This window comes from Chlamydotis macqueenii, chromosome 3, assembly GCF_036417535.1.
Source record: "Chlamydotis macqueenii isolate bChlMac1 chromosome 3, bChlMac1.mat, whole genome shotgun sequence".
NCBI classification, from domain to species: domain Eukaryota; kingdom Metazoa; phylum Chordata; class Aves; order Otidiformes; family Otididae; genus Chlamydotis; species Chlamydotis macqueenii.
Window position 1 is genome coordinate 127,158,113 of NC_141558.1, and position 121,614 is coordinate 127,279,726.

At 45.8% G+C, this 121,614-nt stretch overlaps 3 protein-coding genes and 1 pseudogene across 9 annotated transcripts; 3 read left to right on the forward strand and 1 right to left on the reverse strand.

Moving 5' to 3' along the window:
- The first annotated feature begins 18,625 nt into the window (after nucleotides 1-18,625).
- RIN2 (Ras and Rab interactor 2) lies at nucleotides 18,626-93,441 on the forward strand. 7 transcript variants are annotated; one of them, XM_086744422.1, is made up of 12 exons: nucleotides 18,626-18,644; nucleotides 43,922-44,014; nucleotides 57,300-57,394; nucleotides 64,965-65,157; nucleotides 65,973-66,084; nucleotides 68,533-68,605; nucleotides 71,511-71,602; nucleotides 74,634-75,764; nucleotides 84,139-84,444; nucleotides 86,526-86,657; nucleotides 88,721-88,884; nucleotides 91,588-93,441. In XM_086744422.1, exons 2-12 carry the CDS (start codon nucleotides 43,958-43,960, stop codon nucleotides 91,903-91,905), a joined length of 2,673 nt encoding a protein of 890 aa, XP_086600548.1. In that variant the 5' UTR covers nucleotides 18,626-18,644; nucleotides 43,922-43,957; the 3' UTR covers nucleotides 91,906-93,441. The 7 variants fall into 7 exon arrangements, with proteins under 7 accessions (XP_086600548.1, XP_086600546.1, XP_086600545.1 ...); XM_086744420.1 differs by lacking the exon at nucleotides 18,626-18,644 and adding an exon at nucleotides 19,044-19,155; XM_086744419.1 differs by lacking the exon at nucleotides 18,626-18,644 and adding an exon at nucleotides 19,268-19,395.
- Nucleotides 93,442-94,853: 1,412 nt separating this feature from the next.
- NAA20 (N-alpha-acetyltransferase 20, NatB catalytic subunit) lies at nucleotides 94,854-102,865 on the forward strand. The gene is made up of 7 exons (XM_086744684.1): nucleotides 94,854-94,903; nucleotides 95,096-95,120; nucleotides 95,195-95,285; nucleotides 96,469-96,604; nucleotides 100,742-101,149; nucleotides 102,278-102,365; nucleotides 102,813-102,865. Exons 1-5 carry the CDS (start codon nucleotides 94,854-94,856, stop codon nucleotides 101,046-101,048), a joined length of 609 nt encoding a protein of 202 aa, XP_086600810.1. The 3' UTR covers nucleotides 101,049-101,149; nucleotides 102,278-102,365; nucleotides 102,813-102,865.
- A 3,602-nt stretch (nucleotides 102,866-106,467) lies between these two features.
- LOC147601506 (fibrinogen-like protein 1-like protein pseudogene) lies at nucleotides 106,468-107,134 on the forward strand (annotated as a pseudogene).
- A 3,360-nt stretch (nucleotides 107,135-110,494) lies between these two features.
- Nucleotides 110,495-113,061, reverse strand: LOC104482341 (fibrinogen-like protein 1-like protein). Its single transcript, XM_086745000.1, has 2 exons — nucleotides 112,863-113,061; nucleotides 110,495-111,911 (listed from the first exon to the last, which is right to left on the reverse strand). Exons 1-2 carry the CDS (start codon nucleotides 113,059-113,061, stop codon nucleotides 111,283-111,285), a joined length of 828 nt encoding a protein of 275 aa, XP_086601126.1. The 3' UTR covers nucleotides 110,495-111,282.
- Nucleotides 113,062-121,614: the final 8,553 nt, after the last annotated feature.

Genomic DNA, 121,614 nt, shown 5'->3' on the forward strand with positions numbered 1-121,614 from the left:
GTCCTCTTGCGTTGGGAAGCCCGCTGTACCCTCCTGTTGTTGTCTTTTTGTTGGTATTGTTTCCTTTTTGTTGTTGTTGTTAATGAGATTAATAATAATAACAACCACTAAAATGCCTAGAATACTTCCTTAAATCAAACGACGTTAGCAACGATGTGGCGCGTTTCACTAAAATCCACCCCACAAACACACAGCTGTAGTGGTGTAGCAAGATGCAGTTGCTCCTGAGCAGAGTGTTTCCTTGCTGACAGAAGGGACAGATTTGGGGAAGAGGAAAAAAAAAAAAAGTTTCACATCAGGGCCTATTATTACTTCTATTTTGAATATTTATACTGCTGCTCCAATGGAGCCAGTTGGATCTATTTCTACGAAATAGCCGTTACCTATCCCATGGCACAAAAACTGCATGAGTGTTTTTTAGGAACTTTTCGTATTGGTGTGCATTAAATACTGTAGTATATCGTAGCTTTGCTTTGTGAGTAAAACCCAAAATACCTTGTTTTGACACTTGTGTGTTGTGCAAGAATGTTCTGCAAGTTGTTTGTTCTACGCAGAAGCGAAAGGTACATGGAACTGCCGTTACCTGTGCCATATATGAATTGAGCAGCACTTCCTACGTCGATAGCTTCAGTCGGATGTGCTTGTGATTTGCAAGCCATCACCCAGTGCGGACCTGGTTTGGATCAGGGTAGACCAATTGAATGTGTGCATTCTTGGTTTTGTCTACAAAAGAGAGAGCATCTCAAGTTTGTTAGCATAATCAAAGCCTGTGGAAAAGTCCCCAAAGCAAAAAACCTTGAGCATGTATGACGTGCTCAAACTTCCTGTATGACATCCCCAAAACTCACACAGTTACGTTCAAATGCAGTGCATATGAATAGCTTTATTTTATCGAGCCAGGCAGAGGGCTGGGTGTGAGGGGCGCTCTCCTGCCGGTGTTAGGTTGTAGAAGGCGCTGGCTGTGCATGGGGGACAGGCAGTGCCCGGCTTTGGTTTCCCGGTGAGAAGCTGTGCAGTGCCCGTTGCTGTCCGAGCCGTGGATCGTCACTGGGGTGCAGGGCCACGGGAGCTCTTTGAGGGTGACCGCCCTGCCTGGGCAGCTGGGCTGGCGTGGGGCGAGACAGGGCCAGGCTGTGGCTGGGGATCGGAGCGATGGGGTGGCTGCGGGGTGGCTGGCTGGGGGGAAGGAGGGAGCTGAGGGCAAAGTGGCTATGGAGGGGCCCAGGGTTTTGTGGGGCTGGGGGAAACCAGGGGTGAAGCCAGGCTGGGTTTGGTTTTTTAGCCAGGCTGGGTTTGGTTTTTTGAATATGACTGTGATTTGTTTGCGTTTTTATTATTCTGAAAGCAAGACCACCTTCATGTCGGAGGCTGCTCTGGTCTTTGGACCAGTCGACTGTTCTTGTTTCCATTCCTAGTGGTTTGAGATGATTCTTAATGAGTGTTTCAAAGGGAGGTCAAAGAGCCTTTTCCTCAGTGGAGAGCGCTGCACTGCAGCTCTGAGTCTGACCTGGTTTGAATACGTGATCCCGTGCTGGCTTCAGCTGTGCTCGACATCTGGATAGCCTTCCCTTGACAGCGGTGTAAAGGCAGAGCGATAGCATGTGATGTGATGTGATATGAGGAGGTCTTGAGACATGCTGCAAGAACTGCTTTTGTCCCTGCCAAAGGTGAATTTTATACTTGCCTCTTTTTTTTTTTTTTCTTTTTCCCCCTTTTTTTTTTTTTTTTTTTGGTACTGCAATTTTTGGTAGATTGTTTGTGCGATAGAAACACCAACCTGAAATGTGTGCATGGGAGGAGATGGATGTTCACTGGTATAATTTGGGTTTTTTTCTGTGATGCTACCTGCCTGCTTTGTTGTCAGCTTTCTATCCTCAGCTGTGTCACTGCAATCAATTGACTAGCATGCTTTTGATTTGTGGTATTAGTGCTTGTGAAAACAAATGCTCCTTCTTAACATTCAAGTGGATGCGTGACTGGCTTTTTTCTTGACAAAACAAGTCAAGTAGAGCAACAATCTACTTTTAGAAAAACAACATTCACTGTAGGTAGAGCAACCTGAGGGTAACATTTCATATCCTGCTGTCGGAATAGGAATTTTTATATGCCTTTTCCAAATAACCATATTAATACTTGTGAGATAAAATACAGATTGAATATTGTTGGATAACTCTTTAGAAAACCACAACTTTCTACTGATTTACAAATGTTTCTTATATCAGGTTTTTTTTGGAAGCCCTCATCCTTGAAAATAAAGCTCACAGAGATGCAGCAGTGTAAGGTTTATCTGTTTCCAAGTTACACCACTGGACCTTTAGACTTGTTTAAATACATACTTTAAAAATCAATCTGAGTGGACTGTGCTCAGCTGGATTTAAATCTGTCTTGTATTCCTGAAGTTTCCCTTGATCAGTCGCCGCTGTACGTCAGTCTAAAATAGACTTAAAGCCAGGTGGGAATGTTCATATTAGGTTTGTACAACTTTAACTGAATCAGTTTAAAGCCATGCTTTTAAGGAAAGCAGTGGGAGTTTGAATATTTGGAAGACCTCAGCCCCTTCACTTCAAATTCAAGGAACCGTGGAGTGTCAGTACGCGGAATGGATGTACGGAGTGTAGTGCAAGGGTTGAAGTTAAAGTCAGTTAAAGCTTTCACTGACTTGAGTGAGAGCTGACCTGTGAAATCAATGGCAGAACCCCAGTGACTGTGTTGTAGGCTCGGCGTACGTGTTTGCAGCAGTAAGTCCTGAAAAGGGCAGTTGCACTTTGTTTTTTAAAGATGCATGAACTTCTTATTCTCTTATCTGACTAGATAAATGAATAGCTATTGATAAAACGAGGCACCTTTAAGGGAGCGTAGTGGATGTTTTGTTAGCCCTTAGGGGGCTTGAACCTGAAGCATGTTTCGTAAGCGCACCTGCTTCCACCCAGACTCCTCTGACTGGTTCGGCTGAGTCTCCAGAATCAACCTCAGGTGTGGACAAATCTCTGCCTTTTGGAAAAGTTTTCTTTATTCACAGGAAAGCAATGAGGGAAGAAGTGGCAGATTGCTTCATGGCACGCCAGGGGATGTGATTTGGCTGTCAAATGTGCTGTTCACTGCCCTGCAACAGCCAGAGATCTAGGCCAAGTTATACAAGTTTGGATAAATTAATTTCAGGAAAGCTTCTAAAAAAGCACAATTTGTTTAAAGCAACAGTTTTTATAATGTATTTGTATAGTTAAAATGCCTTTATTGTGGTACATTTTAAGTAGTTTTTTATTTTACTTTTTCTAATAGCCTTGCGGAACAAGTTTTAAACCTTCCATACCAAAATGACCTGACAGAAATCTTGTCAACATAATCTTTGTCTGCCGGGTGGGATTTGAATGGTGCTAGAAGTTAACGTGGCAATTTTACAGCAGCAATTTAACATAACCTTTTTATTGCCAGGTGAGGGAAAACGTAACACTGCGTGCCTGAACCTATGAGGATGGGTGTAGTTGGTACAGATCTGAGCGTTTGCTTCCGAGGTTTTCCATTGGCACGCCTGGCAAGCAAGGCACGGAGCTTGGAATCCCAGAGGAGAGATCCCTGTCGCTGGACATTTTGTCTGTCGCGTGCTGTAACAAAAGGAGGGGGCTGCTGGTGCGCACCACCCCTTGGTTATGGGTTGCTGCCTGCTGCCTTGGGACGGTACTTGCTCCTTCCCCGTAGCAGAAACACAGATTTCCCTTCTCACCAGGTTTTACCTTGGCTCTGGTCGGTATGGTCTCCTGGCCTGGGGGTGCCGGAGCCATGAGGAAACAAGCGCTCAGTCCACTTCGTGCTTGTAGAGACAGATGTTTGCTTGCGGAAGCAGTTAACTGCAGAGATGTTTTCTGGGGAGAGGGGCCTGTAATGTAGGCAAGTTTTAGTAACCACAGGGATAGGTAGCTATGCCATTAGGAATAAAAAATAAAGACCTCTGCACTCGTGCGGTGAGATCTACGTACAGACGGCAGGGTCATTTCGGTAAAGCTGTGCCCAAGCCCAGGGCAGCGTGCCAACGGGATTGTGCGGCGTGCTTTCCGCTGCGCCTTGCAGGCAGTGTCCAGCTGGTCCGTTATCGGCGCGCGCCAGTGCCAGGGTCCCCTCGCCTTGCTTTGTCACCAGCTCCTGTGAGCGAAAGGCAGTTCCTCTGCCTGCCATGTGCTGGTTAATGCCTTTGGTGTTCTCTCACTTTTCTGAAGCGTGCTCAGGGCTCGGGGGGGGTCTTTTGAATTTGGGGATCCAGTTTGCTTTTGGAGTAGATGGAAAAAAAAATTTCCATTGCAATCTTTGGGCTAAGGTACCACAGCAGTAGTTCTCTCCCGTATCCCGGCTTCGTGTGACTGCATCTGTATGCATAAAGACAGCCTTTTCAAAGACTCTTCAAAGGGTGATTTGCACCTATAAGCATTCTTCGTAGCTTAAGCGGCCTCAAAATGAGTGAAATGGATGCAGCCCTGCTCAGTTCTGGTTATGCAAAGACACTCATTATACACTAAACATCATTGGTCTGATTAAGTGATTGCAGATCTGCCCTGGGCCTTTTACGCTGTATGAAGCCAGACCGTACCATACTGGTGTTACTGAGGGCTCAGTTTTAAGTTCATATAATTCATTGGCACATTTTTGGCCTTACTTTTTAAAAATACATGGACATAAATTTATATTCAAGCAGCATATCTATACTTTACCTGACATGTCCAGTCTTGTTAAAATGAAGCCCTGTGGTAGCCAGCGGCCGTCTGCGTGGGAATAAAGCCCTGTAATGGCAACTGCTAGGATGCTAAGCGTGTCCGTATTTAAGATAGTCTTACACACACCTATTAATAAATGTGAGCGATGGTTACCTGTTGGTATCTGTTTCCACATTGTATTAGCAAGGGATTGCAAGTAGTGCATGGCAGTTGCATATCTATATATAGCAGGTCAAAGCTTAAACAGCTTATCTCTGTACATTCAGTAGTATTTCTAATTGCAATTACTGTTAGTCATTTGAAATTCCTGTTGCATTTTCTGAACGTGAAGACAGCTTTGAAAAAAGAAAAAAGAGCATGCATGAGACACCAAGGAGATCGGGAAATTCTGCACTGAAGTATTTATACATTTTATTTATTTATTTATCATACACTAAGAGTTGAGTCCCTGGTTCAAGAAAACATCTCCCCATGCTGGCAGAAGATTTAGGAACTTACTTTCAATCCCCACCTAAAGAAAACATTTCCCCATGCTGGCAGAAGATTTAGGAACTTACTTTCAATCCCCACCTAAAGAAAACATTTCCCCATGCTGGCAGAAGATTTAGGAACTTACTTTCAATCCCCACCTAAAGAAAACATCTCCCCATGCTGGCAGAAGATTTAGGAACTTACTTTCAATCCCCACCTAAAGAAAACATTTCCCCATGCTGGCAGAAGATTTAGGAACTTACTTTCAATCCCCACCTAAAGCTAAGGCCAGGTTTTCCTGAATCAGGAACCAAGCAGACTAAGCCATTAAAAGCATCATACCATGCTTCTTACGTGGCCGTGAGTGGCCACAAAAAGCGGTGAGACCTTCTCGGATGCTTCTTGTAACTTAAATTAGTAGAGCAGCTGAGGAACACTGAGAGACCCAAAGATGCTTCTGCAATGCTCACCTCTTCATCTGTAAGAGCAGAAACATATAAATGGCAAATACTCATTGTGCTCTGTTTGTGATATCACTGTCACAGGGTACCATTTGCAGTATTTAAAATTCCTGTTTCATAAGATACCAAGAAGTAATCTTCCTTTGCCTGGTTTTCCCCAGCTCACTTTAACAGTACATGGCTCTGGTTAAATGGGAAGATCTCTCTTTAAAACGGATGCCGTGCGCTAGGAAATGCTTGGGTGAAGCTGACATCTATTGTCCCAGCTTTATGGCAGGGTAGTTACTGTTTACAGCAGGCAAGGATCTCCACCTCCAAATCCTGCAGTACAGATGGTCCCGCCGCTCGCAAATGTGCTACTTCCCTATTCCCACTGCGCTCTTTTGGTTGCGGGTGGGTCAGATCTCCGCTGTAGAAGAATATATCACGTCGCTGCTATCGGTGTGAATTGCAGGAGGGGTTCTTGTTGGGGAATACAAGAACTGCGACGCAGTCGTTTTACAGACAATGTGTTGTGTGAGGGTGGAGGAACCGGAACCTGTATTTAATCAGCTCTTAAAGACTTGGGGATTTTTCAGATTAGCAAAGAAAAAAATGGAAGATAGAGGCTGATTGTGTGAAGCACTGCATCAGTCTTTGATGAAGGTTTGTGTAATGTTCCAGGTTTGCATAAAGTGAGCTTCCACTTTCTGTCAAGCACGCAGCTCAGCCGAGTTGTTTGTCGTGGAGTCTCAGAACCAATCCTTCTCTCTCAGTGATTCTCGCTGGTGAGTGAAAACCTCGGAGTGTAACATACATCTCTGTATCTCAAAATCCTATTGGGAAATCGCACAATGTTTAGGCCAAATGAGCAAGCACAGAGCCTGAACTGCAACAAGTTCTTGAAAGAAGCCAAAGCAAGGTGTTTGTGGAATAACTTTGTTCTTAAGGATTTTTTTTTTAGTGGATGATAGAAGCAAAGGAAACATGATTCTGAAATTATTCAGCACCCATGGAGAGCAAGTGCAAATGAAAGTAATACAGCATCACAAAAAGCTGGTTATTGTGTAATTAGGATACTGGCAAGTTTTGCAGAGATTGCATTTATGTGGAGGTTTGAATCTGTTTGATCTTTACAGCTCTTGCCTTCCTGATGAAAGGTATTTCTTCCCAGTGAGAAACACCGCATCCCTTTTGTCAGGGAGAGGGGGAGAGATATGCCAAAAACAATGTCTCCCACTCTGTTCTCATCCTAGCTTCACAAGCACGTGTTTTATCTGTTACAGCAGTGGTGGGGTGAACATGCTGGTAGCAGTCTGCGTACCTGAGAGGCGAGCTAGTGCGCAGTGAACTTTGCCATGCATTGAAGATTTAGGGACAAATTTTACTTCATGTTCCCTTGAGGAATAGCGTGCTTGACTCCACTGTCTGTCCTTGTAAAGCTGAGAATCATTGCTAGCCCCTTAATGCGGGCAGTGTTTGTAAGAGATGACTAAAGGGATGATAGATTACATTTATCCTCACATTGAATATTTGTTTTCAAGACTGAAACCCAACTAGGAAGATGTTTGGGTTTGGGGGATTTGGGGTGGGGGGTTTTTGGGTTTTTTTTTTTTTGGGGGTGGTTTTTTTTTTTTTTGTTTGGTTGGTTGGTTTTGTTTTTTTTTTTCTCGTCTGTCAAAGTCTGTGCAATCTGAAATCCCTCAGTAAGGTTTGGCAATGGTTCCAGTGTTCCTGTGGATCTGTCAGAGCTTCAGTGGATGGGGATGTGCCAGAGGGCAGGACTGGTGCTTCCCTTCAGCCCCGTGCTTCATCTAGTCACGGGTGTGGGGGTGTGGAGGAGCGGCCCCGCACGGTGAAGTTCACTTCTGCCTACAGCCCCTGGCACAAGGGTGGCAGTGGGCATTCATACGCCGGTAAATCAGGATTTCACTGGAGCAAAAAGGTGAGCAGGCAGACCCGTTAATCCTCAGGTACGTTGCACAAGTTTCAGGGGCCCCTACGCTCCCCCGCACGTCTTCCTCCCCTGGCTCATCTAGCATTTTTTGGAGCAGGCTTTCATGAGCTCGACACTTTGATAGCTCCCGTTTAGGCACTAGAAAACAGGGCTGAATTCTCAGAATGGTGGGCCCCTGCTCAAGATGGGATAATTTTGTGGAGCTATTGTGCAAAATTTGGTTTTGTACCATTCCTGAAGTCTTAGATCACTGAATGCAATCCCTGCTATGGCTTGTTGTAAAACAGACCGTGATGAAACCGTACAGATCTCCTTGAGTTGTGTGCGTGGTGAGTCTCCTGTGCTGTGGTACAGTCACGGCAATAAAAGTGACTGGTACGAGCACCTTTGGTTTGGTTTGGGATCCAACGGCACTGGCTGGGTTCCTTTTCACGGAGAGGGAGGATTCTGCGATGCTTCTAACCGTAAGGAAGCGCATGTAGGTGGAACCAAGTGCGAATGCAGATGTAACACATGTCCATTTACAGCCGGCCAGCAAACAAAACAATCAGTGGTTTCTGGTAATACTCAAAATAGCTTTTTGTTACGGCCGCTTCGAAGTGTTAAAATGGTGGAGCCACAGACAAAACATTTGTTACCTTTTGAAATGAGTTACAATGGTTTTGTCATACTTGTACAAGTATTATAAGGTCAGTCTTTCTGTATGTTTGTTTTACAACTTGTTGTAGAATAGTTTTCTATGCATAGCTATTCCACCTGCCTGTGTAAGTTACAAATTTAACAGAAATGAAAGCATGCATTTTTCTCTGTTTGCTGGTAACCTATGAAATTAGAAACTTGTATTTCTGTGTTTTTAATGTGTTATACTATAAACAAAATTCACAGCGCTATTGTCTATGGAATATCAAAAGGTTTTATTAGAATGAATGACTTTAAATGTTTTGTCATTTGATTTAATAATGTGTCAGACATCTACACTAAGACAATATAATGTTTATCAATAAAAATATCCTCTCTTTGTACTAACTAACACTTCAGGGTGTGCTTGGACGTCGGAGGAGAGCACCCCTGTGGGTGACAGTCCCAATGATTTATCCATTTTTGGCATCATTCTGAGAGTACTTTGTACCACTCGCTTGACCGGAGCTTTGAATTAGGGAGTGAAGGATTTTGTTTGCTATTATGCAATGAGTGAAATTCTGCTCTGTTTCAACAATAGAGGTGTGCAATGACTGCACAGCAGTTAAGTCATTCTCTTCCAGACGTAGGGTAGTGGAGTTGGTTGTCCCTCTCCCGGCTGGAAGGATTCTGTGACTGTTTGGCCGTTGACAGCTGCGGTTGTGAGATCCAGTCCTCCCTCTGAAGTTATTCCTGGAGTCGTATATTCAGTGACGCTTGGAATAACAATGAGGAGGAGGTGCTGTTATAACGGTGCTGATGCAGCCAGTTTCCGCTGCAGAAAGCTGCAGAAAACCTGTGGAAAGGGCTCGTCGGAAGGCGGCATGCTTCTAGAGTCGTAAAATGCTTGTGCTGCTTTTATGCTCTGTGCCAGGTGAGCAGAGACTGCCGTTTCCCTCCTAAATCCCAGCCTGCCCTGGTGACAGTACTCTCCTTGCCTCTCCTCAGCACATCGGAAGGCTGGGACGCCTCAGCTGACCTCCCCTCCCATTACACTTTCTCTGAGAGCAGGGCTTGACATCCTGGAGCGAGAAGGCACGTAACCGGGACTGGCTGCCTCACCTGAAATTGCTCTGCTTGTGTCTTTGTAACAGCCACTGCCAAAATGATCCGTTCTGCTCAAGTGCCCAGCACGTCTGCAAGAAGCAGTGGTATGTCAGGCAGAAGAGGTCAGTTATTTACACGCCCGCAGCTCTTTCCAGGCGTGGAAAGGGCACGCGTGCTGATCCTGTGTCCCTGTCCGTGAGTACAGGGATGAGATGCAGCCTTTGATCTTAGTGCAGAAAATGTCTTTTCATCAGTGCAAGCCCAGCAGTTGTCTTGAAAATATTTTCCATTTGTTCAGCTGTTTGCTTTCCAGCTCTGTGTGGCAACCCAAAAGGTGTCTTGGAATCTGTGTGGATGCTGTATCTCTGTAGAGACTTCCCAATTTCTGGTTTTCTGGTTGAAAGATAATCTCGCTGCTCGTCACGATTTGGAGGTGTTCCAGCTGGCTGTTGGACTCTGGAGATGCTCTCACTCCCTACCCCCTGCTGAGCTGATATGCCAAATATGCATCTTTTTTGATTCAGCCTTGTGATTACTTCACTTCAGAAAAATTTTGTTTAACTCACAGCCTGGAAAGTTAGAAATTGGTTTTCAGGGGTCAGGGGGAGTAATTGAATTTCTAGCCACTTTCATTAGAGTTAGGAAAACCAGAGTGTTAGGGCAAGCCATCGCTGCTTTTGCTGGCGGAGTTATTGACGAGTATGTATTTCATATTCATGTATTCACTTCTGCTTTTTTAGAAGCTGTTGCTCTGTCGCCTTTGCAGTTACTCTTGAGCCATCACAAACCCTGCCTAAGCAAAGGTGTGACTTTTTAGTGCAGAACAAAAAAAACGGAAACATTAGAGCAGAAGTACAAAGTGGTGAAAAGAAAATTAACCTCCTCTCCCACCCGGCTGTCTTTGTCCATTGTAATGATGCAAAACTAGAGCACAAATCCCATTTATTTTCCCTTTGGAGGTCACTTCTAGCTTGCTTTACACAGGGCCAGCTTGTGTCATTGCCATCCCAAAAGCTATTTGCTTTGAAATACTTGCAGAGATGAGAGATGGTTTCTCTGTAAGTTGCAGGTAACAGTCTCCCTCCAGGCTGTGCCCAGTTGATTTTGACCCGTGTGTGTGTTACATCCTTCGCTGCTTGAGCAAAACTGCACCTGCCTGTGTTCTCAGCATGATGTCCTCTGATTGATAACTCTGAAGTCTTCAGTCACCCCAACGTCACGTTTGCAAGAGGACTGATTAATGAATGTCTCTGCTGCTGAGGGAAATGTCTTGTCTTCTTTGTTTTAATCTTTGAAATAACGTATTTAAGAAAAAAAAACAAACAACCCTGAGATGCAGGCTTGGTGGCTGATCTTTCCTTCGCTTTATACCACAACACAAATTATACTGTATGTGCATCCTCCATACATACCCTGACCTGTACCGGAGCGTCAGACTTATTTTCCTTCCCAAAGGTCATTTTTTAAGCCAAGGAGAATCCGACACCACGCCCTGCTGCCTAAGCCTACCTTTACCTGCCACAGCACAGCTGACAGTCCTGCTGCACGGCTGCCCACGTCAGTGCTGCGGGCCGGGGCATCTGAGGAACCAGGACTTCATCTCCTGCCTGAGGAATTCAAGCACTTGCTTTCCTTTATATTAATCTAGTGAACAAGGGAGCGCTTGGAGACTTCCACGCCAAACATTTTTTAGCCTCTTGGTGCTGCAGCCTCCCACGACACAGGCAACAGAAAGAGCACGTGCTTGCAGAGCAGGACGTGCCACCACCGCTGCTCAGCATCCCAAAAAAAGTGCAGTGCCCATTCAGATGCAGAGAGCCATGGACAGAGCCGCCTCTTGAGAGAAGTGATGGGGTTATGTCTCCCAGAAAGGCAGAGGCGTTTCCACACAACTCCCTGTCACAGCCCTGGGGGTTTGGCTGCAGGCATCTCCCAGCCTTCCCACCTGAGGCTTCTCCCCATCCTTGCATGGGGTGCCTAGACATGTTAACCACGCCCTGGAGAATAGTGCTTAATGTGGTTAGGGCTGTCAGTGCCAACATCCTTTGTTAGGCTGCCTTCAGGTTGCCAGTGAGCTGCACGGCTCCTTGAAACCGCAGCTCCTGACCCTTGGTGCTGGAAGGTGGACGCACACAGGCACTCCCGGTGCACCGTGCTTTCTAGAACGCTCCTGAAGCGGAAGCAACATAGGGCTTTGCTCTGAAAGGGAAATGTGCAGACACGGATTTGGGACAAACTGCGGGTATGTTGATTTTGTGGGGTTTTTTTCTCCCTGCTGTAACAGTGACCAGCCCTCTTAGCATAGCTGAACATCTGCCCGCTTCCCCTCCAGCTGCTCTAAGAGGGCCGCAGCTAGCATTCGCAGAGGGGGCGGCTCATCCTCAGCCCTCTGTCGGAAACAAATGACGCTCTGTAATTGGGGTGAGCCTTTGTCACGGTGCCAAGCAAATCACTAGAGAAGAGTAACACAGAATAAACAAAACCAGTGAAATAACACAGCCTGGGGAGAGCAGGTGCAGTGAAACCACTTCAAACCGGAGCAGTTGCTTTCTGCAGCGGCTTGCACAAGAAGACTTTACAAGCGAGCCTTTAAAGAATTCATGAAAGGGAAAAAAATGGCATAACTAATGTATCAGCTGCAGTGGAAATGTCTCCAACAAGTAACATTAAAGAGAGAACTCTGCTATTATCTTTGTGTGTGCAAACTTAAATCAACACTTGTCCTGCCTGGAATTCTTCGGTGCTGACTGCAGCGAGAGCTCGCGGTTTAGGAGTGGATTTTCTGCCGTTGCAGAGCAATGCCATCTAGGGCACGTGCACTTAGAGACACCAGCAGCAGTGTATCCGTCCTGAGTGACACAGCTTGCTGGATGGAATATTAATAACTGCTTATCACATACTGTGGGGATTTGCTCCTTTCCAATATCTGCTTCCAGTTTTCCGGAGCGTGCCCCGTGTCAGACATGAATGGGTAGTTCTGTCTCAACGGGAAAGCTGTGAGTTTCCGTATATACCGTACTGCCTCTGTAAATCCACTTGGTAGGTTTCATCTGTGCAGCACGGCAGGGATTATCGATGGTCCCTGATCTTCAGCTCCTGGAGGGCTCCGCTGTGGCTGTGAGTAGAGCAGCGGTACACGCGGACAGCGGATGCCAATGTTACACCTGACAGGCCAGATCTTGGCGCCCTGATTCAAAAAGCTGCTTACTCTGTCACTGAGATCCTCTCGTTCAGACCGAGCTGCCTGTAGAACATGGGTCTGCGTTAACTGAGCCTGGCCCGGTGCAGCTCTGACCTCGCTCCTGGCTGTCACAGCTCCCTCCAAGCCCAAGATTAAGCACCAGATGTGAGTAGGTAGCAATCTGATGGGTTCGATGGAGGTCCCTGGCAATAACTACTGATCAGCCTGGACTCCCGTGCATTCCATTTTAGGTACTGTCTTGTTCTCTTGCTTCCTGCCATTTGACTGTTGGCCTTTCTAAGGAATGGAGACAGTATCTAGTGGCACTTCAGGCCAATATTGTTTGTCTCTGTAATGGGTTTTCCTGTTCTACACACGCTAATTTTCTCCCCGCCGAAGAAGAGCAAGGGCTTTAACTCTCAAATCAATCTCAGGAGATCCTTCAAACTCCAAGGCTGCACACCAGCTTCTGGACTAGCCAGCTTCTGCCCGCTTCTGTAGGAGTTATGCTCGCTCAGAGCTTGTAATCCTCAGGTTATTTGCCTTGTAAGACTTGGATGATTTTACAAGCAGCTCCAAACTGAAGGAAAAATACTTGACCATAACGTGAAAGGACACTGGGAAATGTTACTACTTCCACTAATAAAGACAAGAGCTTTCACCATAGCTACAGGTGTCTTTCCCCTTCCCTTGAGTAACGGCAGTCTTGCTGCTACCCCAGCAAAGGGAGAGCCTGGTTCTCCTGCAGGTTCGTGGTGCTCTGGTTTGGCTGCCAAGAGATGATAAAGCACGTGCCCGTTGCTGCCTTAGAGCAGCATTTCCTCTGGGCACGAACACACACGTGCTCGCAGGCGTGGCGAAGCAGTGGGAGTCTTGGGAAGCAACGGGCAGATGGTAACAGCGTTAAGAGGCAGAAATTAAATTCATAATTACATTTATGTTGGGTCTGGTTAAACAGCACACTGTTAAAACATGCTGAAGTGACAATTAGTTGATCACAGTTCTCCCTAGTGATCTGTTTTCCCATAAATCTGTGTGGTGCATGTCACTTCTCATTGTCACTGGAGATTCGAAGCACGGTTGACTTTATTTAGCAAACAATTTTACGAGCAGGCTACAAACACACTCTCTTTTCCCTTTTTGTCTTCTTCAGTAGTGTTGCAAAGATGAAAGGATGACTCACAATCATTACTTTCCTGCAAGTTAAGACAGTTGGTGAGAGGAGGACTGGAAATGCCAGCCTGTGTTTTTTGGAAGATGATGAGAGCGTGTTCTCATTTGCCAGCACCCAAGCACGGTACTGAAGGCAGAGGCTAGTTTAGTTGGTAGCAGATGCTTCTGAGTGCTTTAAAACTGATATCCGATTTGAATGAACTCAAGTCACTGTGCTTCAGCCGTGAGTCTGAGACAGCATCAATGATTTAGACTTCTGGTGGAGTGAGGAAGCGATGACCCAAACACAGATCCAGCCACCCCTCCCCTCCTCCCCACGTGGTGCCACATAAAAGATACACGCTCAGCGGCGTGATCAGGATAGGGCTCTGATTCTGCCCAAGTTCCCCAGGATTACTCATAGCTAGTGTCTGGCAGTCATCACCTCCCTGGACAGGGATCTCATCACTACTCTCATGTCCTTTTGGCTCGGGCTGTAGAGGAAGGAATAGCTTTTGGCACATACGCAGCTGGAATGAGCGTTCATTGGCAGCTGGAGGCTCATTTTTGTGCCTTCCCTTCTTGCTCCCGGATCTAATGAGGCTGCTGGTGAGGAGATGGGATCAGATGCCACGGCCCCCACAGCTTCCTTGCACGGTGCTCAGATTGGGCAGGACGTGCGTGGTGCCCCTGGATTGCTCTTGGCCTGCATTTGGCAGAGGCTTTCTGAGAAACCTGGGGTTCTGGTCCACCTGCTCTTTGAGAGCTGGGATGTCAGAGTGCTCCCGCATCCCTCTATGGATATACATTTTATTTGAATACTGTTTTCAAATAAATACTTCAAATTAAAGAGGGGGAAGGTAAAAAGTAAGCGCTGCCGGGCAGGAAATGCAGTTTTGCAGCATTTCCACAAATTCATTTCCTAGCCGTCAGGAAGACGCGTGAAGACTGGCTGCTGTCGGGTATCTGATTAGAACCCCGCGATGGAAATCCGACTTGATGTGGAGGAAGGTTGAAAAGCTGTCGGCCAGATCACCCGTCATGAAACAAGGCTGAGAGAGTTGAACTTAAGAGCACAGCACCATGAAATAATAAAAGAGTAATTTATTCCCATGGATGCGGTGACTAACAATCATAAACAACTTGATTCCAGTGCTTTGCTATCAGCCTTAAAGAAGGGGGGAAAAAAGAGTTGACGAAGCAAAAAGAGTGGCTCTGCGATGAGTACAGAAAATAGAGGACACATTTTCTCCCTGCATACTGGAGATGCCGTATGAAGAAGCAGAAGTGACCTAGGGCTTTTTTTCATAGCATTTGTCCAGCCTGATTTTTGTCCAGTTTGTGTAGCCTTTAGTTCAGTAAATACAAGAGCACGATATACTTTAATAAATGCGTGCTAATGCCCTGCAGTTAATGGCATGACCAGTAAAAGCAGTTCCTTGTTCCGAATCATGCAGGCAGAGCTGGGAAGGGAACCGAAATCTCTTGAAAACCAGGTTAATCCAAAAGACATCGTCTCTTTCAAGAAACATTCTCCTGTATCCTTGTCAAGCTTTTCCCTGAGAGCAAGCAGGTAGCAGTCACATGCGGCGAGGGTGAGTCTGCCAGGCTCCTCTGAGCACCAAGGCCAGGTTTTATGCAATAAGAACTTTCCCGAAATACGGTAATGAGGATGTGAAGCAAAGTGCCATACTGGCGAGCTACTGTGTTGTCTCAGAAGGGAAAACTGACAAACAGGACCTAAGTCCCGGTTTTGAAGCTGTTTCTTTGCCTGACATGGGTATCTGGGCTCGTGGAAACAGCAAGAGGCAGTCATCAGCCAGAAGTCAAAGGGTGCAACCTTCAGCCTTCTCAAAACCCACCCTCAGGTTAGGTCACACACCTTGCCTGCTCCGTTTATTCAAGCAGTGGCTCTGTCTGTGTGACAATTCAAACAGTGACAGACAGCACCAAGATTAACCACCATCTGATGTCAGCATTTACCCTCACCAGTTTCAGGCCCCAGCAAATTGATGATCAGCTCTATTTTATTCTCCTGTTGGTAACATGGCTCGACCCAGGCTATCTGAAAGGACCAGGACCAGGACCATTGTCCTGTCCAGATGCAGGGAACACCCTCGCCTACAGTGATACTTCAGTGTTTGCCTCATCCACACCGAACAGTGCAACATGACCAGGTTGCTCTCCAAGGGGAAATTATTTTTCCGGGGGAGAGGAGGCAAGATGGCTCCACCACGCGTACCAGGCAGGCACAAATTAGCAGCAGAGCCAGCGATGCTCACAGAGAGCCAGCCTGAACAGCAGCAGCAAGGCCAGGCTGGAAAGGCTGCTTTTGGGGAATCCCTGGAGGTGGGAAGGAGCAGGTGTGGATTGCCTTGGCCTGGGATCCAGCTGCACCAGCCCTGGGGAGCCGGAGCTCCCAGCTGCCTAGGACTTCTCCCTCCACTGAGCTTTTTGAGGTTCCTGGTGTCTCTCTTGTGGCTTTTGACTGTATGAAGGTTTGGAGTATATGGCTTACAGGGTCAGGAGAGCTGTCTGCCTCGGCACTGGTGAACGCTGAACTAGGAAGCACTCTCTGTGGCACCAAATTTTTTGTGAAGATGGAATATCCTCTGGATCTGGAAGATGAAGAGGTGGAACAAGGAAAGAGTCTGCGTCACCGTACACAGCAGGTCGTGCCCGAGCCCAGAACAGCTCAGGGTCCCAATACCAGCCTCACTACAGCTTGCAGAAAAACTAGTTGGCTCAGTTCTATGGGGTTTGTTCACTTGTTGGTTTGTGGGTGTTTTTTTTACTTTCCATGTGTGTAGATATCCATGTCCCCTCTGCTTGCTGTATGAAAAGGTCATTAGGAAAACAAAACACAACACCTAGGTCTGCTTTGCTCTCGAGCAGTTTTTGCTGTGCCTCCTTCATGCAATTTGTCTCATCTCCCTCCTCCTTTGTTTTAAAACACAGCTGAGCACCAAAGTTTTGCAAAACAGGACAAGAAATTCGACTTACAGCCCAAAGTGTGATATGCACAATACTTCCAAGGGATAAGATTTTGAATGTACTGAAGTAATCCCTGTCACATGCTATAAACTGAAACACACATCTTGTTTTAAGGTGAGAAAAGATCACTCTGAAGTCACCAGTGAACATGGATGCACCTCCAGAGCTGGGAGACCACACAGGCCATCCCATGGCGCAGCAGCCACAGGAGGTAGATCCCCGTGACTCATCTGCCTTCCCTGTAAAAAAAGCTTCTCTTCTCCCTCCTGCAGTGCTCACGGCGATGTGGCAGGCGTCTAGGACAGGAGCCAGTGGAAGAGGGCAGTCTCTTGACACAGGAATCTCGGCTGCCACGAGAGAAGCTGGCTGGAGGAACGAACAGTTGCTGCTCCTTGCTGCAGTGGCCAGGGTGTGAAAGCAGATAAGCAAGTCTATTTCCTATCGCCTCAGTATCTACTGAAGACACTGGAGATCCCAGTTTTCCTCTGTACTTGCGATGGAAATAAGAAACGTTTTGCTTTTCAGAGCTAAAGTACATACTGCCCAGGCCCCGTCAAACCAAATTAGGTGGGAAAGCCTCCCTCACCTTGCCCCACCTCACCGTATATAACACAGTGATGCAGCAGCTGGGGGGAGGCTAAGTGCCATTTCTCGTCCAGACTAAAGTTCTCTAGGGCATCCCACCAATGCTTAAAGCCTTCTGCCTACACATTGGTCTCTGCCCCACACCCATACGATGACAAATACAGCCCAGATATTCAAGGCTTGGAAAAAAATCTCATTTTTCTGCAGGCTTACTCTATGTATAGAAAATCCTGCCAGGCCCATGCTCACAGCTGGATTGTGGGGGGTCTTGATCAAGGGATAAATAAGAAACACAAGCCATGAAATCTCACCCAGGTACTTGAGAGCCTGTATGCGGCAAAGTGTTTTCCAGTAAATTTCCTCCAGGCCTTGGGGCTCAGTTCTGTTCCAGTTTGGCAGGGCTGGCTATGTCCTAACTTGCCTCTCATTTACTGCCTCTTGTTTGCTCTTGTTTTCCTCTGTGGCTGGCAGGCACCTTACTGAATGGCTCCCAAGTGCTTTTGGAGGGGCAGTGGTGTCTCCCCCCCTCTCTGTAAGGGTAGCCAAGGGCTCTGACAGCTATGCCAAGCCAGGCGCTGCAAAATTGGACTTTAGTACCATCTACTAGGCTGCCTGAATAAACACCAGCAGCTTCCAGAGGTAGCAGGACTGAAACGTCAGTCACAGTACCCCTTGTGCGCTATGCTTTTTAATATCGAAGTTCTGTGTGGTATGTGGCAGGCGGAGCAGAAAGGTTTCAGTGGCCCTTGAGACAGCGTGCAGAACTCCCCACTGCTTTCACAACCCGCAAGCACGATTACTTCAACTGCCTCCAGCTTGCGTCAGAAAAGTTTCACATCTCTGTCAAAAGACGGCTATAGATTACACGAAAGCTGCAGAAAACAGAAGCTGCTCAGATGCGTTAAGTGGTTGCATCCATGAGCCAGCTGGGTCTCTCTTGCCTGAAGATTAGTGCCCACTTTCGCGGAAGCCATGGGTTAATGTAAACGTCACCACCTCGCAGATAAGACAGCACTGCTTTGTCCTGCTTCCTCACAGCTAGGTAGGCAGCCACCTTTTGTTTGAATCGTCTGAATTTTGGAATTGCTATAGCCCCTTTCAGTAGATTTTTCCACCGCTGTGTCGTTGAATGTGTTCCTAATTACGCTGGACATGTCAGCTGCTGCCTTCAGTGTGGCTGCTGGCATTTTTAATGCGTACGCTATTTATGCAGCAAGCAGCTGCCAGACTGGAAGGGAAACCTTGCGCTCATTGTTTTGTTATTGAGACAACTTGCACTGAAGTCAGCCTAATAAACTCGGGAAGCGCTGTGTTAGGATCCTGGAATGAGCCGTGGAACGCGCGCAGCCGAACGGCATCGGTGCTGCCATTTGTTTTCCGCAGTTCGTTACGGAGTCAGTGGAGGGACACGGGACGAACCCTACAACAAAACAGCGGTGTGTGAGGGGTGCACGCCGCTGCCCCGAGCCGCCTCCCGCCCGGTTTGGGGCCCGGGCGGTCACGGCAGCGGCCGGGAGTGCGTCTGGGGCACGCCCCGGCCCCCGGTGCTCGGGCAGTCCGCGATGCCGGCACGGGCCCTTACCGCCGCGGAGGGGCGAGCGGCGCCGGGGAGCTCCCCTCTGCCCGCGGCAGCCCCCGCGCCGCGCTGCACCGCCTCCCGGCCCGGGTGAAGATGGCGGCGCCGGGCCGGCCGGCTGCACGGCGAGGGCCGGGCGGGGAGGGGAGGGGAGCGCAGCGGGAGTCCGGCGGGCGCTAGCAGCAGGCGCATGGCGCAGGCGCCGGGCCCCGGAGGGGAGCCGGCTCCGGGCGAAGGGAGGGGAGGGGCGGCCCGAGCCCGGCGGCGCGGAGCACAAAGCCGCGGCCCCTCTGCGTGCCCGGCTCGGCTCGGCCCGGCCCGGCCGGGGGCGGCTCCCGCCGGCGCTGCCCGTTGCTGGCCGGCGGCGCGAGGTAAGGGGCGGGTGCGGGGGTCACGGCCGGGCGGAGGAGGCGGGCGCAGGAGGGCTCGGGGCGGCGCGGCGCTGCTGGGGACGAGCACGGGGGCGCGCCGGGCCGACGCCGGGCGGAGGGGACCCGCGGGGCCGGGGCTTCCGCGGCCGCTTGAAACCGCCTCCCCGAGAACGCGCCGCGGGAGCGGGCGGGCCGGGGGAGGCGAGGGCCGCGGAGCCGGCAGCAGCCGCCGGGACGCAGGTGAGTAGCTGGGCTGCGGCTGGTGCTCTGTTCCCCGCCCCCTTCCCCAGCTGGGCTCCCTCCTCCTCTGGCGGTGGCCGCGGCCGAGGGAAGGCCGGGTCGGGCCCGTCTCCCCGCGGCACCTCCCGGGGGACGCCCTCCTTGGGCCCGCGCAGCCCTGGCTGCTGCTCGGCCGCTCGGCGCCAGGCCGCTGCGCAGGGGCGGGGGCCGCCGGCGGGGAGCCCGCTGCCTGCCCTGGCCTGGCCGGGCCGGCCGGGGACCCTCTGGGCGCTTCCCGCTGCCCCTCCGGCCACCCTCCCTCCTGCCGCCGGACTGGGCCGTGCGGCTTGGAAGGAGAAGCTTCGTGCGCGTTGGCAGCGCGGCGCTAACCCGGCGCGGGGCCTGCGGGTAGGGCACGCTGTGAGCGGTAGTTTAGCTGGGCTTATCGAAGAGTTTTCGGTCTGGGCATCCGCGTCCCTTTTCTGACTGGAATGGGGGTTCCTGGGGGCCAAAAGATGGGGATACAACGTATGTCTGGCCAGCTCCTCCTCTTGAATATTTCCTTAGACATACTGTGGTAAAAGTTCATTTTGAATCGCGTGGGTGTGATTTGGTAGATGTGGAAAAGCAGAAGGTGTGCTTGAGTCCTTTGTCTTCTCATCCTTCTGAGCTACTCCGCTCTCGTTTATGTTATTTGCTCATTTCCTGAAGTGTAACTCTTAAGCCCCTTTAAGTCGGGAGCATCTTTATGTGCCTTTGCCAGCACAGCTGTGTTGACGGGGACGGAGCAGAACGTGAGTTACACCTGGTGCTTCTGTGCGGGCGAAAGGCCCTGGGGGTGGACGGGACAGTGCCCTTTCTCCATCGGAACAGAGCTTGCGGGGGGCGGCTGAGGGACTCCTCCTGCCTGGAGTGAACCGCGCTGCGGGAAGGCGTGTTTGCCCAGGTGCGGGCTCTGAGGCTGATGAGGCAGTGCCTAGAAGGGCAGGTGCTCAGAGCTGTGGGCTCTGCCGCTCCACAGCAACTCCATCTTCGATTCAACTGTATCTGAGCTAACTCTGAGTAATTTCTGTTTTGCTGGGATAAAATGTGCTAGTATAGCTGTGAAACCAAGCTCTTGCCTTTCCTCAGGCCAGATTAATGTTAAATTTCATTAGTTTTAGATCTATTTAGGTCTAAAAGTATTTAATTGTTAGTAGCTTACTTGGGAACTGAATATTAGATGAGCAGGAAGTCTATGGTAAATAGAATTGTCTGTTAATCACGCAACTATGCAAGAAAATTGTGCTGTGATTCTGAAGACATTTATATGGAACAATCCTGTGTGTTTTACCATATGTAATCGCAGGATGCATTTCATTTCGTTGATAGGATTTGTATTTGATCCACTGCCTCGTTCTTTGTGTTAATTAAAAACATAAACCAAGTAATAACTACCGAGAATATCAGCCATATTGACTCTTTTGAAAATGATGATGAACAGCTGTGTGGAACAAGATTCCAGAATGTTACTAGGAATGCACTCACTAAATGGGTTTTGAGGCTGACTTTTTTTTCTCCAAGGGCTTTCTGTAGGTTTCAGTCTGTTCATATTCAGTAAACTTGTAAATGTTTATTTTCTGTTTGGTTTTGCCCCTTACCAGGTTTCTGATCAGACAGTACGGTTGGAAAGGGGCTTCCAGGGTAAGGTCAGTCTGCCAAGCCTCGGTTGTGCCATCGGTTTCCTCTCTGGCTAAGGCTTTAAATGGACAGCTAGTGTAAATTTTAGTCCATGCTGAGAAATTTATACATGTTAAGCTTCAGGGTTTCGAGATTGCTTGAAAAACTTGTGGTGGCTTGAGAAACTTTTATGCTGAACAAGGTACAAACCCAGGAATGCACAAGGTACAAACCCAGGAATGCACAATCTCTGCTGTTCAGAGCACAGAAGGCCCAAGTGTGGTGTGGATTTTTTTTTTTTTTTTTTTCCTCCATAAGTTCAAATTCTCTTGTGTCAGGGTTATGGCACGTGAGTGGTATGAGGCTGTGCTGGCCAGGGGTCTGCTGGCAGCCTGTGTGGCGGGGTAAGTGTGGGGAGGCTGTTGAAGCCGACTCTGGCAGATTGCTCTGTCACCCTGTTGCACTCCCAGCCCGTTTGGTGTCCCTTGCTCTAGCTCTGAGGTCCCACTGGGAGGTGTGGTCGTGGTCTGTGTGTGAAACTCCACTCCAGTGTCCCCCTCCCTAGCTTGCTGAAGCATATAGTGTGTGATTAGCTGTGTGAGGGTTTTGATGTGTGGCTAGCAGGATCAGGGAAGTTGGCTCCTGCTGCTCTCAAGTATGTCTGATGTAAAGACTATTACCTCTCTTACTTAAAGGTTTGGGGGCATTTTTGGATTGTTTCTGAAGACAGATCAAACAGAGTAGTTACTAAGGCACTGAATGAATTGTATGGTGACTAAATTTTTTACGAGGGAACTACTGCTTTAAGGAAAAAATAAAAGAACAGTGCTGTCAATATAGCAGTTAAAGAGCTTCTGTTACCTACTAGAATAATGTAGCTGTCACATTGTTGTGACAAGCAAGGAGTCTCCCATCAGCAGGAGGGAGTTGACAGAGTACTGTGTGAAGGAGGTATGGTCTCAGTCCTTTCCTTAACACACGCTACCAAACCATAGTCACAGCTTTCAGCCCTGTAGGAGGGCTTTCAACCCCCCGCTGAGGGTTCGGGAGCTGAAAGGGATTCAACAGCAAAATCGTGGTCTTACCTTGCAGATGTAGTGAATCCAAGCACAGAGTGAAGCAGCATACAGAAAGCTGGTTCTGTGTATTGCAGGCTCTGTGGTTGTAGGGGCTTGCCTGTGGCTCTAAATACTTGGCATACCATACAGATCTCAAAAATAAGAGGCTTACATACCTCTGATCTGTAATCGGAGGCTTATCAAGATGCGTCCCACAAAAAAAAACCCTCTAAAATTCCTTCCTTAAGAGTTGTTTGGGGAGGCTGCTAAGCAGAGTCAAGTGTTGCCAGCTAAGCCATTTGTTTTGTTTGAGTCATGTATCATTCAACTGGTAGTGTGCATCAGGAGAGGAAGTGTAACTAAGTGTTTGGCACCGTGTTAAACTGAGTTGTTGTGTAACAAAACACAGAAGTGATGTGGTAGGAATTGGATGGACGTGAGGCTCCAATTTCCAATACATGTCTTAGTGTAGAACACTGACAGTAAATTATTTCTGACACGTAAAATGCTGCAGCAAGGCACTTAATGCAGTGCAGTTATCTCGTATTTTCTTATGAAGGATGTGACTGAGGGCTGGAAAGAATGTCACGTCCACTTCTTAGTATTTATGGTGCTTATGACCTAGAGTAGGACTACTTATGGTCATTAGTTTTATCTGATGTTCAACAACCTGCAGTTACCCAATCCTAAGGCATGCTGGTTCAGCCTACCGTACTTGTTCAGGAGTATTTGCAGTTTGAGCAGGACAAGGAGAAGTGGCTGGCAGGGACGTGGAATTTTCTTTCTCTTGGCTGCTGCGAGCCCCAACACAGTTTGTTTGTGGAAGAGCAGCTGCTGCGGCTGAGCATTCTTGGCTATACAGTCTGAAGTGCTTCTGTGATCTGATCCTGCTTTTGGTCTGGGCCCTGTGTGATGCGTACCTGACAGGGAGACATTCTATTCTGTAACCCAGCCTGGTCTAATTCATCCTAGAGGGGCTCTTGTAGAAGGACCAAGAGAAACATGTACAGTCTTTCCTCTGCCTCCTTGTTCTGCAGTGCTGCCACAGAAGTGAAAGGTGGTGAAGGACCTACCAGGCATCACAGTGAGTCTCAGCCCACGGCTGCCTCCGCACTGGGCCTCCTGCCCTGAACAGCACCCGCTCTCACAGCTGATGATGTGGTTCGCAAGACGGAGACGTAGGTTCGTGCAGTGTGGAAGCACAAGTCCTTTTGTCATCTGGGCCCTGCGCTCCTTGACCCAGTCACAGAAGCCCTTGTGAAAAGCATGCGTAAAGCCTGCGCTGCCGCTCTGCGAGCACGTGATGCGTGTGAAGCCGTCCCGTGAGGTGTTCGTGCAGCACAGGCCGTTTTGTGAGACGTCACCCCACGGCCTGTGGTGCTTTGGTCAGAGAGGATAAGGGTCGACTCCTTAAGCAGCACACGTCCTGATGGGTGTGCTCCTCTGGCCTGCCCAGCCGAGCAGCACTGGGCTGCAGCTGTGGGGCTGGCAGTGGTGGTGGAGGTGAGGGCTTCTCCCTCTGTGGCAGCCTGTGCCCCCAGGGGTCCCTGTGGTGGGTCCTGGGCTGGCCCCATCGCTGCGGCAGCCCTGGCCCAGCCTCCCCTTTGACGCCCTTCTTGTGGAAGCAGGGCTGGTCTGCCTTTTGCGTTCGTAGGGTGTTGTGGCTGAGAAGAAGTCCTGGGCGGGAGCTGGGTGAGGAGAAGGAGATTGGTGAAGGACTGGTGACTGAGAGAGGGGCTGTTTGGCTCAGTGGGGGGTTACTCCAAAACCTGCGCCTGGTGCGTGAGGAGGCAGAGGAAGCAGAGTAGGAGTCTCAGCGCAGGAGTGTTAGTGACACACTTTTTTCAGCCGAGTGTTGTTTTCAGGCAAAACAAATAGGAGAATAACATAGCGTAGCATTCCCAGGATCTCTAATGCTTGGGAAGTCCGTTGTTTGTGAGGATCATCCCTCAGTTGAAGTAGGGCAGGCATAGTTCTCCTCGCTGTAAGCTTTGTGCTCACTCTTAGCAACTTCAAGGGAGTTGCTCCTGAATTTATGCTGTTAGTTGTGAATGCTGCCTCAGGCCCAAGAGCTTGGTTTTATCCTTGTAACTTTCTGCTGCCTTTGTAGTTTTTCTGAGCCTATGTATGTAAAGCCTGTGCTTAACTCTTTCAAATAAACCTGAAAATTTTGCAGGATGACTAAGGCCATATTTCTATTTGGGTTTTTTTTTTTTTCTTACATATAATTTGTTGAAAATTTGCAGGAAGATTTAAATGTGTTCTCTAAGAAAAGTGACTAAAATTGATTGTCTTATAGTTGCAAGACTGGTAGTATATCCATTCCTTGTGTGCTCGGGAGAAGCTGGGAAATATTTTTTGTCTGCTGTTCAGTCTGAGTTAGTCTGATTTGCAATTATGTGAAAATAGTCATCTGTCTGCTGGAGTGCTTCGAAAAGAAGCTGACTGATAAAGCAGATGGGGATTTTTGGTGGTTTTGTTTTTCTGCCTTAAGATCAGCGGATAAAAACTTCACATGAAGGAAAACAAATTGTGGAGCTGCAGTCACATTCCCTCGGTAGGTTCATTCTGGTTTTGTTTGTTTGTTTTTTTTTTTTGAAATGCTGTTCTAAACAATTAGTTCAGGTGAAAATTACTGAGCATTCATGCTATACTGTTCTCTTTGAAGCTGGCAGGGATTCTGCCATCAATATGAATACGGGAGAGGAGTATGAAGCTCTCACTATGATAGTGTGGAGGCAGCAAAAGGAAGTTATTGGAGTCCTACCAGTCCTCTGGCAGGAATAATGGGATTTTGTGGAATGTAATTATCATATATGTTTTGGAATTAATGGACCCATTTGTGTTGGGTGTTGTGTGAAAAGACTGTTAATGATGCTGCACCATGGAGGATTCAGGTCCATGAGGATGATGTGTAACAGGAGGGGAGGATGAGACAAAGGAAGTGCATTTTTCCTTCTGACTTGGGACAGAGTTTCCAGGATAGCCTTGTAAATGAAAGGTTTTGGAAGATGTCTTACCTGTGACTTGTCTCTGAAGAGTAAAAGCCCTACCTTGCACATAAGCAGGTGTCTTCCTGAGGTCTGAAAATTCTAAATAGTTTTATATAGTATTTAAAAACTATGGGACATATGCATAGCTGCAAATTACTGCTGCTCCATTACAACCAGTGGAGCACTGCACATTGGTTCTGGTGAGGGATGCTAACAGTTATGTCCCCCAATCTCATGTATACAGATTTAGAGGCAGAAACAACTTTATTCCGAGGGGCTTTCCTCAGGAAAGAAAGCTTTTCTTGCTCCAGAATGTGAATGTCATCTGGCCAAATGCCCGGGACTAAAAAGAGTGCTTTAAACGTGATTTCACAAGTGTCTTGAAAAGGAAAAACAAAAACTTTTTTGACTTATAAATGGTTCTTTTTTTTTTTTTTTTTGCATCCAAAATTATGTCTTTGGCTTCTACTTTATATTTGCTGAATACAAATCTGCACTTTTAAGTAATTAACTCTGGGGCTCTTTGACCCTGACTTTGTTGAAACATACTTCCAACACAAAAACAGCCCAAAGTCTTACTGGTTTTCCTTTCATGCATGACGTGTATGACATATGCTGACATTCCCTTTCTTAGCTTGCCCATGGATCTGTAGGCTTGTCTTCCTCTTAATCATTGGTTTAGTAGTTTCTCTTAATGGATGATGCTTTTTGAACATATGCCAAAATACATTTGAGAATGAATGTGTGGAAAGCAGGAGAAATATTTAGTTGCCTGTGTTCCTCATGGAGTTACTGGTTCAGGTGAAGGCTCAGAGCTGTGGAGCGTGCGAGGACGGCAGAAGGCCGGTCTGAAGGAGTGATCAGAGCAGCACATGGAGTCAGTGCATTGAGAAATGTAATTCACCATGGAAGAGCACCCTCTTCTGTCTTCCTGCCCTGCGCATATCTGGTCAGGTCCTCAAGGAAAAAGCCAAATGCTCTGGCAGAGGGTGGTTTCTCCTGTGTGGAGTGATGGACAGAATTGCTAGCTGTTTTCCAGCTCTACCTGTGCCTGTGGGCCCGTGCGGCACGATGCTGCCTTTTACTCAAACTTCGTGCTGGTTCTGTGAGTGAGCCTTGCGATAACTTTAACTTGGGAATTAATTAAGGCCCGAACTGAGGTCTGGGTGTGCCTGCTGCCAGTTTTGGATCTGCTTGTGTGGGAAACTGCTCACCACTTTTTGCAAAGAAGTTAAGTTTTTAAACTGAATTTTTTTTTTTTTAGTAGAACCACAAAACAAAACCATAACCTTCACAAAAATAAACACGAATCCTTTAGCCAGCTGGGGCCTTGGCATGCTTTATGATGCATAACTTGCTGAGACTGTAATTTCTTAGGAAAACAGTTAGATGTTGGCAACTATGAGATGCCAACACTCAGTAAATTGTCATAATAAGCTATTTTAGCTGCAGCTGAGGATTTAAAAAATAGTAATCTTTTTTAATTGTTCACAGTAGTTATAGCAAGATGAAAAAATCATAATTTGAACACTTTGAATAGCGTGGGAGAAGGAAGCCAAGGTTCCTGCAGTGTGTTTGGTTTGCCTGTCCGGGAACCTTCAGGGTGCTCTAGGTGATTTGAATTGTGTCTGCCCGTGTGCCATGACCCCGACTTTGTACATGGGCTTTACTAGCATCTGTCTAGAGACAGCTGTTTAAAATGGTGGTTGTTTTGGAAGTTGACAAGAGTTCAGTTTTGGGAGGTGTGAATAGAAAATGTGACTTTTCAGTCCTGTGACTTTTACTGCTGGTGTTTTGAACTTATTTGACCGCAATAGTAGCTGTGGTAAAACTCATCCTGAAGTGTTTCTCTGAACGTGTTTTAGACTGGGGAGCTGCTGCTGAAGCCTTCGTAAACTTCCTTTAAATAATTGAAATTTTAGGAAATTACCTTTGAGCCATGAATAAACTCTTCCACTAGTTCAATATGTTGGACTTGTAAAACTGTTTAAGTCAATTATGAATGCGGGTCAGGAGTCTGCTAGTCCCTCTCCTGTGTCCCGAAAGGTGCCCTGTCTGCCTGCCCTGCCATGTGAGAGGTGGTCTGTGGCTCTGCTTTAAAGGGGAGTCAAATCCAGGAACAATCAACAAAAGCTTTTGCACAGCAGCAATATCCGAGTCTTACCAACTTGTCGTGAGGAGTTATGCAAAAAGCCTCAATTTCAGCTTGTATCAGTGGTCTTCATTTTATGTAGTATGTACCTCTTTGCAAACTGCATTGCTTGGGATTTTTGGCTTATTTGATCAGAGAAAAAGTGAAGATTCACCATCAAGTGAGCAGCTAACTTTCCTTTTGGATAATTCAAACTTTCTATTTAGTGGTTCTGTAAAAATTCTTAATTCATGTCTGTTGCACTGATAAGTAAGTGCACAGCTCCTCCATTTTGGCAGGAGTTCCCTACAAAGATATTCTCAGCATTGGTTTTGCAGTATGTCCCTTAAAATATTTTGTTTCATTGCAAATTTTTTTCTAGAAGGTATGATCAGCCAAGATAAATATTTGGTTTGTTACGGTGCATTTTTTGATGTCTATATGAAAGACATCTCTTGGTGTTTCATGAATGAGGGGGCATCTGTTAGTTTTCATTTACAGTGCACTTCCAGTACGGTTAACCGCGGCTCTGGAAGCTGGAGAAGTGTTTCAGCTCTCTCTTGATGTCTTGTTCCTTGCTAAGGAAACAAGGTCCACTAGCACATGCACACCCTTTCGGCAGATGTGCCAAACATCTTCCCTTACTGCTGGTAGCCTATTTGCCATGCCGTAGTCCAGACTTGAGAACCATTGCATTTACTACTCCACAGTGAGCTGGACGCTTTTTTTTTTTTTTTTTTTTTTTTTTTTGTGTCACAGCCTGAGAGCTGTGTCTAAATTCAGCCTTTAAAGTTTATTTTGGGCCAAGGAATATGTAATACTGTGTCAATGCTACTGATGCTCTGTGTGTTGCTTTTGATAATCTGCTGTTTCGCTTATCATTTAAAGTTGGTTTACACGTTTTAAGAACAGACAGTAGGTGATAGTTGCCTTTCAATAATTACTAATAGTGTTCTAATAATGGCTAGAACATCACTAGTTCTAACGTTGACCATCTAATAATAAAGTTCCTGCAGGCTTTTGGAAATACCTATGGAGTACAGAATGTAAAACTGAGGAAAGTCCTGGGCCTTGGGATGAGCTGAGTGGTAGATTTGACTGAGGATTGCTGGATGGAGACACTAAGTTGGAAGTAGTGAATTGAAGACAGTAGTCTTAGCATCAACATACTGTTTCATACCACCTTTTTCTTCACAAAGAAAGGTATGTGTTTGTCGGTGTAGTTAAAACTCCTGCTAGGAGGCAATGCATCAGTTGTGATGGGAAGACTTCTTGGGGCTTTATTGTGTTGGGCCTTCCAGTTCTCACGCACGGGTGGATGTCCCATTCTCTGCACTGTTCTGTCCATGAGGATGTTTCCTTTCAAGGCAGGAACGGGCTTGTAACACTGGTTAGAAGTGTTTCCTCTGTGTTGAGGCGGAGTGTGCCCTTTGGGCCCAACAGAATGGGAAGACAGCCTTTATTTCACTAGTGGCGATCTTCATTTGGAATATTTTACTGGAATCTGGTGCATCAAGAGGACAACAAATTTCAGAAAGGTAGGTCATGGGTTCAGCCCATGCTCATGAGGTTTCCATTCAGCAAGGCGTTTACGTATCTATAATTTTTGCTATGAATGGTCCATCGGGTTTTCTCTGTGCTTTTCCTAACTGACGCACTTAGTTAAACAGCACTAATGCAGCATAGGCCAACAGATCTCGTTTAACTCCTGAAACTCTGGTAAAGGTCCTGACAAAAATAGAACATGAAGTCTAGCAACTTACGGATTGTATACACTGTCCCTGACATCTGCAAAACCCTGTTTGGTCTGAAGGTATGATCTCCAAAGAACGATAGCTCGTGTGAAGTTTTGGCTGAGTTCGTTATGTGTGATGCCTGTGGGCGAGTCTTTCAGCATTCTATGGAATCCCTTGCTTTTATTCATCCGGCATCTGGTGGCTGCCATAGAAAACTGATTGCCAGTTGAAAGCTTTTTGTCTTGGGCTTGCCAGCTTTTAATTGAAGGCAATATGGTTATTTGCTCGGCTACTTAAACCTATTTCTAGGCTAGCATCTCTTCCCTGCCTTTCAAACAGTCATTAACCCCAGGAAGGCCTTGTATCTTCCCCTTTCAGATCCAGTTCAGCAAAGCACTGGCACTGGAGTCAGTGCCACTCTAGTGTGTTGAGTCCTTGGGTCTGTGTGGTGAATGTGTAGGCGAATTCCAAATTGCACGTATGATGATGAATGTTTAAATGCCAGACCTCCCGAGGCTACACAGAAGTGTCTTGGGTTGTTGGAAAGTGGCTAAGTTGTCATTTCCAGGCACAGTCTCTTAAGGTCCAGCCTTAGTGGATGTGAAATGGCAAATTAGACTGTTTCCTTTCCAGGCCTGAATACGAGACGGTGGTGTCAGCGTAACTTGTGTGAAATGTGTGAGTGCAAGGATAGGTATGTGTGTGAGTGGATTCATGCGTTTGAGGAGATAGGAGAGAGATGGTTTTTTTTGTGGCAAGCTGCTAGGAAGCATGGGAGCTCTGTGAAGGTGCTTGTGGGCTTGGAATGCATTTCTGATCAAGGGATTAATGAACAATTGTCAAAAGTTGACTGAACATGCAGGCTTCAAACAAGGAGTTATTCCTGCTGAGTTCTGTAGTGCTGTTAGAGTGAGGTGTTTGGTGCTGTGCAACGAAGCAATGGTAGAAAGCTCAGAGTAATCACCCACAGGATGGGCAGAGCCTGGAAGGAGAAACGGAGCTGCGGGGTGAAGAGTGATTTAGATGTTTTTAAAGCTGAATTACAGGCTGGGTCTCTTTCCGCTATGCATTGCCAAACCGTAGATTCCCTGGACAACAGAGGGACCACTGCAGTTATATTCTGCAGAATATGACTTTTATCTGAAGGGGCAGGGCGGGAAATAGGTCCTAGCCCTTCAAGCTAAGCATAAATTTAGGAAACATGAGCTGAATGCAGTCAGGCTGGCAGCTGATAGCAGCTGCTTCTGTTATGCTTTGGGCTGTAAAGGGAAGCAAAAGAGCTTTGCCTCTGCTGTAGGCAAACCCTGTAGCGGCATTAGGAAGCCCACCCAGCTGATTAGAACAGCCCCTCTGGGCTGGTGAAGGAGGGAGTGGGACGAGTGGATGAGTAATCCCTCTAGACTTATGCTTTCCTGGGTGTCAAGGGGCGCTCAACGTCAAATGCCAGCTAATGACCGGGCAGGGAGAGCATGTTGGCCTCGGCAGGGTCTCTCTGGCCAGCTCCACTTGTCCTGTGTGCAGGCCTTGGGGGAAATAATGGAGTATGCTTGATGTCTGTCATTGGGAGGAAGCTGATACCGGCTCCTTGCTGGGCATTGTTCATGTTCACCTTCTCCAGTAGAGGCTGGGCTGGGATTTTGCAAGCAGGAGGGGACACAGGACAGTGATCCTGCCCACGTGAGGTCATGGTCCACAAACTGTGAAAGGTGTTTATTTCCTCCTTTATTTGCCTTTCAGTGCTATAGTTTTGGGTGGAAGGCATAATGGGAAAGAAATCATGAGTTTCAGGGTGGATTGAGTTCCTGTGGCTCAGTCACAGCAGGTCAAGTTACTCACTTGAGAGATTTGTTACTCCCCAGAGACGTGGGTTTCTGTTTGCAAGGGATGCATCATAGCTGGGGCACAGAGGAATAGAGAGAAATGAACTGTTGGTGTTTATTTTAAGAGTAGTTGATAGACTCTGAAGGTTTTTTCATGTTGCTGAATTTATACAAATAAGTTGTATAAAAATAACTGGCACCAGATGTAGAAGCAATAAAGTAATGCCGTGTTAAGTCTTGAAACTGTGGTATGTAACCACAAGAACTGTTTCCACCCATTGTCAGCTTTCTCTTTATTATCTGCAGAAGGAGAATGATGGAATTTGTTAGCTGCTAAACAATTTAATTTTCCTTTTGTAAAAGCAACAAGTAAACCTGTATCCCAGTATGCTTAGTCCCAGTTCCCCATACGCAACGGTTGCCAATGTTGCTAACAGTCATGGGAATCTTCCGGTATCGGTGTGTCAGCAAGAATTAAACCTAGAAAATATCTTGACATCTGACTGCTGCCTCACTTTCTTCGTTTGATAGCGTTTGATTCAGATCAAAAAGAAAAAAAGTGACACTAACAAACGCTATCTGACCTATGTACATGATGTAACTCCCCGATACAGTAAACATGTGGAGTCGCCGCTGTGTCTGACAGCAGCAGACCGTTCTGAAGTAAGTACTTTGACCCACTTTCGCCATTTCAGCACGAGGCTTATTTTCTTCTGAAATGCTGATTTCAAAACCCTTTTCCCAGGAGAGAGAAAACAAATTGTTTATACAAGCAAACTAATAGCGGGGAATTAAACACCCACATTTCCTTCTTCATGAGTTCCTCTGCTAGTAATTTCTGTGAACTCGTAAATCCAGCGAAGAAAGAGAAACTTTTAGTGGTAATCAAACAGGTCTGGATGTGACTGCTGGCGCTGCTGAGGAAGCAAAGTTTGAGGATGGTCATATTCCCTATACCACTCGGGGATCCAAACCAGGCTGGACAGAGGAGGGAAAACTGCTCATCCCAAAATCTGGGGAGGGGGAGGACCTTCTTTCTTCCTTGTCTGGATGCTTTAAGCCTTTTCTCTTTACTGTAAGAGCCGGCTGATGGCTGTAGCATCAGTACCTCCCTCTCCATGTATGAGAGTGCATATGTCCTGGTCTTCTGAGGAGAGAAACGGATAGGTGAGTTATTGGGGTGATGATCTTGGACCACCTTCTCAAATACAAATGTGGTGTTGGAAGAAAGGGGAGACGTGAGGAGGCTGCTTAAACCTGTGTAAAATGACAGATTTTGGAGATGTTGTATAATATGAAATACATCTGTCTTTCCAGGATTGTTATGCAGATGGCTAGGGAGAAAGCAGTAGAAAAGAAGATCTTCAGTAGGAAGCAGAAAATAGTGAAAACTGCAAAATGTGAAGAGAATTGGGTTGGTGGATGGAAAACATACAGGTACAGGGAATAAAGTTGGTCATGGGGTTTTGTCTTCAGTTATTCAGCTGCAAGAATGAGGACAAGTTGGGTGTAGGAGCTGGGGTAGGAGAGACTGGGGCTGGTCAGGGTAAGGAGAGAGAGAGGAGAGAGCTAGTGATGAACAACCTGATGGATAAAGGGAAGAGGGCCAGGAAAGCAGCAGTGACCTTTGCGTTGTTGATGAATTGCAAGTCAGCAGTGACAGAAGATGATGGAGGCACCGGAGATGGTTATCGGAGCAGAAACCTCAGGGAGAGGTCAGAGGGAACAACTGTCCTCTGAAGGAGGATGAAGAGCAACATGAGGACAGGAAGGATGACCTGTGCTTACATGACTTTGAAGTTACATAGATTGAGACCCAAGCCGGGAAGCTTGGTTGAGGCTAACGTTGTCAGTCTCGTGGTGTATATATAAAAAACAGGAAGAGGAGTGGAATTAACTTGGGACGGATATTTCAACAGCCTTCAGCTTTGAATTTCCTGGGTTTCATTGGCATGTGTCATAACCTTTTTGTTTTCATTATTTAACTTTTTTTTTTTTTCCCATAAAGAAATAGGATGGAAGAAGAAACAAAAAGTAGTGTTTATCAGAATAGTATGTTGTGTTTGGCTTCCCTCATTTATTTGGGGAAAGGATATTTAGAAACTAAATTATAGATTCTAAATATTTGAGTATTTGAAATTCCCTTGTCCCTCAAAAAGAAAACATCTTCCAAATTAATCCCCCAGCCCCTTCAAGCAGTAATGTCAGTTGTATGATAAAAAAAAAAAAATTAAAATACTATTTCAGAGCATAGTTGGTGAAGTTTCTCCTAAAACAATCTCTCTTTATAACCAGTCTTACAGTCTTGGTCATTATGGGAAATGTGCAGGTGCCTCACATGATTTCTGAGTTTGTAAACTTCCTTCCTGATGGTTAGGTAGGGCAATACCTTGTGTTATGCCATCTGCAGACTTTGGTCTGAAGAACTATTAGATTGCCCTGGTCATGCCTCCTCCCTGCCGCCAGCCGGACCCTCCAGCAGGCAAGAAATAAAGACTGTTCAAATTGAGTTTTTCTCCCTGGGATCTTGTGTGGTGGGTGTGTTTGGTTTGTTTAACTCCTAGTAACGTTGGGAAATAAGTCTAGGCGTTTTTTCTCTGGTGGTGTGTATATGGCATAGCTGGAAGGGCAGTGAGAGTGCTGTGCAGGGGTTTGTCCTGGTGCTGTGTTGGCACCCTTTTGTGGCAGTGAACAGACTCTCAGACGTGGCTCAGTCTGTTTTGTCCGCTCTCTGCAGTCAGCATGGTTCGGGCACAAATAACACATTCACAGCCTGATGGTAGGTTTCTCTCTACATACAGGTTAGCAGCACGAAGTGACGAACTTGTGTAGTGCAGAAGGTGCGAGGTCTCCCGTGGGGCTGACCCGGTTCCCCAGGCTGTGTCTCTACAGCTGAGGCAAACAAGGATGCAAACTTTCCAGCTTACCTGTTCGTGCCTAGTGAATCCTGACTGGGTCAGGGCAGTGAAAACTGTCTGGTATAGGTGTAAGTGTTTGGCTGTCTGGTATATTTACATGAGAGGTCTTTGTATGGAGAGCAATGAGGTTGGTTTAATCAAGTGAAATATTTTCTTGCAGTCTTTTCTGTGTACAAAACAAAAGGAATAGATCAAGACACAAGCACTATTCTTTCAAAGTTTTTCTAGTGAAAATATTCTTGTTGTTCATTGAGAAATAAATCTTTTACTTGGTACTCAGCTTCATGGTTTGCTGTGTGTGTGCCCTGATTCTACAAGAAGAGTTGGTAGCAGCTTTGGAAGTGTGCTACAAAAAGTGTTTAAAGCAGGTGAACGTAACAAATAGTGAGTGCTGAGTCAATAAAGAAGCAACTGTAATGCCTATGGTGTGGAACTGTTTAAAATGAACAGTGCAATCACAAAAACGTTCATATGGTTTTCCTTATATTGGCTGTTTGATTGCATTAACCTCTTGGTCAGATAGCAGTAGTGGAAATGTAGCTAATGACGTGCAAATGCAACTGTTATTGTACAGAAAGCAAATCCACAACTGCGTAGCTTGCGTGCGTTCAGGGTGGTCACTTGGCGCTGACCCGGTGTAGTTTAGCGTGTCGGAAGCTTTGCATTCGTAAACAGGCGTGTTGAAAACTGATCCTTTGACGATCCAGCAATTCCAGCGGATTTACACTAGCTGACTGTTGTGGTTTTGTTTAGTGAGGGGGGGCCTAAGGTGTTAGGGTTAGAAAAAACTAAGGGTTTCTGACCCAGAAACTTAGTCTGCTTGTTTTAGGAGGGGAAAATGGAGTTCAATTGCTGTATTTTTTTTTTCCATTTACTTAAAGTTAGATAAATGTTCACATATCACTCACTATGTGAGCTGCCAATTTTTTGTATGCATTTTCTGGGGTAAATAAATAAATAAAAGTTGTGGTTTGTTTAGTCAAGCTGTCCCTGTAGAAAACGAACATCCACACTTTTCTTGCTCCTGTTCCAATAGTACATTAAATTACTCAGAGTTTAGAGCTTTCTGCACCTGGAGATGTTTTCTCACCAGCCTGTGTGTTTATATGTTCAGGTGTGTCATCATTTGCTAATAAATACAAGGCTAAAAGTCGTAATTATTTAAGCTGATAGGAAGCTTTTTGATTTTGTACTTTTTTGTTGGGTTATGAAAATGTTGTAATTCCTATGTGATGAAAAGAAAGTAAAAATGGGTTTTCAAGGGATGAGGGGCTCCCACCCCTGTGAGAAACTGAGAAAGAAAAAACAATGCTTTTCACCTTTTAGCTTGTTCTTTCAAAACAAGCAAGCAAAAAAAGTAAAGTAACCTGGAACATAAGGTCTTATACTTAATTTTATTATTTGTTGTGTATTAAAAAAAAAAATAAATTCAAGAAAATGCTCCAGTAGCGGATGGGAACACACACACACCTTTGTGAAGTCTTGGCAAAAACCAGAGATTGGAAGGGCCTTCCAGAGGGCAACTAATCCAGTCCTCTGTCCAGTCAGGTCAAGAGGGCACATACCCTTCCTGAAATCACAAAAATGTCTCTCTTTTAAAGATGATGCCACAACGTTTAGATTTATTTCATTTTAGATATACATGTAATCTGAAAAGTGATTCAGATGCTCCCCTTGCTGTTGGACTAATTCTTTTAAAGGTGGCTGGAGGAGGAGGTATCGGCAGGATTTGCAAAGCGGCCAGCCTGGGGTGCTGGCGATGTGAGCGCACGGTAGCCGGTGCTAGGGAACGTGACAGCGGCTTTCCCCACGGCTGCGGTGAAGGCTGTTGCTTTTGCACTGATGCTGCTTTTAGTGTTGTTAAAGGATCTTAACCCGCTGGCTAATGCGTAGTCACTGGAGAGGGCTCTGAGGACACTGGTGTTGAGTACAGACTTGCGCAGCTGTAGTAACCTGTGGGTTGTGTATCTTGGGATGTGTTATTGGGTAGGTCCTCGATACTGTGAATGTATTTTTTCAGAATATAGCCTGAGTTTGTATGGTCCACAAAACTACTGTTTCATGTAATATGCTAATAGCCTGAATAAAGAAAAAAGGGTGAAATTGTTCCTAACTGATACAGAGGAATAAATTGAGCAATGGCCCAGGTCGTTATGTCTTAACAGTTTTTACCAAGAAAATCAAAATTAGCCCTTACTACGTACTCAAATAAAGCTCCTGCATATTTAACAGCCCTAACTTATTACCCTCGGAGGAAGAGCAACCCGTGTACTGAAGAGCAGCAACTATGGTCACTGGGAGCTATCTGGAAATCAAGGTGTCAGGTGTACGTTTCTGATGATCTGATTCCATGCCTGATAGGTAAAACATTAGATTGGTGGGAGTCCAGGGGCACAATTTCCATATTTTCTTTTGAATTCGTCACATGAAAGATGAGCTGAAGGTCAACAGCAGAATAAGAAAATGCTGTTTGTTCCCTTCACGTCTCGTGCTGTGCTGAACTTGCGGTGCGTTGTGAATGACACTTTTGGGATTTGTATTCAGCAGTCTCAGGGTGAGCAGTACAAGCTTTTAAGTAGAGCCTGGAATAACAGATATGCTCAGTGGCTTACAGGTTTCTTGTAGACGGTTCTAGCATACCATTTTGTGTGCTGTATACAGAACCTCATTCCAGTACTTGTGGACACTGATGGAAATCTTTCTGTTGATTTTATAAAACATAGGATGTAGCTTCTTAGGCATTGGTGACCACTTTTTAACTACAGAGCTGAACAAAAAATAACTTTGCAAAACATTTCTTAGAGAATGATGGAACAGTTGCTTGCAATTTTCTTATAGGGAGATATCTGTTAAGCAGGTCAGTGATGCAACAAACACAACTAGAAAGTGCTGTTGCATTATAACTTTGTTGTTGTTCTGTGGAATACAAACTATTTAACATTTGGTTTTTATTTTTTTAATAGTGAGGAGCCTAAAAGATCTTTAGAGTTATGTATTAATTGGGGAAAAAAATGCAACTTTTGCGGTTCTCTTAAGGCCAATTTTCTGTCTTGCAATTCATTGCTAATTTTTACTTTTAAGGTCAAACAAACAACTTTTAGTTCTGTCTACTCCCCGCCTTCCCCCAAATGCTGAAATCCTCATCATCTGGGATAGAGATGCTTTTCCCAGGTGCCTGAAATAATCCACAGTCAAGCCTGGCAGGTGGTTATCTTGTGCATCTCCATCTAGATGCTGTAACCCATCTCTGTCTGCATTTGACTTCATTATGAATGCTGAAGCTTCTCCAGACCTTGAAGCTGTGTTGTAGTTCAAGGAATTACTTTTTCTTGCTGCTTCTGGGAACTGCAGTTGGAAGTTAAATGTTTTGAGTGGTTTGAAAACATATTTCAGAATGTTTTCACTTCTACTATTCATTGGTTTTGGTAGGAATAACAAATTGAAATTATGGAAATACTGCAAGAAATCCTAGTTTTGTGAGATATTCAACCCAGGGAATTTTGGAAGAACATGAACCTTCTGAAAGGTTATCCAAATCAAAGCCAGTCTTATAAATGTATTTCTCTGGCTTGTCTCGAGGCAAAACAAGACATGAATGTACAATCATTCTCTTATTAAAGATGTGGTAGTGTCCTTCACGATTAAATGCTATGCCAAAGGAAATGACTTGAGTTTTTATTCCTTTTCAGTAATGTGGAAAGTATGCTTACGGGAGCAAGCAGGAAGAGGTTGTTTAGTGGAGGAGAGGAAGAAGAAGCTGTTTGGAAGGGGCGCAGGGAGACAGCACTAGCAGCAAACATAATCCTCCTGGTAGCGTGCCATGTTCAGCAAAGCTTTCCAACCCTAACCAGTCTATGATTCCATGATTGGATTTTCAGAGGCTTTCAGTGTTTGCCTAACTGTTTGCTCCTGTTGAAAAGAGTGATACAACGTCTGTTTGTGTCAGGGGGAGCAGAGGCGGGCCAGCTCCTGCGCGCTTCTCAGATTGGATTTTCAGATGCATTTATTTCCAATTTCTGCAGATATGACTTCAGCATAGATGAAAAGGGGGTAGGCAGTTGTGAGTGAGACGGCAGATCTGTCCAAAATGTAATGGGACTTAAAACCTCTCCTGAGAGTGCTATGCTGAAACAAGTTCAAAGTAGTTCCTCCTTATCCTTTAGCCTCTTAAAAGGCTGCCAGTGAGTAGGATCTGGAACCAAGGGGGAAAAGTACGCCTGCAGGCAGGAGGTTGGTTGAGGCAGGAGTGATGACTAGCTGAAAGCAGATGTAGAAAGATTGGTGTGTAAGTTTGGCAGTGGTGTTCCCGGTTCAGATTAAGTCGGATAAATATACCAAGCCATGGACTGGTTCACAGCCCCTGAAGATCTCTCCAGGTAGACTCAGCCGTTTCTCTCTCACGTCAACCGTTTTGCCATGCTCTCTGCCTTCCGGGGAGCTGCTGGAGCCCAGAGCTGGGGCTCCCTCCAGGCAGCCCCTTCCCTGAGCAAATACATTGAGGCACACTGGGGAGTAGTAGGCTCAGTTCACTTGTGACCTCGTTGTTTCTGAAAAGTTAGTGTGTTGCATATTTCTGCTTCCTGTTTTGTTTTTCAGAAGTGTTGTTTCCTGAAAGTAGTTGCAAACAGTTCCTGGCCCTTCTGTGTACATATGAAGTGAGTGTCTATCTTTGTAAGATTTCTTAGCTCATGATGGGCAGAAATACTGTTGCTCGCTGACATCATACTGGTGGCAAGCAAGCTTTCTTCAGGGGAGCAGCTCACAAGCTCATTATGTTCAGATAGCAGAGATAAAAATAAAAACAGCGCTTGAAGAAAAAGGAGGTTCATGAGGGAATGTTTGTTATTTCCAAGCTTTTTAAAATGATTTAATTAAAATGACAAAATACAGAAACATGACACTGTGTAAAGAGCGACTTGTTATTTTTTTGCTGTGTGCATTATTTCCTACAAGTAATGTGCCCTTGCATTATCTGAAGAAAAAAAAAAAGACTGTAAACCCTTTCTGCAGCCAGAAGAATGATGGAAGTTAGAGTCCTTTTTGCATAGTCCCCTCACTTTTTGCTTGTGGATACAGCTGTGCTAACACAATGCAACGTTTGAGTTGAGAGGTCTGCAAAATCCTGGCACCAGTGAGAGTTTTCGGACTGAGGCTTTTATTTGATAGATTTTTTTCAAAGTGATACTGTGCTTAGTTGTATCTATGTCCCTGGAAGTAGGCTTTCAGTTAACTTCTCAGAGGAAATACTTTCAAAAGGAGAAGTTCCATTTTGCCAAGAATTGGATAAGGTCAGAGTAATTGGACAAACCGGAGCTTTGTAGGTTAGAGATGAACGCAGCCCTCTGCATGGAGTGGTGCAGATGTGCAGGGAGAACAGGAAAATGAAATGCACGAGGATGCTTAAATTTGCTGAATATCTGAAGTTCTGTGTATATCTCTTAGCATATTTTCAAGTGTAGAATTGCATTTTAGAAGGTTTTTTCTCACATTTTTTAAAAAAGTGAAATGCATTTATCCTTCCTGTTTCCAGTTTAACACACCAGAAAATGAGTTCACTGAGTTAATTGTATTTTTTTTTAAATACTATATGTTTATTAACTAATATTATCATTTGATTGTAATGTGATGCTAATTCACCATAGGTTTTTTAAGTACGTATGTAGTAGGCTCTACCTACCTTCCGTGCATTTCTGTTAGGAGACAGTGGGGATTGTGTTTCAGCTCCTCTGCCGTACCCTCCCCGTACCGTACTTTGCCGCTGGCAAAGCGGATGGCCTAAAGCCTACACTGACAGGTGTCAATCACCATCAGTCTTCTGACATCAGCTGACCTTTGCCAGCTTATGCTTCAGGTCTGGACTGGTATTTTCTCCTGTTCTTCCTTGGCTGCAGAATGGTAAACCCTTTTTTTTTTTTCTTCTTTGCCTAAAGTAGTTCCTGTGAGTTTCTGTGCTCAGTGGTTGCATGGCCTTTACAGACTGAGAGTGAAAGAGGATAGCCAGTTCCTTCAGTGGGATAACTTATGCTTAAAATACAAAAAAAAAAAGTGGGTTTTCTGCTAATTCTATTGGTTGGCTAGCAAAAGGAAGGCTGCAGATCTCTTCCTTCAATGACTGCATTAATAGTCTCTTCCCTCTATCCTTTTGTCAGTATTTGTAAACAGAGACTCTTTTCCTCAGTCAGGTCTTTTTAGGTTTGCCAAGAGATAAAAAATTATAGTTAGGAACTAAGAAGGAGAAGCTGCTACAGTTATATAGCCTCGATTCCTTAGGAAAGCGAGTGGAGGTGGGGTAAGAGGAGGGCACTTCTTAAGTTCCCCAGATTGCTGTGGCCTTTGCTTTCCACCTTGGGGGGCAAATACAGATCGTCTTCTCTTTGCTGGGACTTTTAGCTACAGAAAATAGGATGTATTGTCTTGTAAAAGCAAGATGGGAATGAGAAAATTAAAGGGAAGGCCAGGGAGGCTGTGATTTGCACTACTACGGTTAAGTATAAGAACATCTAAAATTGCAGGAGAGGAAGGCAAGTAGGAGCTGTTTTGACATGAAGTCAGAAGTCTCGGTTACATCCAGGCGCCTGAATGGTGCTCTGGCATTCCTGTGTAAATGAAAACCAGGAGGAGAACGGGATGGAAGAAAGAGGATTAAAAGCACCAGGTTTTTGAAACGTACAGCTTGCATGGGTGTCGGCATCCACGGAGCAGCATTGCATTTCAGAGAAACTGGGCAAAAAGACAAATAATTCCTTTTCTCTGCCCTGTCTTGTCCTTTACACATGAGCTTTGTCCTGGATTTGAAGAGCTGTGGGAAGACAGGGCTGCTTGCAGGAGAGACTCGTGCTGCTGGAAGGGAGCCACCTGAGCAGCAGGCGGTGGTCTGGCACCTGCTGCCCTTTGGAGCGAAGAGCGGCGGAGCCCACGAAGCAGGTAAAGTGCTGACCGCCTGCACGCAGAAAAGGCTGCCTTCCAGACGGCTGGACAAAGGGCACAGGAATTACATAGGGAGTTGGATCCTGCAGCTTGATGACATTTTCAGATGGGTTTCTGAGCAGTCACCCGGGCAATGTCTAAGCAAATCTGTCTATTCTCTCTGCCTCAGTCCTTAAAACCCAGAGGAAGGAGCAAATGCTTATCTGTGTAGAGAGGAAGGGATGCTTTGCCATCTTTCTCCACCCGACTTCGCAGTCAAAGGAGGGAGATTTTTCCTTTCTGAGCACCTCGTGCTGTCTCAACCCAACACAGACAGCTTAAGAGCAGTGGTTTTTCAGCCTGTTTGGTGTCTGAGTGAGCATCAGGTGTAGACAGCTGTGCGGAGAAAGGAAGCCTGCTGACAGTAGGGTTTCTGTGCACCGAGTGGAGGTACCTCCGAGCTCCGGGGTGGGAGGTGGGTAGGGCCTGGCCCTCGCTGTTGGAATGTTGCTCTCACCCTGGCCATTCTTTTTGTCAGTGGGTCTTAATGTCTATTTGCGCACTGGGTGGCCTAAAAAAAAAAGCACATGTGCAAAAAAAAAACCAACAGTGTTTCCCGCTGTGCTGATTTTAGTCAGAAACACTAAAACCCACCCAAACGTAGAGCAGCGTTTGTTGCCCTAGCCAGTTTGAAATGGCGGTGTAACCGCAAGGCTAGCGTGCATTGAGTCACCGGGGGCGCAGGGGCTTCAGCTCAGCTGAGACCCGGAGTTGTGGTCGTACAGGCAGTAGTAATATTACACAAATAGTAACAATAATAGTGGCTATGGAAAGGTTTAGAGCTTCAGAACCTCTCACAAGTGAAATAAAAAGTGATTTTTGGTTTGAGGCTTTCTTGTGACTTACAGTCATGCTGCTCTTTGAAGGGCAAACTGTGTTTGTGTTCGCGTTCTGTATGTTTGAGTGTGGAAGCTTATAAACCTCTGTTCTGCTTTGAAATAAGAGGAATAAAAAAAATCCTGGCATGGTCTTATTTTGGTAATAGGATTGCATGCAGACATCCCTGTTGTTAAAATAAAAAAAACCCCAAAACATTAGATTTCCTGTGAAGGAGTCGTTGCTTGTAAATTGAATGTTTAATGACTAAGACTAGAGATGCATGTACAACTGCATGGTCTTGCTCATAAACCCCTCGTGTAACTCATTTAAAACCTCTGTTTTGTTTTGTTTTGTTTTTTTTCTGTGGAATTGAATTTGGTGTTGTCATTTGAGAGTACATCATCAGCTTGGAAAATTGCATTTTTATTCTAATTCCTTTTTGGCTTGCTTGGGTCTCCCTCCACCTTAAGTCTTTCAGGTGCAAATTCCCTTTTCAGGATTTGTTGAAAGACAACATTTTTATTTCACCTTTAAAAAAACTCTTGTTACATGGCAACCTTTAGGTTGTTTAGAATAGCTACTTTCAAATAGCAGAACTCTGAAATGTCAGATGCTCCCCAGAGTGGGACAGCTGTTCCACACCCTTGTGCACGTGTCAGGTGAGGACAGAGCTCAACTGGTTTAACAGCACCTGCAAACCCGCCCTCTTCCCTGGACCTCGGTCTCCTAAAGGACTGGGGCAGTCAACTAACTTATTCAGACAGACTTTAAGTAAAGCGACACAGATCTCGATGCTGTAGAGCCTCCTCGGGACTGTTTTCCTTTAAATATGCTGATTTACAAATCAAGTTTGGTATGTTGTTGTTGTTGAGGGTTTTTTTTTTTTTTTCCAGCACTGTTTTTTGTCTTGGTCATCCTGTAGTGTTTGGATTTCACAAGAACGCAGAATTCAAGATTTTTCTTTTAACCTTTAGAGTCTGCAAACTCTGCCTGGAAAACATGGCTGCTTTTTAACGGGAATTTAAGTGGAAAAATGTAACCTTTCTAGTGCTCTTGTGGTCTGAACTCTGGAAACAGGGTGAAGAATTTAAAGCTTCCTGCTACATGTTAAAACCAAGAGAAACTGTTTCTTTTCTACTGCTTCTACTTTCATTTAACTCTTCTTTTTTTTTTTTTTTTTTTTTTTCCTCTGTCCTTAGATGCTCCTCCGTTCTCCTTGGTCCTGTTTCCCCTTGTCGATGCCCTCTCCTAAGGCATTAGAGGGGAGCAGAAGTGTGTGTGTACATGTTGGGGGGGGCATGTGTCAAATTTGTTGTTTTAACTCTCAGCCTTCTCTGTCCCAGCATTGTTTTCCTCAAGCCCCCACTGCAGCCGTGCCACTGAACTTGTTTTCCCCTACTGCTGCCTGCCGTTTATATTTTAATTTCTGCTTGTATCAAATCAGAAGCTGTCTCTCGCCCTTAGTCTGTAGTGTTTTGCACCTGCAATATTTGCCCCTTAGGTAACCGAAACTTTGAACGTGGCTCCCTGTTATGTGGTCAGTAACTGTGAGAGCGAGGAGAAGAGTTAGGCTGTTTAAATCCCATTATCAGCTGACTGTTAAAAATCCTAGAAGGACTCTTTAGCCATGGAACATGGCTCCTGTTTAGTTCAGAAGTCTGGTCACAGATTACGAGTGTGAGGTGGTCGTAACTTCAGAGGAACTCTGCTGATCAGCTGGAGATCACCCCCGTGATATTTCTCATGTGCCTGTGTTCTCATTATGTGTTATCGTCTTCTGGATGTTAAACTGTTCGTTCAGTTTAGCTTATAGAGGAGCTTGCAGCTTCTTCCTAACTGCATCTTTGGTTTCTCAGTTGGACGTGACTCTTGGAAGACTTGATTGCATTTTAGGAACTTCAAGCAGGATTTTTTTGAGGTGTTTGGTTGATTTTTGGTTTTTGTGTTTTTGGTTTTGAGGGGGAGGTTTACATTTATTGTAATGTGTTTTCTCTCCCGTGGGCGATTTTTAACTTCCCTCTTCACCCCTCTCCTGGTCAGTTGTGTGTCTTCCTCCCCTTAATACTGTAGTATTTGAGAGTGGATTGAGTGCCATCTAACATTTTGTTCTATTTGTAATTCAGGCTGAGGTCAAGCAAACAAAAAAACCCAATCATTATGTTTTAGCATTCTTTTTTAATGAGCACGTTAAAATCTACTGACAGGTACAGGATCAGCTGCGAAGAGAAGGGAGAAACATGGAACTCTGAGTAGCACTATCTTTTTGAAGCAATATATGGAAAAAATGTAGACTAAAGGGATATGTAAGGATTCTGGTAGGAAATAAATGGCACCGTGTTGTTGACAGAAAGGGTTTTGGCAGAGGGCTTGTTGTGACTGTTTCTGTGGCTTAGAAAGGAATTTCCTACAGACTGGACTAACCATTAAAAAAATGTCTCTGCTTCTAGGAGTTCAAGGCATACAGTGGAGTCTTCCCGGGGAAGATGTCGTCTTTGACAATGAAAGCCCATTGTCTGGACAAAAGAGGAAGTTTCTTTAAGGTAAATGGGATATTTATACAGAACACGAAGCACGCGGGTTTGTGTGAAATGAGTGTTGCTGAATGTGCGATGCAGTCTGTGATACATAGCAAGCCTTTTCTGTAAAATGGGAAGCGCTTTACTGAGCATCTCTTTTTACAGGTGGTATTCATGATTAGATTACCACCCAGTTATTTCGTGTGAGTATTGTTTTCCTGTACACGGAATAGAATATTTGATGTAAAACAGCTTGTGCCTTTCTCTGCTGCTAATGCTGAGAACATAGGCTTTATCATGGACCAGCATAAAATTATTAGAGCTTTCATAAACTGGATTTGGGTAGCTTAAAGTTGCAGTACAGGTTTGTTTTCCATTGTTGGTTTGAAAACTGTTTCATTTTCTTGCCTATTTTAAGAAAAACTGGTGCAGGCTCCTTGTTTGTGTGTAATCTGAACACTCACAAAAATACTGGTTTTGTATTCTTAATGTACATTTCAGTCCTTTCTGTGCTTTGGTGTTTTTGCTTTGTTTGTAGGTTTTGATTGTTTTTTTTTTTTTTTTTTAAAGCCCAAGTGCATCTTGTTTGAAATTAACAAGAAGCTGGTGATAAGCTCACTGCCATACTCTCAAAAATCCAGCAACGCAGATGTTAGTGTGCCTACATACTTTAATGCTTCCTCCCTTAAGACACTCAGCCCAGCTTCCTGGTGGATGATACAGGCTCTGAAAGCTAGTAATTGCATTCTGTCATGGGCATGCTTATGGAGAAAAATAATTCAGTTTAGTGGTTTTTGTGTTCTGGGGGCTGTTTTGAGAGGTTGCCCAGAGAGGTGGTGGAAGCCCCATCCCTGGAAACATTCCAGGCCAGGTTGGACGGGGCTCTGAGCAACCTGATGTGGTTGGAGATGTCCCTGCTCCTGGCAGGGCGGTTGGACTGGGTGGACATTAAAGGTCCCTTCCCAAACCCTTCTGTGATTCTATATCTTGTGCCTTACAGCGCACCTAATACACTATATTCCAGTGAGAAATATGTTTTGGGTGAGAGCCCTTTTGACCTCCCCGATTGGATTTCATTCCATCACGGAATAGAGCTGATGCATGGCAACGTACGCAAGGGGCCAGGAAAGCAGGATGTGATGTACGCTCTCCTCATGCCCCTGGGAAACAGCTGGGAGTACGGGAGTGGGTGGAGGCCTCTCCAGACTTGAGGTGGTGCGCAGAGCTACAGGGAGGTAAGCCCTCAGTTGAAGCACCTTCAAATATTCCCTGGAACTCTTTAGAAATGCATTTTTTCTTGGACATGAATATCTAATTTTTATCCTGCTAACCTCATTACAGCTGGTAAACAGAACCTTGAGAACTATATGAGAAAAAGGATGTACTTGAGATTGCCTGCAGTCATTAGGTTTTGTGCATCTTCTGTGATCATCTTCGCTTCTGTTTCTGGGAACTTCTGTCAAGAATTAAACTTGATGAGCTAATTTTGCTTTTTCCCAGTATTTCCCGCGGAGTTAGCTTGCATGATTGGCCCCAGATTTGCTCAGCAGTAGTAGCTTAGCTCGGGCATGAACAATCACACCGCAAAAGCAAGCATGGGTCACCGTATCCTCTCTTCTGCCTCATGCTCTAGATGAGGTTTGTTAAGACTTTGGGGGATCAGTCAGAGGGCTTTCGGGGCTGCAGTGAGCTTACTGTTTTCTAGGGGAATGAGGGAACATGTTCTTGTTTTTTTTTATACGGCAGAGAGACTTCATGCAGTGGAGAGACTTTGAGGAACTGTCATCTCTCAGGAGGGCATCACAGAAAGCAGAGGTGCAGTAGGAGTTGTCAGTAAGGTTCTCAAAAGATGACGGAATGCCACTAATGTCTAATGGAGGAGGTCTGGAGGCAGTGCTGAAGTTAATTGTAGGGAAGGCTGTAGTTAACACTTCCTTTCAGAAAAAAGGATTAGTTGATCTGAAATGTAGTTAACAAAGCCTTCGTGTGCACTGCGAGCACAGTTGCAAACACCATATAGTTCTAGGGAGCAGGACAGGGAGAATAGTGTCCGGGTCGTACCACTGTATTGGAAGTGTTGTGACCTGTCAAACTGTGGTGTCCTGTCCCTGGCCAGGAATGTATGTGTATCTTTTGATGTGAGGAAGCGAGTAAACTGTCACATAGACCAGCTTGAGGTCAGGCTTAAATACAACAATGTTGAACTTGTCTGTTCTGCACTAGAACTTTGCTGTTGATATAAAGCCAGGGTCACAGAGGTTGTCTTGCTGGGTAAGGCTTTGCTCTAAGGAGTGATCAAAATGTACAGGTGCTTCTGAACACTGAATTAACTGACCTTGATTGCTTCCCTTACGATATTCATCACCTGCTGTAGCTTCTTTCAGTGAAGGATGCTAATACTTGCTGCCATCTCAGCTTATATTAAGAAAAAGCATGCTGCTTTTCTCTCTAGTACTGCAGCAGATGTGATCGACCCGCCAAAGCTCGAAGTAGTGTCCAGCAGCTGCCACCTTGCTGACTGTTCCTAGCTCCTGCCTCCTCTCTGCTCCAAGTGCTGTTCCCATTCCTCCTGTTCCTCTGGCACAGAAATGCCGTTCTGCTGCTGCCTGAATGTGACCCTGCTGCCTGGGGTGCAGGGGACAGGTGTGGGTGTTCCAGCCGATGATAAATACACTCCTGATGGCATCCAGGCAAAGGGGAGCTAAGCAAGCGGTGGCTGGTGCCTTTAGCACCCAGAGAGCTGTAATGACCGCCGGTGCAGCGTGCAGGGCCAGTTTCTGTGGCAGCAGCTTCATAGTACTGTTGTAGTGACGCACAAACACACTGAAGTGTTCGTTTCATGCGTTGCATGTTTTCTTTATCTTAAGGCAATCTTACCAGGCTAATCTTTAGGAAACGAACCGTCAGTGCCGCAGTGACAGCATGTTTTCCTCTTTGGCTCGCTCAGAGCTTCATGCGGTTACCAATAAACAGGATCTTCTGGGGACAGGATCCACTTCTCAGTTCTGCAACAGACTGTTGTAATCTCTCATATTTTATAAGCACAGACGTTAACCTTGTTTGGCAGTTCACAGCCGTACAGGGAGAATGGTCACATTTTCAAATCACAGCAAGGAACTCTCTCAGTTATGAGGAATATTTCTAGGTTGTCACACATGTCCTGAAGGAATCAGGATGTCATTGGGACTGTAAGCAAGTGCCCCTGTCACTTTCTGCAGTCTTTTGGTGTCTCCTTGTGTAAGTAAATCTCGTGTGGAAAATACGATGCTGGAATAGCGATTTTGTGTGCCTCCTGTTCATGATGTCATGGTTGTAGTTACTAAAATTGATTAGGAGTGCAGTAATCCTGAGCAATTTCAAGACATCGGACTCTTAAGGCTGTAAGAAACATTATTAGTTAAGAAACTAACAAGTATTTAGGACAACCTAAGGACAGCCTGGCTGAAGAATAGCCTGGAGAGTAGTGGGAATGAAAGGTGCCTCAAAGCTACCTTTGCAGACCTCTCGCCATCGCTGCGAAGCTGCACTGTGGGAGCACTGCTCTGAACCTACAGTGTTGGACTGGAAGCTGCAGGCAGTCAGCGTATCCAGCCTGCGTGAGTGTACCCGGTACCCATGCGTAGGCACTTGTGTGTACCGTGAGTTACCTTCTCCTTCTTTCCCTCTCCCACATTTGTGACAACAGCTACATTTGCTGGATGACTGAGCAAAGACACCACTTGGCACATCAGACTTTTTCAGTTTTTAATTTGCCTTGTCTGTCTGTGTTTAGGGCACCCGGTAGTTAAGATGTAGCCTTTCACCCACGCTGACCTGTGCTTCAGAAGGCTCTCCCCTGTGCACAGTCCCCGTAATGTATGTCTGCATATGGCTCTCACCTTGTGCTTGTTACTTTAGTTGCCCAAGAAACCTTGAGCGTGCTGGCATGCAGTTTCTCAGGGCACTTAAATCCTTGTAAAGAGTATCTTGCCATTCTCCGCAATGTTTGAGAAAACTCATTGACAAATACCAGTGGGAAAGTGAACTTTACTTTTCTTCCTGGTTCTTAAATAGTTCCCATTGCTGTAGCTTCTAACCATCTCTTAGTTTTTTCCACATTCATTCTTTTGACTACTAGTACACCAGGAAAACAGTGTTGTCCCCATTTTACAAAGAGCAAAGGTCTGTAGTTTTATAGGCTAAATTCTCCAAAGTCTTTATACCTTGCGATTGATGAAGGCTCAGAGCCAGCAAGCAGTAAAAATGAAGCAAAGATGGAGTTAGGCTTGGGTAGTTCTGGGACTGAATAGCTTGCCTGTGGTTACAGAGGGAGTCTGTGGTAAAGCAAGGAATTTAATACGTCTCTGACAAGCATCCTTTTTACTGAACCGTCCTCCTTCTCATCAAAATGTGCCAATTCTTATTGAACTGACATCGGAGGTTTTACACCACTAAAGCTTTTCTGTCCCAAAATCAAACATCAGGTAACGCTTTGTTGCTTACTGACGGATAAGACACTGGATAATGTTAGTGGTCTTGGGAATTCATAGTTCACTGTGCAAAACAACCAGAAATTACAGCCACATATCAAAATATTTAATTGTATTCAGACATTTGGAGAAGTGCAGAAATAGCTTTCCCAGTTTGGCTCATCTCTGGCGCTTTGCCACCTGGTCACACAGGGCGCTCTTTGAGGGTTGCTACGCTCTGCTTATCAAAACAGGAAGGAAAAGATGTGACACCAAAGAGGATGCAGGTCTCCAGAAAGGATGAAAAATGAGATGCTGGCAGGAAGAGGGGGTGGTAAGTGCTGAGGCTCGTTTGTCCAGCCTAGTACTGATCCTTGCAGTCTTCAGCCCGTGTTCCCTTGCCAGATTAGAAGCACTCATCTGACGTTTTCCTCTTCAGCTGTTGTAAATCTCATGGCTTGGAAACATTCTGCAGTGGTCACCTTGGCTGACTCTTTCAATGTGCTCTCAGGAAGATGGCAGTTTTGTTAATTCTCTGCACACGCTTATTTACGTTTCAACACAAAAAACAGGAATTCACTTGCCATGCAGTGATGGATGACTGATTTTTCTAAAAATGTCCTGAAACGGACGTGAAGTCAAAGCCGCCTATTTTCCTCCTGGAACTGGGAAACTCTTTGTGAGTTGAATAAGTGAGAAGATCTGTAGCTATGCGGGACTTCTGACAGAGGCACCAGTCTGTGTCGTGTCCTGGGCGCGTGCTTTCCCTGATGCACAGCAGTGATCCGTGTGTAGACAGAGCAGCTTCAGAGAGGTAGCCGGAGCTCCTTGGGAGCGTGTTGCTTCTAGTGAACACGCTTCCTCTGATTTTTGCTGCTTATGTGACATCCTGAAGATGTAAAACATAGAAGTGGAATAATGCGTTCTGGAGAGAGCGCGCTAGGGAGCTGAGCTGAGTTAGGTTTGTGGTCTGTGTGTAGGAATTACATCGTCACCCGTGCCAGCTTCTAAAAGCTGAGATGGGTCTTGTTGAACGAAGAATCAGTGGACAATAAGCATCGCGTGATATGTTATGAAAGGAAACATTGTGGTTTAAGATGTTTGCATGTCATGATTTCAGGAATGTAAACAGTTAGTACATGGGAATTTATGGCAATCTGATGTTTAGGATAGGTTTGGTTAGGGAATACTGTGTTGGGCTGCTGTGTGAATTCATGCTGTCTGAGTCATAATTATTATCTGAGCTTACAGTGGTTGTATTGTAGTTTTGGGGTTTTTTGGGTTTTTTTTGTTTTTTTAACTTACAGCACAGTGCTTTATCAGAAATAAACTCCAAAGGAAAAACATTAGACACAAAAATGGCTATTTATCATGTTATATAAGGTCCCCATTTAATTTAGGGATTTTTTTAATGTTAAATAATTCCCAACCTTTCGAATGCATTTCTTTTTATGTAAACCTCTTATTTCTGTAGCATAGCAGAGTAATATCTATTTCATAGTCCTAAATAATCTGTGACAGGTTTCTTCAGATTAGTTTTTAAGTCTTGGGGCTCATGTATATTGTTTTACAGCAGAAGCCTCTATCAAGTTTATCCGTCCACGTCAGTCATATTTTTGTAAACTACCTCTTACTGTCTTGATTTCACGTCTGCTGATAACAGTGGGCAAGTTTTCCCATTATTTCCAGCAAATCAGCAATCTTATTCTCTGCAAATAGAGAAATATGTTTGAAGAATTCAAATATTCTGAGCCTTCCACTAAGAAGGTGGCAGCCTTCTACTGCTGCTTGTTTTCTCGGGATTGGATCTAACAACAGTACACACCCAGGATCCTGCCTGCATTTTGTAGAAACGTATTATTTACAGCTCCATCTTGTATAATGCTCATCATGTAAGCCTCACATAAACTGTCTAATGACCAGAAGTTTTGCTGATCATAAATACTTCAGAAATGATGCCATAAAATCACGAGTACACCTTATGATATTTGACAGAAAATTATTTGGCAGGTGCTGTTGTAACAGTATGTGTCAGTTAATTGCAAGAATAACCAAATGATGTGACTCCAAAAGACCTTTTTTAAATTGGGAGGAGAGTAACTTGAAAAGAATTTAAGGAAAACTAGTTGCCATTTTTAGAAAACATGAGCAGTTTATTTAAAGAAAAAAAAAAAAGGGAGAAAAGAAAGATGTTTGTATTCCTAAAGTTTCGGTTCGGGTGCGGTACCCGCCGGCGGCTGGTAAGCCCCCGTTGGCAGAGTGTGTTCCGCTCTGGGGAGCTCTGTAGGTCGGGCTCAGGTTTGATGTTAAGCACTGGACCAAGTTTCTCCATCAGGAGGTACTGACTCTTCATAGACTAAGGAAAGATTGCCTTGTGTTGTGGAGGATATGTAGTATACATGGGAAATTTGGCCTGTAGCAGAGAAAGTGAGCATAAGGCTGCTTGAAATGTGCCATCTTGTTTAAGTTCTCTTTAGAAAAATAAAAAAAAAGTCACTAAACAGAAAAGTTCCTCTCAGGAAAGACCATTTCGGACAAGTTCTCCAAGGCAGGTATACAAATTAAAAAGTGTTAAGATCTTCAAGGTAAAACTGTTCTGCAGTGCTTGCCTTATGCTATTCTGATTTAGAGCATTTATAAGTTAAAACCCATTTTAAAATATTTGTTTTCAAGAACCTTAATCTTATATAAGCAAGTACCTTTCCCAGACAAAGATGTAAAAGGCAATTCTGTTAGAGGCCAAACATGGCAGCCATACAAAAATTACTACAAATAACTTCCAAAAATGAATTGGATATTAGAAGACATGGGAAAACGTGCTGCCAGGGCTAACTTTTAGGTGTAAGTAAATGAAAGAACTAACCAAGGGACTGTAGGAAGGTTATACGGTATTTAAATTCCTTTGCATTGTAGATCTGTTCAGTCTTCCAGGGTTCATTACAAGTTGGATTAGAACTCTGTGCTGTAGTGCCAGAGATTCTCTGGGAGGGAGTTGTTTTGTGAGTGGTTTTTGGGGTTTTGGTGTCTTTTTTTTTTTATATATTTTGTTTTATTTTGTGGGTGGGTTGTGTTTGTGATGTGTGGTGGGTTGATTGTTTATTTTGTTGGGTTTATTTGTTTGGGATTTTTTTTTTGTGTTTTTGTACTGTTGTTGTTGGTTGGGTTTTTTTTACTCTGATCAAAGCCAGTTAGCACAGATAAGTCAGTTAACAGCCAGACAGCAACACAGCAAGGCAGGTGTTGAGGTGGTGGCTGAAAGCCCATGGATTCTTCTGTGGAGAACTCCTCGTATTGTGTACTTTTCAGGGAAAGATGCTGAAAAACTCTTTTGTTGCGCAAACTGTTGCCCTGTGAGCCACTTAATCACTGTAGATGTGTCAGAGAACAGGGCGCACTCGCTACTGTGATGGTTCTTCGTGGCTACAGCTGGTCTTGTGGGTGCAAAGACTAAGGTGGTGTTGCCCACGAGAGGAGCTCCCTGTGCCGGAGCTGGTCCATCCTGTCACTGTGTCTAGCAGCTTGTCCATGGGGAACAGCAGCTTCACTTTCATGGAGTTACCAGTGTAGGAACGTTTGTAGGGAAAGAAGTCTGGGCCGTGTGCTGACAGCTTATGATTCAAAAGCAGCTGCTGATGTGACAGAGGATTACTCCACTTGGCTTACCATTTCCCCTTTCTGTCTTTGAGGCAGGAACACGTGTTTCTCACATCGCCTCGTGCCTTAGTACCTCCAACCAGCTGCCAAAATCTCCCCCTTGCCATATTTACAGCTGCTACACACAAATCTGCTGCAGTGGAGCGTGCGGTCGGCGCAAGGCTAGCAGACTGCCATGGAGCAGTGGTCCCGAGCCAGCTCGGCTCCCTGCCTCTCCTTCAGCACAGGCCCGGGGAGAGGAAACGCCGGGTCCACTTTGAGAGTTGCGTGGAACGTTGGCTCGCCCTCCCCTTGTTCCTGATCAGCTTCTCTCTATGTACTGTTGATTTCTTTGAAGAAGCTAGGGCATCGCCAAGCAGTCTGTCTCCTGCTCTGCTTGAATTCTAAGCAAACAGCTGACATCTGAGGGAAGACTGTTGAAAGAGACGCATCTGTTGCCAGGCAGAGCTGACATAATCCTTGTCAGCCGTTTGACAATAATCCCATGAAAATGAATAGATGATCAATTCCAGCTTGATTATTCTGGGATGATTGATTGTCTAGAAGGTACTTGTGTGATTGGCCTTGTGCAATGGAAGGAGCTGTGGGTGGGGGTGATTACTCTACTTTCGTGCTCAGCCTGCGCCCTTGCGATCCCCCATCAGACCCTCCAGCGGGGGACCAGACAGGGTGCCCAGTGCAGGTAGTGCTGGAGTGGAGTTATATTGCGAATGAGAAGGCTGCTCTGCTGACCTTATTCTATATTGCATGTGGCAGAGCTCTTACCAACAGTAGATCTGTTTCATTGACAGATGAAATCCTTGATTAGTGTTTAATAATAGGTTGAACTTCACGTAGTGATTTCCATCACCAGTTCATATTTTTAAGGGTCAAATATAGCTGCAGATCGCCGTGGATCGGTTGCCATCCATAAGGAGACTCCAGGCGCTGACTCCTGCTGTGTGCTGGTGGCTGACTGGTGGTGCCTTCCTTCTGAGATGGCTCCAGGAAAGCCGTGGCAGGAAGCCCTATTCACAGCTGGCTGAATCACTCATATTCGTGACTACTTGGCGCTCGAAAAACTTCACGTTCTCACAGTAAATAGGAAGCATCTTTGGGGAATGCTGTGACTTAAAACTGAAAACTGGGCCTTGCTACGTGGCTGCGTTAGAGCCTTTGTGGCTATCTGGTGGGAAAAGAGAAGGCTGTAAACTGGCCGGTTCAAATAATTCAGCTCTCAGTTGTGTTCAGGTGCAACTCTGGAAGGGTTTTAACAGCGACAGAGAGCTGCTGCAGCAAGGAAGGGCTGCGTGCTACCTTACTGCAGCACTTGGGAGACCAGGAGATGGGAAAATACTGGAAACTCCCGAGTAGACAGAGAATTAATTCCTCTTTACTCATTCAGCTGCCAGAGAGGACTGGGAGGATTTAATCTGAGAAATCTACTGTTTGGAAGCTAGTACAGAAGGGGGAAACCTAGTGCCCAGTGTGGCTGGGAAGAGAAGGATATTGCCTTACTTCTACTTCTTAATCTGAAGTTCTATTTCCCGGCACTGAAGTCAATTAAAATTTGCAAGTGTTGTGTTTGTGTTCCTGAAAAAGGGACTAAGTTGAAAAATCTCCGCTCTCCTGAGCAGAGGCAGAAGGTACAGGGCAAGGAAGTGGTGAGATGTAGGTAAAGGTGTGAAGGATAAGGAACTAAAAAAAGCAAACAGAAGACTGTGCTGAGCAGTTATGAGCTGATTTAAGGAACTGAGATGAAAAGCTTCAGCAGAACCAGGAGGGATAAGAAGGCTACAAAAGCTGTAGAGACATAGCAAGACTTGACTCGGCAGCGTGTGTCGTATTTAGCAGTAACAACTTGTGTGGCTGGGTTTGACTACCTTACTGCACTTAGCAAAGCTAACAATGAGTGAAGGCTGGGGAAGTTTAGCGGGTACTTAAAACTGAGTATTTTTTGCTTCTGTTTTTACACTGGTGCTTCTTCTCTTTAATAAAGAAAGCTCCTTGGCTGTGTGTTCCGCTGTGAAGAACCATCAGTTATGAAATGTGATTTTAATCCAGGAAGAAATCCTAATTTAAGTAATTGATAGGCTGTAATTAAACCTGGAATGGATTTTGGTCACCAAAGGTATGCTCTGGTTTTTTTTCCGTATACTTGTCACACTCCTTTTTTAAAAAAAGTGGCCAATTGTATATTTCTTTCTGAATCATGTATTTCTTTCTGAGCATATATTTATTAGGGTTTTTTGACTGGCATTTTGTACATCTTGATACAAATAACAAGCAATCCATTGTGTCAGTATTTTAGAATGCCATTAGTTGTTTAGAACTTACTTTAAGAAGGCACATTCTTTTTTGAAACTAATTGAATAGTTCAGGAGTGATTATTGTAGCTAGAGATCGTAATGGATTGCTCCTCAGAGATTTATGCCTAATAGAGCTGATCCTTCCACTTCTGCTGCTTAGTCACACCTTGGAAGAGAAATACAGTTTTTCTGACTTTTGACACTTGTAGTCAGCTTCTCTGTTTTAAATTATTGGATCTCTCTCCGCATATTACAAGTACAGAAGGATTACTGTACAGAAGGATTGCTGTTAAAATCGTCTGAGTACATCACCTCTATTTTGAGTTTGTAGCCAAAGACTTTCCATAGATCAATTGCTTTCGTTTCCTTAAAAACCTGAACAGCAGTCCCTGTGACTTAAATTTTTTTTTAAATTTAATTATTTTAGTGATTGACTTGAAATCTTGTCATGGCTTGTCGTAACTTCAGGTGTTTTTAAAAAAAGAAAAATATTTGATTTGGATATAATGGAAGCTGTTTCTTAGACCGTCACGTGCACACGCTTACTCCACACACAGTGCGTGATAGGAGCATGCAGCTTTTTATTCCCTGTGGAGGCTGGTCCTTACTTTTTTCATTAGTAAATGTCAGCCCAAAAGCATATTTCCTGCTACTGAGCAGATGGCCGAAAGACCCGAGTGGTCTGAACTCCAGAGATGTCCTGGTCAGACAGCAGAGTTTTGGGTGGCTGATCCAGGTGCTGGCGAGTTTCGGGTGCCGAAACCAGGGCATGGGTTCTCTGTTCCAAGGTCAACACAAACCACCCAAAACTCTGGGCTCTTTGTTGGGGCAGCTGAGCAACAGGGCATGATTTCACGTTGGGGCTGACGGTACCTAGTGACTTGCTGGAAGGGGCGGCTGTGCTCCCAGCCTGGGGCTGTCTTTTGTTTCCTGATGTCTGCTCTGGAGCTTGTCTCACCCCCTCAGAGATGAGGGTCAGGTCATTAAGCCACCTGAAGACTAACCAAAATACAAAGTGGAAAGTCTTCCAGCCTCTTAGCAAGCTGAACCAGCTCACAGAGCTGGGTGAACAGCCAAGCCAGCCCCGGGGAAGCAGAACCTCCCTTTTCGGGGGCAGCACACCACAGCATGAAATGCCCCCTCCGTTGGGTCAGTGAGAGTCGCAGGTGTGTTGCATTTCAGAGGATTACAGGAATAAACGTATTAAGGATTATGATGCTAAGGCAGTAGAGGCTTTAAAAGAGAAAAAAACCAACGTGGTGTGATCAGCAGGATGCAGTCAGCCGGGCACTGGCCAGAGCCTGGTACTGCTTTCCGGGCACCCAGGCCAAAGCTTCCCACAGAGGCAATGCCGCTGCCCGTGACCGCCATCAGACGCGCGTGATGATGCAACGGCTTTCTAGTGAGGCTCATCAGTGGCACGTGTCTTTTCCCCTGTGTAAAACCAATTCTGGGGCTGGACTTGTCGTGCAAAAGGAGGAATGCATTTACCTGTGCCTAGCAGGTCATTCGGTGGCCCTTTTTTGGGGGCGCTGAGTGCTGCAGTGAGGTACAAGGCTGCTCTGTCAGGACAACGTGGGTTCCTCCTGCTGCTCTCTTATGGTCAGGAAGGCATTGCTCATGTCTCGCCACAGTTACTCAGGGGAATGTTGAGTGTCAGCAGGTGGAAGATCTTTGTAAACTGTAATGCCAGTGGTACGGTATGGCTGGGAGCTCTGACCTTGACCGGACGAAGCCTGTGGTGTGGATGTAGTGTATGGTAATTCATTCTGGCTTAAGGTATACTTGATGGAGTTGGCCTGTTGTAACCGGAGACTGAAACTTCTTTTGAATTGATCAGAAATGCTGCACAGCAAGGGAGGGTGTGCGTTGCTGAGGTAAAGGAAAACTTCCAGCAAAACAGTATGGGAAAACATCGCCCGCAGTTCTTTGAAACCGTGGCTGTACTGAGCTACCCAGCGCTAGTGGGACTTGGGGCCACGTCTTGTGGGCGGCTGTGAAGACTGTTCTAACTTGGACTGGAAAGCTGTTTTACTTTGTCTGCCAGGGCTTTTGTTTGCTCTGAGGTGCAGGGTGGGTGGTAGAGGAGATGGCATCACTGCAAACCCTTTCATGAAGTTTCAGTACAGGCAGGAGACGGAATGCTGCCAGGGTGTGTGTGCTGTTGTGGTGTGGTGTGTCGAGCAAACTCGATGCAGTTGCTGCAAACAACGTCCAAGACGGCATGCCTTGCAGACTTCGTAGCTGGATTGTAGCCAGCAAAGCATTTTGCAGACATCTGGCTAGCAAACGCTGTATTTCTCAGGATACAGCCCTATGCTAATCTTGCCCGCTTCAAAATGAGTTCTTGACCTTGTGTCCAAAACTAGGATTGTGTTCCACCTGAGCTGACGTGTTGCAAGGCAGTTATCTTTTGAGTTGTTCTGTTCAAGTGCAGGCCAAGACGTAGTGTGAGAAGCAGCTGCCTGTTTCCTTCTTGCTTTGTGACTTGTCATCCACCACAATATCAGAATGCTGACTTGGTGTGCCTTCCGAAATAACTCTTGCAGATGGAACTCTTCTAATTATATTTTTGCTTTTCATTTGAGAAAGAAAATTCTATGAATGATAAATCATTTAGTTCTTTTAAGCTGTTGTATAATATGTTGAGGCTGCAGATTTAATATATTTAAATAAAAAAGCCAACCTGGAAGGTTTTATACTGGCGCAAACCAGGAATTATTCTTCCTCTGAGAATGATTATAAGTGGCCCCAACCCTTACTTTTTCCTTTGCAAGGGGAAGTCCAAATAGGACGCAATTTAAAAAAAAAAAAAAAAGAAAAAAAAAGTTTGTAATCTCTGGTGACTAAACTTGCCCAGGCTTCTTTTCCACGCCTCTTCCACTCACTTGACGTCATACTATTTTTGTCCCTTTCTAGCTCATTGACACAATTGCCTCAGAAATCGGAGAACTGAAACAGGAGATGGTACAGACAGATCTCACAGTGGAAGATGAATCTGCTGATTTGCGAAGGTGATTAAAATGTTTGTTTACTTTCATAGTTCCCGGAGGTGTACCATGACAGGAGCGTTTCATTGTGCTCTCTTATGTCCTAGCACTTCTCATCCTAGCGATATAGAGGGTGTGGATAATCCTGCTCTTGCTTCGGGGAATTGGCCTTTGTGCCAGATGAGTGCCCAGAGGTTCAGTTGTTCTGTGTATTTGCATTAATATTTTCTAAAAGCAACTGAACTTCACTTCTACTTCCTTGTTACAACCCCTGGAATACTGCTGAATGTCTAAAGCAGGAAACTACTGATGTTATTCCCATTGTCTATGGCAATGAGCTTTGCTTTCACGCTGTAAAAACTGAAAATGTCCGTTACTTCAAGTGGCTCTGTGAAGATGTAACATACAATAACATGACTTACTTATGTTCTCAGGTTAGGGAGTAAAATATTGACTGTTATGAACTGATGCTTTTGTGGGTTATGTGTTTAAGTTCATTTATATGTGAGTATCTTGCACACTTTAAAAAAAAAAAGTAGATGTGGGAGTTTCCTTAACCTCAAAATGATTTGAGACACATATTACAGTGCGGATCGAAGTTACGGCTTTTTAAAACAGATAGTGCCACATAGGCGTGGACTGTGGAAATGTCTAATGTTAAACTTGTTCCTTTAAGTGGGCATATGGGGACGCTAGCATTTTGGCTTTGCGGTGGCTCTTGTGCCTGATTGGTAATGTCTGTTAAACTGACAGCTGGAGGATATTCAATATTTTAATCATTGTGTTAACAAGAGAACACATTTTTGTACTTACTGTTAAAATATTTGTTGGAAGAGGAAAGCAACCGATGCAGGCGTTTTGTTTTCTGACTGCCAGCCCTGGAGCTCGTGGGCTTTGTTCTTCAAGGCAGTGAGCCAATGAAATGGATAATAGTTTGTTATTTAGAATTATATCCATGGTTTTTAGCTTTTTTTTTTCTATAAATACTTTTGAAATGTATTAAAACTTAGTACAACATATATTTGAATTATTTAAATAAAACTGAGCAACACCTTTTCCCAAGAGGTGAAGAACACCAGACAACTGAACTAACTGACTCCTTGGCTATACGCATGGTTGCACGTTGTTCCAGTTTCAAAGCTCTTGAAAGCACAGTTCTCTTGCAGGGGTGGAAAGGATACTTTCTCCATTTTGGTGGATTCAGGTAATTAACTTCAAGGATTATTAGCTAACTTTAAGTTAAGAAAAGGCTTCCTGTACCTCCTGAATACATCATATGCATGAAAGACTAAGATCTACTAATTCTAAAATCTTGGTGGAAATACTTAGCTGAAAACAGTCAATTAAATCTCCCCATTTTATAGATCAAGGAGATTTTTCTGCCTTTTTTTAAAACTGATATTTTTAAACTGAATTTGTTAATTTTGAGTGTAAACTCTATTCTCATTAAAACAAATAAGTAAAGCTAACATAAAAAAGTGAATAGTGTAATTTCCGTGACTACTTAACTGAATTCAATTTCATATTGAAATAATAGACGTTCAACAAAAAAAAAGAAATTAATTTTTTGTCACTTTTAAGATGATCAATGTGAAATACGAAATCTGAATAAATGAACTATGTAGTCATACAAAAACTGACCGTCATTCTCAACTGTGTGCTTCTCTGTAAGGAAGAAGTTGCTATAAATTATAGAGTTAGTTGTGCAGCGATATCTTTTGTTTATATAGAAGTACAGAGCAAGATTACAATCATTTCAACTGCTGTTTTCTAGACTTCTTTCTTAAACTAGACTCCCCACAAGAATGTGTTTACTATTAAAACTATATTTCTTTGTAGTTAATTTAAAACTTTGTAATTAATGTAATTTGCTTTTATTATCATGTGTTCTGCTGTTCAGAAGTTGGTATCGTGATGTAGCTTTTGGATTTGCAGCTGGATAAATTTGAGCTAAAAGGAATGTCTACTCCTTGTTCTTTTTTTTTTTTTTTTCTTCACCTTGGCATATATTCACATGCACCCAGAACAGTTTCAGAAACTGAGGCAGTGGTTTCAAGAGCTGTCAACTGTATTCAGAAAAATAAGGGCATAAAATCGTGTGTCTGCAACATTAGTGTTATGGTGTGTGGGGTTGGTTTTGTTGTTGTGGTTGTGTGTATTTGGTGTATTATGGTGTTGGGGGCTTTGTTCGGGGGTTTTTTGTGGTTGTGTGGTGACTCTCAGATTTATACTCCTCCCCTCAGTTATATTTTGGACTTCTGTGTGCAGTGGCAGCCCAGGCCCATGTAGGATGGGGGAGCACACGTGGTGTGGCTGGTAGCATCCAGGTGGTCTTTCAGGAGGCACTCGGACTCCCTTGAGGGCCCATCATGTCTGGTGGCTTTGTGAATGATGGTGAGGGGAGCAAGTCTGCTGCTGTCCCTCTGTAGGGAAGGCTGTAAAGCCCCAGTCTTCCCGGAGCATTTGGTGCCTGTGAAATGATTCAGGGATGCTTTGCTGGTGGTGGCAGCTGCTGCAGCTTATTCCCTTGCTGCTCTGTTGCCATGACAGAAACAAGGGCAAAACTTTGCGCCCTCCCTCGTGTTTTGCGCTGGACAACCCCCACACCTGTCTCCTACATTTTTCCACAGCAGTTATTAACTGAAGTAGTCGTCTTCTATGTCTTGCACGGTGAATTGCTTCTGTTCTTGTTGACACGTAGACAAGCATCCAACAGCCTTTTCCCCAGCAGCTTTGTCCTGTCCCTGCAGCTGTAATGGGATAAGAAAGTGACAGTCCAGCTGCTGAGGAGCAGAGGTAATGCTCACAGAGGCTTTATGCCCTCTCCCAGCCGATGCTTAATATGACCATACAGGCTAGGCGGGTGCAATAAAGACCTGCTAGATAGCGGGGTTTATAGAAATCCAGGCACTTTCACAGTGGGGAGTCAAACTGGGTTAACTGTGGGGAGCCTTTGGTGGGACTGGAGCAATGCTCATGCTTATCTGCAACTTTAGATCCTTTACCTGCATGTTGCTGTGCTCTCTGCCTTTCTGACTGGGAGAGGAACAAGAGGACTGTTTCTTGCTGCTGAGTAACCGTGGAGTGGGAGAACAGTGAGTCTGGACGCAGAGCTGTGTTTGGCAAACCTTTTCACCATGCCAAAGACTTGTGAATTTGCATCACTGGGGAGATGCTGAGCACCCTACTGCCATCTGCAAAGAGCAGACCTTTTCCTCTACCTCCCTCCCTCCCACTGGGGTAGTGAGGTCCTGGTGTGCACATACCCTAAAAACAGAGGCCCATCAGGCAAAAAATTGAGTGAGGAAATGTGGATGCATTCAAGTGCAAGTTAGAGTCCTTATTTTCATGACACTATCAAACCTTGTCTCTCACTATGACCCTCCTCTTGGTCAGTGAGTGCACCTGGGATGACAGGCTAAACCCAGGGTTACTCTTTCATTTGGATGGATAACCAGCTTTCTCTTTACTGTGGGCACAGACTGAATCCCTCAAATGCTGATGGTCATCTAAGTCCTTCCTGCAACTCCTCTCGAGCTCTCGAAGGCTGGGTAAGTTCTTCCACACGGAAGTGTGTGTGTGTAGATCCTACAGCAGCTGGCTTAATTGAATTCAGCGCAGCAAACCCGTAAACAAGGCTGGTCATCCTGACAGGATGTGCACTCAAGCTGGATGCATCTTCACTGTATCTGTAATCCCAAAGAGAGAGAGGTCCGTTCCTCAGGCCAGCGTTTGTCAATGTGGGGGGCTGGGGAAGTTTGTGGTAGTTTCAGAGAGCAGATCGGCTCATTGTCCCCAGTCCCACAAAAAAAAAAGTAGGAGAAATGGGAGTTTAGGTTTTACAAAGTTAGAGCAAGAGGCACAGGTAGGATCTGAGAGACCAAAAGAAAATAGCTGTAGTGAGTGGGAGGGCAGGAGCATCTGCTGCCTCGAGATGCGATCGGGGTGTGTGTGACAGCCCTGTGGGTACGAGGGAGAGGATCATCCTGGTGACCGGCTTCAACCTGCTCCTTGTCCTTTTTAGGGTGAGCTAGGTCTAACGAGGATGCAGCACAGCATTGTTTATCTTGGCAGTTACCTCTGTTTACTTCCCACAGCTTATGGGTTTTCTCAAATCTAAGGAAACTTGCATGAATCATGTATTTTCCTAATTCATTGTGAGTTGCTTTGAAACTCTCCCACTGGAGAGGAACCAGTGTAGCACACCTGCATTAAAGCAGGCCATCTGTGGAAGTTGATTTGTGGTTCAATTTTGAGTTTAGTGTGGCCTCATCGGATTGTCATTTATTAGGAGTCACTGTAAAAAAACCCAACCAAACAACCAAACCAACAAAAACAAAGAAACAAAAAAACAAACAAACCAAAAGTAAAACCAGGAGAGAAGTGTAACTGTTGCATAACATACAGCATATTTTGCTAGCGTTTAGATTACAGCAACTTCTTACTCTGTTCATTTGAATTGATCAGGTGATGGTGAGGAATTCAGATGGTTCTTCTTTCTGTTCTGTTGCTTCCAAAGAAGTTACACGCACACCCCAGTCTCAAATAATTTTGCAGTCTGACTCTAAGATGTAAGAAATTTCAAAAATTCCAATGTGTCAGAGTTTGACTCTGTATGTTTAGTATCCAGATCATTAATTAAAATAATTTTAAGAATAAAAAACAAACTTGGGCTGTGTTGCTCAGTGCTAGACCATTGCAAATAGGCTGTCAAAACAGATCCGTGGACTTTTGACTGCTTTTACCTCCTGGACCTTGGGAAGTGGCTTCTCATAGGTTGTATGTGGTTTGCCAGACATATTTTCTAATCTGTGCTCTTGCCAGAGTTCACCAGGTCTGATCTTTCTCTCTGCCTCTCTCTCTATTATTTGGATAGGAAATACTTTTTTTTTAAAGTGTTGTCTGTTTGTACTTCACCTTCCTGTGGATTTCAGTGACGTACTGATCTAGCTGAGGTGCATCGAGGTCATTTGAACTGGTGGTGTTTAGGAGTGGCAGCAAGCTTTGTCATAATCAATACTTGTAATATTTGACTTATTTCTTGAGGGGGCAGAAGCAACTGCAACAGTGCAGTGTGTGTGTATCTGGGTCAGTAACTTGTGGGCTCACAGATTTCACTCCTCCTCAGATGTCAGTGTGTGGGAGGGATTGTGCGTATAAGTACCTGGAGATTCCAGGGACCAGACAGCTCTCTATTCAAATTAGTCCTCCGATTTGTAACCGTTTGGGTGTGTTTGACAGCATTAAGCCAGCCATACTGAAGAGGAACACCGTGATCCTACGTACACGTGCAAGCACTGGCTTTGGGTTGTTCCGTGGTAGCAAGCAGTGCCAGGCCTTATAGCTGATACCAGTCCTGCACCTTCTTTTGCCTGTGATGTAACTTTCTTCTGTAGGCAAATTTTTTTTTCCCCTCTCAGGCATGTTCCCTCTGCAACACATTTAGTTTCCACCCCTTGACCAAGGAATGCGTGTCAGTCATATCTAGTAATGCCCGCAGCCGGTGTCAGCATGTAACTTGTACTTTGCCACAGCCTGTCTTTGGCTTCTGATTCTGAAGGTGAGGGGAAAGTTTCTGAGCAGTATTTACTGGAGGTACAGCTCATGAAAACACTTTTTATTAGTTATTTGACTTTTGTGGAGATGCATACATCACAACACTGGATTCTGCGGGTCCGTGACTGAAAGGGGAACCCAGGATTGCTGCTGTGGCGGTTTCTGAGGGCTTTCATAACTGATGTAAACGCTACTTCTCTTCTGACATGTTTGTGTGTTTTGTGCCTCTTGAACACATATTGGCAGATTCTAACAGCTTTTGACACTCAGCGAGGGAAGATCATCTGCGTTTTCAATACCTTGCAAATCTGAAAGGCGTCACATCATAAATAAGCAGAGAGAGGACAAAAAGGAAGGGAGAGGCACACAGGTGATCCTGTGGTGATATTTGATCCAGGCAGTGAAAAGTTTGAGTAATTGTGCCTGTTCTTACCTGATCATGTGGTGAAAGCGCTCTACCCCATTTACTTTACTTTCTAGCCCTGCCCAGCGGTGCTGCAGGTTGCTGACCAAAGCTAGACGAAAGTGATCTGGTGGTTTGGAGCTGGTTGGATGGTTGGTGGGTTTTGTTTTGGGGTTGGGGTTTTTTTTTTGAGGGGAGAAAGGGGATTTTTTTGTTAGTATGTTTTGAAACATTCAGCGCTTCTGTGCCTGTGAGGTCTCTACCTGCTTGCTGTGGGTGCAGTGGCGTAAGGAAGGTGGTAGGTGCTGGTGATGGTGCTTACTGCCTGTCCAGAGCACCCGGGTCAGAACTGCAGGGCGGTTCGCAGGGTCCAGTGCAGCTGTGTTGCCCTCTGCTGCCAGAAAAGGGCTGGGGAGAGCACAGCCCCCGTGCCTGGCATCCCAGCGAGTCTCTGGAGCTTGCAGGCTGTGTTTGGTCTGTGCTCAAGCGCTGTCATCAGGAAGCGGTTACCAGAGTCACTGTTCTGTAGTGATTTCTAGCACTGGAAGAATCACAGGATGTACTTGTAGCTCAAAAATGAGGAATTTGAACCAGCAACGCTTGTGCAATCGTACCGGGTGTTCTGTACCATATGAATGATGGCGAAGCTTTGCATAACAAAGGGAGTTGTTCAGAGTATTCCATTTATTTGGATTTTTCATGCATAACAAATATCTGTAGCCTCCAAGAACTGTACTTCGTTACTGAATTTAGCAGTAACTTTGGCTGCCCTGCCCCAAATAAATTTTAACCTTACATTAATTTGCCACATTCACACTTAGCTTAGCCTTTATTCCTCACACAGGAGTCGATCCAGAGCCAAATAAATTAAAAGCATAAATATAAAATTCCTTACTTCTAATCCTGGGAAGTGTATAGTACTAAAATGTGAGGTGAGAACCTTTCATGGCAAAATAGCAAAAATGTAAATATTTAGAGAATCTAGAGCATGGACCGTAAAAAATTACTACCACTTAAGATGATTTCTTAATGAAGCTGTTCCTTAGGGAGGGTTATTTGGGGGATTTAACCTTTTTTCTCCTTTTTCCTTTTTTTTTTTTTTTTCCTTTTCTTTCTCCTTTTTCTTTTCTCCTGACTGAGGTCTGCTTGTTAGCAGAGGAGAACAAGGACAGATACACAAGATGACAAGGCTGGTGGAGCAGAGACTGTAGTCTGGGGATAAGATGAAGTGATGCTAGCTTGTGGGCTTCTGCTGTGAAAATCATACCTACAAACAAACAGGAGTGCTTGTGTTTGGTGTGGTGATCATCAACAGGTAGTGGGTTGCTCCATTGTCAGAGTATTGAACAGATTTTTCTGGCAGGCAGGACAGAGGAGGATTTCTGCGGGTTGCAGCATTTACAATCTGGGAATAAAAATAGCTAGCTGCTAAATTGAGGAGAAGTGAAAGAAAAATCTTACGGGTTAGAGAATTTTTGTGTATACTAATTATATGAATTCTCAGTAGGAGAAATACCGGTCCAGGGTGCCAGCAGTGCCATTAGCTTTGTGGTAACTCTGTTTGCTGAACTGAATGATTGTTTATAGGAGGTTAACATGTCTAATTTATGGGGTTTCTTTTTAAATTTTTCACAGTCTAGTAAAGGACATGGATAATGCCTCTCCTGAGAAAAATGATGTAAAAAGCTGCCCCCGGGACTCTGGATATGACAGCCTATCCAACAAGCTAAGCATATTGGACAAGCTTCTCCATACTCACCCTGTGTGGCTGCAGCTTGGTCTGAACGATGCTGAAGCCATGGGAATTCTGCAGTCCCAGCCTCCTGGGGTAAGGAGTTACATTTCAATTTATTTGATGCAAGTGTGTGTTTTTTTTTTAAAAAAAAAAAAAAAAAACCCACAAAAACTCCCCAAAACCCAAGCAAACAAAAATCCAAACCAACCAACATCCCACCCCCATTCTGTGCTTTGGATAATCCAAGTGAGCGCTTCCTGAGCACTTGGCAGCTGGACCAGTTGGAGTGTAACCCATTATCTGGGCTGATACATTGGGGGACTAGCTTGGGGTCCTCTGGAGCTGCAATTACAGCTTCAAAGCTGGACCTCGCTGACCAGGGTCGTATGTAACAGATGTTTTTCCCCCGTAACAAGAAAGCAATAGATAAATGGGAAATGTCAGCACTTTATCCTTCACTGGTGCCTGTATTAAAGTTGCTCTGACGGAAACCAGGCCCTGGATGAGGCTGATGGCATGTTTCTAATGCTGCCTCCATCCCAGAGCAGAAGGATTGCATGAATGGGCTGGTACGACACAAGAGCACTCCATTGTCACTCTCCTCCAGAATCTGCAGCTTGACTCAGGGCTTGGGATTTGCTGCATGTTAACCTGGAGAGCTCAGAGAAGGGCATAATGGATGTGGTGTCATGTGTCTATGTTACACAAGGAAGAGATGCTTTTTCCAAATGTTCTACTGTCATTTTACACTAAGCTGGTGAACTCGATACAGTAACGACTGAGTAAAACTCTAGATGTTTTATACAGATCAGAGATCATGAAGTTGTTCTAGTTGCTTTCGTCTATAATCTGTCTCTTAAGGCATCTCTGAAGCTAAAACCATGTTACTTTTGCCTTTTCCACAACAGATATTTCTGGTTAGGAAATCTGCAAGATTGCAGAAGAAAGTTATCTCTCTGCGTCTGCCCAGTGACTCTGGGTCCTGCCTGAAAGAATTTGCAATAAAAGAAAGCACGTACAGTAAGTCATGAGTTACATACTTCTCAGCTATTTGTCACTCTGTATGAGCCAGGAGCACTCTGCACTGGTGAAACCCACAGCAGAAGATACCCAAAGTCATGCCAGTGGTGTCACAGACTGCCTGCGGTGCTCTCTGCGGGGGGCTCTGCGAGTGGGTCAGACATCCCCTGGAGAAGGGAAAATATACAGAAACACTTAAGTTTGTGCTGGACACAGCTGGAATATTTATTTTTTTGTACCTTGCTGAATCCAAGATTCATTGATTATTATGGGTAGTTATCCCCATCTGTGGAAACACAGTCTATAATCCTGTCTGCTCTCAATGAAATGTCCTCGCATTTCCTTGTACTCAGGGGACTATTCTTGGGTACAAGTCTGGCGTGAGCTCTCTCTGTCTACAAATTTGGGTGGGGTTTTGTTAAAATGTAATAACTAGATGGATCATAACCCTTTGGAACTGTTTCTGATGAGAGATCAATTATTTTTCTTTTTTAATTCCAACTATATTTGTTCCCCGGTTTCTAATAGAAACGAGCAAATGCTGGAGTTCCAGATGGTTTCAAAACAATACTACCCTCATCTCTTTAGAGGGAGGGTGTGAAAAATATGTTTGAGATACAGGAATGAAAAAAAGGAAGCTGCAGCTGCTGAGTGTATGCAGTGTGGAAACTGCAAGTGGAGCAAATGGTTCATTTAAACAATAAAGTGAAAACTGGAGAAAATCAGCAACAATTTCAGTTAAACTTCCCTGAAGCAGAGTCTCTGTAGTTAAGTTCTATTTCCAGTAGTAAACGGAGATAATCTTAATTGAGTCTTTCCTTGTTACCTCTCCTTTCCCTGCCCCCAGCAACAAAAAATGAATTTTATGTGTCTGGTTTTGGTTCCAGTTACAAACAAGGCATGGCAAAGAAAAGAGAGAGCTCTCAATGATAGTTGATCTAAGGCTGTGTTTGTAGGCTTGTAGTAGTAATGAATTCCCTCTCTCCCATCTAGAAAATAATATATTGTCTTTCATGAATCAAACTTCACCACAAGGGGGAAGTATCTGCTGATGTTTTTAGTCACCAGTCATAGCTGAGGTTTTAATTGTAGTCAGGGATCTGAACACTCATCTTCTCTTAGCCCGCCCCCAGATCACCTGCATGCTTACTGTCTGCATTGTCGGTGTCTCTCTTAAAGATCAACGACCGGGTTGACCTGCCCTTCGGTTTAAAGGTCGGATAAAAGATTAGTACTTGACTAAAGTTTTCCTCTGGTTCACGTGCAGACTTCATAGTTGGTAGCACTGGAACCTTTTGTCGGGGAGCTGGCCCTTATTGAGAGGCGTTGCTGAGGTATCCAAAGCTGCTGCGTGGCTTTTGCCTTTCCCTGCCAAGCCTGGGAGTCCACCTTGTTTCAGCCCGGATGTCTGAAGCATCTGCAGCAGTGGAAGTGCTGTCCTTGGGAGATGAATTTCAAAAGCATTCCTCCACCAGTGAAACAGTGACAGTGTGTGCACTGCACCAGCGGGAGCTTTACCCCTGTGATCTGGCTTTTCTGACGCGGAGGTGGGCTGAAGCAATCACAGACTTCACACTCACCCTTTTGTAGAGGCTGTCCGAGGCTGCAAGGGACTGGGTTCATGTACTTCAGGAACCTGCCCTGTGCTACTGTTACATTTCATAAATGCTCTTCCCTCTGTTCTGGTCTCAGTTGTGTCCAGAGGATCTAGCTCGTTTCATTCTAGGAGCTGCTTCTGCTTGATCTTTGTAGTCACTGGGTGAGATTTACCACTGGAATCAGAGCGTGTTTAAAGTGAGTGAGGTGGCAGTCACTCCTATGTCGTCATTACTGTGAACAAGTATTTGTGTCAGTAAGAAACAATGGTACAGAGGGGGGAAAAAATGAAAAGCATTGCTTATGTCTTCCTCCCTCATTGCTTTGTGGCATTACCTTGCATAGAATTGTCTGAGGTTTTTTGTTTGTTTTTTTTAAAGGGTTTTCAGGTTAAATGGTTTTCTTGAAGTGAATAAAAATTTATCATCTCCCATTAGGTGCTAACACATCTGGGGAGAAGACAAGTGAGTAGGATGGAATGCAAGAGGAGGAAATAAGAGATTTAACAAGAGATATATTCGTACACTGGGCAAACAAAGCCTCAGTTATTGATTTATTGTGTACTAGCAAAACATTGTGCACTTCTAATCATACTTGATCTGTTTCCCAGGAATTAGGTCATACGATTGGAATGCAAAAATAAACCCACTACCAAGACTATCAGTGTGTTCTTGAAAATGTCTGTAGCAGAAACGTACTCCTCCGCACAGTTGTTCTCTTAACCAAGCAGTAGCTAGTTTGATGGTGCAAACTTAGTAATTTTGTGCAAAAATCTGAGATGCATTTTATTAGCTTTTCTAAGAAACGGTGAAGAGATGTGTGATCCTTTCCCTCTTGTAACTTTCTTCACAGCATTTTCCTTGGAGGGGTCTGGAATAAGTTTTGCAGATTTATTCAGGCTCATTGCTTTCTACTGTATTAGCAGGTAAGATGGTGTTATGTTCCGCGTCGCGTTTGCTAGACTGCCTTGAGAAAGAGACTCCCACGGATTTGATTCAGCGTATTTATGTTGCCAGTCTACAAGTATTCCTGGGTAGTCTTAGAAGGTAATGGGAGAAATAAGAAATGAGAGTTTGGAAGGAAGTCTGTCTTATTATGGGAAGGATGGTGTTATGTGTACCACCCAACTGTGAAGCGTTGCCAAGTTGAGCTTTACTTTAGCTAGTATCTTGCAATGCTTTCTTGATTGCTCTGTAACTCAGTAATAAGCATCGTAAACTATCTTGCAATGTCTACTTCTTGAAATTGCTAGTAAAAAGCATTTTTGAAGAATAATAGAAAGATGTCAGATGACACTGTAGAACATGACAATTGAGAGATGTGAAAGTAAGTTGTAAACAACAAAAATGGCCTCATCAGCTTTCCAGTCTGTGGTTGCCCAACTTGTTTTCCAAATAGTATGCAGAGCAAAAATAGCTGGTGTTTTTTATCTTGTGAGTTGTTTTCAATTTGACTTTAGTTTACTGGTGAAAACTTCCAGACTGATGCTCAAGCCTTACATTTATCCACAGACAGGACATGGCCAAACTGCACATCTGCACATTTTCTGAAGGAAGGAGGGAGAGGCAGCTTTTATGGTCTTGGTCCTTTTTACTGCAATGAAGTTGCCCATTAGTGCTGACAGTGGTGATTTCTGGTGTGGGAAACGCTCACTAGGGATACACTTATGTTGCTGTGCTCACTGTTCTTTGTGGCAGACAAGCATCTAGACTGCCTTTGTTACAGGCCTCCGTTTTTCCGAGCTGTACATGTGTGAGATGAAAGAAGCATTTATACGACATAAGTAATTGGCCAGCACTCAAATAAGAAATGAGCTGAAACTGCATTTAAAAGCAGTTTAATGCTGAGGGTGTCCTTGTCTTGTCACCCTTTGAGTTCTGCACACTAGTCAAGCTCTGGTCAGTTCCTTCTAAGTGCTTGCAGGGAGCCTGCAGCACATGTAGATGTGTTTGCATTAGGTAATCCCATGTTTTTTACTGAAGGCTCCAAGTTGCTTCACATTTGCTAGAAGTAAGTCCACAAGTGCACAGTAGCTTGTTGCCTTGCTCGTGAATCTCGTAAATAAAAGTCACTCTCTGCAAAGTGGCTTTAATTTTCTTACTGGTACTTCAGTGAGCCAGGTGTGAATTCACTATCCTGATGCAGTCAGGCATTCCGTTCAGGAGGCACAAACAAAACTGGATAACCAGGCTCTTCACCTGCTTCTTGTTCTGTTCCTTTTGTTGCGTTTTGGGGAAGGGGAAGGAAGTGAAAAGAGTGGCAGTCACAACTTAGACATGGTGTTAAAGCTTTCCTAGTGCATTTTCTTAAACACAACTTTAGCTGCAGACCCATCCACAGATACCAGTAATAAATACAACTTCAGCCTCAAACCTGTCCAGTGATGTCAGTAAATGAAGCTTGCTCTTTGATTGTGGGTATGCTTTTAGAAGCGGATGCCCCATTCCATGGAGAAACATCCTAAGCGTACCTGTTTCACTAATGTTTAAGTGGCAGCATCTACCCAGCGTCCTTGTCCTCTTCAGGCAGCAGCCTAGGATTGCTGGGGGTGCAAGAGGGAAATATATAGACTTCTTATGGAAGCAGATAGGTAGCTTTGTGAGAAAGAGGGTGTACCATTTTGTACATCACAGCAAGCCCAGAAGGGTTTCCTAAAACCAGAGGAAGTTTTTTTTGCAATAGATACACAGACAATTTGTATGAGGAGTCGAGGGTTGTCTGTCTTTGTATTGAGTCCACAATGATGTTCTAGACTCTAGGTTATCTGTCGTACAATGTTGAAAGTGTCTTTTCAAATACTTTTTAGTTAGCGTATCAGTCTCGTGCACATACTTGATTTGAATTTGAGTGGTGTTCTGAGATCCTGTTTTTTCAACAAGTTAACATACACCACAGAGAATATTTACGTGATAAAAACCCATTGTCTGTCTGTGCTACAACAGTTGGCTTGTTCACAGCCTTAAAAAAAATATATGCTGGCATCAGTTGTGTGTAGGATTCCTGTGCTCCATTTGTTCTCATTTACTCTTAATTACATAAGTACATCTACTACAGATTTTGTAGTTTAGCATGCACTGTTGTTTGAAGGTGTATTGGTACCAATTGGGCATGCAAGAGAGGTAGTGTTGGTTGATGGTAGTACTCATACAATGTACATATGCTCAGGTAATTTTGTCCCTTAAAATCTCTGTCTAAAAGCTTTTTACACTGGATTTGGTTTATGTTGTTCATGCAGCCATGCATCTCCCTTTGTAAACATCCACTGAACTTCTAGTCTGCAGTGAAGAGAAACCACATAGGAGAATAAGTTATAGAGACTTTCTTACATGGAGTGTGTTTTCAGCCTAGGACAGAGCAGCACCAAAACATCCTAACTTAGAAATTTTTAGGGTAGCTGCCCAAGTACTCATTTAAATTTTTATTCTGAAAACTGGAATTCAAGTTTGAGAGCAATCAACAGCCTATTCGGAGAATAAGAAGCTTCGTTGAAGGGTTAAGGGCAGATGACACTTTTGCATCTCACTGGTATGCTTTTAAAAGACCAATTATAGCTTCTGCTGTAATGGGAGAAAATATTGGATTGCTCTGTGGAAATGAGCCTAAAGAGAGTCCTGGGGACTTGATTGTCATTTGCACTTCACACCACCTTCCAGTGTAAGGGAGCCTTGGGGTTGGTAATGTTTTCACTGTGTTTAAGGCTTGTGTTACCTGCCACAGCACAAGAGGAGAATAAGAATCGGAGCTCAGCCACTGCCAGTGTTCAAAACAAATGCTTTTAAAGCTATGGATATTGTTGTGAAACCCATAATTGTTTTTCTCTTCAACAACAGGGATGTCCTTCCGTTCACCCTGAAGTTGCCTCATGCTATTGCTGCAGCAAAGACAGAAGCTGAACTCGAAGAGATTGCTCAGCTTGGACTGAGTAAGTAGATATCTACTTAGATGTCATTCCCTGTAGCATTACTGTAAGCTTGAAGAAATAGTGTGTATAAGTTTTTCACAATGGTCAGTGATGATACAGATTTCATTTAGAAAAGCAGCTTCTCTTACTGGGAAGGACAAACCTTGTACTTGCTAAATGGTGAACTTGGTGTGCTTCCTTCCTTTTGTGCCTTATGTGATATTTTTGTTAGTGTTGTTTCCTTCCTCCCTTCCTTCTCCTCTCCCCTCTTTGGGCAGCCCTTGGGCAAAGCAAATTTTGCAGTCCCCAGACAGAGGTTTGATGTAGCTTCTCCTCCAAGGGCTAGTGTTGGCTGTGGGCTCACATAGCAGGTGCTAGCCTGATAATTTGCTGGAGTTGCCAGGAGAGTGTAGGAACGGAGGTTCACTGCTAATAAAATTTCTGTTGAGGTTGACATGCGATCCTAGAATGGTGATTTTTGAGATCAGTGGCTCAACACAGTAGCATATTAATAAAAGGAGGAGCATATACATAGGATCTGCAGAATGTATCCATGCACGTTGGTTTGGTGAAATTTTCAAAATAACAAAAGATGCAAGGATGTGTCTTTGCATTGCTTGACTGCTGCAACCAATACAGGCTCATTGTAAAAGGTACCCTGCGCTTGCAGGAGATGCAAAGCCTACTGGGGTTTGAAACATGGGCTCCACCCAGATGGATCGTTGAGCAACTCCCGCAAAGTGCTGAATGGCCTCATTTCCTTTTGCAGGAAGGAAGGGTTGATTGTTGGCAGTCTTTGTCCCGGTAGATTTTGAATCGCGTTTGATTTAGAAACGGAGCCTCACTAAATCAGTGTCATATGAGGCTCGCTAGAACTATTTCACAAGACTTTGCAGCAAAGCCATACACAGGGAAGCATTGCACTGCTTTATGTTTTGTTTTGCTGCAGCAGCAATGCAATTAAGGAATTTATTTGAGAGAGAGATAAATGACTTATGCAGTGCTTATCTGACAGTTTAGGTAATTAGATAAAAGTGTGGATTTTCATGGGATTAAAGGCAAACGTGGAACTACTGATTAGGTGAATGCTTAGATGGAGAGAAAAAACTCTGATTGGGATACAGTGTGGTAAAGACAGTCTCCCAGTGACACTTGGGACTGTTAAAGTAACACTAGGTGAGTTTGTCCATCAGAGATGATAAGTGGTGTTGAGCAACCTCTCTAAACTGACCACACTGTCTTTTGTTCTCAGTAGCCGAGAGCACCGTGGCCTACCGGCTGCAGTTCATCTTGCTCTAGAAAAAAATCTGTCTACACTGTGTGCATTGTTTCTTTAAGCTAATACATTTAAAAGCTGAGGAGACTGATGGATCAGTATGTAACTGTGTGGTTGGTGTATTTGGGATCAGTTACTTACTATACACCAGATGAAGAACACAGTTTCAATGAGCAGAAAAACAGACAACAAAGTTCAGATTAAGAGCATACCAGGAAGTTATCCCTTCAATGCTGTGGACCCAAGAGATGCCTAGAAACTCCCAAGGGCCCTTCCTGTTAAGCGTTGAGCTCTCCTTAAGCAATACATAATGCAGAACACCCTGGTCTGAACATGGCGGGCTCTAGCTCCTGTCAGAGCTTTGTTGCGCTGTGGGCTCAGAGGGAGAACTGCACGAGGCAGGCTGATGGCATGTAGCCCAGTGAACCACATCAGGAAGAACTGGCGGTAAAGGTTTCAAGGCTGTTGCCAACCTGTACGGTTTCACGTGCTGAACATAAGATTCCCTCTCTGTCTTTCTTGTGTTTCACCTGCAGCGGCATTTACATCACGCATGTTTGCAACAGCCCGCGTGCCAGGCATGCTGCTCAGCCTGCTGAGGGATCTGTAGGCAGGATGTGAAGTCATGGAGCTGGAAAAACTCATCTGCATTGCATGATTATGTAGAGAAACATGTCAGTGCCCGTACAGATTCTCGGTCAGCGGCCTGTTCCCAGGGGCCGTTTCCTGTCTCCTGCCCCATAGGCAAGGCACAGGCATCGGGCATGGGCTCTGTTGTGGAGTGCTCGGTGTTCCTGCAATCGGGCCCAGGTTTCACGGATCAGCAACCCAAATGAGGCATCTTAACACTATGGGAAAAGAGGCTGTGATAAGATTGGCAAATTTTAGCAAAATCTCCCGTCTCTGGCGTTCCTCCCTTATTTCAGTTCGATTGCTGTCCTTGAGGGCTTGTCTGGTTTCAGTCTTCATATGTTCAGGAGCTGATGGGCTTTACCTTTGACTCCGTTTCACAAACATGCTAACGCTTTGCTGGGACAAGCGCAAAGGCTGCAGCCGATTTAGCACAGGTTTTCCGCTGGTGTGGACTGCACATGTGGTCTATTTATGTGCTGCTGAGCGTCTCAAACCTCAGACAGACTGTGTCACCATAGCAAAGGCAGGGCTGCAGGCCAGCGCTCTTAAAGAGACACCAGTGTCTGGTCTGCCTAGCTGAAGATGATGTGTGCACCTAACAGCAGAATATCAGATGTCTTTTTGTGTGTAGTTTCCTTTGTTTGCTATCAAAAGAAACCAAACCAAAATTTTTGTTGAGTTGCCAGAAGTGTCCATCGGCTGATGTAAATCAGCCTGTTGTCTTTAATGGAATGAACTTACTAATACCAGCTGAGAATCTAGGCTTGTTTCTCCCGAGTGAGATACTAGTGAGTAGTTGCTGTTTGTTTCAGTCTCAAGTTGGTAAGATTTACTGTGTTACAGCCTCCATTCCTTTCTTTGATTCTCAGTTTATTTTTAATCTCGGTTCAGTGGGCTGATGTGAAGCTTACACGCTTGTCATGATATTTATAAATGAGTAAGAATAGCCCTGGGAATGTAGCATGCAGTTATATCTGGTGGTGCTTCAAGAGGTTCCCTCGGAATTTTTTTTTTCCCCCTCTGAGTTAGTAAAGGCTTGTCTAAATTTCTTAATGCTTGAAACTGGTGATGTTGATCTGAATGTTCTGAAAGCCATATGCCTGCTGTTTTGCCTTCTTACATTAACTCCATGATGATTTTCAGACTTTTGGAGCTCCCCGGCTAACAGCAACCCCCCAGATTCTTCACCTCCCCATAGGCCTGTGCCTTTGGACAGTGCTTGTAAAGACTCACGTCAGCTCTGCCTTATAAATGGAGTGCATTCTATACGAACCAGAACGCCTTCTGAGCTGGAGTGCAGCCAGACCAACGGAGCGCTGTGTTTCATTAATCCCCTCTTCTTAAAAGTGCACAGCCAGGATGTCAGTGGAAGTCTGAAAAGGCAGAGCCCGAGAACTCAGGACGTGAATGGTACAGTGAGGCCCCGCTCTCCCCCACCCCGGCCGCCACCTCCTTCTATTAATAGCATCCTCACGAGTCCGCAGCTTTCCAGGACTGTAAAGCAGGCGAGCATGCCAGAAACAGTCAACCGTAAGAAAGAGAGAGGCTTGGATTTGCTGCAGAATAAACCAACCCCTATTCCGCCTCCTCGGCTGAAGAAGCAGGCTGTTTGCTCGGAGGTGGAAGGTAGCTCAAAGACCGCTGTGGTAATTCGACCTGACTGCAGCTCCGTGCGTGTGCCTGAAGCTGCTGGTGTTCCAGGTGAAACCCTGCCCGAACCGGCTCCAGCAGCTGCCAAAAAGACAGTAGCTACCAGCTCTGAGTCACACATACCGTGGAATGGAGGCAGGCAGAGACTGAGCGACATGAGCATTTCCACCTCCTCGTCTGACTCGCTGGACTTCGATCGGAGCATGCCGCTCTTTGGCTATGAGGGGGACACCAACAGCAGCCTGGAGGATTTTGATGGGGAAAGCGACCAAGAGAGCATGGCACCCCCTTTGAAGCCCAAGAAGAAAAGAAACAGTTCGTTTGTTCTCCCCAAAATTGTGAAATCTCAGCTACGGAAAGTCAGTGGAGTTTTCAGTTCCTTCATGACCCCTGAAAAGAGGATGATTAAGAAAATTGCAGAGATGTCCCAGGACAAACGCACTTACTTTGGATGCCTAGTGCAGGACTATATCAGCTTTCTCCAGGAAAACAAGGAGTGCCATGTTTCCAGCACTGATATGCTGCAAACGATTCGGCAGTTCATGACCCAAGTCAAGAACTATTTGTCCCAAAGCTCCGAACTTGATCCCCCAATCGAATCACTGATTCCCGAGGACCAAATAGGTAAGAACCAGTGTCCTGTGTTTTGGGGGAAGGTGGAAATGTTTAATCTGTCTTTATAGTGATAGTCTTTGTGCCACTTTGGAAAGGCGAGGTTGATTTTGTTAGCAGAGTTCAAGCCATTGAGTATTTAAGTCTTAAAACAAAACCACCCCCTCCCACCCCCAGTCACCTTAGCAACTTGGAAGAGCAATGCTACAAAATTGTTCGTTAAAAGTTATGCTTAAAAGAACTGCAGTGTGGACTTCTTGCCTCTGATTGTTACTTTTTTTTTTTAGCTGCCGTACTGTTAATGATACATGTGTGCCAGCAAATAAAGGATTCTGTATTTTTCCCTGAATGGGGCTGAAATAGTTCTCAGTGCTTGGACCAAAACTGTTCCTATTTTAACCGTATGGATTGTAGCCATAAAACTAGAATTTGCTTGAAACTAGTGACAGTTAGGAGCAGAGAGATATTCTTACTTTTGAAATAAATCTTATTCTTCCAGACATTCTCATTCACTCTTAGTAAAGCTGCACCGTCCCTACACATGAAGCTAAATAAAAAGATAGATGAGAGTTTTAAAAAACCAACCAATACGTGCAAGAGAGGGAAGGGGCTGCTAACCTCGGGTTTTCTGTACCTCTCTGTTTATAAATGGTTGCAGATGAGCTATATGTTTGAATACATGTTTTAACAACAGAGAGAGACTTGTGTATCCACAAAAGTGAAATCATTGTTGCTGCATAAAATCTTACTGCCCCTTTATCTTGCAGAGTCTGAGCAGTATTTGTAAAAGAGCCTATAAGCCACATTTAGGAGGTAAACATCCCTCAGGGCAGAATACTTTCCTTGTGAGCTCACTTCAGTCCTAATTTGCTTGTTTTCCTCCTGTACCCCAGTGTCCCAACGGTTGGCCTGGTGCAAACTTGGCAGATAGTTCTTTCTCTGGGACTAGAGCGTGATTTTGTGTTGACGTTTCCGTCCTTGACTGAGAGGAAGTATTCTCACATAACCTCAACTTCATTAACACAAAGTCAATTAAAAGTAACAAGCACTGCTAAAGCAAGTACAGCACTAACAAAGAGTGTCCTCAAAACTGAGACTCTTTCAGAGATGTGTAATGTTCTCACTAGAATAATGAAGAATATTACGTGGGTGTTTTGTGGAAGAAAAAAAACAGTGAGTGGTGGTGCAGGCGCGTTTTCGCCTGGATTTCTGCACAGTACTGGGTATTGGATAAAGAAATACAGATCTAGTTTGCTTGTAACTTTTTTTGAAAGCTTGGTTTGACTTGTACTTTTCATTATAAGGGTGTGGTTAAATCAGACTGTGGGTCTCTGAAGACTGGTATAACGCTGTCTGTTTTTAAATGTTTCAGTAGCATAAGCTATGAAATGTAACTAACCTACGTTGGTTTTCTTTGGTGACAAAGTCTAGCTTTGATCATGCGATTACATGCAATTAATTTATAAAGTGGGATGGTTTAAACAAAGGAAGAACTTGCTTTTGAATCATCTACTGCCTATGGCTTGAGCCTGCAAACAACCACAGTGGATCAGGAGCATCAGATGTTGCTGATCTAAGCAGATAACTATGTGACAGCAAGATTTAGTCATCCCTACAGAGAACTTTTTATGATGTAGCCCTGCCTATTATCCACGGCTCTGCTTGACTATTTCAGTATGGAATTGCAGCCCCAATTTTAACTTTGAGTTAGTCATTTATCCTCTGTTGTCAGTTTACGCTTTTGTGGTGCAGGTTTTTCCTCTCGGCGTGTCAGCCTAGGGCCGGATGTGTTCTGGGGCAGCCAGACTTCACCTTATCCTGCTGTTGTCTCCTGAATTTCAGTACATGCTAGAGCAGCACCCCCCAGGCTTAGTGAAGACCTTGGTGTTTGAGACTTTCTCCTGTGTCTGTGTAATGATCTTTGTGATAGTGTAGCTTTTCTTGTAGAACTGCATCACAGACTTGCAAGCAAAAAATCTTCTGTGGGAGATCTTTTAAGTTTCCCAGCTGGGGGGCACTTCAAATTGTTTAACTTTTGCCAGACCATTGGGAAAATGCACATCAGCATTTCTAATTATTCCTCCTGACAGGTGCCTCCTAATCTTAGCACTGTAGGCTGTTAACGCTTCCTCAAACAATGGGATTCCCAGTATAGGGACAGAATCAAGAGTAAGGCACATGGCTTTTTATTGTTTAAGGACGAATGCAAAATATTTTAAGTTGTCCATGCCTGAATATGTATCCACAGAACAAAGACCTGGACTGGTCAGAGGAGACCCTGATAGTCCACAGCTGCTTGAATAGCAAATGTTTGGGAGTTCTCGTTTGTGTTTCTTCTTTTGTTAGCTGTGAACAGAAAGGCGTCAAGTTGACTGTTACCGCTTCGTCAGGTAATCACCAGGCGGCATCAGCACCTGAACAACTGCAGCGTCAGTGCCCAAATCTGGGCCTAGCCCAAGAACTGACTGGTTTAAATAGTTTGGCAATATTGTATTAACTGATCGCCTGGGAAGGTGCCTAAACAATACTGCCTGTTACGTGTTCTGGTGTTTCTGATTTGTAACGGATTTTTAAATGTTGAATGTTAAAAGGGGCTTGGAGAGAAGGTGTTGGCCCCTCAGTGACAGGACGTGCCTCGTGGCAGGGCCTGGGGCCTGTGTGGAGGCGGCGCAGGCAGGCGGAGCTGGAGACTGCATGGCGGAGCATAGCCCGTTCCCTATGGGAGCCCGTCTGCCAGCTGCTCTGAGGGAGCCTTCTCTGAGCGGTGCTTTTGCCTTGATATTCCTCTGCCGGAGGCGGTGTTTACTTTTGTTCCTAAGAAATTTTATCATGTTAGCTTCAGGCCTGTTTCCCACTTACAAAGATAACTTTAAACCTGGTCTCCAAAGGACTAGTGGTGCCCTTCTCCGACCTCTGCCGTGATATCACATGCAGATTTTGTATGTAAACTCTCTGCTTTATCATACAAATCTTTAATGAAAATACTAAATAGACTAAAGCCCAGGGCTGAGCCCCGTGGTACCTCTTTTCAAATATCTGTTGTATCTGACAGTCAGCCATTGATAATTGGGCTCTCAGTGCAGTATTTTATGCACACCTCCCTCACTAAACAAAACCACGACAGGTAGCTACAGCAAGATAATATTTCCCTTTTTTGCTTATAGGGAAGTTGCATAGAATAGGGTTATGGGTCTTTAAAAGGTTAAGATACAGCCCACCCCCTGCTCCCCTCTTCTTCGCTTGATCCAATTATTCTCTTAAAAGATGTAGAATGGTATGCCACTATTTCTTGAAAAACTCACGTCAGGTGTTGCTTTCCAGGTGTTTGTACATTAGTGTTGGTGTCCCGTCCCCCTTACCCTGTTGTTTATCCTAGTATCTTTTCACGTTGAGTTGAGGCTGACCAGCATGTCCCCCAGTGTTCCGCCTTTCACTACGGGAGCAGGGGGATAGGGCAAATAAGAACCAGTGATAAAAGTGCTGAGCAGAGGCAGAGGATTTGGTTCTCCCTTTCCTAAACATCCCTTTGATTTGCTTTGTGACTTATTCCCTGCTCCTTTATTACTTCTTTAAAAGAAGACGTGTTTACCATGCAGCCATAGCATGAGTTTTAATTAACCCACAGCTGAATAAAGCAAAACAAACCTAGCACAGATACTTCTATGATTCATTGGTGTGTTTTGTGTGGGTAAAATGAGGGGAGTTGTACCCTAGAGACCTTTCTGCCCTAGTTGCTCAACTTCTGCTATGGCTGCCTATCCACTGCCCACCTCAGTCCTACCTCTGGTTTTGGGGTGTGCATATTATCAAGGAATGGGGGTCTTGCTCCTTCGGAGGAGATGCCCTTGCCTAGGCGTGAGTCGCTGTAGACATCCACTAAGAACTGGACACTTGGCCATCCTGACATGAGCTGTCTTAAAACAGATCTGTATCAGTCATGCCAGATATTAGGAAAATCTAAAACAGAGCAAATGCAGTGTGGTCAGGTGTCCTGTCTGTACATGACATGGTGTTGCAGAGCAACCTTTTGCTTTCGGCCCCCAGGCAATGTTACCTGTACTGGAGTGCGCCTTTTTGTGATGGTTCCCAGGCTTGCTCAGTCTCACTCTTTTACCAATTAATGGTTTGGCCATCGTAAACAGGGCTTGTGAGTAAATCCAGGGTCTGGAATCTAACAGGTAATCTCAGTGGAGCAACAACAGTTGGTATTGGGTAAACCGACAGTCTGGAAAAGGTGAGAGCACGCCTGCGACTTCAGGCAGGAAGGGTTGTAGAGAGGCTGTATAAGGACACTGGCAATGACTAATATGTTGTCCTCTCTAGATGCAGACTTATGTGGTTTGCAGCAAAACAAAATAGCATGTCAGCACAGGATACAGATGTGTTTCCACAAGTCACAACGAAACTAGCTGGCTGGCCTTTGCAATTCATTTATCAAAGCATTTCCAGTTCCCATTTTAAGGCTAGAGGCTAATTATAACTATCATTTCAGGAACGCTACATGGTGCTCAGCTCAAATAATAGACAATTTAAAATAAAAAAAAAAGGTGTCTGAAGAGTGTCTGTTCTGGTTTTGGAGTATTAAGCATATTGGGAGGATATTTGAAAACACTTCTTGTATGCTGAAGTAAACAGGAATTTTTGTTGCAGATTTGGAATCTGAGAAATATACAGAGATGTTAATACAAAGGATCAGTCTTCATTTCACAACTTAGATGCTAATCCACCTGGGAGACCTTTCTGTACTTTGTTGGTGGCCATTAGAAGTTAAACAGTGAAAGCTTCTACTGGCTGGGATTGCTTTGTGGGATCATATCCAGAAACCCCTTTGTCTGAAAGGGGCCAGTAACAGCAGTTCAGAAGGAAGGGTAAATAGTTGATGTTCTGATCCCAAAGTGTCTTGTGACACTGGATATTGGTCTAAAACCCAGATCACAAGATCTGTCCTTTCAGGTTTTAATAATAATATAAATATTTATAGGTTTTATATTAGGATACATGTGAGTGTTATTATTGACCATTTTAAAAAAAGTCCAGTCCTTATCAACCTTGCTGTGCTGTTGGCCTCATCAGCATGCTAGAATTTCCCACTTTTAAGTTGAGGGCAGAACTCTGGTTCTTATGTCTGTGCCAGGAATTCATAAGGGTGAAGAAAAGATTGTGTATTGTTCTAGGTTGTTTTGGATTGTTTTTTTTGGTTGGGGTTTTTTGCTTTATTTTTTAAAACAACAACAAAAACCTTGGGCACACTGTCATAACTTAGTCACTGCCTTGTTTGCTGGCTAGTTCTGTGCAAACATGCTGTGTTAAAATGACAGTTTATCTCAGCCTACCCTTACCAAGCCGAGGAGGCAGTTAATATCTCTTTTGGATCACAGCTCTATGTCCTTTATTTCATTTGTCTCCTGTTAGCTGCAATGCAGTCACTAAGCAGCACTGAAGGCTGCTTTACTAAATATCCCGTCCTATTTTTTATTTACCTCATCGCATTAACAGCACGGAAACTGTTAGGAACAGCCTTCAGCAGTAAGTGCTTGGACCTCGCGTGGACCTTTGAGCGCAGCCATGTGAGTTATCTGCTCTCTTCCTCTGTGCTGCTTCAAATTGATTTAAGTTCCCAGAGAAACCGTGGAATGTGATCGAGTAAATTTCAAAGCAATTTCCAGGCACTGCTTGTGGAGCCTGTGACAAACTGCAGATATGAAAGAACGCCTCCTTGCCATCTTGCACAGCCGTGAAATTCCATGTGATTCATCTGTACGGGAAGCTGTGGGAGTGGACTAACTTACTAAGGGTCGAGGGCAGAAGACTTAAGGCTTCCACTTCTAGCCTACAGATAACAAGCCTGGCCCCGAGCAAGGACTGGGGCTCTGGAGGAATTTTCCCTCCTGGCAGCATCCAGCTCCTGTAGCCTTGGGAGGGAGATGCTGGTACGGCAGGCAGCAGCCTGGAGCCTTAGGGATCAGTCACAGAAGCATGCCGAGTTTTCCAGTCTCCCATCCCAGGCTGGGTGCTTCCTCATTATCAGATCAAGGGCTCTGAGGATCCATGCTGAATTATTTACAATTTATTGAGCCTCCTGTGACCAAATGTGGTGGTGGCCCTGCTTTATTGAGATGAAGGGTGGCCGACACTAACTATTCATGTGCAGAACTCCAGTGGAAGCCTGTGGGAGTTAAAATTTCATGGGGATAGAGAGTTCTGTTGCTTAACATAATGTTTGGCAGCACCGACTGCTTTAATTTTGACTTAAACGAGACCAGACAGTTGGAATGCAAACTGCAGAGGTGTTCCGCTTACAAGGAAAGCAGTTGGTGTTTTTGCTGTTTAAAAAAAACTGAATAGGCAGTAGAAATAAAGAAAACTGAATTTTCAGGGGAAAAAAAATCATCATCAGTGAAGCTAGCAAGGAACTATGTGTACCTCTAGAAATTTAGCTAGCTAATACACCCGTGGGCGAGACTTGTGCATTTTTCGTGGTGGAAAAATATTTCCATGAGCCCTGAGGATGGCTTTGACAGCAGGGGGAGAGGCAGTTTCTGTCACTGTGCAGAAGGGCGATGCTTTTGCTGTCCTAACTGGATTTGGTAGTGCTGCCAGTGGTGATTGTGTGGCTCTACCAAGTACCACAGGTAAGGATCAGTCATTTCAAGTGCTGCCACTTCTTGTGTATAACTGGCGGCTGTGGTCTGGTGGGAAGCTGGATCCACCGTTCAGGCTGTGTGGCGGGCCATCAAGAACATGTCAGACTGGTTATGTCTTTACTGGTGGCCACAGGGAAATCTAGAAAATCAGGGGGCAAATGCTGCTCCTCACATCGACTGTTTCTCCCTTCCAGCAGCTCTCTCAGTCTCTTGTGAGAGAGAGCCCAGATGCCTTTAAAGCATCCAGGAATGAAGCCACCTTCATCTGGGTCTTGGGATGGAAAAATAGCAAGAGAAGCTACAGAACCCCCAGGAGAATTGGGATAGGGCAGATGGGAGCTCCTGATAGAGTTGGAAGTTTGGGAATTGCATGCCAGAGAAACACAGAATAAATGCTATGTATGAAGCAAAGGCACCATAAGAGGAGCTTGTGAAGGGTGTGTTTGTATGGAAAGGAGAGGTATGAAGACCCAAAAGGAAAAATGGCTGAACGCAAGGATAAAATAAATGAAAGCGTGAAGCAAAAGCAAGAAAACAGAAGTAGGAAATGCTTCTTTGGAAGGTATGTGTGTGTAAATCCCAAGGCTTAGAAAAAATCTGCAATTTAAAAAAGAGAGAAAAAAAAAGAACGAGGGGGGAGAGAAAGACTGGTCTAAGAGAAACACATAAGAACAGGCAAAGCACCAGCACGAGTAGCAGGAATGTCCCCTGCTAGCCTGTATACATGAGTGATCTGGCGGCCGCACTCTCCTCTTCCTGCTCTGGGTCGCTGTGCTCCCCTGGCACATCTGCCTGCTCTGGGCTCTGGTCCTGCCCCACCCATCAGGGTGTTGGTGCAGTGGCCAGGCTGAAGGGGCTTCAGTGTCTTTTGTGCTTGTGGGTGTTCACTATGGTACAATAACTGATGAAAGGTAATTATTAATGTAAGCCATGTTACCATAGGGATGCTGAGTGGGAGAGGAAACTAGCTTATAAAGTAAAAGTTTGCAGAGAAATGTTTAGCAAAGAGCTTTCTCTGTTGATGTGGTCCATACTTGGAAAATGGAGAATAACTGGTAAAGAAAAACTCGAGCAGAACAAGAATTTTTTCTTAAAAAAAAAAAAGTGGTTACTGTGCCACATGCACACTGTTGCCAAAGAACTTCAAACTTGATGACAAAGCTGTATATGAGCTTGCATGATGAAATCTGAAGCTGGACAACACAGCTTGGTTTTCATTTACAGTTTAAAGCCCGTAATCTGTTCAACTTCATAAAGATCTTGACAAAATTGAGCCAAGTTTTAGGAGACCATGGTCGAGTTACAGTTTCTGATGGAAACTATGCAAAAAGAATGGGCTTTCAAGGCAAAGCAGACAAAAGTTACGGTTTTGACTGTGTTTTACTTTAAGTTTGGGAGTTGAAGTCTAAGCTCAAAGTGAAATAAAACTCGGACTTCTGGCCAATAAAGGAAAAAGTTAACTGGAGCTGCAACTTGCTGCCTTTTTTTTTTGTGTGTGTGACAGTCTGTAGTCTTTGTGGGTTTTTTTTGTATTTACTACGTTGCCATAAATGAAAATGGAATACAGATTTTGTTCTGCCTTTTGTTTTCTTGTTAACAAACATCTGGAAACTTAGCTTGTATAATAAATAGGCCGTAGCAAGTAGGGTTTGCTCTATGGTGTCTCTTTTGGGAATGGTTATGTTAATACTGGCTCTGCTCTAGAGGAGGAATTCAGCTGGACTTGTGTTATCCCATTGCAGATGTTGTCCTGGAGAAGGCCATGCATAAGTGTATTCTGAAGCCGTTGAAGGGCCACATTGAAGCAATGTTGAAAGAGTTTCATACTGCGGACGGTTCTTGGAAACAGCTAAAGGAAAACCTGCAGCTGGTGCGGCAGAGGAATCCTCAGGAACTGGGCGTGTTTGTTCCAACACCAGACTTTGTGGACGTTGAAAAGATTAAAGTCAAGTTCATGACCATGCAGAAAATGTATTCACCTGAAAAGAAAGTCATGCTGCTGCTGAGAGTTTGCAAATTGATTTACACTGTTATGGAGAATAACTCAGGTACGGTGCTTCTTGTGGTTTAAGTTTCTGAGCCTAGGGTTGTCTTTTGCTGGAGGAAGTCAGACCACCTAATTCTGCAGATATGACTCCTTCTCCTGAAGCGCTCTCACCGTTTCCTTGCCCTTTTGAGAGGGATTTTTCCTCTCTGCTTCTTTCCTGATATCTCTGATGCATCTGGCAGCATGTTACAAATTTAGCTTGAAGCAGAGTTGTGAAGCAGCTTAAAGAAAAACAGCTTTGCTTAACTGTAAGCTTTTGAAATTGACTGTCAGAAAAGCTGTCCTGTAAGCCTTGAATTTGGCGCTGATTTTAAATGAGATTCTGAAAACTGTAACAGAGGTAACACCCTGTATTTAGCTGTAGTAGTTCAATAGTATATATGCAATATGACAGCTACAAGGGCTCTGTGTTAATGGGTGGAGGAAAGCAGCCTCTGATCCAGTATTTTTGGCTTGCTGTGCCCCTGAATGTTCTCATTTGAACATTTTATTTTGTGTTTCTGGAACAGAAATAACATCTATTTCTACACTGTAGCAAGAGTCCAAAAGTGACCTTGAAACCTAGATAATGAAATGGCACTACAGACCAGTAAGACCTGCTGAGTGGTCAGTGGCACAATTAAAACTCCGTGCTGGATGGCAGGAATTCACAGGGGCAAATCTGTTGTCTAACATCTTACTGTACACTGCTGTGGTAGGTCATGAGCTAAGGTGAAGCAACGCTGGTGGTAGTGGGAGAGGTTTTTCCCTCAGCAAGTGTAAGGCGCTGCAGGTGGTTGGCAGTTCTCTTCTTAAGTGAGCATTGAATGTGCTGCTGGATCCAGTGCTGATCAAGTCGCCTACTTTCTTTTGAGATTTGAGCTGAACGTGTGAAAGCTTGAGGCTGTGTTAAAGATCCCCAGGCACTTTTGCAAGACTTAGATGCGAGCTCCCGCCCAGCTTATTATTTCTGTGCAAAACCCTGCCATTTAAAACTTATATAGGAGACTTGGCCTGCAGTGCTCTAAACTTTTTTTTTTTTTCCATGGTATGTTACCACACCGAGTAAGGTATTTCCAACACACAGAAAAAAAATATTGAGAGGCTGCTGCATGTTAACTGTTGCACTGAGGGGCCTGGGCTACGATGTGGCAAATGCTCCTGGGCTGTCTTGTTCTGTCACCTGAGATTTGTAAAACAGGGCATTGAGCCAGCAGCTGTTTGAGTATCTGCTTCGCCATGGTATGCTCAGCCAGATAATAGTGTAATATCTGGAGGGGACGCCTTAGCTGGTGTAACTTCAGATATCAGCCCTTCAGTCAACTGGAGTTTCACCACAGTTTAAGTTGGCTCCTGCTCTTAGTGGTTTTAAGTGATCATAACACCAGTTCTGCAATGAATACAGTTTGGCCAGACCCGGAGATCTGGCCACATGGTATTTTATCAACAGGAAGTTTAAATGTAATAAAAGCGGTAGGAGCACAGACAGACCTAGGTACGGCATAGCCTTCGTGTGTTAGCTGTGTGCTGCCATTGCTGATGATGCTTCACTGGGTCCTTGGGAATGATAGGAGGCTTTGCTCACTGGTGTTTTTAACTATGCTTTGCCAAGGAAATGAGCAGAGTTTTCACGTCAGATCTAATAGGCTTTTATATTTGGGCTTCTCTGGGATTCAGACTCAGTATTTGTGGCTGGATCCTTCCAGAAAGTGGATGTTGTCCCTGCATGTATAAAGAAAACACCTGTTCATTATCTCTTAGCCAGTGACCGAAGCGCAGGTGGAGGTGAGGCCAGACTGGCATGGCAGCCTTTTGTGAGTTGACCAGTTGAGCTGATGCCAAGGTGAGCTCAGTCAGTAAATTCCCTTGCGTGCCTCAAGGTGCACCATCAGATTTGCGCTTGTTAAGTGCAGGAGGAAGCTGGTGTTGGTCTTCTGTCCAACGTCAGATGACATTCTCTTTGCTGCACATTGGTAACAGGAGGCTCTAGAGTAATACAAACATACTGGTCAGTGAAGGCAGCAAAATAATGCTTTCCTCTCAAACACTGAAACTGGTAAAGGGTGTGGTTTGTCTATCACTGTCTGTGTTCCCTTCAACCAGGGAGGCTGTATGGAGCTGACGACTTCTTGCCTGTGTTGACATATGTACTAGCCCAGTGTGATATGCTGGAGCTGGATACTGAAATTGAATACATGATGGAATTGCTGGATCCATCTTTGCTGCATGGAGAAGGTAATCTATTTTTTTTTTTTTTTTAATTAGAATTGGGTGAAGGACTAGGGAAGGAGAGTTCTTCCTCAGCGCAGTTGCTGTTAACCTTGTTTGAGTAGACATCCTTTCAAGGGGAGTCCTAAGTCAGCAATGTCAGTAGCATAACAAGAGAATCTTATAAATATTTCCACCTTAAAGTAAGAGAGAGTTGGCTAGCTTGAAGAGCACAGGACTGAGTGACCTGGGAATCTACTACTGATGTGTACTACCTCATGTGGGAATATGATGATGTTTTCAACCAAGAACGGGGAGGCATCGTGACTTAGCAAGCAAGCACAGACACTGCACAGGTCACAAATGTGACGATCCTTCTGTGCCTGAAAATATCCTGAGAGTAATTATAGTGCCGCAGCATTCCGTTAAGTTGTGAGAGGTGTAACAGGACTTGGGTTAGGTGCTTTGTAAAAACTTAATAGAGGAATTCTCTGCCAGGGAAGTGCTTTTGGAAACACTGGCCCCCTTAATGATCTTCACGTCTTGCTAGTATTTGCTTCTCACAAACTATTTTTATGAGCCCTAGGAATGTGCTTGCTGAGGCTCAAGTCTGCTAGATGCAACGAAATCTCCTTTGTTTTCATGGCGGTGCTTTTAACAAAGGTATTCTGCAAGCCTTTGGTAGGCCCCAGAATCTACCAGTTTATGAGGAAGTTTAAAGGTTCTTGTGACCAAGCTCAGCTGCAAGTTTAAGCGTATGTGTATGTTTCCCATTCCTGCCGTCTCTTGGCTTGCTCAGATTGCCCTATCCTCTTACGTGCTGGTGTGCATGAGAGAACGGAGCCAGGATTCATGCAGTCTGGCACTGCTCTGTTCCCTGCTTTGTGCACAGAGCATCCTCTAGTGCACTGTTCGGGAATCTTAGAATGGAAGGTACTTGAGATGTGAAGCTGGAGGTCATTAACATGCTTGAAAGGCAGAAACATATACTGGACTACTAAGTCATGTTGGTTTTAGTGCAGCAGAAGAGGTCCATCCATTGGCTGGCCCTGTCTCTGGCACCAGCTGATCCGTACTGTGCAGGAAAAATTGTTTAGTGCTTTGAGGTTGTGCAGTTCAAATGTAACATATTGTTGAATTTCTCTTATGGGTTTTGCATGTGTTTTATGTATTAAACTTGTTGCAAAGCTGAAGGCTAAGAGGCTGTTATCAGTGATACAGAAAATACTACTGTGAGCACAGAATTTGAATGACTCCATGCGCAGACTGTGCTGCCTCTTAAGTGGCCACTCCCACCCAAATGCTTCACGTGGAAAGAGAGCGAGAGAAATCAATGACAGCATGTCTTCTGTTTCTCCTGGTTGTTGAGGACTGTTATCTCCTGTTGAGACTCCTTCTCTTTTGTGACCTGCAGCTTCTTTTGTACATCAGCAGCTCTGTCTTGGCTTTAATTTGTTATCAACTCAAGTAATAAAGCTGAAGTATGGAGGACTGTACACATCGCCTCCTGAACTAGTTGGACATTATGGGGAGTGCTAAAAAGGTGACAAACAGTCTTCCATTTAGAAACAAAAGCAAACGGGATGCTTCCAGGATATAAATCACACATGCAGTCATTGCTTTATTGCCACCAAGGGTGGTTGCTTTTAAGTTCCTGAAGAGTGGTAGATTGTGTTTCACTTTGTTTAAAGAGCTGTGTTTATTTCATCCACACTTGAAGCTTGAGAAGAAAACAAATCACTGTTTGGAATTGTTTGGAAGAAAACTCATGTTCCAACTTTGTAAAAACATTCAGGAGTAAAGGAGTGACACCAGTCACTTCAGTAACCAGCCATCCCCAGCACTAGTGGGCCCAGAGTTAGATACAGCTGCACCACTTGAGAATGTGGAGTGCATGCAACCACTGCATATCTCTGAGCAGCTGACGACATACCATCCGGTATTTTGCAGGCCAGTGAGCTCTTTATGTATAAATATTTTGTCATTAAAAAAAAAAAAAGTAGTAGTGTTGATAATTCTGACTGTGAACAGTCAGAATTAGCACGGTGTTTGTGACCACTGAGAATTTCTTCCCTTGCTGTCCTTCACAGGAGGCTATTACTTGACAAGCGCTTATGGAGCACTTTCACTGATCAAGAACTTCCAGGAAGAGCAAGCTGCCCGACTGCTAAGTTCAGAAGCCAGAGATACTCTCCGGCAATGGCATAAGAGGAGGACGACCAACAGGACGATACCTTCAGTTGATGATTTTCAGGTAGATCTTGGGGCTGAAGAAAAAAAGCAGGGGCTAATTGTTTTGTTGGAAATCCCTATTGGAGAGGTATGATGCATAATGATTCCCTTGGGATCACAAAGTAAGTGGAATAAAGCAGTACTGGGAATATGGCTGGCAAACGTGCCTCAGTTTTGAAGTCTTTGCACTTTAAAATAGAGTTTGATTATGAGGGTCTAAAGAAAACACTAAATAGTGGAGCTTTTCCACTCTTCCTTCTATATTAAATTGTGCATAGCGAAGACAAACTGAGTTATATGTTAGATTCAGCTTCTTTGTATACTTTACTGTTAAAAGGAACAAATCTGGATTTCCAGTGGTATAAATCAGCCCAGCTCCCCAGTAGCTAATAGTGGCATACAGCAGGTAATAATAGAGAGAAGAGGTGGGAGAAAAGCTTGCCTGCAGTTTTGAAGTTTAAGCAAGGAGCAGAATTATATGCTTTGGATGTCTTTATGTTTGTTTGTGTTTTTTCTCTCCTCTCGATTTCTTACTGCTCTTTCAGAGCAAGGCAGTAACTTCAGCTGAAGAATAACAAAACAGTTGGGATTACTTCATCTTTTAAAAGCGGGCCTGCATGTCTTTCATATAGTATGCTGTTGATTGTCTGCTCAGATGCGTGTTTGGACTGAAGCAAGGAGGGTATTGGAATCAAGAAGAAGAGATTTACTCCTTTGTATTCAGTTGTTTACAGTTCATAGCACAGTGCAAAGTTGCCAGAGGCTAATGACAACCATCAGTTGGTTATGATGTAGTTAAGAGCTTGAGAAACGAAGGTGTGGGGTCATCGGGAGATAATGAAACCTTTCAGCTGAGGTTCATTCTGCTTTATCAGTGTCCATGCAAATAACTACTGCACAACACTGAACAGGAAGGAGCTGGGAAAAGAAGCAGTCTTCCACAATTTGCCTCTCTTAAGAAGAGGAGAACTCATTAACAGAAACCCCAAACTATGGCCAGTGTACAAAGCTAGTTCATCCTACTGGGATCCGTTTTATATCCTGATTACCTGTAGTTAGGTGTCAGATTCAAGTAGCTGGAGTCTTTGTTCTTTCTAGCAAAACACTACACTTCATAGGAAAACTCATCACCTTGTATTCCTGCTGGATGACTAAATGACAGAAGATTCTTTCAGCGGGATCTTGTATTCTGTTTCACCTCCTCTGCCTCAGCAAATGAACTTCAGCCAAGCTAATTGTACAGCTGGACGCCATGCTGGATATGGAAAGATGCGGGGGAAGAGCTGGCACAGAATGCATCCAGTGCTTCTCCTTCTGTTGTCTCTTTCAAAAGAGAGCCTCAAACCAGTAAGATTGCACCGCTTCCAGGCTACGCTGGGCACAAATTCAAGCATTTTGCTGCCTGCTCAGAATGCCAGTTTTCCACCTTCTTTCTCCATGTCCTGGAGCGAAGCATCTTCCTTACAACCAATGTGTAACACAACTTTAGCTCAACTCTTCTTTCCCACATTGAACTCGGGATGATGTGATTGCTGCGTTTCTGTGACGCAGTCTCACAGCCTTATCAGCTTTTGGGCCCTGGAAGGCCTTCATCCTTCGTCCCTCAAAAGGATGGAAAAGCAACACATCCCATATTTTGATTATGATTAAATTCAAATTTCTCATACTGCATAAATAATTTTGATAATTAGTTTGTGAGTTACAGGCATTTGTACAAACCTCACTCTCTCCTTGAAGCAATCCTGTCCATCTAAATGCACATGCATTTAAAACCAGGTCTTCTCTGTGTTAACTACAGTAGAACTTAAATTCTAGTGTGTTTTGCCTTGTCTACGGCTGATTTCTTTTTTTTTTTTTTGTAGTTTCTTCATGCTGGGTAACAAAAATGGATTAGTTCTATTCAGTTAGGTTCCGTTGCAATGATTTAAATGCTGTTGCAAAGCTTCCGTGTTTCAGTCTGCAAGCTATCAAAAAATACTTTAATAAAGTCAAGACTGCTCTTTGGAACTTAAGTCATATGAACATTCTTCTGAGTCTTGCCTTTTAACAGCTTATTTTTAGGAAATGTAATTTTTTACTATTGTGGTTTAGCATGCTTAATTTATTCAGCATACAAACGTAGGTACCAGCTCAGTCAATAAACAGGTTTTTTCCACTGTCATTTTTTTTCCACCTCCTTTAATTTACTGCTTTTTAGTCTTTAACTGCAGTTAATTTCTTTTAAAAATAAAACACACTACAGCAGGCGGCTTTGTTCATGTGTCCAAAAGTTTTCTGGGTTTTTTTTTCCCCAGTTATTGCTTTTGTATTTTACTTTTAAATGCTTTTTGAAATGTAGAGCTGCATTTCCCTGTAGTTCGTATTCAGAATTTATCCATGTTGTCAGAGCTGTTGGCACGTGTTAGTTTCAACAGAGAAAAAAGATCCAGCTTTTGCCTCAGCATCTATGGATTTACGCCATCTGTTCACTCTTAATTGCAAGGTTACAATACAAGCCAAGGAAAGGAGGATGTTGGCTTACGGATTTCTGTTAAGCCCACGGCAGCCTTGCCACAGTTCTGCTACCAACATCACAATTCACGAGGCAGCTGTAATGTACAGGAATCACCTATGTGTGTTTCACAGCTAGAACATGGAGAGGCTTGCTGTTTGATGCTAACTCTTCGGTTTTCAGGGGATCAGTTTGGGTTTCTGAGTTTCTGACGTCTGTTTTCTCATTCTACAGAACTACCTTCGTGTTGCGTTCCAGGAAGTCAACAGCGGATGTACAGGAAAGACCTTACTAGTAAGACCATATATCACTACTGAAGACGTGTGTCAGCTTTGTGCTGAAAAGTTTAAAGTGGACAACCCAGAAGAATATAGCCTGTTTCTTTTTGTTGATGAGACCTGGCAGCAACTGACAGAGGACACCTACCCTCAGAAAATTAAGGCAGAGTTGCACAGCCGTCCGCAACCCCAAGTCTTTCACTTTGTCTACAAGCGCATTAAGAGTGATCCATATGGTGCCATTTTTCAAAACAACAATGACTCAACTTCTTAAAACCAGCAACTTGTTGTTTCATTTCTGTTCCTTATTAACTGTTGAACACATCTTTGTTGGCTGCCTTCCTTAGGAGCTAAAACAGGTCTTAAACCATAAATGCCTAGTAAAACACACACACAGACACTTCTAGCGTTGCTTACAAAAACCCATGTAAACCACATGTATGGCCAGTTACGCGGAGTATTCCACCAGCGTGTTTGAGTAAACAGCCCACGAGGCTGAATTTCTTGTACCACAGACTCTTTCAAAGCATATTATACTGTGGCCTTCTGCAGGTCTTTTGCTGTAGAGTGCGAAAATCTATTTTCTTACACTCTTCCTGTAGCCAAATGTCATTTTGATTTAAATATATGTACGCTAGATAAGTATTTCAGTAAACTGGCTGGTATGAGCTCAGTTTCACCAGCATGAGTTTGACAAGACTGTCCGATGCAGGGCATCAGTTAACTCATAATTACCTGGATGATTGCATCCTTTCCTAATTTTTTTAATTACAGAAAATTGCCTTGTTTTTATATATATATATATATATATATATCATAGAAATTTTATAGCAGTTGCAGGTAAACTGTCAGGGTTGGTTTTTGAAATATTTTTTTAACTATGAAGTATTCTATAATTATGCATGTGATTTTAACATTTAATATACAAGAATAAATCTCTTGCTGGTTTTAGAGTATTGCATTAAAAGTCTCTGTGGTTTCTCCACTTTTCCTGTTACAGGAGAGTTCTTATGATACTTTGGTTATCTCTAAGAAGATTGTAACACTGGCACTGGTGATTTCAGTGCCTTTATCTGAACTTGATGTACTGTTACCTGGATTATTGTTTATGTGCATTGTTTTAGACAGAACTAGGGGGCTGGAAGAGGAACTTGAAAGAAAAGGATGTAGAGAAGGGGCAGAGAAGGAATGTAGAGAGCCTAATTTAGGATTAAAATATGTTAGTCTGCTGGTTCAGGCTCCTTGCAGAAAATAAGCAAAGGAGGTCTGTAAGGAACATTTACGTAAGCAGTATTGTATATTTGTAGAGGGATTTGACAGCGCCTATCCCGGATACTATTTGTCTTAGCAGAGAATTAAATATATCAGTAAGGTGAAGGAGAACACTAACTATTTTGTGTAGTCTGTCACCAGTGTCAAAATGTCTTTGACTGAAGAATGTGTTGTAGCATTTCATCGTTCTAGGTTACTCAGTAGGTGAGATGTGACAGTCAGTCCTACGTATGCAAAGATAAAGCGGTATTAAATGTGTGTGTTCTATAGATTTGTCCAAAGTAGCTGATGCCGTGGGTGACGTCAATTAGGGCTACTCTCATTAGAGGACGTGGGGTTCTCCCCAAGTCTAGTGTGATCAGTGTAACGTAAGGCAGATGATTACAGAAATGTCATGAGCAGCATGTGTATTGTACATACAGAGACCTGTAGCATTTCGTCAGTTTGTCATGTATCTGAAACTCCTGGCACGTGTTTGTATTTCGTGTTGTAAAGGGTGAGTTTTGCACATAATAATACATTGTAATACTGAACTATACTCTGGGACCTTGTGTGCTGTGGTTTTTGGGGTTTTTTTTTTTTTTTTCTTTCTTAAGTGGTTCACATTTGAATGTTTTGTGTCCCAGCAGACTGTGCTGCTGCTTTTAGTACTGTTTGGCCCACCTTAAACTCTTCGCAAAGGAATGATGCGTAGCGGTTTCTTGTTAGTGTGCTTGACGTGAACAGTTGGTAGAAGAAGCAGGCACGCATCTTGACTGCGGAACCATTTCTTGCTGATGTTCAGTGCTAAAGAAAATCCCACTATTTTCATATGATGGTGGCTTGGTTAGGGGAGGGAAGGACTGGGGCAGAGAGACCATGTATTAAAAAACTCAGAATTTCAGGCGTGAAGCCAAGGAAACCAAAGAGTGCAAAAAGGGAAACACGTGCCCAAACCACCTCAAGATGATTTCATTGTCTATTCTTGTGCAATTGTTTCTTTTGAAAATTAGAACATTTTATTTACTGTGCCGTGCAAAACACTTCTCACTTCTCATAATGCCAGGAAACAGATGATACAAAAAATTTGGAAGCAGTTATGACTTGTAAAAAATAAGCTATTCCATCTTCTCCAATGAACGGTGTTTGACCTTATTAAATACTGAAAAGCAAGAAAAAGATTATAGGTGGTGGTCTCTATTTATTACTCCCTCTTCTTTAGATAGAGAAGTAGCTGGAAACACTAAAGGAAATAAAGCTGGGGCTAGTAAATCCCTAAATCTTACAAATAAAAGAAGTTAAACAGAACAGGTAACACTACATTAGGACAAAAAGTACATCCTGCAGAATGATAGCATGCCACCTGCAGCAGCTAATCAAATCTAACTCTTCATGTTGTTTTTATTTTTCATCTCAAAGGCTGTCATTCTTCCCTGGGGTCTCAGCCTTCCAGGCCCGCCTTACACTCGGTGGCTCCTCCTTTTCTGCTGGCGTTGCAGCATCACGAACCGGGTGAGGATTCGTTACTGGAGTGGGGGAGGCCGTTTCCGTAACTGCAGAAAACGGAATGCCTGCTGTGTGTAAAGGGGCCGGTAGATTAGCCCGACTACAACAGTAAAAAAGTTGCGGTGCTGCTCTCCCAGCTCTTGCCGGGAGGGCAGAGATAAGGCGCGGCGCGGGGGAAAGGGGCGGCCCGCTGGGGCTGCTCGAGCAGAGGAGGCCGCTTTCCGGTACTGCGAGACCGCCCGGTTCCGAAGGGACGATAACGCCCAGGGAACCCAGCTGGCAGCCCCTCGGGGCTGCGGCTGTCCCGGGCCTGGCCCCCGGGCCCTGCTTGGGGTGTCCCCCGGAACCGCCGTCCGAGCGCAGCCCGGCCCCGCCGCTTCCGCTGCCGCCCGTCCGTGGCGGAAAGGGCCGTGTGCGGCGGAGCGCTTCCGGGGCGGCGGGGCCGGCGGGAGAAGCGGCGGCAGCATGACGACGCTCCGCGCCTTCACCTGCGACGACCTCTTCCGCTTCAACATGTGAGCGCCGCCCGCCCGCCTCTCCTCTCCTCTCCCCGCTCCCGCCCGGCCCCGGGGAACGCGCTGGCGGCTCCCCCTTCCCGCCGCCGCCCCCTCCCCTCTCCACCCCTCTCCCGGGGGAGCTCGGGGCGGCCCTCGGCCGGCGGGCGGGTCCCGGGCCCGTGGTGAGCGTCGCTCTCCGCCCCCCCGCAGCAACCTGGACCCGCTGACGGAGACCGTATCCTTCCCGCTGCCGCCGGGGAGGGGGCGCGGGGCCGCGGCGACAGCTTGCTCCTTAACCGAGCGCCGCAGTACGGGACACCCTTCTACCTGCAGTACCTGGCCCACTGGCCCGAGTATTTCATCGTCGCCGAGGCGCCCGGCGGGGAGCTGATGGGTTACAGTGAGTGCGGTGCGGTGCGGCGCCGGGCTGGCCGGCGCGGCCGTCCCGCGGCGTTGCGTGTTTGGGGGGGGATAGCGCGGGAGCTTTTCGTGCTCTTCGCGTTTTCCAAATAGCTGGCGGGGAAGAGGAGCCTTGTGTAGCATCTTCCCGCTTCATACGTGTCTGAGGGTGTCCACAGGCCTCGCAGCAGCAGTTTCTGGTTTGACGTGCCCAGCGCAGCAGGGACTGCGGTAACCTCCGCCCAGGGTCGTGCAGGTGAACGCGTGTGCGCCTTTCTGCCATCCTGGAACTGGGCCCCTGCACCCCGCGCTGGGCTCGCGCGCTGTCAGCCATCAGGGAGTACAGATGCTGGGCTGGGGTTTTGCATGGGCCTGCGAGGGAGAGCTCTGGGTCTGGATGTCAGTTGCTTCTTTGCCGTGGAATACTTGTGTTTCTCAGAAATTATTCCAAATAGAGCTGGTGGTCTGTTTATTCCTTCCAGCATTTGCTGTGTAGAAGGTTTCTCTGTACCCACCACATCAGTTGCTTATTAGCAGTGACTGGGATGTTTATGGGAGTCCCGTGTGGAAGTATGGAATACTCGAGTGAACTAACACTGGTTTGGCTCTGTGTAGAAAGGAGAGGAACTGTAAAGAAGCCCCCCAGAACAATGTCCCTCTTTTTTTATTTTCTTTTTTTTTTCCCCCTCCCTTAAACATACTGTGTTTGCAAGCCTTAGCTTTCTGTTGCCAGCTTGGCAAAATGTCCCAAGCTCTGTTCTCTCTTGGTCACCAAAAGTCTCCAGTAGTTGTCGGGATGGTGAATTAGCTTTGGGCCTCTAGCCCTCCGTTCCTCCGTTACTTTAGTCAGGTCTTGAATTCAGCTCAGGGAAAGACTCATGAGACTTGCTCAAAACTCGGATTTGGAAGTCATTCCTCAAACAATGAATTTGCAAAAAAAGTTTTGTTTTGTTTTGTTTGTTTTTTTTTTACACTGGTCAAGAGACCACTGTAATACTTGAGCAAAATGACATTTTTAATGGTTGCTGAATCGGAGCAATAACATAGAGATCCCTCTCTGAGCCTTTACCACTGTCATTGCAATGTTTGTTTCTACGCTGTTTGGTTCTTTTGTAAAGATGTACAGCTGTGGGTGGTGCATCATTCCAGAGGCGCTACCGCGCTGATGCTCTGTATGTTCACAGTCATGGGTAAAGCGGAAGGCTCTGTGGCTAGGGAAGAATGGCACAGACACGTTACTGCTCTCTCTGTTGCACCAGAATTTCGACGGCTGGGTTTGGCTGCTAAATTGATGGAACTACTGGAAGAAATTTCAGAAAAGTGAGTACTATGCTTATCTTTACATTTGTCTTTTAAAGTGATCTTTCTACAGATGCATGTCTGTGGCATAGATATTTGATTTGCATGAAACAGACCCAGAATTTTGCGTTGAGTAGTGTTCTGATTTGCTGAAATTCCCCATAGCTGGAGAACAAGAATTATGAATGTTGCTTGGTGGTTTAAAATCTCAGGGTTTCTCTGAAAGCTGCCTTGCTAGGATGAGTCGGAAGTAGCCTGAATTCCAATAGAGATACTATATAAAAGATCCTTTTCTTGGCAGGAAAAGAGCTTCACTAAGCATCAGCACTGTTTCCCACAGGGTCTCCAACATAGGTGTTCAGTAATCGTGGGCTTTGTGCAATTCCCTCAGGCACAAGCTTGGAGCAATTTTGTACGGCAGAGAGAATCTGAGCTTAGTTTTCATCTCGTGTGTGGTTACGTGTACCCGCACAAACTTTAATTTAGCGTCAAATGAACCCACAGGGAAATGTCCCCACCTCATGCTAATAGGGCAACAGCACTGTAGTTGGTAAAATCAGAAAATAGTATGATTTTCTGAAAAATCTGCCTTGTGAGGAGAAGGACTGTCTCCTGTTAGGCAACTGAATTTTGTGGCTGATTCCACTGCCCCACCTATGCACTTTGAAGGAGGTGCTCCTTAAGCCGATGCAATCTAAAATGTGGATTTTATAGAATCATAGAATGGTTAGGGTTGGAAGGGACCTTCAAAGGTCATCTAGTCCAACCCCCCTGCAAGGAGCAGGGACATCCCCAACCAGATCAGGTTGCTCAGAGCCTCATCCAGCCTGGCCTTGAACGCTTCCAGAGATGGGGCCTCCACCACCTTTCTGGGCAACCTGTTCCAGTGTTCTATAACTCGCATCGTAAAAAATTTTTTCCTAATTTCTAATCTAAATCTACCCCCCTCTATTTTAAAACCATTACCCCTTGTCCTATCGCAACAGGCCCTACTAAACAGCCTTTCCCCATCTTTCTTGTAGGCCCCCTTGAGGTACTGGAAGACCGCTATCAGGTCTCCCCGGAGCCTCCTCTTCTGCAGGCTGAACAGCCCCAACTCTCTCAGCCTGTCCTCATAAGAGAGGTGCTCCAGCTCTTTTATCATCTTCGTGGCCCTCCTTCCAACCTTCTCGAACTGGTCCATGTCCTTCTTATGTTGGGGGCTCCAGAACTGGACACAGTACTCCAGGTAGGGTCTCACCAGGGCAGAGTAGACGGGGAGAATCACCTCCCTAGACCTGCTGGCCACACTTCTCTTGATGCAGCCCAGGATGCGGTTGGCCTTCTGGGCCGCAAGGGCGCATTGCCTGCTCATGTTAAGCTTCTCATCCACCAGCACTCCCAAGTCCTTCTCCTCAGGGCTGCTCTCAATCCATTCCCCACCCAGCCTGTATTTGTGCCTGGGATTGCCGTGACCCAGGTGCAGGACCTTGCACTTGGCCTGGTTGAACTTCATGAGGTTGGCACGGGCCCACCTCTCCAGCCTGTCAAGGTCCCTCTGGGTGGCATCCCTCCCTTCCAGCGTGTCGACAGCACCACACAACTTGGTGTTGTCGGCAAACTTGCTGAGGGTGCACTCTATCCCACTGTCCATGTCGCTGACAAAGATGTTGAACAGGGCCGGGCCCAGCACAGACCCCTGAGGGACGCCAGTCGTGACCGGTCTCCACATGGACATTGAGCCGTTGACCACCACTCTCTGAGTGTGGCCATCCAGCCAACTCCTTACCCACCGAGTGGTCCGTCCATCAGACCCATGTCTCTCTAGTTTAGAGAGAAGGATGTCGTGCGGGACAGTGTCATAAGCTTTGCACAAGTCCAGGTAGATGATGTCAGTTGCTCGTCCCTTGTCCACCGATGCCGTCACCCCGTCATAGAAGGCCACCAAATTGGTCAGGCACGATCTGCCCTTGGTGAAGCCATGTTGGCTGTCACCAACCACCTCCTGGCTCTCCATGTGCCTTAGCATGGTTTCCAGGAGAATCTGCTCCATGACCTTGCCAGGCACAGAGGTGAGGCTGACTGGCCTGTAGTTACCTGGGTCTTCCTTATTCCCCTTTTTAAAAATTGGGGTTATGTTCCCTCTCTTCCAGTCATCGGGGACCTCACCAGACCGCCACGACTTCTCAAATATGATGGCCAGTGGCTTGGCAACTTCATCCGCCAGTTCCCTCAGGACCCGCGGATGGATCTCATCAGGACCCATGGACTTGTGCACCTTTAGGTTCCTCAGATGATCCCGAACCTGCTCTTCGAGTACAATGGGCGGTTCTTCATCCTCGCAGTCCCTGCTTGCACCTTCTACAGCTTGGGCGGTGGGACAGGAACTCTTGTTGGTGAAGACTGAGGCAAAAAAGTCATTGAGAACCTCAGCCTTCTCCATGTCCTGGGTAACCAGGACACCAGTTCCCTTCTGGAGGGGGCCTACATTTTCCCTGGACTTTCTTTTGTCCCCTACGTACCTATAAAAGCTCTTCCTGTTACATTTTATACCCCTGGCCAGATTCAGTTCTGCCAGGGCATTGGCCTTCCTTACCTTATCCCTGGCCACTCGCGCAGCCTCTTTGTAGTCCTCCCAGGCTACCTGTCCCCGCTTCCACCCTCTATAGGCTTCCTTTTTTACTTTCAGTTGGTCCAGGAGCTCCTTGCTCATCCACACCGGCCTCCTGGCCTTTTTGCCCGACTTGTTTTTCATCGGGATGCACCTCTGCTGAGCTTGGAGGAGGTGCTCCTTGAATATGGACCAACTTTCCTGGGCCCCTCTTCCCTCCAGGGCCGCCTCCCATGGCACTTGGCCCATCAGGTCCCTGAAGAGGCCGAAGTCCGCCTTCCTGAAGTCTAGGGCAGAGAGCTTGCCGTGTATTTTCCTTGCTGCCCCGTGGATCTTGAACTCCACCATGTCATGGTGGCTGCAGCCAAGGCTGTCCTTTACTTTAACATCCCCCACCAGCCCCTCCCTGTTGGTGAGTACAAGTTCGAGCATGGCACCCCTCCTTGTCGGCTCCTCTATCGCCTGCAGGAGGAAGTTGTCATCCACGCATTCCAGGAACCTCCTGGACTGCCTGTGCCCTGCCGTGTTGTCTCTCCAACAGATGTCAGGGTGGTTGAAGTCCCCCATGAGGACCAGGGCCTGTGACCGTGAGGCTGCTCCTATCTGCCTATAGAGCACTTCGTCCGCTCTATCCTCCTGGCCAGGCGGCCTGGAACAGACCCCTACCGTGACGTCCCCTGTCCGTCCCCATCCTCTAATCTTGACCCATAAGCTCTCTGTCAGCTCCTCCTCCATCCCCAGGCGGAGCTCCACACACTCCAGCCGGTTGCTGACGTAGAGAGCGACACCCCCTCCTCGTCTCCCCTTCCTGTCCTTTCTAAAAAGCCTATACCCCTCCATGTTGACGCTCCAGTCGTATGTGTCATCCCACCACGTCTCCGTGATGCCAATGAGGTCGTAGCCCTGCTCGTGTGCAAGCATCTCCAGCTCTTCCTGTTTATTCCCCATGCTGCGTGCATTGGTATAGAGACACTTCAGCTGGGCCCCCGACAAAGCCGACTTGCTGGCTGGAGTGACAGGGGTGCTATTGGATCACAGTTTAGGTTTATTTGCACTTTTCTGTGATCCTTCCTCAGCTTCTGGACCCTCGGTGCTGGCACTGGCGCCATGCTGACAGCAGTGGGCTGGACTGTGCTCCCTCTTCCCCAGCAACACCAGTTTAAAGCCCTCCGGATGAGCCTGGCAATATATATATGTGTATATATATATGTACATATAAAAAAATTCTTATGCTAAAATTGAGATTTTTTTTTTTAAATAATTTCTTACAGATATGAGGCTTATGTGGGTGTTTAGCTTGTCCTGTTCTTCCTGTTCGTAATTCTGAACCTACTGGCTAGTGTAGAAGAATGGTCGTGTGACAAAAATAAAATGGGATTTGTGCCTATACAGGATTTGTTCCTCGGTAAAGGAGTGCGCCTGTTGTTATTGCAGCGTGAAAGATGTTTGATTAGCGCACCACGTGATCAGACCTGTCTTGGTCTGATCACGAGTTAGGGGCTATTATTCAGAAATACGTTAATGTACTATTCCTTACTGTGCTTTCTTGTTTTTCATTTTTTTCAAAGAAAGGGTGGATTTTTCGTGGATCTTTTTGTGAGAGTATCAAATCAGGTTGCAGTAAAAATGTATAAGCAACTAGGCTACAGCGTGTACCGTACGGTATTAGAGTACTACCCTGCTAGCAGTGGAGAGCCAGGTGAAGATGCTTATGGTAAGTACTTGTTCTGCCTCAAGCTGAATGGAAAGAGTCTCATGTCAAGGTTTCCTGGGCTTGCTTGTATGATTTTTTTTTTCTTTTTCCTTTTTTTTTTTTATGTGAAGCAAGTTCAGATAGTTGTTGATGAAGGGGATTTTGCATACTCCTTTAGATAGCTTTTCATACTGAAGATTACATCAGTTGCAAAACTTAACCTCGCAATTTACACATTTTGTAGCATCTGTGGCAAAATAAACTACAAAACAAGAATAAGTTAGTAAGTACAAAGACACTTATCCTGTAGGTAAGATGAAAATTAAAATGCAGTTTTTAATCTAATTTTTCTTTCTGAGGGGCCCACACCCAGTGGCTGGGCTTTTTGCTGATGTTACTTGGGGAAGGAATTACAGTGCTTTCCTCGTTTCTTCCCATAGCAGCGACTTGAAAGTTTGTTTTACTCAAATGTCTGACTACAAATTTAAAAGTGTCAGTGGTCAACAGTGGCAGAGAATTGGTTGGCCTTTTCAGCTTAAAAGCGAAGGAACATGGAAATTTAAGTATATTAACGTTAATTCTGTCAATAAAACTGAAGTACCAGCTGCTTCCTCTTTCTAGATCTTTCCTTAAAGTATTCTCCCCTCAGAGTTACACGACCATGCTGTGTATCTTTTCTGTTCTTGCACTGTTCATTTGATACGCAGGGGCTGCGGACAGACATCTACTGTTGCTGCAGACACCTTAAGTCACATTTTTGTCCCTTTAGCCTAGCATTTCCTTTCCATTTGGTTGAGTTTCATGCAGTGTTATATTCCAATTGATAATGTAGCCACTGAACATTAAGGTCATCAGACTATCAGAGTGCGTCCAGAGGAAGGCGACCAAGATTGTAAAAGATCTCGAGGGCAAGACTTACAGGGAGCAGCTGAGGTCACTTGCTTTGTTCAACTTGGAGAAGAGAAGGCTGAGGGGTGACCTCACTGCAGCCTACAACTCCCTCAAGGCGGGCAGCGGGGAGGGAAGGGCTGATCTCCATCTCTCTGGTGACCAGCAATAGGACACCAGGAAATGGAATAAAGCTGCATCGGGGGAAATTCACATTGGACATTAGGAAAAGACTGAGAGAGTGGTCAGTCACTGGAACGGGGTTCCCAGGGAAGTGGTCACGACACCACGCCCGTTAGAGTTGAAGGAGTGTCTGGACAATGTTCTTAGTCATATGGTTTAGTTTTAGGTAGTCCTGCAAGGAGCAGGCAGTTGGACTCGATGTTCTTTATGGGTCCCTTCCAACCTGAGATATTCTATGAAATCTTCTTGATTAAAAATGGTCTTATTGTAAGAGAAAATATGGCTTTGCACAATGACTGTCTTATTACAATAGCTTTTTTTTTTTTTTCTTTTGCCACAGATATGAGAAAAGCTCTTTCCAGAGATACGGAGAAGAAATCGATTATACCTCTGCCTCATCCCGTGAGACCAGAAGACATTGAGTAGCTGTAAGCTGTGATTCTCAGGCAACTCACTAAGAGCATCAGGTTCCTTCTCCCCCTAGCCCCCAAGAACTTATGGATAAGAAATCTTTGGGTTGATGTTTTTCACCATGGAATACCAGAAAGCAATACCGAGAAGCGTACTAATGCCACTTCTGTTGGTAATGTCTGCATACTGCTGCACTTTGCCCATTCTTTTTCCTCTCAAATATTGGACCGTGAGAGACTATTAAAATGGGATTACCTCGTGTATGATGTTTTCTTGTTTTTCCTTCAAACCAAAAATACCTGAGGTCAGTAATAATAAAAACTCTTTCTCTTGTTCATGACCAATGAAAGTAGCGTACAATACCCAAGAAGCACAGCAGGAAGAGGACCATGTAATAATACTTGCATAAAAGATAAACCTCTTATACACAATGTAGAAATGTCTTTCCCCCTTTCACGGCACAGGCGCAGTACTAAACGTGGTTCACTGTCGATTTGAAAAAGCCACACAACCAAGGTAGTCACGGCTTTCTGTCCACCCTGGACCAGGTTCAAGATCAATTCTGTGTTCTGGGTACCCATACACACCTTAACATGCTGCGTCCGCTGGAGTAATCTGCGGTAAAGGTTTCTTGTTTTCTCATACTCCTTTTGCTCAATTTCAAAGTCAATGTAGGATTTCCAAAGAACCTGCAAAAGAGAAGTCTCTCATTATGTTCACAGCATCTTCAAACAGCCCTATAACACTGAGATCACTGACATAATGCTTTTTTTTGTTTTCCCCTTGTTTTAATGGAGGAGCATGGATAAATGTGGAATTTGTAGCAATGAAATTCAGACATAAAAGTGTTGACTGTACAGATAGGATTAAGACTAAGTAATATCAAATCTTGTGCACATAATCCATTTAGCTTAGTCCTGTAAGCGTGTTTTATCGTGGGTTTTATAGTCCTGTGTACCCTGTCAAGAAAGACGGTAGCTTAGATGAGACACAGGCTAAGCCACTCTGGTAAGCAGTTCTGTTCAAGATGATAGACTGTTTACATTTTAATTAGCCACACTGTGTAATAAGTACTGTCGTTTTTTTTCCCAATTTTCTTCCATTCTTATATCCTGCTTTCCATCCCTTTTCCCTCTCACTTTCTGTCCAGTGTCCTGTCTCTCATCTTCTCTTACTCTGTCTGCTCCCCATCTGTATCCCATTCCCCATCACTATTCTGCTCTCTCCTTTCTCTCTTTTCTATCTTTTAAAAAAGTTTCCTGTGCCTTTATTTTCTTTTTTTTCACTTCCCCCATTCCTCTGTCTTGTGCCATGTCCCATTTCTGGGTCCATGGAAGTGACATTAGGAGTGACAGGTTGTCTGAAGCATGTCCCTCTGCCCATTTCTGTTTTCTGCATTCTCCGTCTCTTTGTCCCAATCTGCATCTCTCTCTGTTATCACGCAGTCCCTCTCCCCTGTTCTCTGTCCTACTTTTTCTCTCCATATGCCACATTCCCTGTCCCCATCTTTATTCTTCCTTCTTCCTCTCCTTTTTCTGTCCTTTTGTACTGCTCCCTAACCTTATTTCTTCCTTAATCTCAATGTCCTTTTCCCTGTACCTTTCTGTCTCTGCTTCTTAGTCCTCCTCCCTCGTCTTATTTCTATCTTTATAACCCTCTGTCCTGCTCGCCATCCCTCTCTCCCTCCATTCTTCTCTGCTGCTCCTTGCCCGTGTCTTTCTCTCCCCTCCCCAGTCATTATTTATCTCCCTCTGTCCTTGTCTCCCTCTTTGTCTCTCTGTCCCTCTCTACTGCTCTGTCCTGCTTGCTGCCCCTCTTTCTCTCATTCTGTCCCAGTGTCCTGCTCCCTGATCCTCTTTCCCACTGTTGCTGTATCCTTTTGTCTGTCCTCTCCTCACCCCTCACTCTGTTTCTCTCGTGCTCTCTCTTCCTTTTAAATTCTCTCTCTGTCCTGCTGCCCGTGCCATTGTTTCTTACAGCATCCCTCTGTCCTGCTCCTTGCCACTGTTGTTTTTCAGTTCCTCTCCTGTTGTGCTGCCCATCCCTGGTTTTAGTTCATCTCCATCTTGCTTCCTATTCTTATTTTTTTTCTGTCCTGCTCCCACTCGCTCTTTCTGCCTCTCCTCCTCTGTCCTTGCTGCTTCTTTATCTGTCTCTGTCCTGCTGCCTTTTTTTTCTCACTGTGCATCTGTCCTTCTTCTTGTCTGTGTCTTTCTCTTGCCATCCCGTTCCTTGCCTCATGCATTCTCACAATGCCCCCCTGTCCAGCTGGCTGCCACTTTTCTCCTTTCTTCTGATGTCCTGTGCCCTGCTCCTCATTTTTGGCAGCCTCCACCTCTGCCTAGCAGCCCAGCCCAACAGGAGCCAGTCAACCGACCATGCGAGACGAACATAGCTCTGGAAACGGCTGCCGAGGCATTCCAGGGGCTGGGGGAGCGTTGGCTGCACCTCACTTCTGGGGCTGAATAAACACTCGCCGTGTCCTTTGACTTTCCGGCTGCGTTTCTGCTCCCTGTGCCCGGGGCCAGGGGCTGTGAAGAGCCCATGGGAGGAGGTGATGCAGTGTGGGGGTCAGGCGATGGCCCCCAGTTCCTGCCGGGCTCCAGCTGTGGGCTGGGGCTGGAGGAGCCCCAGGTGCGGGCAGTGAGGGTGATGGAGGCGGCCCCTCCCTGTAAAGGGGTGGGTGCTGCTGGAGGGGCTGGTGCTGCCCTGCCCCGGGTGGCCGTGGAGGGGCCAGTGCGAGCCATGGGAGGACTTACTGGCTGTGGACAGGAGCTGCTGCAGCGGGAAGCTGGAGAGGCTGGTGAAAGGTAAGGAAGAAAAAAACAAATGCCGTCTGACTGGTATCTGCCTCCTGCTGCAGCCCAGAGGGAGCCTCCCTCTCCAGGTGAGGAAGAATTCCTCTTCGTAGCCGGCGGCAGGCCAGACTGGCAACATGCACCGCAGGGTCTGTATGCAACCGAAAGCGCAGGACAGGCACGTGTGTGCGCGTGAGGCTGTGTGTCCTCAAAGCCTCCTACTGTAAGAGTGTAAGACGCCAGTCTGTTCTCTTAAGTGGATGACAGTGAAGTGACCAGAGGTACAGAGGAGGAAGGGAGGGTGGGGTGAGAGAGAGAGAGAGAAAAACTCATCCAAACCGTCAAATTCTCGCAGCAGATCTGAGAGCAGGAGAAGCAATGGGTCCTGGACCAGCAGCGTTGTTTCATCCCTCTTCTGCATCCTCATCCCTCCCTGCCTCTCCCTCTCTTTCTCTCACTGCTGTAGGTTTTTTTTACTTCCCTATACCTCTCCCTCTCTCCTGCTACCTCTTTGCTTTATTTTTCTCTCTGCTGCCCATTTTTTTTCCATTTATCGGTCTGTCTTCCTATCACAATTTTCAAAATTTCTCCTCATCTGCCTTTTAGCCTTTCACAGTTCCCACCCCCCATCTCTCTATGTCCAGGTCCATGTCCCTGATTTTTCAGTTCCTCTCTCTCTGCCCTGTATCCTACATACACCTTTTCTTTCTTACATTAGATTAAGTTATTCCAGGTCCCTGTCCCTTTGTTTTAATTTCTTCCCTTTCTGTGCCATAGCCCACTTTTGTCTGTATCATTCTCTCTCTGTCTGGCTCCCTTGGTCCCTCCCCTTAGCTCTTTGAGGTTTTTTGGTATTTCTCCGCCCCCCCCCCCCCCCCAACAACCCCTGCCCTCCTGTCTCATGCCCTCACTCCCCCCTCCACCCCTGTTCTGCCTCCCTATATTCCACCCTGACCCCCATAACCCCCTCTGCCTGCAGACCCTGGGGTGATGCCTGCCCCCCACCACCTGACACCTCCCACCTGCTTCCCTGCACCTCACTCCCATCTCAGTTGTTTTAATTGATAATTTGCAATTGTTTTCAGTTTTATCACTTGTCTTTCTGGGGGTTTATTGTTCTCTATTTGTTATCTTTTTACTCTTTTCCTCACAAGTGGTGGTGGTGGTTTGTTTCCTTTTAATTATTAAACTGTTTTCATCTCAACCCATGAGTTTCCTCACTTCCACCCTTCTCATTCTCTCCCCCTCCCACAAGGGCAGGGGCAGAAGACCAGCCCCAGCGGGGTGTATGTCATCCAGCCAGCAAGGTCACCCCCCCCGCGTGGTGTGGTGCGACATGGACACCGAAGGCAAGGGCTGGACTGTTGTCCAGAGGAACTCTCATGACACTGAGATCACGTGGAAGCAATCCTGGACTACATACAAGTATGGCTTCGGGAATGTGCAGGGCGATCACTGGCTGGGCACCGAGTATCTGCACCTGCTGACGCAGCAGGGCACCTACAAAATCCGCTTCATCGTGCGGAACAAGGCCAACGTCACCCATTACGCCGAGTACGACATCTTCAGGGTGGAGAGCGAGGATAGCGGGTACCCGCTGAGGCTGGGCAGGTTTTCTGGTGATGGGGATGACTATCTGACCAGCTATCACCCCAAGAAGGGGGGCATACATGACAACATGAAGTTCAGCACGACCGACAGGGACCAGGACCAGTACAGCGGGAACTGCGCCAACAGCTACGGGGGCTGGTGGTATGACCGGTGCCAGAATGTCCTGCTCAATGCCAAAAAACACATCGTTTGGCCAGGATTCTGTGATAATGGCGACTGCACGTCCTCCCTCATCCTGGTCAAACCCACAGATGTGTGCTGACCGTGCCACAGTGCCCAGCCTCCTGGCAGTTTGTGGGAGTGCTGCCGTCCCCAGCTCAGTGCCCTGTTCCCGTGCCTGCCAACAGCCCTGTGCCAGCCCTGCTGCATGTCCTGCACTGCCTGCGGCTCCCGCACCGTCACCAGCTGAACGACAGCAGCTCTGGGGCTCAGGAGCGATCGCCCAGAGCCCCCAGAACGCGGGTGACTTCACTCAGTGCTGCGGTGGTGCCTGGCACTGGGACACAGGCACTGGTTTGGGGTGGGCGCTCCCGCTCCTGTCCTGGGGAGGGGAGACAGTGCAAGTTCCTTCCCTGTGCGATTGGTGTGTCCCTGCTTTGCTCAGGCCCTGCTCCCTCCCCGGGCCCCATACGCCCCACAGCTCTGCTACCCATGGTGGGAGAAATCATCTGCAATAAACCCTGGAGCCAAACTTTGCTGCCTCATGTCTACCAGCCGTCGTGACACTGCACACACGCGCGGGAGCAGTTGAGGTTGAGGTGGTGGATCTAGGGGAAAGTAGGTGTATGATGCAGATCCTCTCCTAGGCAAGGAGACACGCCTGCTTAAAGGATGCCCCATCTCCCTGGCATGTGCAGAGCTCACCTCTCACAGGGCTGACATGGTGGCTTCTGGTTTCAAGATGGTTTGCTCAGCCAGCTGATTCTGCTCCCTGGCTGAGCTGGTGCAGAGCTGGCATAGAATCATAGAATGGTTAGGGTTGGAAGGGACCTTCAAAGGTCATCTAGTCCAACCCCCCTGCAAGGAACAGGGACATCCACAACTAGATCAGGTTGCTCCAACCTGGCCTTGAACTTTTCCAGGGATGGAGCCTCCACCACCTCTCTGGGAAACCTGTTCCAGTGTTCTATAACCCTCATTGTAAAAAATTTTTTCCTAATATCTAATCTAAATCTACCCCCCTCTGTTTTAAAACCATTTCTCCTTGTCCTATCGCAACAGGCCCTACTAAACAGCCTTTCCCTGTCTTTCTTGTAGGCCCCCTTGAGGTGCTGGAAGACCGCTATCAGGTCTCCCCGGAGCCTCCTCTTCTCCAGGCTGAACAGCCCCAACTCTCTCAGCCTGTCCTCATAAGAGAGGTGCTCCAGCCCTTTTATCATCTTTGTGGCCCTCCTCTGGACCTTCTCCAACTGGTCCACGTCCTTCTTGTGTTGGGGGCTCCAGAACTGGACACAGTACTCCAGGTAGGGTCTCACCAGGGCAGAGTAGAGGGGGAGAATCACCTCCCTAGACCTGCTGGCCATGCTTCTCTTGATGCAGCCCAGGATGCGGTTGGCCTTCTGGGCCACAAGAGCACATTGACTGCTCATGTTGAGCTTCTCGTCCACCAGCACTCCCAAGTCCTTCTCCTCAGGGCTGCTCTCAATCCATTCTCTGCTCAGCCTGTATTTGTGCCTGGGATTGCCATGACCCAGGTGCAGGACCTTGCACTTGGCCTGGTTGAACTTCATGAGGTTGGCACGGGCCCACCTCTGCAGCCTGTCAAGGTCCCTCTGGATGGCATCCCTCCCTTCCAGTGTGGAAGCATAGCATGCAGCGGTTCTGTGCTGCTTTTACTTTTTTTTTTTTTCCTGAAATATTTCAATGTTCCACAGCACTAGCCTGTACCGTGAGCTTTTCTCCCTTCAGTACGGTTGTTTGTTACAGCTGAGCACAGCTGTTGTACTTAATTCTGTCTGTGGTTTAATTCTTAGGTCTCTGGATGCAACATTGCTTCCAATGGCTTGTTTCAGCCACTGGGCACTGAACTGCGGCTGGAAGATTACGATTAGCCAACAGGGCCAGCAAAGCCCAGCGTTTTGCAAAATCCTTGCCCATAGTTTGCCCCTGTCCATTACTGGGTGGTTGGGGAAAGGGAAGAAACCACGGATTGAGGTGTGGAGAGGGTGGTGGGCTCCATGAGGGTGTGAGAGATGTGGGTCAGTCAGTCCCATAGTACTCTGCTGCACAGGGGGAATGTGGCTATGGATCTCCTTTGCAATGGAGGCAAGTTTCAACTTAGGATTCAAAAGAAGCCACGGTTCCTCTCCTCTTTTTTTTTTTTTGTAAGAAAACATGAGCTTGAGGAAGGCTTGTGGCTGTGAATCCTGAACAACTTGGGACTCTCAGGCCAAGATCTACAGCTGAGGTCCCAGGGCACCCTGCAGAGCTATAGCAGGGTTGCGCCGGCAGCCCTAACTGCCCTGGAGGCCTCTGTGGGCCTGCAGCCCTGATGCATGGGGAGATGAATGTATGAGGGTGCTGCTTGTTAAGAAAGGCTTCCCAGTTTGAGCTATGCAGCACATACAGATATCACCACACTGGAGCAAGCCTCTACAGACCCAAGCTGATCCAGGCCTCTTAAAATTCTGGGATCCCGGCCATGTCAGGCTGCCTCAGCTTTTAAACCTGCCCCAGATGTCCCTGTCATGCAGTGCTGTGTGGCTTTGCAGTGCTGTTGTCCCTTTCTTCCCTGTCCACTCTACCAGTTACCTTCCACGGCCTGGGCCAGCATTCACAAGGTTAACACGGCAGGGTGGTTGGCTCCAGGTCATGGCTGATAGGGCTGAACTGGGCTGATGCCTGCCTCCTACCCTCAGTGCTTGCTCTTGGCCATGTGGTACTGCATTCCCTTTTTGAAAGATGCTCACCTTGAAACACAACTATCTTCTTTAAGTGAAAGTTTTGTCTTTAATTCCTCATTTAAGCCTAATGAAAAATTTTCCCTTTGAAAGTCTTTTCTTACTGCACAGGAGCCTCAGGTCTGCTCCTGGCAAGAAACTGGCAGCAGTTACAAGAAGTTCCCAAGCAAATGAAGGATATTTAGGCATGTCTGTGAAGATTCTGAAAACAATTTTATTCTGCAGGATTGTTGTAGGTTAGCCCTGCTCTGAACCAAGCTACGCAGTCTCTCTCTCACTCCCCCCACCCTCCGAGAGACCGGGGGAGATGATATAAGAAAAAAGGCTTGAGGTTTGAGATAAGGTCAGGGAGAGATCCTTAAAGTTACCGTTATGGGCAAAACAGACTCGACTTGGGGAAAAATAGTCATTTATTTCTCAAACCAAAGCAGGAGAATGAGACAGAGAACAAGATAACCTCCCCCCACCCCCCCTCCCCGGGCTTAACATTATCTCTGCCACCTCCCCCCCCCCCGAATGGCACAGAGGGGGAAGAGGGAATGGGGGTTGCGGTCAGTCCATCACACGTTGTTTCACGCCGCTGCTTCATGGTCGGGGGAAGAACTCCTCACATTCCTCCCCTGCTCCTTCGTGGGGTCTCTCCCATGGGCCACAGTCCTCCGTGAAACTGCTCCGGCGTGGGTCATCTCTTCCACAGGGTGCAGTCTCTCCAGAACGGCTGCCCCAGTGGGGCCTCCATGGGCCACAGCCTCCTTCAGGCACCTGCCTGCTCCGGCATGGGGTCCTCCCCGGGCTGCAGGGGGACCTCTGCTCCTCCATGGGCCTCCCCGGGCTGCAGGGGCACAGCCGGCTCCACCATGTTCATCACCACAGGCTGCAGGGGAATTCTGGCCAGGAGCTGCATTACTGCTCCCCCTCCTTCTGCACTGACCTTAGCGTCTGCAGCCGTTCCTCTCACAAGAAATTCTTCTCAACAGGCTGGCAGACGCCTCTCAGAATCTCATTCACATCCCATCTTCTCTACTCTTTTTTTTCTGTTTTCCCCTTCTTAAATCTGTTATCGCAGAGGCGTTATCAGGGAACATTCTGCTACCAATCGGCTCGGCCTTGGCCAGCAGCGGGTCTGCCCTGGGCCCCGCTGAGTCCACTGGATAAAGGGGAAACAACTTCTAGAAGCTTCTTACAGAAGCTGCCACCGTAGCTCCCCTCACTGAATAAAACCAGGACATTCCACCCCTCACCTCTGTGAATTTGTGCATGTCTGTGCAGATTCTGAAAACAATTTTATTCTGCAGGCTAAAAGCAAAGCAAGAAGAGAATAAGACCTTGCTGGATCAGGAGGGTTTTAGGTTTCTGTGCAGTTTTCTCTCCAGATGGAAAATGTTTGGAAACTGCTGTGTTTGTATAAAGACTTGTTCTACTAATGATCCCTAAAAACCCACCACAGGTGAAAGGCTAGAGACAAAGCAGGGAGCTTTGCTACTTTTCAGGAGAAGAGGAAAAGAAAACAGGTCTTCATATACAGGAACAACTCGATTCACCCCCAGTCCCCCAGCCAGCAAAATGGGTCCCAGCAGGACACTGGTCTGGCCGTGTGCCTGGTGCAGACAGGAGAGGAAAGAGTACTAATGGTAGGGAGCTGGTTTGATGAGGATGGCAGAAGCTTTGCAGTTCCCGTTGCACAGGCTGCCCCACTTTATGGCCCCCTTGACGTTCAGCTGTACGGAATAACATGCCGAGTACCACCACCCGCCCCCAGAGCGGGAAGCGCAGTTCCCTCTATAAGTGTCCTGATCCCAATCTTTTGTGGAGAACTTCATGTTGTTGTGAATGTTCCTGGGATTGTCTGAGTCCATGGCATCCTCCGCTGTCCCCGAGTACGTTCCCAGCCTCAGCCGGTACCCGTGGGACTCATCTTCCACACTGAAGAGGTTGTAGTCTGCAAACTTTGTATTGTTTGCGGCATCCCAGATGACAAACCTGACCTGGTAGACTTTCTGCCTGGAGATCTGATGGATGTACTCAGTGCCCAGCCAGAAATCAGTGTGCACGTTCCCAAAGCCATACTTGTAGGTGCTCCAGGACTCAGCCCAGGTGATCTCCGTGCTCTGCCGGTTCCTCTGGATGACCGTCCAGCCCCCGTCTGTTGTGTTCATCTCGCAGTACACCACGATGGGGTGCAGGCCTGTGGGCTGGATGACGTAGACGCCACTGGGGCTGGCAGCAAGGACCTCACTGCAGTCCTTGGGCAAACCTGCAGTGGGAGAGAAGGTGATATAACAAAAGTCTGTGCAACAGGACAAGACCATGTTTCACCCTGTGGCAGGGAAGAGGGACATCTGGCCAGAGTACCTGGGGGATAATCAGCTGTCCCAGCCCAGAGAGGTGAGTGTGCTTGGCTGGAGGTGAGAGTAGGTTGGCCTCAGCCCTCTGTTCCATTTCCATATGGGACACCTAACAGGAGGCAGCCTCAGTGAAAGGCACCAGACCCACTGGGCTCTGCTGGTATCAGACCAGGAGACTAAGGACACTAGTGGGCTGTTCTGGGTCTCCTGAAAAGGGATTGTGTCGCTAAAACCGGGTCACGCTGAGGAGGAAGGTGAAGAGGACCTTGCCTCTGCCTGTGACTGAGGGAATGGGTGAAAAATGACCCCTTCAAGCACACAGATACCCTTACCAGTCTGCACAGTGCGTGCGCACACACACACACGCACATGCATGCACAAGTGCAGCACTGCAATCTGCATGAGGTACACCTCCTCACATCCACCATCCTCAGTCCTGGAGCGGGGCCAGGGCTAGGGACAGCGTAGGGCCCTTCCCCACCCGGAGTTGGCTGCACATGAGTGCGCAGCACTGGGTCCCCCCTGTGCTGGCAGGTGTGGTCTCCCCATGCCTTCAGCTTGCTTGCTGCAGGACCTCCCACTGCGGTAAGGTCATCCTGACAGGTGGGCAGAGCTCCTCTCCACAGCTGAGCAAAGACTGGGGTTGATGTTGCCTCTCCCCAGCGTGCCTGCCTGTATACACTATGGAGGTGGTTTTTGGATCTGAGGCATGATGACACACCCTCTCCCAAGTGTCGCTTTACCAAGCCTCCACTGGCCCAGAGCATGGGCTGGGGCTGCTCACTAGCCAGGGCTGACCCAGACCGAGGAACTGAAGGGGGTTGGTGAGAGTACTGCGATGCCCATGGGATGCTACATACTGGTTTTCTTCAGAGCACTTGCCGAAGTGTTGGAGGGAGATTTCTTGAAGATGTTTAGGGTTTGTACACGCATGGAGTGGCCTGGGGCAGCCAAGACCAGCATGCAAGCAAGGAGTAGGAGGCACTGGGCTGCTAGAAAGGGAAAAGATGGAGAAAAGATGAAATGTGACCCTCCCTCCCGAGAGACGGGAAATCCCATGGCTCCAGCATTGCACAGTGTAACACGACCATGTGAGATGCAGGAGTGCACCAAGCATGCTGAGCAGCATCAGACTGGTCCATGGAAGCTGGAAAGCTTGCCAAAAGGCTTCAACTCTTTTGCCCTAGGGATAGAGAACCTTGCCTTTTCCCCTTGATTAGCTCCTGAAAAGTCACGCATGAGATAATTTTGGGTGGAGTGCCACTACCCTCCACAGTGCGCAAAGACCAGTGCACAGAGCCTCTCCCTACGGCTGGGCTGCCCCACCTGTGCTCCTCCCGTTGCTAGCAAGGAGCGCCCGCTTCCCAGCCCCGTACTCACCCACGGTGTTCAGAGAGGGATGCCCTCAGGAGCACAGAGCTGTGGAGTGGCAGGTCTCACAGAGGCATTTGTAGAGTTCCCTGCTGTGGGCGGGGTGAGTGGATCCTAACCCCCCGCTCCTGGCTTTCTTCCTTCTGGAGGAGGAAACTGGGCTGGCTTTCCTCTGTGCCCTTAGAAAACACCAGCTGAGATGAAGGTGCCTGTGGCTCTAGATGCATAGTTTTCTGAGCTGCAAAGAAAATAACTCCTGTGCCAGCAAAATTTCTTTGAATGGTCTCTTCTGTGAGTGCTTAGCTGCTTGGATTGAATTTCCCCTGGAAACAGCATATTTGGGACCTTTGAAGAGTGCAGCTCAGTAAATAAACACTTGAATGCCAGTCACCAGCCAGTGTGGAAAGCAAACACTGGGGATGTCCCCGCCTCACACCATTACAGCAGGGTGCTGCCAGGTCAACTGCTTCTTGTCTAATGTGCTTGTGAGAAGCCCAGCCTAGCTCTTGGTGGGGAAGTTAGAGCAGTCTTGAGACTCCCAGAGAGACTGACTGTTGTGGGACAATATTTGGAGTGGCTAGTTTTTTCTAGACTGCATGACAGCAGGCAGGTGGTCCCCATCTGGGGGAAGCAGAAGAGGTCTCTGTTCCACATTCCCGATCTGCAAGGATGCAGCTGAATGGGTCTGCTGACAGTGGCTAAAAGGTTTCTGTAGGCCAGTTGAGATAGCTGTGGTCTCTGGGACACTGGGTTTGGGAGACTGGCCATGCAGGATGGATGGCTGCAGAGTAGAGCAAGTGTCTGCCCAGGAACGGAACTAAACTGGGTAGATGTTGGATACCTGGAGTACCAGGGGCACTTAGTGAACAATCCAGACCGAATGGAATTGTTATGTTTGTGAGCAGCAGGCCTCAAGGACATCACTGAAGCCGCTTGTGAGAAAGTACTGAAGCTGCCTGTAAGAAAGTACTGAAGCCACCTGTGAGAAAATAATGAGGCCGCCTGTGAGAAAGTAATGAAGCTTCCTGTGAGAAAGTAAACGAAGCAACCTTGAGAAGAAGGAAAACAGCTGGCATACGTGACTGGGGGCTGAACGTGAAGCAGGGTGCAGGTGGAGAGGGCCGTGCGCGTGAACATAGAGACTTAACGAATCATATTTTAGCTAGGAGCGCGTGCATGATATAGTTAACCAATTAGTAGAGAGCTTGCGCATGATACGGAATTAGAAGGGCTATATTAACCGGGATGTATCAACAATAAATTGGCATTTGCTTGATCATATTGGTCGTCAGCAGTGTCCGTTACTTCCGCGTCAACAGGTGGCGCCCGAACAGGGACCCTCAGATCGGCGTTGGTCATCCCGACGGAACCGAAATAGGAAAAGAAGAGGGGGCGGAAGCCGGTCGAAGGCGAGTGCTGCCCCGGCACTCGGGAAGTCGCTATAGCGCAAAAAGGTACAAAAGGTACGGAGGGAATCTCGTCTTGGCCAGGCGAGCGGCCGGGGAGGAGATGGGGTCCACACTGACCAAAGAGGAGTCAGCAGTGGTTAAGCTCCTCCAACATATGCTCTCTATGAGAGGACTGAGTTATGACTCGGCCGTCCTAGAAGCTTTGCTGCAGTGGGCAAAGAAAAGGGAATTAATCTCCACAGTTGATGATGCTTTTGAACTCCCGACATGGGAGAAGATAGGAAAAGAGCTGTGGGATGAAAAAAGTAAAGGATCAAAGGAGGCGAGCAAACTCTCCACCGTGTGGAGGCTAATTAACGAAACATTGATAAGCATGAAAGCCGAACGTTCAGTTGCCACATCTGCTTTTGTGGCCTTAACTCCAGCCGGCAGGTCCACCTCCGCTACTAGCATGCCGTTCTCGGGTTTAACGAGCCCTGCCGCCGCCCCGGCTCGTGCTGAGGGTGGGGGGGTTCGAGTCCCAGCAAGGACTGCAGGAGCTGCAGCCACAGCCCCTATAACTATAGATATACAAGCACCAGAAGGAAAAACTGCCGAAAGCCTTTCACCATCAGATGTACCACCACCAGGCACCCCGCCACACTGCGCCAGTGCAGGCTCAGAGTCACGAGCCTTTTCGCCGGCGCCAGCAGCTCCGGTTTATCCCCCGTTACCACCTTCTTCCCTGCCACCACGGCATGAGGAAGAGGGGGATGAACATTCATCCGGCTTGAAGGATGCACAGCTGCAAGAGACACTAAAAAGGCTAGAAGCCCTAGAGGTTCGCCTAGAAGCGTCGCTGGGAAACTTGTCAACTCCTTCGCCTGTGCCACATCGAGACCTGTCAGCATCCAACCTATTCGTTCCGAACGGAGCATCGGGTGAGATCAGTCTTTTTGCACCTTTGCAAGGGACGCCGGCGGGAGGGGCCGGGGTTTTGAATCCGATAGTGCAGTGGAAAGAGGTGATTCGAGGTGCTTTGATAGAAGGAGAGCCTTTGCCCATGGCATTTCCAGTTGTGACCAATAATACTGGGAGAAGTGTGTGGCAAGCATTAGACTGGAAAATATTGAAGGAAGCTAAAAGTGCAGTTACTCAGTATGGGCTAAAATCATCATATACTCAATCTGTGTTGCAGCATATTTTTTTTTGTCACAGTTTTTAACTCCTTATGATATTAGAATGATTGTCCAGATGCTTTTGCTACTGTCACAGCAGCTGCAGTTCTTTCAGTACTGGCAGGCTGCTTGTGATAGGGCACCTGCAACGCCTCGACAACAGGGTGATCCATTATTCGGGGTGCAAACTCAAATGCTGATGGGAGTGGGACCCTACACACGATCTGATTGGCAAGCGCAATTTGCTACCGAAGTGTTACAACTGGGCCAAGATTTGGCTTATAGAGCGCTTGCTAGGGTGTATGATGAAAAGTCCGGACCTGCCGTTACGTCAGTAAGGCAAGGTCCCACAGAACCATATGGGAAATGTATTGATCGGTTGCACACCGCAATTATGGCTCACCCTGATCTGGATGATGACATGAAAGCAAAGTTCTTAGATATGCTTGCCTTTAATAATGCTAACAAAAAAAAAAAAAAAAAAAAAAAAAAAAAAAAAAGAAAAAAAGCCTAAGAGAGCCCTTAAGAGCCCTTAGTGTGCTGCCAAAAGGATCTAGTACAGGGCAACTGCTGGAAGCTGTCGAGCGAATGTTAGAACAAGAAAAGGCTCCGGTCATGGTTGCTGCTGTAGGTGCAGCCGTTAAACCGTTGATATCAATAAAGCAGTGCGTGATTAACTGTCTGTAACCCCCATTCCCTCTTCCCGCCCCCCATCCCTGTCCCGCTCAGGGGTCAGGGGAGGGAGGTGGAGATGGTGTTGGGCCTGGGAGGAGGGAGGGGTGGGGGGAGGTTGTCTTGTTCCTTTTTTCATTGTCCTGCTTTGGTTTTAGTGATGGTCTGTTTTTTGCCTGTAGCGGTGGCTTTAAGGATCCCTCCCTATTCTTGTCTTAAACCTCGGGTTTTAGTTTTCTTTCCTCCTATATGCCCGGGGCCACAGCCGCCGCCAGGCGCCCCCACCCCCCCGCCCCTGACGTGGTTAACAGATACTCCTGTCTGAGTCGAGCTTTGTATAAGTGGAAGGACCGTTCCCTCTTATAACATGGGGGAAGGGATACGCTCATGTCTTTACAGGAGCAGTAAACAAGTGGATCCCTGTCTGTCTCATCTGCGGGTATTTCAGAACATGTTTGATTGACCTGCCAGATACCGGTCGGACAGCAACTCTGTGTAAAACAGCAGCAACCACGAGTGCTGAGTGCTAAAACTACAAAAGATGGAACTTTTTGGGATCAGTAAAGATGGACTTCTGTCTATTTTTTAACTATTCAAGAACTAATGTTTCTAGAGGGGTAATGACTGTAAATGCTTTAAGATCTACACATTGCAACGACACAGCATGACGTAATCATGCGAGCACATATCAAAATCCAGACAGCATAAAAGACCTAAACGAAGCATACATAGCATTGAATCTGATTGCCAAGACAATACAGAGTTTTGGAAACTAAGTAAAATTATTGCTGCTTCAGTCTTTACACCTGGTGTGGCAAGTGCCTAGGCATTAACTATGCTAAATAAATTGGACTGTTGGCTTGCTAAGCAAATAAATACAACTGCATCGGCACTATTAACGCTGTTAACTGATGTAGATTCTATATACTATGCTACTTTATAAAACAGAATCGCTGTTAGCCTGCAGAGCACATATTTGACAGGCCTTGTTGTATGCACTGGCCATGCATGCAGCAACACCTAGTCAGTACTCTTTCACTGAATCTGCTGAGGGGATAAACAGAGGTGGCTCGGAGCGGAGGGGAGAGGACAGACCCAGAGCACACTTTATTTACAACAGGGGACGCCCTGAAGGTGCTGCGCCTGTCTCCCTTCTCTGCTCTGACCCGGCTGATAAACAGCCTCTTGCTCAGCGGTGTCTTTCGCATAGTTGGGTTAGTAACAGAATAGATCAGCAATAGATTTTTTTATTATTATTAGCACAAAATCATGACTGTCAGGATTTTGATGGGCTTTGCTGCATGAATCTGTCTGATCATTCGGAATCTATTCACAAAAGTATTCAAAACTTGCAAAAAGGAGTACAAAAACAGCAACAAAGTGATGGTTTTGATATTCAGAAATCTTTTGGTGACTTGATATAAGCTTGTTACTAATAGTTGTGGGATGCTTATTCATTCCTTTTATATATGTATTTTGATCTATATTCTGTGTCTTAAAATGTGTGCAGACTTTAACAGATAAAGCGTTGAAACAAGCCTCTTCTCCTAAACAAAGAAGGGGGAGATGTGGTATTTCGCTGAGCCAGTATGGTATCAGTGAAAGCACACCGACCTTGAGGGAGGAATGCAATCATGCTCTCAGGAAGAAAGCCATGGAATGAGAAGGGAAGCTTTAAGATACAAAACATTGTTAGCAGAATTTATGGCTTGTTTCAACAGAGGCCTGCAGAAAACTAGTCATTGCTCTTATAGATAAGTTACTGGAGTTGTTATATCTATAATAGTAGAAGAATGTTATAGTAGAAAATTACTAGAAGGTAGTGAAACTTAGCTTTGCTTCATAATCATGAATATGTATAACGTGTGATCAGTAATTTTATTAACTAAGCTTGTGTGTGGCATAATTGGGTGGTTGCTGTCCTTGGTTAAAATCGGAATTGTGATACTAGGCATCATACTAGGCATAATCATTAACATACCATGCTTGCAAAAAATGATTAACAACTCAATACAGACAATCTGGCTAATAAAAAAAAAAAAAAAAAAAAAAAAAGGGGAGATTCAGTAGAGGCCTACATGAACCTAGTTGATATTGTAGTAAAATAAGGTCAGGAGTACCAAAAAGGGCCATAGGAGGACCATGTTATTTTGGAAAATTGATAGTGTTTGCTCCACCTATGAGAACATTACGGTATCATACGCGAGCAAGAAGATCGCTAAAAGTATTGACTCCCCATTGTGACGGCAATTTAACCCTGTTGGGTACAGCTGAGCGGATAGCATTATCTTTATTTGTTCCTTGGGCAGCAACTGCAAAAACTTTAGCTAACTTAAATAAATTAGCTTGTTGGGCACAAAAGCAAATGAATTTAACCTCTAGCATGTTATCAGGATTATTAGAAGACATGGATAGCATGCGTCATGATATTTTTGCAGAATCTAGCAGCCATTGATTTTTTGTTATTAGCGCATGGACATGAAGATTTTGAAGGTATGTGTTGCATGAATGTTTCTGATCACTCTAAGTCGATACGCTATCAGTTGGCAGAGTTATGATGCAACATGCATGCAATACAAGTGGAAAGCAGGTTAACAGACTGGTTGAAATCCTTGGGGGTCACAGGCTGGCTAAAAGATTTGATAGTTTATGGGTTGGTATTATTGACGGGTTTGCTGTTGACACTGATGATTTTGGGGTATATTTAAAAATGCTTTGTGAAAGCTATGGAACGTATGATGAAAGTGGGTCTGGATTGTTCAAAACAAAAAGGGGGATTTGTTGGATACCTGGAGTACCAGGGGCACTTAGTGAACAATCCAGACCGAATGGAATTGTTATGTTTGTGAGCAGCAGGCCTCAAGGACATCACTGAAGCCGCTTGTGAGAAAGTACTGAAGCTGCCTGTAAGAAAGTACTGAAGCCACCTGTGAGAAAATAATGAGGCCGCCTGTGAGAAAGTAATGAAGCTTCCTGTGAGAAAGTAAACGAAGCAACCTTGAGAAGAAGGAAAACAGCTGGCATACGTGACTGGGGGCTGAACGTGAAGCAGGGTGCAGGTGGAGAGGGCCGTGCGCGTGAACATAGAGACTTAACGAATCATATTTTAGCTAGGAGCGCGTGCATGATATAGTTAACCAATTAGTAGAGAGCTTGCGCATGATACGGAATTAGAAGGGCTATATTAACCGGGATGTATCAACAATAAATTGGCATTTGCTTGATCATATTGGTCGTCAGCAGTGTCCGTTACTTCCGCGTCAACAGGTAGATGCTAGGCAGCAACGGGGATCTGAGCATGTAGGGAGGGGAGTGGAGAGGTCTGAGCATGCACACAGGCGAAAACAGAAAGCTTGACCCTGTGTTCATAGGGAAGGAATGGGGGAGATATGAATGTGCACGGCGGGAAAGTGGAGGGGAACTGAGGGTGCCCAGAGGGACTGGAAGGGATCTGACGTTGGGAATCTTAGGAATGGAGTACCCACAGAAGGGACAAGTGGGACCTGAGTGTTGATGGAGGGCAACACTGGGAATCTGAGGGCACTTGTGGAAAAGAGAGATGTGAGTGTGCAGAGAGGGGAGAAGTCAGCACTAAGCAGGCACTGAAAGGAACAGAGGAAATCCGAGTATTCAAGAAGGGGAACAGAGGACATCTGGGTGCACACAGAGGGAAATGGAGGACACTTGAGTGTACAAGGAGGGGAATGGAGAAGCTATGAAACAGCTGGATAGGAATGGAGAGCATCTGAGAATGCTTGGAAGTGGACAGAATGAGTCTGAGGGGATCTAGAAGCACCCAGAAGGGAACAGAGGGAATCTGAAAGCATGGTTTGGATGTAAGGCACTCAGAAAGGATAGCGGGGACTGGGGGGTGGGGACACAGAGGGGAGTGGAGGAGACCAGAGCATGCATGGGTGGGAACTGTGGGGTTCCAAGGCACAGGTAGGGAAGCAGAAAGGATCTACAAGCACTCAAAAGGGAATGGAAGGTAATCGAGGGTCCACAGAGGGGAACAGAGGAAGCATGAGCATAGAGAAGAATGGAGGGGACCACAGTACCATGTGGGAGAACAGAGTTGCATGGAGGGGATCTGGATGCATGTAGAATTGAATGAATGGTTTTGGTGTACCCTCTGATGCTCCCCAGGGTCTTTTATTTGCCCTCTGGTGCAATGCAGAGGCTTCCATTTGGTCTCTTGTCCCCTAAGAATCATTCCATTTACCTTTTGGTGCACCCAAAAGAAGGTGTATGTTCGGAGGGCTCTGATTTCCCTCCTGTACACCTCAGACTCCTCTGTTTGCATTCTGGTGCTGCCTAGAGCCCCCCATTTTCTTTGCAGTGCATCACAGTGTTCTACATTTGCTTTCCTTTTCATGCCAGAGCCCTCTGTATGCCCTCAGGTGCTCCCCAAGCCCTCACCTGCACTCTGTTTCCCTTTGCAAATCCTTGTCACCCCAGAGGCCCTGGGTGATGCTGAGTAGAAAGTCAGGATAAGACTCCAGTCTGGAGATAGTGACAGTCCATTCCTTGCTGGGGCCACAGACCAAGCCTGCCTGCAGAGATAGGGAAGGTCTGAGGTCAAGCCCAGTTCTGTCCCATCGGGGCAGAACTGGAGGAATGAGGCTTGGCACAGACATAGCTGCTGCACAGCTGCCATGTAGCCAAGAGTAAAGATGCAGCTTAAAAGCAACTCTCGAGGAGGAGTGGGCCGTCTCTTCTAGCTTTTTTCACAACAGTCCTTTTCAGTGAAGGAGCTAACTTTGGACATGGCCGGCTAAACTCCTTAACTCAGCAAACTATGCTCTGAGAAGGTGGAAACGACTCAAGGGCGCTGGCATTGGCCCACTCTCACAAGCAGTAACAGGGGAATCTCTGCAACAACCCCGGCAAAGTCCTGTGGTACGGGAAGCAATGCCTGATGGTTCCTAGGGCCAGCTCCTGCCTCAGGATCTAGGTCTTCCCTTCCAATAGGGAAGCACAAGGATCCCCAGTGCCAGGTAAAG

Bases quoted from the DNA above. Each gene is read 5' to 3' on its own strand.
- RIN2 (XM_086744422.1), top strand. From the start codon at position 43,958: ATGTCGTCTTTGACAATGAAAGCCCATTGTCTGGACAAAAGAGGAAGT. The intron at 44,015-57,299 runs GTAAATGGGATA...GTCCCTTTCTAG, and splicing joins AAAGAGGAAGTTTCTTTAAG to CTCATTGACACAATTGCCTC. The intron at 65,158-65,972 runs GTAAGGAGTTAC...TTTCCACAACAG, and splicing joins TGCAGTCCCAGCCTCCTGGG to ATATTTCTGGTTAGGAAATC.
- NAA20 (XM_086744684.1), top strand. From the start codon at position 94,854: ATGACGACGCTCCGCGCCTTCACCTGCGACGACCTCTTCCGCTTCAAC. The intron at 94,904-95,095 runs GTGAGCGCCGCC...GCCCCCCCGCAG, and splicing joins GACCTCTTCCGCTTCAACAT to CAACCTGGACCCGCTGACGG. The intron at 95,121-95,194 runs GTATCCTTCCCG...CGAGCGCCGCAG, and splicing joins TGGACCCGCTGACGGAGACC to TACGGGACACCCTTCTACCT.
- LOC104482341 (XM_086745000.1), bottom strand. From the start codon at position 113,061: ATGGGATTTCCCGTCTCTCGGGAGGGAGGGTCACATTTCATCTTTTCT. The intron at 111,912-112,862 runs GTATGTAGCATC...CTCCCACTGCAG, and splicing joins AAGTGCTCTGAAGAAAACCA to GTTTGCCCAAGGACTGCAGT.